Here is a 123,906-nt window from a genome sequence, read left to right as displayed (position 1 = left end):
CCTCCCTCAAGGACACCAACGTGAAAGAGATAAGGACTCTGACTGCTAGGAGCTTGCTGGTTGTGCGGAAGTTAATAAATCTGCCAGAGAAAGGCATGCGGGGAGACGTGCCCTGGCGGGTGCTATTTCTGCCTACCCAGGTTCAGCGGCTGCAGGTGTGGGCTGTTCATGGCGCTCATCTGCCCCCTTCCCCAGATGATCGCTGAGGGATACCCAAGGGGTAACACCACCCTCCCTCCACACTTCCCATCTGGGTGGCCTATGGTAGGAGAGCCCGGGCCCCTAACCTTTGGGTGGGACGAGCTCCGTGGGGTGGGGTACATGCCAGAGCTCCCTGCAGGGCTGGGAAGAGACCAATTCAGCTGAAAAGACATCTCTGCCCAGCCCCTTCCTCTGCTGCTCCCTGCTTTCCTCATTCCCCTACGATTTCTCCGAGGGTACCCCCTTGATAAGTTACTTGCTCCAGATTCTCCATTTTAGGCTCTGCTTTTATAGAATCCAGACAAAAACAGAGGCCATCATAAAGGCTCAGATAAGACGATGTCTATTCTCCGGATCAGGAAAACGTGCCTGGAAGGTTAGGTTAAAGTCAAGCCCATTAGAGATGACCGTTCATTCCACAAACACATACAGACTTAGGAGCTAAAATCTCCTACTGGCTTGGAAGCCCTCCCAGGCAGGGTGTGTTTCAATCATCTTTCTACGCCTGATGGGCACAAAACAAATATTACAGCACAGGAATTAACCACTGACATTTGTGGAAATAAGTGACTTCTAGGATACTTTTTAGTCCCTGCTTGCCTGCCTGACTCATGATTCCCAAAGGCCAGATTACAGTCCTTTCCCCATTTGACAAGCCCCATGGCCTTTCCAGTACGATGCCTTTGCTCAACCTGTTCTCCTGTTCCGTGGCTGCCTGGGGAATGACCTCTGGCCTGCACTGGAATCCCAGAGCATGTGACTTAGGGCAAAGGGCTTCTACACAGGAATCTTACATAGAATGTCCCACTATTGTCTGTACGGAGTAGATCTTGACATATTTCTTTCTCCAGCTCCCATCTTCCACCCAGTCTCCTTTTGAAATATTCTCCTCTGTTCCCAATAACCAAAAGGCACCCACCTTTCCAGTGTCATCTCTTTCACAAAGGTTCTCATGATCGTTGGGATGGCTGACTGATCTTAGAACTAATTGTTTTCTCGTCTTCTGTAATTTGCATGGGATAGAATCTCCCTAATGCAGCGGTTACCGATCCTATGAAATCCAACATTCTTTTCTCATCATGCTTTGGGGGGCTATTAAGTCTTTCCTAAATATTTTGATCCTTCTCTTTATGGAAAAGAAATTGGATGGCTTTCACCCCAGTCCTTGACGTCAGGCATGGCCATGTGACACGCACTAGCCAACAACCCATGAACACAACTGAGCTGGGCCACTTTGCTCCTGAAGCATTCAAGAGCTGTCGGAGACTTGTCATGTTCTTGTTCCCTCTGCTGGAGCAAAGATCAATTTGGAAACACCCTTTGTGCCAGAAAGAAACCTTGGTTATTTTAAATAACAGAGATTAGCACGGCGTTGTTGATTTCTGTGGCCTAATAAGTGCATTATGACTGATGGATGCAGTTTACTTTCCTAAAATGAAATCCATAGTATGTATGTGTCTATATGTATATGCATCTATATTTACTTACATTTTTAAGAAGCAATAGAATGGTCTAACTGCTATATAAAGAAGAAAGAAAGGGGCATTGGAGTGTAATGTTATATATTCAATAAGCAAATGCCCTTAGCTGACAACACTAGCAGTCGTACAAAAGTAGAATACAGCCATTGCAAGATTATCTAAGATTAGGAATGCATCTCGGTAGGGGTTTTGTTTTGTTTTGTTTTGTTTAGAGAGAGATTGTGTGCTTGACAAGCATAAGCAGGGGAAGGGGCAGAGGAAGAGAAATCATCAAGCAGACTCCCAGCTGAGCACAGAGCCCAACTGGGGGCTCCTTCCTAGGGCCCTAAGATTGTGACCTGAGCTGAAATCAAGAGTCAGATGCTTAAATGACTGAGCCACCCAGGTGCCCCAATCTCAGTAGAGTTTTTGACAAGGGTTTACGTCTCCCTTGATTAAAAAAGTTTCCAGGAAATGCAACATATTTTTAAACTATACCCCTAATACTTTTCATTTAAGTGTAAGTATAAACAGGAGTTGTGTTCTCAGTCCAGGTTTAGATGTCAAACTCTTTTGGCCCAGGTTTTAAAACCTGCATGTTTTGCCTACACAAAGTTTGTTAGGATGTTGGAAAGCTCTGCAGGGGTTCAGGGTGTGGACCGGCCCTGTATATCCCAAGATGTCCTCTGTTCTTGGCCCCTGCCCAAGGGATGCCAGTTGTACTCCAGCTCTCATCATCGTGATGATCAAAAATGTCCCCCGAAATTTCCAAAGTAGACTTCCAAGACTGGGCTTTTCCTTCCTTGAAAGCTCTCCTGTCTTTCTAAAGAAGGATCCTGCTCTATACTTCTTCAGGTTACCTAATACCACCCAGCACTGAGATATATCAAGGGTAGCTTGCTGACTCCGTTGAGTTGATTTTCTAAAGCTGATTCTGTTAAACTGAGTTTTTCTTATTAGCGCATACTTAAGGACTGCTCCTAGGGCCAGATCTTCCAGGACTCTGTCTCTGATGGCAGCACTAGGAACGGGGTCATAGGGCAGCACACTGCTGCCCAGAGGGCTGAGTACGCCATAACTTCCTGGCCAGCCCTGCCAAATGCCAGGGACGTTTCTGGAACATCCGCACCTTTTACTTATTTGGTTGTTAGAGTTCATCATACAAGTCATTTCCACACCTCCCAGGAGGCTGTCTGGCATTTTTACCCCATTCCAGTGCCTTCCCAGTGTTGAATGGTCCAGCCTTGGTGCAGGAGATAGTAGTACTTGGGCGGGACCGGCTGAACGGAAACTAGCTGTTCACATCCTCTGCAGGCAGCACATGCTCTCAGGTCTTCTGCAAATTATGGTGCTCCCAGATTCTTGTGGTTCTCTGTGCCCTCCTTTCCCGACCCACCATTCACCATTCCCAGCTGTCCTCATCTTCACCCTGGAGGGATTTCCCTCCTGCCTTGCTTTCCATAGCTACCTTGGAAAGCAAGCTCCAGGAGCATTCTCCTCTGCCAGGGCTGCTGGGTGTCAGGAGGAAGAGAGGGAGCCAAAAGAAGGAAAGGAGGAATAGGAGATGCACCTTTTTCCCTTTCACTGTAATTAGATAGTAAATGCTTAGTTTGATGGTCTTGGAGATTAGTAATCCCTGACCCCCATTTATCAGTTTTGGGGAATTGATAAAAGGCTGATTGACCACGTGATTCTTGGAAAGGCTGTGCTCTGCTCTCCAATGTCCTAAATCATGGACAGTGGCCCCCAATCAGGATCTTGTCGGGTTCCTGTCTCCTAGCACAGGCTCTCGCTCTGTGTTAGGTCTCAGCTTGGTGTCTACTTTCCTGACCTCTGCCGCCAAAGGTTAGGAAATATGTTTGTGTGTTGTAGGGGAGAGTAGAACCCATCCGTTCCAGCCTCCAGACCACATTTCCAGCGGGTGCTCCCAGATGGCAACAGGCATTACCTCAGGTGGACAGCAGGGGGCAGGAGGGGACCAGGAATATCGTGTCCCCCATTTCTTGGATTCTTACCTGGCCTGAATCTTTCCTTCTGCCACATTTCAACTTTCTGCCTCTGTTTAAACAGGATTTAGTATACACGTGGCAAACATTTAGCTTTTGCGGTTCTACAAGGTGTTTGATTCTCTGATTCCTCTTAACAAGGCTGAATCCTGCTTCCATTCTCATCCAGATAGGCCAGCTTGAACCAAAGCGTATAGCTTTCAAGAAGAAACTTACCAGATGTAAAGAAATAGAAGCTAAACTATAGTATCTGTGGATATACATTGGTGTAATAAAACTTTAAAGAAGTCAGGAAAACGACTATTATAAAAGTCAAGATAGTCATTAATTTGGGGGGTGGGGACAAGACCGTGATTGGAATGCCACATGGCTGGGGTGGGGGGCAGGGGCTTCTGAAGCAGCTAAGGAAAGTTCTGGGTTCTGGCAATGAGAGTTTTCACCTTATAATTTGTACATTTTTGTATCATTTCTGTAACTGTATTTATCTTAAAATAAAAAAGTTAGAATAAACAATTCCATCAAAAGGCAGAGATTATCAGATTGGATTAAAAAACATGATCCAGCTCTATGCTGCCTCCAGGAGACACTTCAGAATCTAGGCAATAAGTAGATGGAAAGTAAATGATTAGCAAAGGGACATCATGTGAGCAGCTACCACGGGAAAGCTGGAGTGGCTCTGTTGATATCAGAAAACATAGACATAAAGGTTTTATAATGATACAAGGGTCTATCGATCAAGGAGATGTGCATTTAACAGTAGAGCACTAAAGGGACTGAAGTAGAACAGACTGAAATGCAGAGAGAAATATTTCAACAATAGTTGGAGACGTCAATACCCCTACTTTCTTTCCTTCTTTCTTACTTTTTTTTTTTTTTAAGGATTTTATTTATTTATTTGACAGAGAGAGAGGTCACAAGTAGGCAGAGTGGCAGGCAGAGAGAGAGGAAGGGAAGCAGGCTCCCCACTGAGCAGAAAGCCAGATGCAGGGCTGGATCCCAGGACTCTGGGATAATGACCCAAGTCGAAGGCAGAGGCTTTAACCTACTGAGCCACCAAGGCGCCCCAATACCCTACTTTCAATAATGGATAGAGCAACTAGACAAGATCAATAAGGGAATGGAAGCCTTGAATGACACAAGAAACCAAACTAGACCTAACATGTATAGAATCCTCCACCCCACAAGAGAGTATACATTCTCTTCAAGTGCACAGGACACCATCTGTTAGGCCATCAAATACACCTCAATAAATGTAAAAGGAGAGAAATAATACAAAGTGTGTTCTCCAGCCACTGGTGGAATGAAATCAGAAATCAATAGCAGGAAAGCAATTGGGAAACTCACAGATTTGTGGAAATTCAACAGCACACTCCTAGATAACCTATGGGCCAAAGAAGAAATCAAAGGAAGTAGAAACTACTTCAAGATGAATGAAAACTAAGATACAAAATACCAAAAACTTACATTATGCAGCTAAACCAAGGCTTAGAGAACTTATTGCTATAAATTTCTATATTGAGAAAGAACAAAGATTTAAAAAGCCTTATACATGATTGTTTCTAGCAGCGTTATTTACAATCACAAAAAGATGGACATCCCCCCCAAATGTTCAGCAACTGATGAATAGGTAAACAGAATGTGGTATAGCCATATAATGGGATCTTATTTGGCCTTAGAAAGGAATGAAGTACGGATACATGCTATAAAGTGGATGGACCTTGAAAACATGCCCAGTGAAAGAAGCCAATCACCAAAGGCCCAGATTACCTGGCTCCATGCATATGAAATGTCCAGAACACAGAAATCTATGGAGACATAAAGGAGATGATGCTTACTTTTGGGGCTGGGGGAGGACTGCGAGCACAGAGGGATGATAATGAAAACACTTGGAGGTGTTTGTTTGTTTGAAACGAGGCAAATGTTCTAAAACTGTAGTGATAGTTGGAAATGTCTGTCAGTACACGCACAAAAAAATCACCGAATGGTACACTTTAAATAGGTGAATTGCTTGGTATATGCCTTACATCTCAATAAAACTTTTTTTTTTTAAGTTAAAAAATGAAACACCACTATAAAAGAGAAACACTGCTCTGAGTAGCTTCGACTACATTTGACCAGACATATTTGGGTGGATCTGTAAGTTCAGGCCTAACTACTACTACTGCCAGTAAATGTAAATAGTAGAAGCTTAGTTTTTCTTAACTTTACTCAACTTAAGCTATACTTGTTCTGTGTAAATAAATATGATCATAGATTTTTATGCTTGATCTGTCTTCAGCATTTTTAAAAAAAAATTTCATATTAGCTTTTGTGATTAGTTTTTTTAAAAAGCTGTGTGCAATTTTAAGGCAAATATGCTGAAGGTTAGGTCATAATTCTCCCTACTCTTTGTAAAAAATCATCGAACTGTTTTCCAAAGGCTCTCTGCCCTTTTGCATAGCCAGTGGGAACCAATGGGAGTTCTAGTTGCCCTCCATCCCCACCAGCACGTGATAGGTTTTTTCTTTTTTAAGCCTTTCTAATAGACACGTAGTGCAGCTAAAGTTGCAGTTTTAATCTGTATTTTCCTAATGAATTATGCTGATGAATATTTTTTCATGTGTTTATTTGCCACTCGTATCATTGCTTCGGTTAAATGTCTGCTCAAGTAACCCATTTTTCAAAAACAGTTGGGTGATTTTTTTCCTTCCTATCGAGTTCTGAGAGTTTCTTGAAAAAAAATCTTCATACAAGTTCTTCACCAGATGCGTGTTTGACACGTATTTTCTCCTAGTCTGCAGCTCGTCTTCATTTTCTTAACAGCGTCATTAGAAGAACAGACCTTTAAAAATTTTTATAAGGTTCGATTTATCATTTTTTTTAATTTTTCAAAATTTATTTTGCTACTTCTGTTTTCAGAGACTTTTTATGCAATGAGAAACAAAGATTTTGAAGCATTTCGAGCAGGGGGGCGACATACAGAAAAAGATGAAAAAAACCACTTGATCTGATTGAAGACAACAATATGAATTGGAGTAGAAATAAATTTAGAGTAAGAAAAATCAGCTGTTTTAATAAATTAGGTGTGAAATAAATGAGGACTCAAGCAATGCAGTAACAACAGGAATTGCAGTTTATTAAAATTTCATCGCTGCTTAACTAGAATGTACTAATGATGGAACAGAGTTAGTTTCAGTCCGGGTTAGATCGTCCAGAAGGAGATCAAGAGTCCTCTGACTGGCAACATGAGAAGGATCAACGTCCTTAATTCCATCAGACTCGTTCCTCAAATGTACTCCTCCTCCTCCCCCTTTTTTTGGTATCGTGATTTCCTATGCAGTCAGGAAATATATTTTCTATATGTTTTAACCACGATGTTTATATCAGTTACCTATTACTGTATCACAAACCAACCCAAAACTTAGATTTTATTTAGCTCATGATTGGGAAGACCAGCTGGGATCAGCTGGGTGGTTCTTGCAGTTCCTGCTGGGTCCTCTCACACCTCTGTGGCTGGCTTTGCTCATCTCGGTTGGGCTCTCCCTCATCTCGCAGTGCCTTGCTACAGTGGTGTCTCTGCTCCATATATCCTTGCATGTTCCACAAGGCTGGTCTGGGGTTGTTTGCTTAGGGTTGTTGGCAGCTGGCAGTGTTCCAAGAGATTGAGCTGAAGTATGCAAGGTCTCTTGGGATCCAGGGTCAGAACTGATAAGTGTTTTTCATTGCGCTTTATTAGGGAAAAAACAAAAAACAAAAACAAACAAAAAAAAAACCCAAGTCAAACCCAGACCGGATTCAAGGAGTAAATGCAGGGAGGAGAGTAATTGTGGCTGTGTTTACAAGCTATTTCAGGGTCTGTCTTCTGACCTGGCCTAAGGTCATTTTGTGAATTTTTTTTTTTTTTTTTTGGAAAGAAAAACATTTTTAGAGACCCTTTCTCTGAGAGTTGATGGTAAAGGGATTATTTCTAAGACCAACTTTCATTGGATTCATTATTGCAAAATCTGGGGCCCTTAAAAATGAGCCAGAATTACAATCTAATGTGGAAATCCCAATTCTTGTTATTTGCCTCCCCTAAGGATAAGAAACAGCCGCATTATTAAGTGCTGTACTTTGCTACAAATATTAACTAACAACAATTGACCCTCTCTGGGATTTTCCATTTAGTTATTTACTGGAAGCTGTTCCTGTAATTTTCAATAGTGCTGTTATCTATGAGATTGTCTTTCTTTTAACTGTGCTGGGTTTTCAGATGCATTAATACAGCTTAATATCTCTTCCTGTTGCTTCTCTAATTAAAAGCTTGTTGGATTTCCAAATAAGAAATACTATATCCCAGCACCAGCAATAAAGACTGCTAATAATTAGGAGAAAAACGTCAGCAAGGGACGACATTAATCAGACGTGAGGGATCTTCTGGTCAGTCCAAGAAAAGGGGCCAGGGATCTGGAGAGGATTGTAGGGGAAATGATGTGGTTCTGAGAAACCAGCCTCCCGGGAGAGGGGCTGCTGCAGATGGAGGACCGCCAACGGGCAGCCTGAATGTAGTTCAGATGCCCTGTTCCAAGCCGGATTTGTGATTCCTGGGTCCCAGAAGGGCAGCCTGCATATGCCTTTTCAATCATTCTCTCTCTCCTTCCCTTGCTTCCCGAACTCCCTCACTCCCCTCTGTCTGCCTCTGTGCTGGCTTTGGTCCTCACCGCAGACCATAGCTCCACGCGTTATAAGAATCAGCCACTAGATGGCGCCAGCTGCCTAGATTCCAGTGCTTTCCTTCGCTAGCTCCGCAGGTCCTCGCCGAGAACGCAAGGTCTGAGGAAGGCTTCTCCGCTCTGCCACTGTCCTTCTCAGTCTCCCACTTCCCTCTCTGTCCACCTTCTCACCTATTCTCCACCCCACGGAGAAAATTCTTTCTCCCGGCAGCAGCTTGTGCACGCGTGATCTCGAAGCAGAGGAAACAAGTGCGCGCGCGCGTGCGTGTGTGCGCGCGCGCGTGCGTGTTTGGCGTGGAATGGCGCTGAGTAGGGAGGGAGAGGGCATTTGCGGGGACCGCCAGATCTTTGGACGGCCTCTCTGAAGGCACAGCTTTAACTCTGAGCGAGAAAGAAGGTACGGCCACTGCTTCCTCTTCTCTCTCGAGTGTCCCGCGGGGCTGCTCCGCAGGCACCTTAGCCTACTACCATTTCGAAGTCTGAACCCATTCCTTCCTTCTCTCCCTCCGGTCGCACCCCCGCCTACTCTTTCTTTGTGGAGCCCCCTCCCCCTTCATTACAGCCGTGAAACCCAGTCATTGCCCCGAAAAGCCGTCCAGCGGCCTATCCAGCTTTCCCGGTCCCATCCAACCTGCCCCTGGTTAATGCGGCCCCACTTGACGGCTACCCGGGCCGTCCTAACGTCCTCGTCCCTGTGCCCAGAACACGGCGGTGTGTTGGAACATAGCAGTGGTGTTGACTCTGGGGCCACAGCAGCGACGTTTAACCCGAAATCTTAAGGGTGGGCACCCGGATGGCTCAGCCTTCGGCTCAGGTCATGGTCCCAGGGTGCTGGGATCGAGCCCCCCATCGGGCTCTCTGCTCCGTGGGGAGCCTGCTTCCTCCTCTCCCTCTGCCCGCCTCTCTGTCTGCTTGTGATCTCTGTCTGTCAAATAAATAAGTAAAATCTTAAAAAAAAGAAAAAAAAAATCTTGACGGTGAGTTGGAAGTTAGCCAGGTAAAAACATTCTCCATAAACAGTGGTTCCTAACCCGGCGCCCCTGGATTTTGCCCCGCAGGGAACTTTTGGCAATGTCTGTGGACAGTTTTGGTTGTTACAACCAGGGGTAGGTGTACTGGGATCCAGTGGGTAGAGTCCAGGAAGGCTGCTAAATATCCCACAACACCCAGGATAACCCCCAAAATGAAGAATTATTCAGGCCCCAAATGTCAATAGTGCTGGGTTGAGGAACACCCAGAGGAAGCAGCACAGGGATGAGGGAACATGTCTTGTGTTTTGAGGAACTAGATAGTCTTGTTATGGTGGGAAGGCATGGTGGGGAGAAACGGCTAGTGACCTGAGTGTGCAGAGTTGCACTCAGGAGTGTAGACTCTGTCCTCAAGCCACCAGAGACTCCCTACAGCTACTGGAGCCACACACTTTATTCACTGAGAGCCACCGGAGCCTTGGATATAGTGAATGAAAAGGCACAGTTTCAGTCACTGGTGTCAACAAGGCATCCTTGTCCAGACCTCTGTAGAATAAATGTTGGAATGCCATGATACTTCTGAAGAAAACTGGAAGTAATTATATTCATTTATGTCACTAAACAAACAGATGAATTGAATTTATATATTAAAGCACTGTTCTAAGTTTCATAAAGATTTTTTACCTTTTATCCTCCCAACACCCTTATACAATAGGGACCTTGTAAATTTTGCTTTTAAATCCTTGCTTTTTTTCAGATGGGGACACAGAAGCCGTGAGAGAATAAACCACCTTCCAAATGTCACATAACAGGTTGGTAGTAAGTTCAAGATTTTTCACCCAGAGCTGCAAGGCACAGCTCAGGTTCTTAACCAGAAGCTATGTTGTCATTGTACGATTTTGCCATATTTCCAAAGAGAAATGAGAAGTCAGTAGTCATCACCTTTTGTATATTTCCAGTAGTCTTGAAAAATAACACACGGGTTTCATGTCCTTTCTTGGACAACTTTGCATATGTGTATTTATTTTTAAATACTAAATCCATTAATATCTTAAAAGAATTGGGAAAAAATTTCACATACCCCCAACACTTATGGTCTTCAAAAATAAATGATGAGAACAAATGACTTAAGCATTGTTTCACAGGTTAGGAAATGGTAAAAACGAAGAAAAGCAGAAAAAAAGAATTAAAAGCAGAAATTAATAAATTGGAAAACAAAAATCTTTGGAAATTCTAAATTTTGTTATTTGGAAAACTAGAGACATAGATAAACTGTTAATCTAATTTTTAAAAAGGATATAAAATCACATATTAGAAAAGATAAGGTAGTACTAATCGCAAAACCAGGGGAAATTAGAAGAATACTATTTTTGCTTAATATTATGGAACTACATTTGAGCAGTGATATGAAATTCATTGATATTCTAGAAACATACCTAGTAACAAAGCCAATCCTAGAAGGAGAATACATAGCTCAAGTACAAGAGAAGAAATAGAGAAATTTCCCAAAGAGGTACTATCAGTTCCCACAAAAAGCTCCAGATCCAGATGGGTTCATGGAAATAGTTTACTCTATCTTTGAAGAACTTGAAATTCCAATGTTGTTTAAACTTATAGGAAACAAGGAAAAATCTCCACATTTATTTTATGATGTGAAAAGTTTCAGTATCAAGATAAAAGTGAAAATTATAGACCGATCTTTATTTTGACTATTAGGAAACAAAAGTGTAAACAGAATTCAATAGCAGATTAATGCCAATAATATTCAACAACTAATACAGATTTATTCCAAAAATGTTAGGATTTTTTTTTAAAAGGAAGTGTGATGATTAATGTGTCTACATGGCTGGACCAGACAGTTGGTCATAAGATAGGTATTATGTTAAGCTTTCGGAGATGGGACCAAAAGCTTTTCCAAAGGTGCTTACTGTATAACTTTATGCTTCCCCTGGCATTATATGAAATTTAAAACTGCTTTGTTTCCTCACCAAGAGTGGGAACTATCAAACTCTCAAATTTTAGTTATTCTTGTGGATGTGGAACTGTGTATTACATTATGGTTTCAGTATTTATTCCTCTATTAAATAATGACACTGAGCATCTTATAGGTTTACTAGGACATTTGGATATTCTCTTTTGTCAAGTGCCTGCTAAAATCTCTTGTCCGTTTTTCTATTGAGTTGACAGTCTTTTTTTGTATTGATTTGGAAATGTTTTGAAAATATTTTCTGTATACAAATCTCTTGAGAGTTATATAGATATTTGCTAATATCTTCTTCTACTATCTGATTTCTAATTTTATTCTCATGATATAATCTTTTCATGAATAGAAGTCCTTAATGTTAATGTAGCCCAACTTGCCAGTCTTTTCTCCTTTAGTTAGTTCTGTTGAGGTTCTAGTTAAGAAATTGTAGTCTTTCTCAAGTTCATGAAAATGTTTCCCTATGTTATATTTTTGATGTTCTTTTAAAAATCATTTACATTTAAGTTTTTGGTTTGTCTCAAGTTTATATTTGTGTAAAAGGTGAAGTCAAGGGCTACATTCATTTTTTTCCTTATGGCTATTCAGTTGACCTGGCACCATTTATTGATAAGACCAACCTTTCCCCAGTGTTCCATGATACTTCTGTATTCATTTCCTATGGCTACTGTAACAAATTCCCACAAACTTGGTGAGTTCAGGCACCAAGACAGAAATTTATTCTCTCACAGTTCTAGAGGCCAAAAATTCAAAATCACTACTGCTGGGCTGTATGTTGTGATCTCTCTGTCCAATAAATAAATAAAAATCTTAAAAAAAAACTCTTAAAAAAAAATCAGTCCATGTCTGGACTTTGTGTTTTATTCCACTGATCCATTTGTCTCTGTGCTGTTATCACATTATGGTCATTTTATTTTATACTGATGTTATTATATATCTTTTTTTTTCTGTATTTTTAAAAATTATTTATTTTCAGCATAAAATAAATAATATACCAATATGTTGGCAGGGCGGCCCTCCCTCTAGAGACTCCAAGGGAGAAGCATTCCTTGCCCCAGCATTCCTGTTCGTGGACTTATCACTGCAGTTTTGCCTCCATCTTCACATGACTTCCTGTGTGTGTGTGTGTGTGTGTGTGTGTGTGTGTGGTCTCCTTTTGCCTGTCTCATATAAAGACACTGTGATGGCTTTTAGGGCCCATCAGATGACCCAGGATCATTTCCTCATTTCAGTGTTCTTAATCAAATCTCCGAAGGTTTTACCATGTAAAGTAACATTCACAGGTTCTAGAGACTAAGATTTGATATCTTTGGGGGTACATTTTTCAGCTCAGTAGAGTCACCAACCATCAAAAATCCGGTGTTCAGGGGCGCCTGGGTGTCTCAGTGGGTTGGGCCTCTGCCTTCGGCTCGGGTCATGGTCTCATGGTCCTGGGATTGAGCCCCGCATCGGGCTCTCTGCTCGGTGGGGAGCCTGCTTCCTCCTCTCTCTCTGCCTGCTTCTCTGCCTACTTGTGATCTCTCTGTCCAATAAATAAATAAAAATCTTAAAAAAAAACTCTTAAAAAAAAATCAGTCCATGTCTGGACTTTGTGTTTTATTCCACTGATCCGTTTGTCTCTCTTTGTGCTGTTATCACATTATGGTGATTTTATTTTATACTGATTTTATTATATATATATTTTTCTGTATTTTTAAAAATTATTTATTTTCAGCATAACAGTATTCATTATTTTTTCACCACACCCAGTGCTCCATGCAATCCGTGCCATCTATAATACCCACCACCTGGTACCCCGACCTCCCACCCCCCCCTCCACTTCAAACCTCTCAGATTGTTTTTCAGAGTCCATAGTCTTTCTTGATTCACCTCCCCTTCCAATTTACCCCAACTCCCTTCTCTCTAACTCCCCATGTCCTCCGTGCTTTTTGTTATGCTCCACAAATAAGTGAAACCATATGATAATTGACTCTCTCTGCTTGACTTATTTCACTCAGCATATTCTCTTCGAGTCACGTCCATGTTGCTACAAAAGCTGGGTATTCATCCTTTCTGATGGAAGCATAATACTCCATAGTGTATATGGACCACATTTTCCTTATCTATTCGTCCGTTGAAGGGCATTCTTGACATCTGTTGGCATCTTTTGGTAAATCTTTTTATTTTTCCAGGGTTGTCTTGGCTTCTTTCCCCGCTTTTACTTTTCTTTATAAATTCTAGAATCAGCTTGTCAAAAACTGGGGCTAGGATTTTTTTGACTGAAATTCCTTTGCATCTAAAAATCCATGTAGGAGGTAACTGACATCTTCAACAGTATCAAGTCATCCAGTCAATGAATGTGGTAATGTTCATCCCTTTGTTTTTTTAAAAAATATTTTTCAGTAATGTGTTATAGTTTTCTCTGAAGAAATAACACCTTTTTTTTTTTTTAAAGATTTTATTTATTTATTTGACACAGAGAGAGAGATCACAAGTAGGCAGAGAGGCAGGCAGAGAGGGAGGGGGAAGCAGGCTCCCCGCTGAGCAGAGAGCCAGATGTGGGCCTTGATCCCAGGACCCTGGGATCGTGACCTGAGCTGAAGGGAGAGGCTTAACCCACTGAGCCACCCAGGCACCCAAAATAACATCTTAGAAAGCTATTCTGGTGATTAACTTTTTGATTTTTTTGAAAATGTTATTTTATTTAAAAAATTTATTTTCCATCCTTCATTGCATGTCTAAAGAAATAGTTAATTTTTTCCATAAAATAACCTTGTTAAACTTATTTATTAAGCATTATACATTATCTGTATTTTAAAAACATTTCTGCACACAATCATGTTGTCTGCAAATCCTGACTTAATAAAATGCAACGTAAAATAGTACTTTTACCACACTTCTGTTAATGCAAAAACCCCTTAGAATTACATATTTTAATTTTACATACCTATTAATTTCTATAAACAAATATTATTTATTTATTTATTTATTTATTTCTTAAAGATTTAATTTATTTATTTGACAGAGAGAAATCACAAGTAGATGGAGAGGCAGGCAGAGAGAGAGAGAGGGAAGCAGGCTCTCCGCTGAGCAGAGAGCCCGATGCAGGACTCAATCCCAGGACTCTGAGATCATGACCTGAGCTGAAGGCAGCGGCTTAACCCACTGAGCCACCCAGGCGCCCACAAATATTATTTTTATACAATCAATATCAATATTTATTTAGATTCATGGTCATATGGACCTTTCTTATTTTTGCTCTTTATCTTTTTCTGTCTTACCAGGATTAATCTGGAATTATTTTCCTTATGTTTTTGGCATTCTGTTTACTGTAGATCTGCTGATGAATTTTCTGTTTTCCATGGTCTGAACTGTCTTATTTTTTTTAAGGATGTTTTTTTCTGGGGAAGAATTTAAGTTCAGCAATTGTTTTCTTTCGGTACTTGAAGATGTCATTCCATTGTCTTCTGTATTCCATTATAGAAATTGAGAAGTAGGCTGTCATTCTTATTTTGTTTCTTTGAAGAAAATGTCTTCTTTTTCCTCTAGTTACTTTCAACACATTTTTTTGTTTGTTTTCAGCAGTTTTACTGTGATAAATCTAGGGGTGGCATTTTTTGTTTGTTTTGTTTTTTTGTATTTTCCTGGTTGGGGAATTTTCTGGTTGAGGTTCATAATATTTCTCAAACCTGTGACTTGATGTCTTTCATCAATTGAAGATAATTTTTATCTGGTATTACTTTACATATTGCTTCAGTAGTGCCTTTTGTTCTCTACATTCCCTCCCGGACTACATATATTTTTGCCATGGCTTACATGTCTCTTACTCCATCCTTCTTTTTCAGGCTTCACTTTTGATATTTCTTTCTTTTTATTTTATTTTATTTTATTTTATTTTTTTTAAAGATTTTATTTATTTATTTGACAGAGAGAAATCACAAGTAGTCAGAGAGGCAGGCAGAGAGAGAGAGAGGGAAGCAGGCTCCCTACTGAGCAGAGAGCCCGATGCGGGACTCGATCCCAGGACCCTGAGATCATGACCTGAGCCGAAGGCAGTGGCTTAACCCACTGAGCCACCCAGGCGCCCCTGATATTTCTTTCTTATCTACTGCCAGCTAACTAATTTTTCTCTCCCTCCCCCATCTCTGTCTCCATCTATTTTATTTTTTTTAAAGATTTTATTTATTTACTTGACAGAGACATCACAAGTAGTCAGAGAGGCAGGCAAGAGAGAGAGGAGGAAGCAGGCTCTCCGCCGAGCAGAGAGCCTGATGTGGGACTCGATCCCAGGACTCTGAGATCATGACCTGAGTCGAAGGCAGAGGCTTAATCCACTGAGCCACCCAGGCGCCCTCTCCATCTATTTTAGATATAGACCTAGAGCTCTATCTATATATGTACATTGCTGTTAGACACATCAGTTGAGATTTTTAATTTCAGTTTTGCATTTTTAATTCAATTTTTCTATTGTGCAATTTATATTCTCTAATGAAATCTACCATTTTGTCATCTAATTTCTTGAACAACAGTAATCACTTATTTTAAAGACCATATCTGATAAACCAATATTTTATCACCTGTGGCTCAGGGGTTATTATCTGCTTCTTTCTTTCTTTTCTTGATTATTTCTTTTTTTCTTTTAATTTTATTTATTTATTTATTTGGCACAGAGAGAGAGAGAGATCACAGGTAGGCAGAGAGGCAGGCAGAGAGAGACGGGGGAAGCAGGCTCCCTGCCAAGCAGAGATCCCAATGCGGGGCTTGATCCCAGGACCCTGAGATCATGATCTGAGCAGAAGGCAGAGGCTTAGCCCACTGTGCCACCCAGGTGCCCCTCTTTTTTTTAATTTTTAAAGATGATTTTATTTATTTTTGTGATAGAGAGAGCAAGTGAGCACACAAGTAGTGGGGAGGGGCAAAGAGAGAAGCAGACTCCCCACTGAGGGGGGAGCCTGATGAGGGACTTGATGCCAGGACCCTGGGATCATGACCTAGGCCAAAGGCAGACGCTTAACAACTGAGCCACCCAGCCACCTTGTTTTACTTTCTCTCTTTCTCATGAAAGAAATCATCTGGTTTTATTTCCTGATGTAACAATAATTTTTTATAATAATTTAAATTCCTTTATTGAACACAACACTTTGGAGATGCTCTGGATGGTGTTATCTAGGCCTAGAGAGGGTTTATTTTCACCTCTGGAAGGAAATTAGAGTAAGATACAATCATTTTAATCCAATCAGATATTGAGTTAATTTGAAGTCAGGCTTTGGTCTTTGTAAGGGATGTTTTATTTCTGGTTCATGCCCATTCCTGCCATGTAGGTCATTTAGGTCTCTCAAAGGAAATCCTGGGGAGTTTACTAGGGCTCCTCCTCCACTTATTTCCCTTAAGACTTGTAAGAATGCAGGAAATCCTTGCTCAGCTTCTGTGTATCTTCATAACCACTGGTGAATCATCAAATTCCTTGATCAGAAAAGTAGTTTGAAATTAATGCCAGCTCACCCCTTTGTAAGTTCCTTCTCTCCAGAATCTTGTTTCTTCAAGTTCTCACTGGCTTTGTAGTTCTCCAATGTCTTCAAATATATATTTAAAAACATATTCCTGAGCATTTCTAAGTGATTTTAGTGAGATAGTTGTTCTGAAACCAGCTACTCTGTCATTACCAGAAGGATTCATTTCTGATTACTTATATTTATAGTATGCACAGTTTTCCCAGAGGAGCTTTTATAAGAGGTAGAAGAATGGTAAGTGTTCTGTGTGAAGTGAGGTGAAATTTTTCTTATGATGCAGGGTTTGGTATATAAGCTCATTTAACTTTTACTTCTTTTCTGTGAACTGGGTAAACATGTATGGGATATTTCTTTTTCTTCACTAAAAGAAAATGTTTATGGCTTCTGTGTTTATGTTTCTCATTCTTCCTTTTACTTTACAAAGACTTTCAGGGAAATGAAGGAAAAATTCTAACTTTATAATGCTGTCTTCACATTACAAGTCTGATCTCATTTTCATTTTAGTTGTATCACTCTGGCTATTGTCTGGAACATTATTTCAGTAAAAGATTAGCATGAACCTGAATGTACATGAATGCAAGATGGTTAAATAAATTATGATAAATTCATATAATGAAATATAACCATTAAAAATAATTAGGTAGCTTTCTATGTAATGATATGGAACTATTCCAAGAAGTATTAAGTGAGAAAACCAAGATGTGGACCAATGTATGTGCTATTACTGCTACTATCTGTGTGGGAAAAAATGTTTATGCATTTTTTGTAAGTAATTAAATTGTCTTTAGAATAATATAAAAGAATTTGTAAAATTTGCTACTTTCTAGAAAAAGTTACTCCTAGGGAGTGGGATGAGGCCACTAGGAGACAGGTCTCAGATGGACATTAAATTTTCAATGCATATCACTCTTTATCTTTTGAATATTGTACTGTGGGCATGTGTAACCTATTCAATAATGGAAATAAAATGTTTTTTAGATGGAAACATTCATCTTTACTATACTCTTTAATAATCTTCATTTGTGGACATTATTATACTACCTATTATACTACCTATTACCTTCCATTATTTTTCTACTAATATACATATTTTATATAATTATAACCAGAATTTTATGTTATTTTTAAATATAAATTTTCATATTTTTATAATGTTGAAAATTATCTTCAAATTTAGCATGATGTTTTGTTAGTTCATGTACCATAATTTACTAATCCTTTCCCCAGTGTTGGTCATTTATATATTTACATGTTTCCTTATTATGTGTAACATGGGGTTGAGTATCTGTGAATGTGTATTCATTTGGATTCTATAATTAGCTCTAAAACTTTATGGTTATTTGGTAAGGCTGAGTGAAAATAAAATAAGCACTCTATGGAGTAGAAAAAAGGTTAAGAATGATTATAGATGATACTTTGACTTACCCATGATAAGCATGGCAATTTTCATTTATTCTAACATTTGTCTATATGGACAAAATAAACAGAGTTGTTGCTCTTTAAATATACATACAGTGCAAATTGAACTCTTAGGAAATAATGCACTTAAAGAATCATTAATTATTACCTAATTACTTGCACCACTGTGGCATGGACAGAAAAGTGCTCTGCAATGATGAAGTTGTCAATTATAGTTGATAATTAAGGGGCCAGGTGCATGTTTAACTTAACAAGATAAATATCTGCCCAGATGTTGTTTGTCTGCTGCTTCATTACCAGGTAGGTTAGAAGATTTTCATAAACTAGAAAGACTATTAAATGCATAACCTTGCTACATCAAGAAATCTTTAACAAATCTGTTATTCTAACCAATATTCACTTAGGAAGACCGTTCATCAGATTTCCTGGAGAGCTGGAGTAAGAATTAGTATGTGTCTATAATACCATATTTGAAGATTCTCAATGAAATGGCTATTTGAATATAAAATAGAGAAAAAATATAGCAGTACTAGAAGTTGGAGATGATGGCTTTGCATGCCAGAAACATGAAGGAATGTATGCAGTATTTAAATACCAGCTTGCAAGAAGACAACAAAGAATCAGTTCATGTGTGGACCCTTCCAAGGAACCTAAGAGCCTAGCATGTGAGAGGTGAAGATTCTGGCAGACATATAGTAAAATAAATGACTTGTTATCTGAAAAATGGAGGCCAGACCATATTACTCCTTGTGTGTCTGCTCCGAACACCAGACAGATGGTGGCTCAAACAACAGGACCTTATTTTCTCAGAGATCTGGAGGCTGGAAGTTTAAGTCTAAGGTACTGGCAGGATTGGTTTCTCCAGAGACCTCTCTCATAGGCTTGAAGATGACTGCCTTGTGCTATGTCCTCACATGGCCTTTTCTCTGTCCATGTGCATCTCTGATGTCTCTTCTTCTTCTTATAAGTACACAATCATATTCTCTTAGAGCAACCAGGGTGAACAACAAACAGGAACTCTTTTAGTATTTTTTTTTCTGTTCTGTGATTATAAAATGACTTCAAAATAAAAAGTTAAAATTTCTATGTCCTGTATTCTTTTTTATTTTTTTAAGGGTAAGCTCTATACAGGGCTTGAACTTACAACACCAAGATCAAGGGTTGCATGCTCTACCAACTGAGCTAGCCAGGGCAGGGCACTGTGTCCTCTGTTCTTGAGTTCAGTTTGGCCAGATATAAAATCTTTGGCTTATATTTTATTTTCTTGAATATGTAAATTTTACTGTATTATTTTCTGGTGTGTCATATTACTGACAAAAAATACATGATAATTTGATTTTCTTTCCCCTATCAGGGACTTAGTCCTTTTATTTGAGTATCTAAAACATGTTTTCTTTTCTTTTTTTTTTTTTTTAAGTTTGATAGAACTAGTAGAATATGTCTTTGTTTGGCCATTCCAGGCAAATTTTTCCAACATTTGGTATGTCCTTTCAATATGAATTATACGTTTTTCAATTTAGTTTAATTTAATGTTTCTGTAAAGGTTTCCCCAACTTTTTATTTAAAAAAATTTTTAGTGTCTAGAAAAATTGAAAGAATATCAGTGCAAATATCCATACACAGTTCATCAGTTGTCAAGATTTTACCAGTTGTCAAGATTTTACACTTGCTCTATGTCTGTCTATACATGTATGTGCATTATTTATTTATATTTGTCAAACTTTTGAGAATATAAAATGCATAAAAACTTCTTGGGAGCTACTACTTATTTAATAATTGGCCCTTGTGGCAAAATAAATATGAATAAGATCCATATAAAGAGGTCTAAACAAGTTGGGCCAGCAGTTCTTAATAGTCACTGGTTATTATTCTGGGGCTATGAAATAATCACATTTAATATTTTTTTCATAATACCATTCTCCTCTTAGTCCACATAAACTTAAGTAAAGATGGGGCAAATTTTCAATTTACTTGACTTATCAAATAATAATAATCCAGAAATTAGTAATAGCCACCATTTATTAAACATTTACTACATAAGTGACATTAGATTAGGAGATTTCACAGACTGAAAGATCATTTATTTTTTTACAAGATGTTGGCAAGGGAAGTAGTATTCTCCCTGTTTTTACAGTGGAACACATAGAAGCAGATAAGTTAAGGAACATACAGTTGACCACATCTTACTAAGTGATAGAAAGAGGATAGTAAGATCTGTCCCAACCCAAGCCCTGATCTTTCCACTACAGAACCCAGAATATTTGGAAAACTCAATGCGTGGTCTAGAAAAAATGTCTAAAAGTCTGAATGACTCACATGGGCCAATCTGTACTGGTTGAGATGAAGGGCTGTTTTCTGAAGCTCATTCCTCTTTATGAGGCTCAGATATCCCTCCCCTAATGCCTAGTTCTGTGGGTATCAGAAAAGAGAACATTTCTTATCCAGGGTGATTCCTATGTGAAAGGTCTCCATGCAGCTTGACTTCCCAGAGAATTCATGTTTTGCCCCTTTGGAAGTAGGTTTGGGATTTCCCTTCTTGGTGTGTGACGTTGCTAAGCTCTTGGTGTGGCAGGCAATCAGGCCAGCATTCCAGCACCCACTGTGCTCCACTTCGAGTAACGGTCCTGATTAGGTAGGAGCTTGAATCCATAGTGTGACCTCGAGGAGAAAGAATATGGCTTGGGTAATTCTAATTCTGTCTTTGTTTTTGAGATCAGCAGTTTACGTACATAGTTCCTTATTTTTTTTAAATCAGCTTTATTGAGGATTAATTTGCCTACATGTATTTTGGCATTTTCTCTTTCCCCTCCTTCTTTTCTGACTTACCATAACATAGTTATTAAAAAATGCAAATAAGACAGAAATAAATGATAGAACATGAAAGTTTCTTTCATTTAAAAACACAGTTTGTTGGGTACTTATGATGTTCATATATATATATAGTATATATATATATATTATATATATATAATCTCCTCATTCATTTCTTTTCTTTTTTTTCCTTTATTAACATATAAGGTATTATTGGTTTCAGAGGTACAGATGTTTGTGATTCATTGGTCTTACATATTACCCAATTCTAATGACAACACATTTCTTCCCCAATGTTCATTACCCAGTTACCCCATCCCTTTACCTCTCTCCCTTCCAGCAATACTCAGTTTGTTTCCTATGATTAAGAGTCTCTTATGGTTTGTCTCCCTCTCTGGTTTCATCTTGTTTTATTTTCCCTCCCTTCCTCTATGATCTTCTGCCTTGTTTCTCAAATTCCACTTATCAGAGAGATCATATGATAATTGTATTTCTCTGCTTGAATTATTTTGCTTAGCATAATGCCCTCTGGTTCCATCCATATCATTACAAATGGCAAGATTTCATTTTTGATAGCTGCATAATATTCCTGTGTGTGTGTGTGTGTGTGTGTGTGTGTGCACGTGTGTGTGCATGTGCATATATATATATATATATATATATATATATATATACCATATCTTCTTTATCCATTCATGTGTCAGTGGATAACTTGGCTCTTTCCATAGTTTGACTGTTATAGACATTGTTTCTATAAATGTTGTGGTGCAGTGTCCCTTCAGATCACTACATTTATATCTTTGGGGTAAATACCCAGTAGTGCACTTGCTGGGTCATAGGGTAGCCCTAGTTTCAACTTTTTGAGGAACCTCCATACCGTTTTCCAGAGTGGCTGCACCAGCTTGCATTCTCACCAGCAGTGAAGGAGGGCTCCCCTTTTTCCACATCCTCGCCAACATCTGTCATTTCCTGACTTGTTAATTTTAGCCATTCTGACTGGTGTGTGATGGTATCTCGTTGTGGTTTTGATTTGTATTTCCCTGATGCTGAGTGATGTTGAGCATTTTTTCATGTATCCGTTGGCCATTTGGATGTCTTCTTTAGAGAAATGTCTATTCATGTCTTCTGTCCAATTCTTGATTGGATTATTCTTTGGGTGTTGAATTTGATAAGTTCTTTATATATTTTAAATACTAGCCCTTTATTTGATATGTCATTTGCAAATATCTTCTCTCATTCTGTCAGTTGTCTTTTGTTTTTGTCAGTGGTTTCCTTTGCTGTGTAAAAGCTTTTTATCTTAATGAAGTTCTAACAGTTCATTTTTGCCTTAGTTTCCCTTGCCTTTGGAGACGTGCCTAGTAAGAAATTGCTGTGGCCAAGGTCAAAGAGGTTGCTGCCTGTGTTCTCCAGGATTTTGATGGATTCCTATCTCACATTTAGGTCTTTCATCCATTTTAAATCTATTTTTGTGTGTGGTATAAGGAAATGGTCCCGTTTCATTTTTCCACATGTGGCTGTCCAATTTTCTCAAACCACTTGTTGAAGAGACTGTCCTTTTCCCATTGTATATCCTTTCCTGCTTTGTCAAAGATTAGTTGACCATAGGGTTGAGGGTCCGTTTCTGGGATCTCTATTCTGTTCCATTGATCTATGTTTTTGTGCCAGTACCATATTATCTTGATGATTACAGCTTTGTAATAGAGCTTGAAGTCCGGAAGTGTGATGCCACCAGTTTTGGTTTTCTTTTTCTTTTTCAACATTACTTTGGCTATTTGGGACCTTTTCAGGTTCTGTACAAATTTTAGGATTATTTATTCCAGCTCTGTGAAAAAAGTTGATGGTATTTTGATAGGGATTTCATTGAATGTGTAGATTGCTCTAGGTAGCATAGATATTTTAACAATATTTGTTCTTCTAATCCATGGCCATGAATGTTTTTCCAATTTTTTGTCTTCTTCTATTTCCTTCATGAGAGTTCTATAGTTTTCTGAGTACAGATCCTTTGCCTCTTGGGTTAGGTTTATTCCTAGGTATCTTACAGTTTGGGGTATAATTGTAAATGGGATTGGCTCCATAATTTCTTTGTCTTCTAGCTCATTGCTAAATTCCTGTATGAGTTCTAGTAATTTTGGAGTGGAGTCTTTTGGGTTTTCCACATAGAATATCATGTCATCTGCAAAGAGTTATTCTTTGCCAATTCAGATGCCTTTTATTTCCTTTTGTTATCTGATTGCTGAGGCTAGGACTTTTAGTACTCTATTGAACAGCAGTGGTGATAGTGGACATCCCTGCTGTGTTCTTGACCTTAGGGAAAACGTTCTCAGTTTTTCCCCATTGAAAATGATATTCACTGTGGGCTTTTCATAGATGGCTTTTATGAGATTGAGGTATGTTCCCTCTATCCCTACACTGTGAAGAGTTTTAATCAAGAAAGAATGCTGCACTTTGTAGAATGCTTTTTCTGTCTCTATTGAGGAGATCATATGGTTCTTATCCTTTCTTTTATTTATGTAGTGTGTCACATTGACTGATTTGCCAATGTTGAACCATCCTTGGGGCCCAGGATCAAATCCCACTTGGTTGTGGTGAATAATCGTTTTAATGTACTGTTGAATCCTGTTGGCTAGTATTTTGGTGATAATTTTTATATTCATGTTCATCAGGATATCACCATGGTCTGTAATTCTTATTGGTGGTGTCTTTATCTGGTTTTGGGATCAAGGTAATTCTGGCCTCATAAAAAGAGTTAGGAACTTTTCCTTCCATTTTTATTTTTTGAAATAGCTTCAGAAGATATATATTAATTCTTGTTTAAATGTTTGGTAGAATTCTCCTGGGAAGCCGTCCAGCTCTGATCTCTTGTTTGTTGGGAGATTTTTGATTACTGTTTCAATTTCCTTGATGGTGATGGGTCTGTTTAGGTTTTCTGTTTCCTCCTATTTTGGTTTTAATAGTTCATGCATCTCTAGGAATGCATCCATTTTTTCCAGATTGCCTAACTTGTTGGCATATAGTTGCTCATAATATGTTCTTATAATTGTTCGTATTTCTTTGGTGTTGGTTTTGATCTCTCCTCTTTCATTTATGGTTGTATTTATTTGGGTCCTTTCTCTTTTCTGTTGATAAGTCTGGCCAGGGGTTTATCAATCTTATTAATTTTTTCAAAGAACCAGTTCCTAGTTTTGTTGATCCATTCTACTGTTCTTTTGGTTTCTATTTCATTGATTTCTGCTCTTACCTTTATTATTTCTTTTCTCCTACTGGGTTTAGTCTTATTTCCTGTTCTTTCTCCAGCTCCTTTTGGTATAAGGTTAGGTTGTGTATTTGAGATCTTTCTTGTTTCTCGAGAAATATCCTAACTCATTTCTTGCAACAACTCTATGAACAAGCATTATTACTCCTATTTTGCAGAGAATGGAAGTGAGACACACGGATTAAGTCATCTTTCCAGAAGGCCTACCAGGTAACAAAATCATCTTCTTAATCATTGCACTGAACTGCATTAATTCTTGCTTGGCTGACTCGCAAGCTTTCTCACTTCGGCTCTGTTGTGGTCCTTCTGCCACATGATCCTTTTCAGAATATTTTCTCCTCTGTCTTTGACTTCAGTGTTATCTTTTTCCGATGGCTTGTACTATGGGGAACTCACTAGCTAGGAGGCTTTTTAAGAGCAAGTAGTAATTCTGTTTACTTACACAGCAGCAGTGCCTGTAGCACATGGAGTTGCTAAGTAGTAAATCTTCATAGAAACAGTAAGTAAACAAACAGAATTTTTAACCAACAGTCCCTTTTATGCATTATCTTACTTAGTCCTATGAAAGTAAAATAAACTCTGTTTTAAAGGGATAATGTACACTGTTCACTGTTCAAGTCATGATTTTCATACTATCAATTATTTATGCAAAGATTTTATAAGAATAATAACATGAAGAGTTTAGGATTTTTTTATGTGCTGTCTGGAGAAGCCAAATGTTCTTTTTTATATATTAATGTTGATTTGTCTTCCATCATCTTCTGTTTTTTCTATTTCATGTAGGCACTTTTCTCTCGTGCCCAGGTTATAGCTCTCTTGCCCCAGACTTCTCGGTTTGCATCCGATGCCCTCTTCATGCCAGTAGTCATCGTGCCATCGGTAAATGTACTTCAAGAATCCAGTCCAGTTGGCCACTTCCCTCAGCCTCCTTTCTCTTCTAAAGCCAAAACTTTCTAGGGAAGAAAAGTTAAAACCCCACCTGAACTCTCTTCTATGTAGGTAGCTTGGCTTCATACCCCATATTTCTCCCTGCTTTGTATTTGTTTTCTGAGGAATCATATAGGTGGGAACAGGCTGTGGGTTTGAAGAACTTTGGCAGCTTTTCCTTCAGAGGTTGCTGAGCACTTGCTGTTAGAGGACATTTTCACCTCTCTAGGGTCTTCACGTAGGCACCTTCTTTGGCCTCCAATAGATCTTCACCTACCCCTAGGACCCCCTAGGAGGTCACGCTTGCCATGCCCTATGCTCCTGTCTAATTCAGCCATGATCATTGAGGAGCCAGATTTCAAACCTGCCACTGGTTTGCAATTTGACCTTTTAGAAGTTTGTAGACCTTCCTCAACCTCATGGGAATCAGAACTTACTTCAGAAAGAGAATAGTGAATTGAGAGTTGTGGAATACAGATCTTAAAAAAAAACTAGTAGCGAAAAAAGTTAATTATGCCAGTGTTTCTCCACCCAATTTGTTGATGAAAGAGCCTCCAAAATCATTACCTGTCAATCCCATCCTTCAGATAAAAGACTCTTCCTTTGAAAACAGTCATCACATGAAAATCTGAGAGCCAATATCAATATTTATTAGGGGACACACATCCCTCCTGTCCTGTCGTATCATGGATTTATAGTATAATCAGTTATCCTGGGGTCCCTGAGCTCTTTCAAGGGTTGTGCTGAAATTAAACATGTCGGCTGTTCTTTGGGAGAATCACACAGTTTCAGACATTTTTGTAGCTGACTTGCGTGCAGAAGTATGAAAGTAGTTCTTTTGAATCTCTACTTGGCAAAATATTTCTTCTTTTATTTCCCCTGCCCCTGTTGTTGCTGGCACTTGGTATCTGAAGACCAAGTGCCTCTGGGAGTGGCTGACATGTTCTTCTGTGACTATATAGGTCAAAAGGGAGTTGAAGTTGTATGTTGGCCCCTGAGTGCAAAGAAGAAACAGAAAGATTAAAGGTCACTGAAAGATGTGCCAGAGGAATAAGAAACTTACAATTGAGAGGAAAGAAAAAATCTTTTAAAGAATTATTTTTGGAGAAAGATTAGGTCAATCAGGAATGTTAAAAACGTACAATATGGAAAATAAGGAACAGCAAATGGTCCACATGAACTGAAATTAGTGCCACGACAGATTTAGGAAGGACCCGCATGGCTCTTCCCTAGAGGTAGCTATAACCTTCCCTCAATGGTCAAGGACTCTGAGTTGTGTATCGGGTATAGTTCTCCTTTTTCATCTCCAAGAATTTTCTAGGAGCAAGGATCAAAGGCATTTGTTGAATGAGTTAATGAGGAAGTGAATGAATGAAGGGAACAGAACAAGAACAAGGATACTTCCTCTCTGACCTGGTCAGACAGCACCTGGATCATTGTGTTCAAACCAAAGGACCGCTGAGATGGTGATGTTGTGGAAACCATGTCAGATGAGGGATTTCAAAGAAACTGGGCAAAGTTAGCTCTCAGGAGGGGACATTTAAGGCTGTGGACATACTACATAGTTGCTTCCAAGTAGTTAAAGTCTCAGTGAATTAAATAAAAAACTCAGCGGCTGCTGGGGGCCAGCACTGGGCCTGGAACCCGGAATGTGGAGAAGATGAAAATGAATATGTCCTGCCTTCTGGACATCTCTCATGTGGGAAGGAAAAGGAGACTGATTCTGGCAGTTGGAAGATAAGATTTCTGTTTCATCGAAGGAAAAAGATCTTTACAAACAGACCCAAGTGACAAGGGGCTGCTTACAAGACAGCAAGGCTTCCTGCTGTGGTGGTTCAGTAGTGTAGGTGACAAGGAATTGTAGATGTTCTCTGCATTCCGGTAGGGACAGGATGACCACCTACGACAGGGCTATTCTTGGACAGGATTCTCCATTCCCTTCCATCTCTCATGAACTCTGTGTTTTTGAATCGTAAGGTTTGGGAGACGAAAGAGGCTAAAGTAGCCAATTAATAAAGGGAGCATAGTTGGAGTTCACTAAATCATACTGATAATAGCTAACTTCTGCTGAGAGTTTACTAAGTCCTTGGCGGTGGTGGGCAGCACCTCTCTGATGAGGTTGAACTATTTTGTTTTCTTTTCCCAGCAGGGAAAATAGCTGAAGTAACTTGCCCAAAGAGCCACAGCAGGTCACTCGTCATGGGGACGGAGGGGACATGCTTGAACCTCCAGGCTGAGCCACCTCGTTTACTCAGACCTTGTGTCATTTCTTGACTCAAACCTGCACTTGTGTGCCTGCCAGGAATGATACCTTGAGGGATTGTGGGAGTGCATTTAATTTTGCTACAACTTGCAGAAGCTCATGTGAGGGCACACCAACTGTATGAGACTGTGGGAATGTGAGGAGCTCTGGAAAATTACTTAGAGGAAAGGTTCTTACCTGACATTGTGTGTGTGTGTGCATGCTCACGTCCATCACTCTATGAAGAGATCTGTAGCTTTAAACATGTTTTTATAGGGATGACCCATAACCTCACAAAAGTTTAAGAAATCCTAATGTAAGGCCTGCCACAGCTCCAGCGGGGAAAAGAGAGAGCCCATCCAAGCATGGACTTTTATTCACAAAAGGAGTCAGCAAGCGTGAAAAAGAAAAAACAAAACAAAACCCCAGCAATTGCAGTTATTAAACCAATTCATTCTGATTGTAGGAATCATCTAGATTTAACCTTGTGGGATTCACTTTACTAGGTCTTTCAGACTCTATGAGGAGGCATTTAATGGATGCTGCTGTTTCCCTAAAGGAAGTTGGGAGCGCAGGAAGAACACAGGAACTAACTGGGCTGGGGAAATGAGGATTGCTCACTGTCTTTACTTCAGCACCCCTCCCCTAGGGTTTTGCAATATTCAACAGTAGAGTCTCTGAATGATCATTTTGTTTCCACAAAACTTCATTTCTCCCACCTTCGATCCTTGCCTGACACCATCAAGCATCGCATGGCAGTGAAAACAAAGGCAACAAAATGGAAACTGGATAGATCAAAAGCAATCAGATTTCCAAGTAGAAAATTCATCTCTGTTTCTGAGCATCTGAAGATGCTATTAACATTGTTGCTGAATGCTTTTGATGCCAGAAGAAGACTCTCCTTGCATAATAACTGCGTGCTCATTCATGCTATCTGTGAAGACTGTTCTTTGACAGAAAACTTCTGCGAAAGCTACTGGGAGAAGAGACAGTTGATTTTATTAACTAGTTTTATATTAAACACTTAATGATTCTATTCCCATATTTCTGTTGACACTACATAAGAGATCAGTATCACTTGTCTTTGTGTTTACAGTCCCTTCTCTTACAGGAAATGACCCAGGAAAAAGAAAGAAAAGCAAATATTTTTCAACAAATGAAAAAGATCACTTCTGTTTTGACTTAGTTTCTTTTCTTTTCTTACTTAATTCTCATACCTGCTTTGGAAGGATGGCCCCTGGCCTAAGTGTCCATCACCACTTTACATGAACTTGCTAACATCTCCCTTACTATGTTCCCTGCTCTGGACTTCCCAGTATAGTTTTAGCAGATTAAGGATTTTTATTCTTTATCAGACGTGGTTTGTTAGCCATGAGGATTTGTTAGCCATGAGGCTGCAGATCAGTATATATTGGTTCTGTTGATTACATCAAGGTGCTAATAAGATGGAATAATATAATTGATGTACGAACAGTTGTCACACTTTATAAACTGCTTCATATGCAGGTCTCTTCTAATTTTAATAAATCCTGTTATCTTGGAAAAAAGTCCAACTTTCCTAGCAAAATATATTAGGTGATTATCTCTGGAGAATCCTGACAGATACCTTATGGTACCTATGTCCATGTCTGTGTCTCTCTCTATTATCTCTCTGTCTCTGTTTTTGAGGTCACATCTCCTTTGCTACTAGAGCAGTATGTAGCTGGGACTTCTTTTCCACTGAGAAGAGAGTTAGCCCACATGCTTGCTGGAGATGGGGAAGATTCCAAGTCTTGATCCTCCTCTAATTTCTATGAGCCAGAGGGTCAGCTTGTTTCTCTGGACTGTTTTTTTTTAAGGTTGTGTCAGTTTTACAGATGAGTGGCCATATTCATTAAATGCAGGCTTAACTAGTTTAATGGAGGGGGTCTGGGGGCCAGAGAGGGAGTAGTCTTTGGTTTGCTCTGTGGACCAACAGTGCTAATAATGGAAGCACATATAGCCACTGCTCTTAACAGTATTAGCAATTATTTTTCTTTACAAATCTGATTTATTTTTAATAGACTTTATTTTTTAGAACTGTTTTAAATTTATGAAAAAGTTGCCAATGCAATACAAAGTTCCCATACACCCCATACCTAGTTTCCCCTATTACTAACAGCTTACATCAGTGTTGTATTTGTTACAACTCATGAACCAATAATGGTATGTTATTATTAACTAAAGTCCCTAGTTTATTCAGATTTCCTTCACTTTTACCTGATGTCCTTTTTCCATTCCAGGATCCCACCCAGGCTATCCTACTACATTTAGGCTTCTTTTTTTCTGTGACAATTTCTCAGACTTTCCTTGTTTTGATGACTTGGCAGTTTTGAAGAGTCATTGTCAGGTGTTCTGCAGATGCCCGTAATTGGAATTTATCTGATGTTTTTCTCAGGATTAGATGGGGGATATGGGAGAAGGTTCATGGAGGCAAAGCACCATCTTCATCACATCATTTCAAAGTAAAAGGTCCCCCAATGATAGGTCCCTGATCAAAGGAGCGAGACTGATACAAAGCGAAAATCAAGCAAAGCTTTATTTCACACCAAGCATCGAGAATCAAACTGACCATTTGGGGCCGCCTCTTACAGAGAGGGCGACCACCCCCAACCTCACAGACTAACTTTTATAGAGCAAAGGCCATGTGGTTGAGCCTGACCACGCACAGGTGGCCGATGATATTGCAACACACAGAGAAAGCTGCACAGTCATGCTAGGTCACACACTGGGTGGCCAATTGAATTACAATTCACCCCATAGTAGCTATTTGAACTAGCCTATCACCTTGGTCAGAATTGGCACCCAAAAGGCGGGGCCCACACTCCTTGGTAGCTAGGAAGACAGTATGCACGCCTCACTGATTGGATGTCTCCCCCTGACCTGACTCATCTCTGCATCCAGGCTCTGTTATCTCCGCCTGACCTGACCCACCCCTGTATTTGGGCTCTGTTATCTCTACCTGACCTGACCCACCCTTGTATTTGGGCTCTGTTACCTGGGACTGGTCGACCATATTATACTAGTTTCCCGGACTTGCTTTTCAGTAAGTCCCCTGGGGGGAGGCAGGGTCAGTTTAAGTTTTACTGCACAAACAACAAAATGGCTATTTAATCCAAGATGGAATTGCTCTGGCTAAATAGGCCCTTACAAAAGGTATATATTATCAACATGATTCCTGACTGTAGATTTTGACCTTGATAACCTGGATGACATGGCATCTGTCAGATACACCCCTGGAAAGTTACTTTTCCCAAAACTCACTATGTGCTGCCCACATCTAAGAAATAGGGAGTTATTTTGCCCTCTTTCAGGGTAGAGTCTCTACATAAACTATTTGTATTCTTCTGTATGGGAAATTTGTCTCTTTCCCCTCAGAAATCACTTTTCCAAAAGTTATTAAACACAATGGCATCAAAATTTTAGAAGGGAAATATACTATCATTTCTCTACAACGTTACTAATCTGTCCATCCAAGGTATGTATTTTGAATCACTCCACAAACCCACAATTCAGTTACAGCTACAGAGGTGCCAGGTATTGCAGAAAGCTCAAGGAAGCAGTAGGTACAGTTCCAATCCATTGGGAAATGTTACAGGAATAGCTGGGAAATTCCTACGTGGGATCCTGAGATCCCCAGGGCAGCTTCAAGCCAGGCAGGTAGAGGGCTCCACAGTCACAGGTGCTGTGATAAGGACTGGTAATGCCAGTGTGGCTTAGAGTGTGCCCTGGGGCCCTAGCCTGAGCAGGAGTGCAGTCCCCTGGGGACATCTCAGTAGGTCCTAAGTGGTAGGTAGTGGAAGGACATATGAGAAGCTGGTGGTTGACCAGAGGTGCTTTTAGAAAGCTTAAGTTGATCTTGAAGAGGAGGAGGGTAGGAGGGAGCTGATAGGACGGGGTGGCAAGGCCTGGAGGGAAGGAGTTGGAGACAATTGCCCATCCTCCTGCTCTGTCCTTTGTCTCTGCTTTGTTATCTCCGTTGTAAGGATGGGAAGTAAGGACCTCTGGGGAACAGAATTGACTTAATTACTCTCCTTGGTTTAGCTTGGTTTTGTTTTGTTTTCACCCTTTAATCATTCTCCCCAGTCCCATTCTCCTTGCCCCGTATGTACTCACTCTGCTATGTTCAAGCTGAGTCCTTTCCATCTAATTTCCTAATACTCCTAGTTTTTTAGTGCTTACTGCAGAGTTGTTTTGAGTTTGTCATTTTGTTTTACTTTTTTATTTACAATTTTTTTCAGTATAGCTGACACGATGTTACATTAGTTTCAGGGGTACAGCATAGTCACTCAGCTTCTTGTATGTTATGCTGTGCTCATCACCTGTCTCCACAGAATGCTATTACAGTATCAGTGACTCTCTTCCCTATGCTGGACCTTTTATTCCTGTGATTTATTCATTCCATAATTGGAAGCCTGTATCTCCTACTCTCCTTTACCGATTTGGCCTATCCATTTAAACATTTCTATGATATGTCATGCTATACATATTACTATTTTTTTTTAACCTTTTAAAACGTTTTTTCTTACTTTATTTTTAAATCTATCTATGAATTCTCCCTTACCCTGCCTTTTGTTCTATTCAGGCCAGGCCTCCAGTGAATTGGATGAGGCCTGCCCACATTGGGAAAGGTGATCTACTTTATTCAGTATATGGATTCAAATATAAAACTCACCTGGAAATGCCTCACAGACATACCTAGAATAGTTATTTTAACCAAATATTTGACTCTCCCCCCTCCCCATGGCCCAGTCAAGTTGACACATAAAATTAACAATCAGAAAGAGAGAAGGAGATAGGGGGCAGGTAATGCATTCAGTTCTTTTCTAGAAAGGCTGTTGAATGTCTAGTAGTTAGGACATTGGGCATATAGGAAATATATTTAAGCATCATATTCAGGACATCTGTAAATAACATTTAAATTTAAATAAAGGTTATTGACTTTCAACTTCTAGAACTAATTTATGGACAAAGAATGGATGATGTTTGCAGCTGGAGAAATCAATGTGAATGGTAATAAAAGTACCAACGGTTAAGTGGAAGTTATAGGGTGGAAGGTGGGAGGGTAGAAGGTGGAGGGGAGAATGGAATGGGAAGCATGCCAGTATCCTTTTCATATTTAGAAGAGAATTAAGATACTGGACTTATGTTGATAAAATGAAAAATGGAGTCATGATGTTGTATGGAAGCCTAGTCATTCCCTCTCCCTTTCTAAAGGACTCAATGAAATGATAATATAGGAATAATATAGGAATAATCCTTCAACAGTGAAGAGAAAAGAGAGACATTAGCAGTAAACAGTGGTCTTAATAAATTTGTGGATAATGAAGATGTGGAAGCCCTTTGGTGGTTAAATAGAGCAGGAGAGCTATAGCTGAGAATATCCAGAAGGGGGCCCGCAACACCAGTGAGCATCAGTCTGGCAGGCCAGAGACCTGGAGACCCTCCAGAATCAGATGGTGAGGAACAAGCATAGGAGTGGGGTGCTTGGGTGGCTCCGTCAGTCAAGAGTCTGTCTTCAGCTCAGTCATGATCTCAGTGTCCTGGAATGGAGCCCCACATCGGACAGGGAGTCTGCTTCTCCCTCTCCCTCTGCCCTCCCTGCTTGTTTGTGCACTCTGTCTCTCTCTCTCAAATAAATAAATAAAATCTTTGGGGAAAAAAAAATGTTGATGTGAGCACAAAGGAAAGCTGAGAGTAGTGTTGGGGAGAGGAGCATTTAACGGAAAGTCTGTCTAATACTTTCTCTATGGAGGCACTACTGACATTTTGTGCAGATCAGATTTTATTAAATGGGACGGTCCTATGTATTATGGGTCGTTTGATGTCCCTGGCCTCTCCCATTAAATGCTAGTACTAATGATCCCCCAGTTAGAATAACAACTAAAAATGCCCCCAGTTGTTTCTTTTTTCTTTTTTTTAAGATTTTATTTATTTATTTGGCAGAGAGAGATCACAAATAGGCAGAGAGGCAGGCAGAGAGAGAGGAGGAAGCAGGCTCCCTGCTGAGCAGAGAGCCCAATGTGGGGCTCGATCCCAGGACCTGAGCTGAAGGCAGAGGCTTCAACCCACTGAGCCACCCAGGCGCCCCAACCGCCCCCCCCCCCCAGTTGTTTCTAAATAAAACGGAGGCACTGCCTTCATTTAAGATGCACGGGAAGGAATGCCAGTACTGGTTCCATGGCCCTCTTTTCCTTCTGCACAGAGGACAAGTAGTCTAGGTTTTTTCCCTCCCTCCATGCCTACACATCAGATGTCTCTCTCAAGAAATTGGGTAAAAATCTTCTGAGAATTAAGGTTGCAATGTCGATGGCAGTGCCAGATTTTACCTTCTTGTGGTAATAGAATTCTGCCAGCAGTGAGCCCCACCCCTATGTGTAACACTAGTCAGATTTTTCTTTCTTGGAAAAGACCTTGTAATTGGGGGATGGATGGGGTGATGTACATATATGGGAGCAAAAAAATGCATCCCTCAGTTGTATAGGCAGCTATCACTGGATATAAATGAAAATAAATACCATGATACGTCAAATAGGCTAATTCTCCTAGAAGAAAATGGTTAAAGCAGAGAACGTAAGACATTAAAAGAAATCCTCTACTTAATATCCTTGGAGAGGTTCAAGAAGGTTCTGTATCCATAAAATAAGTACAGAATATTATGAGAAAAGGAATAATCATTAATTAAGAAGGAGCTCTTGGAAATTAAGAATTTATTTCCCAAAACAAAAATTTCAAAAGAAGGATTGAAAGATAAAGTTGGAGAAATTTCCCCCAACATGAAAATAAAAAATGAAAAGGGAGAATACTTTAGATAAACCAAGCCACAAATCCTGAGAAATACAATATTTGATGAATACAGCCTCTCTAAAATGCTTCTGTAAATAGATGTTCTGTAAATACATATTGATAGAAATAAATGAAGACAAATCCATTTGTGCGGAAAGAAATTTTTCATGCGGTTGTTTTGAATTTGAATAGATTCTTCTTTCATTGTCTAGATGTTTGGGATTAGGACCTCTGATTCGGTCCCTTCCCTTTGGTGTTTTGAGTGCCCCCGAAGCCACTGTCAACCAAAGCACTTCTGGGGTATAGACAGGGAGTTCTCCCAGTAAGGAGACCGCCAGGCATACCACACCTGCTTGCAGTGCCTGGATGGGCTGCTCATGGGAACGGGAGCCCACCTTTGCGGTCCTGGCCCAGTGGGAGCCACTCAGGCACTTCCTTCTCAGAAAATGGTCTAGAAACTTCCTTTGAGTATTCAGCTGGATGCTTCTTCCTTTCAGACAGATCTCTGCTCAATTATCCTCTCCTAAAGGAAGCCTTTCCTGATCATCTGAGCAAGAGCCCACCTCTCCCACACCATCATTCTCTGCCTGCATAGCCAGCTTTACATTTCTGCATCTGACTGCCTGGCCTGCTGGTATATGTTTTGGGTCTTCCCCACAGGAACGCATGTTCCAGGAGGCCCCGACTTCTCTTTGTCATGGTGTTCCTAGCACTTGCACACTGTATATGGTTTAATAGATGCTACTATTTGGCATTCTTTTTTCAGGGAGACCATAGGGAACTTCCATCGTATTTTTATATTACAGGGAGCCTCTCTTTCTGTTTTCTACTTCTGTGGTTAGCTCCTTTCCCACTGGAGTCACCGGTGGGAAGCAGAATGACTGGTGAGGGCAATGAAAGTGCTGACAGAAGGGCAGGGATGCCCTGGATGTGACTGTGGGATTAGTTTAGCCCCAAATGCTATCCTGATGGCAAGTCCGACCCACCACCCTCCAACACGTTCAAACCACGTGGCTGTATAAAGTGCCAGAGTTCAAGCTCTTGGGAGTGGAAGTCTTTGAAGCTAAGAGAAAAATTTATAGAATTCAGATCATATGGTATTATCCAGCTTCAGTTAAAAATGAGTTAGCAAAACAAAGTTTAAAGTTCCCAACTGAGCATTTAAAATAAAAATAGAATTTTATAGGGAGCATAACACCTTTCATTTCAAGAAAGGGTAAGCAAACAATGAGCCTTTTCTGAAAAATGACATGACAGAAAAATCCAAGGTCATTGTTCTAGGTGACCAGAAATTTGTAAAGGAAACTAGAATATCCTAGCTATCAATAGCTTCCTTGCTCTTGCAGTACTAGGAGAGATGGTCAGCAAAGCCTGTACTGGGCTACAAATACCCCCTAAATTCTAATGTATCTAAGGCCTGAGTGGAAGGGGCTTTTTATTTTTTTTTATTTTTATTTATTTATTTATTTTTTAAAAGATTTTATTTATTTATTTGACAGAGAGAGCTCACAAGTAGACAGAGAGGCAGGCAGAGAGAGAGAGAGAGAATGAGAGAGAGAGAGGGAAGCAGGCCCCCTGCTGAGCAGAGAGCCCGATGCGGGACTCGATCCCAGGACCCTGAGATCATGACCTGAGCTGAAGGCAGCGGCTTAACCCACTGAGCCACCCAGGCGCCCGGAAGGGGCTTTTTAAATAGTGGCTATTTTAGCTCCATATCTTGCAAGTTGATTTCCTTGTAATTTTGTAGGTTCAAGGGAGGCCTTATTTTTCTACCATCTTATTCATTCCATCACTGACCCATAAATGAGCAATTATAAAAGTTAACAGTAACAAAACAAATCTTGTGAGTGACCTAAATCATACATTTGGGAGGGACAACAATCAGCGCTATAAATCACCTGATATGGAATGTTCTGAAGCCATAAAGAGAGGCTGAAGACTCTTCCTTCTGTTATCAAACTTGCTGCACCTTTGCACGTGTCACTCCCATTCCTGGAAATGACATTGCTCTCAGCCTGCTGAAGCAATCTCATGTGGAGTCCACTCCAATGTTACTTGCATTGTGCAGCCTTCCCGACCATTGCCTCCCTGCAGATGGACTCATGTTCTCCTCTAAGTTCCCATAGTACTTTCTTCCATGCCTCTATTGCAAACATGCCACATATTGTAAATAAGTGTTCATCTGTTTGTACCCTTCATTGGATCAAGTCATCAGGGGTAGGGAACCAAGTCCTCTTTATTCCTTGTCTCTGGTGTTTTTAGCAAGTGACTGGCCCAGAGAGTGGACACAGGAGTGGTGTTAGTCATTTGTAATGCAAATTGATCAACCCCCAGTCCAATTTTATGACCAAATTCTCCCATGGCACAATGTACTACCCTCAGTCTGATGTTGCCATCCTGTACTTGGGTGGGGTTGTGGCTGCAGGAGTCCTCCTCTGCAGATCTCTGGGATAAGATTGCACAGCGCAGCTGAGGTGTCAGAGGCCATACTGGCTCCTACTGGTTCAACTGATCATCACCCCTAGGTACACTGCTGCGTGCTTCCTTCCCATTTTGGCAACTTCCCAGCAGACCCCAAAGGCTTCCTCTTCAATCTGCTCCAGATGCAGAATCATGGTTTGGCAGGAAGCTTGGATCCATTTCTTGGTGCACTCTGCCTGTCTTGGATGACACATGGGTTCTGCTGAGATCCACCACCAGCAGAATGGAGCTGCTCATCCTGCTCCTTTAAATTAATTTTCCCTGCTGTTTGGAGTCTCTGCCTTCTCAAAAGAGTGACCAGATGTCTTTGAGTGCCTCTGGCAGGCTTGGCACCAGAAGACACTGCCATTTCTTCCAGCGTACCTCCATCAGGATGCCAGGCCAAGATGCTGGAGCAGCTCTCCTGCCTGCCTGAGTACAGGGACTTTTCCAGCACTGAGTTCTTAGATGTCTGCCTAGGGCCTAGTAAATCTGCACTTGTTAATTTATCAACAAGGCTTTAAAGTAAACAAACAAAACCTGGCTAAGATCGTCATGTCATGGAGTAGAGATATAAGGAGGTCAAGTTCATTCTTTCAGAACCACATACCATGTGCTCAACAAATTGCTGTAGAATATATCCATGCAAGTATGGTGTTATGCCGGGAACCAAAGGCTAAGGCGCCCTCCCTAAAGGAATGCCAATTAACATGTTCATTCCTGGTAAAATTGTAAAGTCCAGTCACTTACCAACCAAGTCAGCAGACTGGTAACCTTGGCTGCTGAGCTGGCTTCTGATTTTTGGTTTCTTAATCTGAAAAATGTGAGAGATTAGTAGCTCACTGGAGAAATTATTAAGAGTGATTTTATTGCCCCAGAGGTGCTGTGTTTTAGAAACCTGACCTCTAAGCTGCCTCTTGCCAACATCTAGCTGTGAGATTTTGGACCAGTCACCTCTCTCTTCTGGGTTTCACACTCATTTCATAGGAGCTGAGAATTCCTTCCATCTCTAATAAATCAAGCATGGAGAGATTACTGGGGGATCAGAGATTCAATTTTTTGCCGGCACAGGAAGATTCTTCCTGTCCCTGAAGAACTTTTTAATCTCTTCCTCAACAAACAAGCTCCAGGTGGTCTGGCTGTTTTGTCCAGATCTGTCCAGAAGGCCCTGTGCTCCGGAGAGCTCCATTTTCACAACTAGAATCCAAGAGTGCCCCTGCCATTGTGAGACACAAGAGTCCAGCAAAGTCTGCCTTTTTTTTTTTCTTGAAAAGATGTGTCTATTTTCAGTCTCATAGCTGCAGTTAAATTGATAATGGTTTGTAAATCATGGGACAAAGCATCGTTTTGTAAAATGTCATCTGAATATACCTCATAGCAAAAAAAACTGTGCACCCAAGCATAGCTCCATCGAATATAATAGCATATCTGCCCTTTTCCCAGCCTGCACCCAGTGGGGTTAAAAGAATTCTCTCTAGATACCCTCCTAACTTCAGTGCTCTCTTTCTGGTCATTTAAGTCCAATCTGCTGTTGGATCCTTCTGTGTTCTTCCTCTCTTCATTTCTGGTATCAGTCTGTTTTCTGTCTCATTCCTTCATGCAATCTCTCCAGCTCTCATCTAGATAATGGCAGTATCTTTCGGTTACCCCACCTGCACTCTCCCTTCCATGCCATCACCTGCGCTCTTGCCCGATGCAGTGGTGAAGCCCAGGTGGGGGCTGCGTAATCAGATGCTGCTTTGGATCCGGGCTCCTCAGCTTGCTAAGCATGTACCTGCATAGGCGACCTACCTCCTGTAAGTGTGACTTTCTTCTTCCGTAAAATGGATCTAATTATTGATCTAACACTAAAGAGTGAGGAGACACTATGTTTGCCACATTGTAATTGTCAAAAAAAATGTTAGCTGCTCTTTTTATTCTTGGTATTCGTGGCTCTTCATAATCAAAGCTTACTATTTCTGCCCAAACTTATGTGTTTCTGCCTTGCTTTACATAACCTGTGAGAGTCTGCATGGCTCTTGGTTTCTTGCAGATTGCCTGGAAGTTCCCACCTATACATCTGAACACGTGTGGGTTCTTTCACTTATTTATCCATGGTGAGATCAGTCACTCAAAAGCAGATATTACAGAAAATTTCATCTGTATCACTAAAAGAGAATAATGAAATGAAATGAACCCTCCTGTGCCCATCACATCCGCAATGAACACACACATGACCAACCTTGTTTCAACTTTATCCCTGAAAAGGTTATTTTATTTTTTACTTTTTATAAACATATAATATATTTTTATCCCCAGGGGTACAGGTCTGTGAATCACCAGGTTTACACACTTCACAGCACTCACGATAGCACATAGCCTCTCCAATGTCCATAACCCCACCCCCTTTTCTCAACCCCCCTCCCCCCAGCAACCCTCAGTTAGTTTTGTGAGATTAAGAGTCACTTATGGTTTGTCTCCCTCCCAATCCCATCTTGTTTCATTTATTCTTCTCCTACCCCTTTAACCCCCCATGTTGCTTCTCCACTTCCTCATATCAGGGAGCTCATATGATAGTTGTCTTTCTCCGATTGACTTATTTGCTAAGCACGATACCCTTTAGTTCCATCCACATGGTTGCAAATGGCAAGATTTCATTTCTTTTGATGGCTGCATAGTATTCCATTGTGTATATATACCACATCTTCTTTATCCATTCATCTGTTGATGGACATCTAGGTTCTTTCCATAGTTTGGTTATTGTAGACATTGCTGCTATAAACATTCGGGTGCACGTGCCCCTTCAGATCACTATGTTTGTATCTTTAGGGTAAATACCCAGTAGTGCTATTGCTGGGTCATAGGGTAGTTCTATTTTCAACATTTTGAGGAACCTCCATGCTGTTTTCCAGAGTGGTTGAACCAGCTTGCATTCCCACCAACAGTGTAGGAGGGTTCCCCTTTCTCCGCATCCTCGCCAGCATCTGTCATTTCCTGACTTGTTAATTTTAGCCATTCTGACTGGTGTGTGGTGGTATCTCATTGTGGTTTTGATTTGTATTTCCCTGAAGGCGAGTGATATGGAGCACTTTTTCATGTGTCTGTTGGCCATCTGGATGTCTTTTTTGCAGAAATGTCTGTTCATGTCTTCTGCCCATTTCTTGATTGGATTATTTGTTCAAAAAGGTTATTTTAAAGCAGTTGCCATACATCATACCGTTTTGTTCATAAGTACCTCAGTGAGTATCTCTAAAAGATAAGGACTCTTTTTAAGCACAATACCATCTGCTTAAACCGCATTGCTTTAGCCACAATACCATGATCAATCTAACAAATGAACAGCTTTTCTTTAATATCAAGAATCTAGTTAATTTTTAAATTTCCCCAGTTGTCTCATAAATGTTTGTTAATTTGTTTTATAGTTGGTTATTCATATCTGGATTCAAAGTCTACCCATTAAACTTTGTTGATATATCTTTTAAATGTCTTTTAGTCTATATATTCCCTTTTCTTTTCATGTAACTGATTTGTTACAAAAATGAGATTATTTGTCTTGTAGAATTGACCACAATCTGCTTTCGAATTGCATTCCTAGAGCATGGTTCAATGCATTCTTCTCTCTCCCATATTATCATTGGCATTTGGGTCTATAAGCTTGATGAGACTCAGGTTTCAAATTTTGGGCAAGAATATTTCATGGACAGTGCCAGCAATCATTTCTTAGCCCCTGAGCCCTTGGCGCAGTTCTGGTTGTACAGGGCATGAAGCATATTTTCCACATCCAGTTGCAGACTTCTCCTCCAGGGCCCACCTCTACAATATTCTCCTGTACTTATATTTTTGCCTGGTATTAGGGTTCTTAGGTATGAATCTTCCTTTTCCCTTCTCTGTAGTGCTCCTTCCAAGGGAACTTTCCATGTGAAGATCTATTTCTCCACCACCCTGACCTGACTGTGCATAGTCAGGTTTCCTGAGTGTTTACCCTTTACCAGGCACTCTTAATGCCCTTAACATCAATCGTCTCGTACGATTTCCCAAGAATCTTCGGACAAATAGTATTTGCATTCTCGAGATGAGGAAACAGAGGGCAAGAGTTTCAAAATCCCCCACAAAGGAACTTCTAAGTGTTGACTCCTTACCTTTGGTGGTGATTCAGCCCTGTGTATAACCTGTTTCTTTTCCTCTTTTGAGAGAAGCCGTACCTCTTCCTTGTGAAGGTGTTGGGTTGGGTTACCTGAGTGGGAGGTGTTGGGTTACCTGAGTGTTAGCAGGATTTTGCTAATTATAGAGGAAGTCATTGAGAGTATAAACAGGTTTGAAATACCTCCAAGCTGCAGCTTTAGAAGGGGTTGCAGTATAGTAAGTTAGAGAAGGGTGTGGCCTGGAATCCTAACCTTTCAACCTAGAGCTGTGTGACATTGGCCAGGTCACTACACCTCTCTGTGCCTTAGTTGTGTCATAATAAAATGTGTATGCCAAATGCAAGTACTTAGAAAGGCACCTAGTATATAGCAAGCACTCAGTGAATGTTACTTGTTACTGTTGCTATTGTAGCCATTATCCAAAGTCTTTTAATAACGACCAGAAAGAAACAAAGAGCTTAAAACATTAATTTGTATCCTGTGTTGCGAAAAGGCCACCTGCCTTTTCCATTAACTAGTTATTTCTTTTCTTTCCCATAGAAGAATGAGAAAGAAGTACGGAGGTCTCCCCTCCTTCTTTCCCCCCACCACACACATTTTAATTAAGGTATCTTTTGAGAAGGAATACTTTAATCCAAAGTGATCACTTTGATACTCAAAGAGACACATTTGGAGGCTACTTGGCTAGGGGGAATTAAAGACGGAGAAGCTGAATAAATAGCAAGCAAAATGTTAATGTTTTGGCTTTGTGGTGTCTGCATCTGAGAGCACTTGTCGCAGATTTTTTGGCCGGCTCCAGCTGGAAGCTCTGGGGGCTTCTTTTGTGTGCGCGGGAGCTCTGACTGCGGAGTGCCCCGCGGCCCCTAGGGGTCAGTGTGGTGCAGGGATTGTCAGGATCTGCGCGGCTCTTGGACACGCGGGGGAGCTGGCGCCGGGGACCAGCGGCTTCCCTGAGCCTGCGGGCTGCAGGCCCCGCAGGGGGTGGGGTTGTGCAGATTGCTGGCCCCCACCCCCGGCCATCCCCGTGACTCCTCCGCTGCCCTGCCGGCACCCGCCGCTCCCACCTCCGTTCTCCTCCCTTCGAACACAACTGTTTAGCCAGGGTCAGAAGAGTGGATTGTTCTTTAACTTCATGAACGACTGGGGTTAGCCTCACTTCTTAATGGTAAAGAGAAAATAAAAGAAAGAAACAAGAGATGGATTTAGATGGCATAGTAATTTTATGATAACCTCTAATTTTTGCTGGTGCTACATTCAATCTATTGCATCCAGAGCTATAAAATGTTAGAGGTGTGAGAGGGCCAACACCCGTCCTGATAGCTCTTTATCTTAGAAAGAAACAGGCCCAGAGAAGAAAACCAAACAAGCAGTCCAGATATCACACTGGAAGTCCGAGCTGAGGGTTATTTCTATTAGCCATAACCTTATTCATTATTTAAGAAAATGATGAATGATGATTAGTTTTAAAAGTCATGAACTGATACAAAAATCAGTTTTAAGGTGGTTAGCTGGCAAAATCGCACTGTGGCTGAGGTGGTGGGCTTCAGAAAGAGATACTCTGCTTGCAAATGGTGGGTGGGACAGGGGAGCCATGGTTGCCACTGTCTGGGAGTTCCTAGGGCCTTCCCCGTCTTTTTGCCTCAGTTCTACTCTGTGAAATGAGCATAAACTGAGACAATTCATTAAAAAGAAGTCCTGTGGAATAATTTGGTAAACTAAGTGGATGTCGACTGGCATCAATTATTACAATTAGAAGCATAACAAAGGAAATTTTTGAAGTTAGAGGAGGGCAGGTACCCCATATTTCGTATTGGGGAGGCCAATTTTACTCCTTCAGTTTGTCCTTTGCATGAAATTTAACGTGAAATTTAAACACGTTTTATGAGTTCCTTCCCTTATCCCAATACAAAGAGCAGAAAGATTGAATGTCCCTTGGGAATTTGGTGAAAGAATCAGAGGTGGGTGACAACTTTTAAGGTGACAGGTCTTAGCAAGAATCTGTTCTCAGAGACATTTACAAGGATGAATTCCTCACATTTAGAACCTTCCTCAAGTTCAAATTGTGGAAGAAAAGAAACCTTCTGGAGACTTTGGATATTTTATTTCTTTTTCTGTGGTTCAGTTGGCTGTGTGCTGTTCAAGCTCAGGTCATCCAAATGCAACTTCCTAGAGCACACATCCCACCCCTTGGCTTACTCCTTTGGACTATCTTCAGTACCATTCTTTCTCTGCAGACACCCCTACAAGAGAAGTGATAAGAAGGGCAATCCAACCACAGACCACTGCCTTTAGGCTTTTCTGTCTTCTTTCCATTGACTTTGCTGTGCTGGTGGTGTTTGAAGATCTTGCCACAAACTCTCTTCCCATTAGTACTTTTTCTGCTCTCTGAGAAGAGCTGGCATTGAATTCCCCTTTCACCCGGCAATTCTGGAGATATTTGGATTTCAGGAAGCTTTTTTGAAGGCCTTGTTAAAATCAAGATGAATTATACCCATGTCATTCCTGATAATCAAATGTAATAACCAAGCATAGGAAATAAGATCAGTATATCGCCACTTGAGTTTTAGAGATTTGTTGCTTTCTTAGGCAAATTGTTGCCCCTCTCAATGGTACTGCCTCTTTTAAGAAATATGGATAAAATAGTGCTATATTATTAGGTTGTTGTATGGAGAGCACAATACCCCATAAAGACAGAGCATTTAGCATGATGTCTGGTACACAGTGTATGCTTTAAAATGCTAACTACTCTTTCTCATTATTACTTTTATTTGGCCAGCTATGAACCCACTCAACTGGATTAGTATCCAATAAATTGTGCATTCATTCAATCAAGTCTGTTTTGATTTTTGAAATTAGTTTAACCAGTTTGGTGTTCTATAGCCAGAAACCATGGTTGGCTCAATTTTTATCATATCAACCTTTTTTGTTTACTTGTTTGTTTTGTTTCTTTGCCTGGAAGAGACGAAGACCTGAGTGTGTTCCCTATGAGCAGATGCACATGTTTGTTTAAGCTGGTGACACAGGGCTGGGAAGGGAATGAGGTAGAATGGCCAAGAGAGAACCTTGTAAATATGGGGCAGGCCAATGCAAAGAAAGTTTGTTGGCGAAATCATTTGTGATTTGTGAAAATAAAATGCACGGAGTTTTCTCCATCTCTCAGCAGGGTAGTTTAAGCATATGGGAAATGGTCTAGCATGTTTCATACAGCTGTATAAGTTAATAAAATCTAAAATCCACTACTGAATGAGGTGTGGTCACTTGCCTCTGTGTGGTTTGATCTGTGGAGTTTTAGTGTGTGAAGGATTTTTGTTGCTTCAGTTGAATGCACATCTTGAGATCCTCGTCTGTCACAGGTGATAGTTCTAGGTAATTGTTAAGATCTACCTGTTGTGGGGCACCTGGGTGGCTCAGTTGGTTAAGTGTCTGCCTTCAGCTCAGGTCATGATCCCATGGTACTGAGATGGAGCCCCTGCAATGGGTCCCCTGGTCAGGCTCCCTGCTAAATGGGGAGCCTGCTTCTTCTTCTCCCTCTGCTATTCCCCCTGCTTTTGCTCTCTCTCTCTCTGTGTCAAAAAAAAAAGAATAAAATCTTAAAAAAAAAAAAAAGTCTACTGGTTGTGACCATGCCATTGTCTTAGATTTTTCCTAAATTGCCTTTACAGTCATGATATTATTTAATCCTCAAAACATTCTTATGAGTTAGATATAATTATCCCAACTTCCTAAACAGGGTAAATAATTTGTTTAAGGTCATGTAGCTAGTAAGGGACACAAGTTCTGTTTAACAGTTATTAATTTTTAATTATTGTGCACTATCAGCCCCTCCATGACATGCTTCTGTCTTTTAGGAGATTTCAGTGGCCTCTTCAGCTTATATGGTGAGCTCTGAGAATGCTTTATGGAAGCAGGAGTGATGTATATATTATTTTTAAAAACAAAAGGACCACATAACTTCTTGTTTTAATCTCTGGGAGAAGTAGAACCAAAGGAGAAGTTGGTTATAAATTATTCATAAACAGCCATTAATTACTTTCTTTGACTTTTGAAGTTTGATTCTCAGTTACTCAATTCAGAATTTATTAATTAATAATTTAATTAATGCAACAAATATTCATGAAGCACATATCATTTCCTGGCACTGTCCGCAGTGCTGAGGATCTGTGCTGCTCCAAAGGCTTTCTACAGAATTGGATAGTGCCCTAAACTCAATACTCACTTTTTAGAAAACTTAGTTTCTAAGCATCATTGCATCTTAAGTACCCAATGATTGCATTATTCTTTATCCTTCTAGTATAGTTTGTATGTTGCTACACCTACTGCTGAGCCCAGGCCTCTGCTCAACTCTTTTGAACACTTAGTCAAACCCTATGTGTAGGCCCTTTCAAGGGGCCAGGGCCCACCTTCCCTTTGACAACTTCCCTGACCACAGGCTGCAGGCTACCAGTTCTTCCTCTTCTAAACCTCACATGCATGTGGTGTGTGTCACACTCTATTGTCCCGTAAGAGCATGACTATTGGACTCTTATAGTTCAAGGGTTCTTCACCCGAGATGAGCCCACAATCACTCAGGGAATTTTGTCAAAATTCATGTGCCTGGCCGTCATCTCACTGACTATTTTCTGATTCAATATTTCCGGAGCTAGACCTTGATTTTGTATGATTTGAAATAGCTGCTTGAGTGATTCTGAAAGCTGGAGCAGGTTAAGAAACTGTAGTCTTCTATTGTCATTAGGCATTACTACTGACTCCCTCCATTTTATATTCAGTTTTGCATGCCAAATATATTATCCCACCAGCTAGATTTAAGCACCTGGAAACATTGTGATTATAATTCTTTGTATTTTCCTAATTCCTAGCATGATGCTGAACAAATACTCAATAGTTAATCACTGAGTGAATCATCAATTAATTAGATTGATTCCATTTCCTCTTTCCTCACGACATACTCAGAAAATTTCAGGAATGAATTATACAGTCTGATACCTAAGTCTGATACTTTAGGGACAAACTCCCTGGCCTCAGCCTGTGCAGTAAACACGAGGATGGTTCACTTACGTGCCGGTATGCTTCCTTCCAGACTTAGTAGAACTGTGCTTCCCCAAACCCCTGAAGTTACCTGTGTGGCCACGTGACTCTGTTCCAAGACTTGTGTGTGAAAGGGATAGTGTCTCTATGTGTGCAGTTCAAACTGGGTTCTGTTGTGCCAGCAGTGTTGTGTATATGGAAGCTGTAGCCCATTGAGTTCCCTTGGGTCTCCTTTGAGGAGACATGAAGCAGACCCTCCAGCCGACCCATGTGGGATATGAAGCATGAGTAAGAAATAACCCCCTGTGGTGATTAAACCACACAAATTTGGGGGATTTTTGTTACTGTATTTTAATCTTTCCTGACTGACTCATTGTGGGCCAAATCTATATTAAATTATTTGTCATATGCATTATATAAGACTTTCCAATTAAAATAAAAAGTGTGAAGAGTTGAACTGTTTCTGGGAATGACAGTAGAAACAAAGCCAAAAACTAAAGCCTAGCATAGAAAGGTAATGGATTTGGGACTTTTGTTCATATGGATACTAAGATAATGTGTTTCCCGTATATGTGCTTATTAAAAAAATTGATAGTTTTCTCACTGGGCTGGTAACAGAATGAAGGGTTGTTTGGTAAAAGATAGATACCATCTTCAGTCCTCAAATGTACAGGACTTGGAATTGGACAAAAGGCAATCATCCAATGAAAGAGTTAGTACCTTGGTTACACCCTTAATTAGTGATCTGGGCTCAATTCTGCTAAATGAGATGACTGGGTGACAGGTGTGTCACTTATCAAGGTTTTGGTACTTACTAAAATGTACCAGTAAGGTAGTTCTGCTTTCTGTAAAAACCAGTGATTTATAAAAAGCTGTATTTCTTTAAACTCTCCCCAGTCATGAGTATATTCTTTCTCTCAAGGTTAGGTAGTTTGATAGGTGAAGAACTATACCTTCCTTACTTTGCATTTCTTTGGTGGATAGTGAGGTCATCCTACACTACAGGTGCTGTCGAATCTTTATTTCTTCTTTTGTGAATTGCCTCTTTGGGTCTTTGCTAAGAGAAGTCTTTATGGAAGTGATGTCTCTTTCCAAGTCAAAACATAAGGCCCCTTGGGCTCTCTGCTCACCTCAGGGCCTCAGTACTGTCCCTAGGTGGCCCCGCCAGCATCTTGGCACACTGGCTGGCACAGGGGAAGCCAACAGTGCAGCCCCTCCCAGAATCCCTGCCTCCCAGTTCTGATCCATGAATGTCCTGCTCACTGGATTCCCAAAGCTCCAGGGTCTGATCTGTTTTGTTTATTTGTTTGTTGGAATGGGAAGAAATATTAGAGAGGTTATGAGATGAGGGCAGCTCAGAAACCCAAAGGCTTTCACTTTCAAAAATGCATCTTTTCCCCCCATCATTTCCTTTTCCAACCTCTCCCTTCTCCTTCTTTTTCTACCAGGGTTGCCACAGCAGTGGAGACTGACCCCTTGCTTCCTTGGGAGCTTGTAGCAGCTTATTTCATACCACACACCTCTCTGCAGGTGGGTGGGATAACTCATAGGCCCTCCTGACCTTGTGGAAAGCCGTATTCCAAAGAATATGTGGGACCTTCTCCCCGCCACCTCTCCACCCTGCCTCTGTTCAGGCTACCTCCATCTGGTCTTCTGCCACACTGACATCTGTGTGATCTTTCATTGTCCTCATCTTCCCTTCTTTACTGTGAGGTCCTCTCACCTACAAAGCAGTTGAAGACCCCCCAACTTGATCACCTAACCCAACATTTGACCAGAACTATTGGCCATACCTGGCAGGATAGACTGAGGCCAGATTCTGATGGAATTTGAACTCCAGGCCAAGGAGCTCAGATAGAATCCTTTAGACAAGTGGGTACCTTATGATCAGAGGTGTGCCTTATAAGAAGACCAGGTGACCCACTGCCCCCTCTTTTGTTTAGCACCTGATGAGAAGCAAGTGGTCACCTTCCTGCATTGGGGTCAAACTCTCTGGTGAAAGAGTCTCAAGATCAGATTGGTCTTTCTCACAAGTGTGGGAGGGCTGGTACCCTGACATTACCTTCGTCTTGGCAATAAGCACAAGGACAAGTGACCCACTGGTGAGAGCAGTGATTGGGCTTTCATAGCTCCAGAGGACCAGGAAACAGTTGGCCGGACCTTGCTGCCAATCCAGGAGAGAGGGCTTGGAGTAATAGGCATTTGGTGACTCCCTAGGGATAGGGTTCCTGTTAAAGGCAGTGGTATTGCCTCCAAATCCATGATTGTTTTTTGTCTTCCTTGTGTATCTGTGAGGGTTCTGGTGAGAAAGCATACCCAAACTGGGTACTTTGAATATGTGACTATGTCCAAAGACGGAGCAGGGTAAAGGAAAATTCAAGAGGTGCTTGCAGCACTCGGGGATGGTGAGGACTCTATCACCCCTAGACCACAAGGAATAAGGGGAGTAAGAAGTTTCCAGAACCAGGAGCCAGAGAATTTGTGTGGAACAGGATGCTTTACAAGAGCAAGGACTTTGAGTTGATGGACAGTGCCCCTAGTGACCCTGCAGTGATGAGGGATTTGGGGAAATATAAATACCATGACTTCATTCTTCTTTCTCTGAGCTCTTTCAGATGCTCTCCAGTGGCCAAGCCCCACTGGAAACCAGAGGACAAGGGAGGCTGTTGAGTAGACCATACAGCAAATCTCTTTACGCAGAGAAAAGGGCAGAAGGGTAGAGGAGGTCTGAAAGGCCAAGTGGAAAACATCCAGCATATGCTGACCCCACTATAGAGGAAGAAGAACTTTTCCTCTATCCTGTTAGCTTCAGAATGTGGGGATTTGTGAACTAGCCTGACAAAAGACAGACTAGCAGGAGAAAAGACAGATTTAATGACATACTTCAGGTAGTTCACAGAAAACTGTGGCAGTTAGAATTTGGGGTTTATATACCATTTTAATAGGGGAAGAGAAAGGGGAGAAGAGCATTTATGGGAAAACAAATGACTTTTTGAGGGTAAATGGCCCTTGGGAGAAAAGATGGAAGACATGACAGTTTTATGACAATGTCCCCTTTCCAGTGATGACTTAATGTTCTCTGGTTGCAAAAACTCCCGAGTAGAAAATATATGACATGTGAGTTCTTTTGACTTCTTTTGAGGGATTCTGCTTTTTGACAGATAGGGGCTTTTAGGCACTAAAATACCTTCTGCTCAAAATAATTTTTATGATGCTGTGGCATCTTCTGGACTCCTCTACCACCAGAGGTAGCAGGGTCTATGAAGGACTGTAAGGAAACTAAAGTTTCTTATTTTCCTTCACACAGAGAGATGACTAGGGGACCCTGCTTCAAGGCTGTGCTGTTCTGACCAGTCCTAGGCTATTCTGCATTATGGCTGAAGGACATCACACACCATTTCTATATAGCCCATGGAATATGACACATGGCCTTCCCCTTACTAGAAAGTCAGTGTCCTATTTGGGAATTTCAGGAAAGTTTACAGTGTCCAGGCCAGGCTCTGGCTGGAGTAGAGAATTCTAGAGCTCATTTTCTTCAGGGCTTGGGGAAGAAGTATGCAGAAATATGCAGAGCCTTTCTGCGTACTAAGGAGAAAATTCTAGGCACACTCATAAAAGTTTCTGGAATTCAAGAAGAAAGTGAACTTCCCAGGTGGGGATGTGTGTGTGTGTTCTCCAGATGGGAGGAAGAGTAAAACAGTTAAGGTGATAGAATTTCCATTGTTAGATGCCTCTTGTTTGTCTATGAAATACACATGAAGGAGCTATACTGAGCCATGAATAGTGAAAACACTTGAGTGTTTTTCCACGTGTGAAAACGTTACCCTTTGAAAAATCCAGAGCCCCTCCCTGCACCACACATGTCGAATCCGGAGCTCAGCTGTTAGGAGCTCCTCACCTGCGCCAACAGCAAAAACAAAAGTGGTCCGGCACAGACATTGTTTAAAATGGATGCGTTAAAAATACCATCTTGATTTCACAGATTGCTGGAACTGTGAGGCGGCGTCCTCATTTATGTACTCCGATGAAGGTATGTCTGGGAGAAATGCACAAGCCAGTTAAAAGAGGTTCTCTAATTGGGTTATGCAACAGCAGCTTTAGAATCTCAGTGCTTTAAATTTTAAAGAACCACCAACTTCTCTGAGCTCAAAGTACAACCAGGAAGAAGGCTTTAGGGCATCAAAAATGGAAGGGCCTGGCAGGTTTATTGAGGTGTAATTTTGATGGTGGCTTCCTCTGTAAGATGCGGTAACAGGGCTGCTGTGGGGAGGCAGAGAGATCTGTTTATGAGTAAGTTTATCCTAAGTGCTGAGGAGAAAAGAAGCTTCCAGCATGTTGAAGAGAGGGATGCAAAGTCTCCAGAAGAAGACCTGGCCCTGGGGGTCTGTTCCCAGTTAAAGAAGTTGGTGACAGGCTTGGGTCAGGTTTATTTTAGAAACCAGGTGGGCTCTGCTCTAAAACTGAACATGGCTCTTGCTTAGTCAAGTCCCAAAGACCTAAGTCAGCTTCAAGAGCTTAGTTTCCCTTTTCAGAACACAATCATTTTATGTCCCCAAGCAAACATTTACCAAAGCCCCTTTTATCTCAGTCTTAGCAGCAATCTTAACTGCAATCTTAGCAGCCCACCAGCCATCTTCCCACTTGTTTGGCACAAGGTTGGCCTGGCCAGGTTCCATTCCAAGGCACAAGGCTGATAATCTTGTCTAGGACTCACAGACCTTCTGAAATGGAAGACCGTGGCTGTAAATACAGTGGTACATCTGGCTCCAAACCAAACTCTCTCTTGTCTCTATTACTTATTTCTCTTACTACTTTCTACTTTAGTCTCCCAACTGGCCTTCAAGGACTAGTCAGAGCTGTCAGTGTTTCTGAAGTGGTGGAGATTGGTGCTGAGGCGAGAGGGAAAAGGAAAGGTGTAAGAAAGATGGCCAATGTGGTGACCCCATAGGAAGAGAACCTCTCGTATATACTTCTGAAAAGTGGAACAGTTGGCAAACCACCCAGAAGTCAAGGAAAAGGATTGTAAAAAACAGAAGAAAGAGGAAAAATACTCAACATGTGTTGATTATGAATTTTAATTACTGAGTTATCTGTTCAGTCAAACAGACTGGGAAAGAAATGTGGGCAGGAAGAGCTCTATGAATGTTACAGATGATACAATTCTGTTTTTAGGAAATGCACAATTAGACTGTGTCTATACAACCCAAAGTAAAAGCAGATGTATCCGTCATCAGACTATTTTGATTAATGGGGAAATCTGGAGCTTAAATTATCTGGTTCCGCCAGCTATGTTGATCAAATGAACTGGATCATTGCCAGATCTCCATTTTCCTCAGTGGGGTGTAGACACAACTTTTTGGGTGAGGCTGTTTCAGAGACAGGACTCATTGTGTGAAGTAGCAAAATTGAAGTAGAGAGGAAAAAGTACCACAAAGCAAGTGATAATGATATTCTTACATTTGGATAACTGATATGAGAGGTCATAGATTTAGTTTATTTCCAAATCACACAGCCAGCTCAGCAGGCCTCATGATCTCTGGTGTGCAGTCAGTCACACTCCTCATAATCTTCCTGAGAGATTGTTCTCCAATTAGGAAAAAGGCCTTCATGTTATTCGTCTGTGATGAGGGGACTGAGTGGTTGGGCAGAAATAAAGGAGGAGATAAAAAGCCCTTCGACACCCAGGGTAGAACTCTCTCATGATAGCTCACTCCAGACAGGGGACTAGGGCCATAAGGATGGACCACTTCTGCCATCTTATTGACTGGACAAAAGTTCTCTCTTGATATGACAGACCGCATCATCTGCCTTCCTAAGTTCCCATGGAACCACTCTGGTGTTTGTTGTTGTTGTTTTTTCCTTTCCCCTTCTCTAGTACATATTTGTTGTTTATATATGTTGGTCACTGCAGATTACGAGGTCGGGGTATTCTCTTACACACCAGGGCTCTTTTTAGGGCACACATCTTAAATGGCACCACTCTCTGAGAAAAGAGAATGAGTTAAGTTATGGGGGATGCTGTTGAGCCAAATATCTTTTAAATAAGGTCCTATTAGAATGTGGTTCCTTTAACATTAACTGACATTGAACAGACTGAGATATGTATTATTGCAAAACAAGAGAGGCGAATTAAAAACAAAAAGGAGTAACCACAGTAGATCATCACAATTATCATAGTAGAAATCATTACAGATCATGGGTGATAAGAAATGGCTATGACAACCCAAATGATTATTATGTATTAAAGGATGAACAAATCATGGTCAAGGCATTCTATGGAATATCACTTCACCATAAAACAGAATGAAGTGCAGATATTTGCTACAGCAGAGATGAACCTCAAAAACATGCTAAGTGAAAGAAGCCAGACCCAAAATATTACATAGAGTATGATTCCATTTATATGAAATATCCACAACAGGTAAATCCATAGAGACAGGAAACATTGGTCATTCTAGGGAGGAGAAATGAGGATTGACTACTTAATGATAGGAGAAATGTTCTGGAACTATATAGAGGTGCTGGTTGTACAACATTATGAATGTACTAGATGCTACTGAATTGTACACCTTAAAATGGCTACTTTTATATTACATAAATTTCACCTAAAAACGTGGCTAGAAAAGCAAACATGTTTGAATCATGCTATTTCCACCCATTCCCTTTCCTGATGAAGTGATACAGAGAGCTTAGGATCATTTTGGAGATGGTTCTTAAAGTTGAATTAGGTCAGTGCTTTAAAGAACCTGAGAGACCATTTCCTCCCACCCTTCATCTTGTGGATGAGAAATGATGTGGTAGTTTCACTGGAAGTTAGGAAGAGGGCCAGGCTGGTATCCAAGCTGCTTGATTCTTATGTCTGTGTCTAATCTAGGAACTCACACTGTGTCCTAAGAGTAGGTGATACAATAGTCTGAGATACCCACTCAAAGTGGTACAGAAAGTTTTACTAGCTTCTTTCCTGCTATGATTTGGACCAATGTATTAATAGGAATAATACTAGCAATAATAATAATAATAAACCAATACCAACATAAGTTTTGAGCTCTTATTAGATTCCAGATATGGGTGAAAGAAACACTTTCTACTGAATATCTCATTTAATTTGCCCCAAACTCTAGGAAGTCACTGAGGAAACAGAGCTCCCATGAAGGGTAATTAAATTTCCTCCAGATATTAGTGGTGGAGTTGGGGTTGGAACTATCTCTACGTCTTACAGTGTTGAAAACCAATACACTAGTGGGTTCTAAACTTTGTCTTTCACAAACTAATAAAATTCCCAGAAATGAACAGAAGGTAGTCATATTGTAATTTGCCAAGTATAAACATTGAGTAACAAATAATAAAGGAAACAAACCCTAGTATTTCTTACCATTATGTAATCAAATAAAAAATGTTTTCATCTTAAAAATTAGAGGTGGGGTGAGCCTGGTGGTGGGTATTATGGAGGGCACATATTGCATGGAGCACTGGGTATGGTGCATAAACAATGAATTCTGAAACACTGAAAAGAAATTTAAAAAATAAATAAAAATCAAAATAAAGTAGAAGGACCTAATCACAGAATAGAGAATGTCTTATAAAGTAGCTCTATTTAGTTTTATGATAAGTTCTTTAGCACAGTACGAGGAGCAAGTACTATTGGAGTCTGAGTGACCTGTCTGTGCTCTTCCCCTGTTCTTTCAGACTTGCTTTGGCCTAGTCTTATGCATACCATTTCCACTTGACAATGGGGTGCTGCTGTGTATATCCATTTTTTTCTGATTTGGTCAATCAAATAATACCCAGTGCATGACAGGTAATCACTTGATGTCCCATGGTCAGGTATTCGGTCTCTACTAGGCTCCGTAGCAGGTTTGAATCTGTCTTTCTAGTAGAGAATCATTGTTTCCAGAACATGGCATGGCTGTACCCCAAACAAACCCCAAGGGATGTGTTCTGCACTGCTTGTAGTGGGGCTTTCCAGAGACTCCACTGAGCATCCCTATCTGCCACAGATACTCCGATCCAGTTGGATATGATTGGTCATAAAGTCCAAGTGCATAAGTAGTTTGAATGGCAGCCAAGCTTTAACAGAAATTGACAGCCTCACAGGAGATTCAGAACTTGGGTCAGAGCAGTACACACCTATGTTATTTCTAGAACCCAAAGAGGCCCAGCAAACCTTATGCCTCTTTGTGGACAGTGGGTCAGTTAAAACATCTGTCTCATACTATAGAAGAGATACCCTGCCATGTCCCAGACTATGTACCCTTGGAATCATACCAATGTGCTAGACCCCTGAAATACTGTGGAGATTTTCTACCATACTCTGGCATGCTTATGTCTTTCTAAGACATCTGGGGTTCTCAAGATCCCGTTCTCAAGATCCAATTTACATCCCGTTCTCAAGATCCAATTTACATAATGTCATTGATGAACTGGACCACTGTGCTCTTCTGCAGAATATCAAGGCATTCAAGATCCCTCTGGACTGTTTTATGACAGAGGGCAAGAGAATGAGAAGAACCCTTATAAAGTATACAGTTGTCCCTTCCACTTGAAGGCAGTCTCTTCCTACTTAGCTTTTCTGAACTCTTCCCTGGCTTACTGGGGGTAATTACTTATGATTAAGTACTGTCATATGATTCCCACCACCCTGAGATTCCATTATTTCCATTGAAATCAGGAAGTTCAATGCCAGCTTCTACCCCTACCTCCTAATAATAACACCTCAGGGGCTTTCAAAGATGTGGGTGCTTCTCTTTCCAATGCATTTCTAAGTGCCTTCACAAAGCATCATCCAGGTCTTCTTATCCAAATGTTTAGGGGATAATGATAATTTGAGCATTCATGATGGCAGCACATGCCATGAACTTCTATGTATTAGTCAAGATCCTGGCAAGAAACGGATGACACACTTAAATGGGATAAAATTGAAAAGTTTAATAAAGGGAAGCAATCCTCAGGGGGCCTGAATCGTCAAGAGGAGAAACTGTAACAAGAAACTGGAAAGTGCTACACTTATGGGAAAAGGAGGCCTGGCAAGAACTGTGACCTTAGGCCAAGAAACGCGGCCATTTCTCTAGTGCCAAAATGGTGCCCGAACCATATTCTGGCAGTGAAGGATAGGTGGCTCTCTCTTCCCCCACATTTCAGTTAAGGTCCTCATCAGGACCTTTTGGGACTTCCCTTTGGTTAAACCCAACTAGAAGCCTCAGAGCAAGAGCCCCTCTGTGGAGGTGAGACTGCTGGACAGAGCAGAGTAGAGAGTAGATCTAGAGGGGCAAATGAAGAAGACCCAGCACTAAGGCTAAGGATTCTGCATTCTAGAGTCACTGAGAATTCATGGAAACTTTCTTTCTTCCAAGTTCTTATTTAAAGTCCAGTTAGTTAACATACTGTGTAATATTTCAGTGTAAAGTTTCAGGTATAGAATTTAGTGATTCAACATTTAACATGCAACACTGAAACACTCCGTGCTCATCACAAGTGCCCTCCTTAATCCCCATCACCTATTTCACCCATCCCCCTGCTCACCGCCCCTCTGGCAACCATTAGTTGGTTTTCTATCACTACAAATCTATTTCTTGGTTTTCCTTTCTTTCCCCCACCCCCGCCATGTTCATTTGTTTTCTTTATTAAATTCTACATGTGAGTGAACCATATGGTGTTTGTCTTTCTTCTCTGACTTATTTCACTTAGCATGGTATACTCCAGCTCCATTCACAACACTGCAAATGGCAAAATTTCATTTGTTTTGATGGCTGAGTAATATTCCATTATATATATATACCACATCTTTATCCATTCATCAGTCAGTGGACATTTGGGCTTGAAAACCAATAGTTTGGCTATTGTTGCTAATGCTGCTATAAACATTGGGATGTGTGCATCCCTTTGGATCAGTATTTTTCTATCCTTTGGGTAAATACTGAGTAGTACAATTGCTGGATCATAGAGTAATTCTATTTTTTAACTTTTTGAGGAAACTCTGTACTGTTTTCCAGAGTGGCTGCTGTAGCCATGCAGGGAAATTTGTATTTCTCTGATGCTGTATAATGTTGAGCATCTTTTCATGTGTCTATTGACCATCTGTATGTCTTCTTTGGAAAAATGTCTATTCATGTCTTCTGCCTATTTTTTAACTGGATTATTTATTTTTGGGGTGTTAAGTTTTATAGGTTCTTTATATATACTTACCCTTTATCAGATATGTAATTTGCAGATATCTTCTCCTGTCCTGAAGGTTGCATTTTAGTTTTGTTGATTATTTCTTTTGCTGTGCAGAAGCTTTTTATTTTTATTTATTTTTATTTTTTAAGATTTTATTTATTTATTTATTTATTTTAGAGAGAGAAAGTGAGAGAGTGAGTAGGGGGGGAGAGACAGAGGGGAGGCAGAGGGAGGGGGAAAGAATCTCAAGTAGACTCCACACTGAGTGCAAATCCCCAAGCAGAGCTCCATCTCACGACTCTGAACAGGACCTGAGCCAACACCAAGAGTTAGATGCTCAACTGCTTGAGCCACCCAGATGCCCTGAAGCTTTTTATTTCAATGACGTTCCAATACTTTGTTTTTGCTTTTGTTTCCCTTGCTTCAAGAGACACATGAGAAGTTGCTATGGCCAATGTCAAAGAGGTTACCACATGGCGACTTTTTGAGTTGAGACATAATGTTTTTGGTCTATGTTTCAGGGTAATGATAACATGTGATTGAATTTTGGGTCGTTTTAAGAAGGAGTATCTGCTGGAGTCCAACAGTTGGAATGCTCATGACACTCAGGTGTTGCAAGGAGAATGGAAAGGATGGGAAAGATGCTTGGAAAGAAAATATTTAGTGTATACAAGTCTTTCATGCCAATCAGGTGATGCAGAGTTGCTGTGTGAATACTAGAGCTTCCATCTGACGCTGTATTAGTGAACCCAATCAGGAGGCTGTGAGGACTGCATGCAGCAGCAGATTGCCTCCGAGTTTTGCTTTTGAAGTTAGAAAGCCAAATAGATGTGAAGAGCATTTGGTCTATCCTCATTTCTATGCACATAGAGAGCTCATATTAATATCAAAGGAAGTCAGTTGTGTATGTGAAGGAGAAATAATTTACTTTGGGGTTCTTATTTGTCAAACCCCATCAGGATTTTCTTCTTCTTGCTCATGAAAATGACAGAATTCAATTTAAAAGCTTTGACAGCCTGTGATGAAATTTGGTTCCAGGAGTGGTAGCAATCATAATAATATCTAGTATTTATGGAGTGCTTAGAATGATCTAGGCAATGCACTTTGCCTTATTAGTCACTGACAGCAAACCTAAGAGATGGTATTCTTTATCATCCCCATGTCTCAGATGAGGAAACAGAGACTTAGCTGAATTAAATATAAGCTCACACAGTGAGGAAGAGACAAAGTTGGTTCTCTAAGGCAGAACTGGTCAGCTCTGAAGGCTTTACTCCTAATAACTCTTATTCTCTGTCGTATCTTGATAAAATTTACCCTGATCTTTATCTGTTGCCTTTTAATTATGTATGCTTGTGCAGGTGTGTATTCAGTACCTTTAAAACTTTGGCTATCCAATGCTGCCATTAAATTCAGGTTTTAAAAAATTAATAATTAATATAATTAATTTTCTATGGGATGAGAAATTGACCAGACTCTGTCTGAGTTATTTGTCATAGTGAACAAAATAATTATTACTGGTATTAACCAAGTACTTACTTTGGACCAGGCACTGTTTTAAGTGCTTTACATGTATTATCTCATTTTATCCTCACAACAAATTCTAGGAGAGAGATACTAATAGGGTCTTCTGTTATTTAGCAATAATTAACAAGGTTGGAAAATTGCCTTCAGATGGAAAGACCGTATTAACACTTATTTTACTATTTTCACATAAAATGACTCTTTGAAAGCAGAATTTTGTCAGGATCAGTCAATTCCCTATTCACACTTTCAGGTCCATTCATTCATCCATTCATTCATTCAAAAAATACTGGCAGTTGGGACTCCTGGGTGGCTCAGTTGGTTGGGTGGCTGCCTTCGGCTCGGGTCATGATCCCAGCATCCTGGGATCGAGTCCCACATCAGGCTCCTTGCTCCGCAGGGAGCCTGCTTCTCCCTTTGCTTCTGCCTGCCATTCTGTCTTTCTGTGCTCGCTCTCTCTGACAAATAAATAAAAATCTTAAAAAAAAATACTGGCAGCTAATATTTGTTCTCTATAATGAGTCTATTCTCAGTAATGGGACACACTCATGGGTAAGACAACCTCCACTTTGGAGATGCCTCCTTCTTAGCAGGGGAAGAACTGAGGCCCATCTACATGCCACCAAACTCCCAGTCCTAGAGAAAAGTGAGTGAAAGAAACTGGATGAATCCAATCTTGATTGAGGAAGAGATACAATAACATTTTCTTAACCTTTGAGATTAAATTGTTAATTGAGTTTAGGTTGATAATACAGCACTCTGAGTATGCTGCATTGTCCTAATAAAGTACAGGATTTTGGCTCTCCTGACCTCTAGATCTAATAAAATTCCAGCTTTCCTGTCCCACTCAGAGGTCCAGAAAATGAACCCCATTCAAATGTCATCTTTAAATGGGACTACTTTTACTGGAAAGAAGTTACTTTTCTTTGAGAAGAAAATAATATTATTATATACCAATGTCTATTCTACCATTTAATGTGAGAACTACATATAATTATTTAAATAATCATTGGGGAGTGGCAAATGCCGTTAAGTCACCCCCATGAGCAGGGACCACTAGGTAACACTATGCAAATACTTCTGTTGTTTTCTTCCTTTAGGAAGAAACAGAAAGAAATGAAAAGAATTGAAAATCTCTTCTACACATTGGATTAATATATTTTAATAATCAATGTGGATCAGAACAGTGTGACCGATCATATTGATTATAAAATGTCAATGCCCAGGAAAAGTTTAGCTTGGAAAACTTGCTACATCTATAATGTACACTGCAAACTATTTGTGCAAACCATTGCTTTGATACAGCATCAAACTTATCCAGGAAGAAGTCACAGTTCGTCAGAGAACAGGTTTTCCATCTGATTTGTGCCCAGAACATGTAAAAAACATAGCAGATTGCATGCTGCATTGACTAGGGAACATACATATGCATTTAAATCACTTATGTTTTACTTTTTTTATGGGGCATTGGTGAATTGTATTCCTTTTGCATTTGTAATTAGAAGGCGGAACAGATGTGATGGCTTTGTTTAAAGGGATATGTCCATTAAAATAACCTATATTATCAAGTAATTGTTTCTTTCATAAGGGAGTCTGTCCGTTGTGATACCATGTTTGAGCCATTTAAATAGATGATGGAGAAAACATGGTATCTTTAGGAAGTATTGATTGATAATGGATGTCAGAAATTTTTGTGATGAGGTTCAACTATTTTTATAAATTTGTTCTTTTTATTTTCTTCTATCTAGAGTTGCAACATCATCAAAGAAACATTCATTCTTTCCAATCTCACTTTTTGTCCTCAAACTGAGATGAATATCAAATTTATCTGTATTTCAAAAGACACCAAGACTTTTAATAAGCTGTGGTACAGTAAAACTGAATATTCAACTAGCACACACTTGGTGATCAAATATAGTTGATATTAGCCTTGGCTCTTTGTTTGAACCTAAATAAAATGTGGATTTTTATTTCGATCAGTAATAGCTTTCTGGAGATCTATAGTTATGCTTGATTTAGACAGATTGTGACAGCCCATGCAATAGCCGGCAGACAATTCTTTAATATATGAACTCGACTGACCCAATTACCCACCTCTCACCGCCAATGCAAAGAACATTTCCAGCAAACCTTTTTGCCATTTTATTCTTGTAACATCAGTGCACTTATGATAAAAATTTAACTTAGTCTTTGTGGAACAGGTGCATGTTAATTTCTTGTACCGCTATAATTAAACACCTCTGTCTTGAAGTCACCAATGCTGGTAGACACATCCTCAAGTTCAAAGTTGCCATTTGTTTTTAAAAAGAAAATTAAAATCAGAAGCACTGTATGGCCTGTACACTGCTGAAAAAGATACTTGGTTTCACACAAAAAAATGGTTTCACACAAATTCCATTTAGGATATATTATTGCCAAAAATATTCTTCGTTGATATAAAACATTCAGAAAGGTTTCATACAGGAAGAAATGGTGGTATCAATCATGGTATGATTATGATGTTTAATCTAATAACTTGCACTTTCATCTGTGAGCCCCAGGGAGACCAGTATTATGCCCTATGAGGCGGATGGAGAGAAAATCCTTTCAAACTCCTGTAACCAGATCTTGGAGATGGTCAGCATGGTTATATGATTGAACACTAGCAAGTAAGTGTATTTTGAGGCTTGCTTCTGTTGGCTTGGTGGTTTTGTAGGGGGGAAATTTTTTTCCTCAGCCCTTTTAGAGTCCCTGGATGGATCTGAAAATGAAATTGACAAGGACAGATTAACAGAAGAAAAGCACACAAATTTATTAAATCCAGGTTTTGTGTGACACAGGAACTTTCATAAGGAAATGACGACCCAAAGAAAGAGTTGGGCCTGAGTATATTTATGCTAGGTTGGATGAAGAGTGGACAGCCATGTAGGAATATAGGTTACGGAGTACAAGGGGAGTATAGTAAGCTGGGGGAAATTTAGCAAGGTCTATTTGTTAAGATGGCATTTTCAACGATAAGGTGCTTCTTTCATCCAGGTGTAGAGAGGTCTCCTTTCCTATGAAGGTTTTATGACCTGATTGGAGAGAAGGGTGGAGAAAGACCAAAATGACTTTCCAGCATCTGCTGTTTCCTTCAGCTTAAAATATTTGGTATGCCAAGGTGCCAGATTTAGGGGGAACCTGCCCTAAGCCCCACTGGTTTGGAGTTATTAAAAAACAGAACAGCTAGCTTTTTGGTTTTGCTGTTGAGATTTATCTCCATTCCATTTTTCCTTGTTATACTCAGTCCTGGTTCTGGTTTTCTATTTCTGTAACAAACTTATTGAATTTACACTGTTGACTATACCTTTCATATCTTACTTGGAAGGAGATACATAGACATAAATAGGTCAATGATTGTGAATTGATTTGACCAAACAAATAAAATCTTAATTTTTTTTTACTAGCCAATGATTTTCCATTTGCAAAAGAGAAATGCTGATAAATTTTCTTCAGCTGCATTATATAATCTGTGTTTCCTATAAATCCATATTTTATAAGTGCTTTAAAGGTTTATTCAAAAATTCCAATTAAGTGGTTGTTGGCAAATGATTGATAGATACAATTAGCAAAGATGGTACAATAGGAATAATAAACTCAATTTATTAAATTGATATTCTATTGGTTAGTTAATTATTTCTGGATATCAGATAAACACTCAGGAAGGATGTTAGAAAGCCTCTTTGTGGAATAGCTTTCAGTATGATAGAAATCCGTCTGTTTGAGTTTATTTAGATATAATCCTATCTGAATCTTTGACTTTTAAGGATCATTTCTAAAGCTTTTATTTGATTGTTTACTTAGACTAGTTTCATGTTAAAATTTAACATTCATTAGAAAGTAAAGTAGATGTCATTACTATGATCTTCAAAATAAAAAAGTTGAACTCTCCCAGATTTGTAAGTTAATTTTAAACTAATTGATATTAAGTGTAAATTGTCTTTATTCTATAATAGCCAAAAATGCACAGAAGGCTCAGTATGCTATAAAGCTTACAACTGCTCATAAATCCCCTCCTATAAAATATCATTATCCCTTTCAAGCCCAGGGGTTTGGGGAATGACAAGGAAGAGTTTAAAGACAGTTCTCTAATCAATGGGAAAACTCTCTTTTGGGGGCTGTGAGTTCTCAGCACATTTCTTCATGTTCATCACCTTCACACTGTGAGCCCCTAACAACTATGTTCGTAGGATGGGTCAGGTTCTGTCCCTCTGCCATTGCAGATTGGATGGACACTAGGCAGTCCCTGAATGTGGTTATAAGTGGGGATATATTTCTAAATGTAAGTGCCCTGGGCAACCTAATTCAGAAAAAAATCAGAGAAAAGGCCAGACAATGTGCCAGAGAGAGGAGTTTTATAACCTTTGATATTTATATCAATGTTCTATCATTGATGGAATGAACATATGAAACACCAATGTTTAGTAATGTAAACTCCATGGAGTTCTTTGATTTAAATCCCACCACTTGGGAGAAAGAGGTAAGGTTGGATTGCTTCTAAGATAAATATTCTATGAGACAGTATTTGAATATATATTTCTTCAAATTTTATGAAAACACATTTATTTCATTAAAAGAAATTTTGAGATAAGTAATAGCTGGTAGTCATGAGATAGCTTGATTTTTTATATTTCTATTTAGATTTACTGTAGCTGAGAAGAAATCGAGATTCCTGTTTTCTGATGATGCAAGTAAAAATGGATCTACTTTATTATTTACAACCAGAGAAACCCTTTCATCTGTTCCACTGAAAATTTTAATCATTTAAAAAAGAGGATACGAGAAGAGGATTTTTTTTTTTCAAGGTTCTAGAACAACTACCGTAGCTAAGTAGAGGTTTTCTGCCAGGTAGAAGCCCTCCTTCTAGTTCTCCAAAGAATGCATCACTTACTTCTCTTTTGACTTGTCTCCCATAAAGGCCCTCTGTGGGCTTTGCCCAAATTTCTCTTCTCTTTTTCTATTATTTCTCTTGGCAATTTAATCTCTTCTCATGGCTTTAGTGATGATCCAAACTTCCAAACTTATAGCTTCACCCTTACTTTTAGAACTGTAAAAGTCTCAAACATATATAGAAGCAAACTTTTCCAAAAGGGTATATGTTATACATTTCCAAAGAAATACTGTGGTCGATAGGACATGTGTGTGTACATATATATATGTCTATTCATTGTGTGTTTCTGGTCAAATTGCTGGTCCTCAGTAGCTCTAAAGCTGCACTGGTCATCATCCTCCCTACACCTGTTTTGCCACTCTCTTCCTACGTCTGTAGTTATGCATCATCCCATCCCTCCAGACCATAAAAATCAGAACCTTCCAGTCATCACTCAGTTCTTCAGTTCTTCTTCCTCCCCCTGCCTCCCACTGCAAATCCATCTCTTCGGTCCTGATTATTTTACCTGTTCTGTGTTTGGCTCTTCTGAGCCTTCTCTACCCCCTCACTGTACTCTGTTGCCTTGGGTTGCCAGCTTGTCTGCCCCAACTCAAAACACCTCCCTCTCGCAGCTGACCATCACATCACATCCAGGTTAACCGTTTTCAAGCATAACTGTGATTTTGTTACAGTGCTTTCCTTTGCATTCAGCCTGAAAATCCAAGCTTGTTATGTTGGCTCTAACCTGCATTCAGTCTTTCTTCCCCTCTGTCCAGCTGGCACCTCTACTTTTCCGCAGCCCTGTGCTTGACATGTGAAAAGCAGCCAACTCTTCCAATTCTGTGTGCCCATCTTCTACTCCAAAGGCCATTATCAAGTCACCTTGATAGAGCTTTCTCCAAGGCTTCCAGCTGGAAGGATACTTCCAGTGCTCTGGTCAAGGCAACATGCTTTTTTCTTTTACCTACTATATTAATTTACTCCAAAGACAAGGCAGCTCAAATAACAGAAATGTATTTTCTTACAGATTTGGAGGCTAGATGTACCAGATCAAAGGGCAGGCAGGGCTGGTTTCCTCTGAGGCTTCTCACCTGGGCTTGCAAGTGGCTGTCTCTTCCCTGCATCTTCACGTCTTCACCTGCTTTTCCTTCTGTGTGTGTCTCTGTCCTAATCCCTTCTTCTTAAAAGGATATCCATCATAGTGGATTAAGTCCTATCCTAATGACCTCATTTTAACTTAATTACCTCTCCAGAGAGCCTGTATCTAAATACAGTCATATTCGTAGGTACTGGGGTTTGGGCTTCAACATATGAAGTTTAGGGGGATGCAGTTCAGCCCCTAACATGGGGGCTTTTGCAGCCTGTCTCACTTTAGACACTGCATTCTAGCCTTTCTGTGTGTACACATCATAAATTTTCTAACGTATTCCTCGTGTGAGGAGGCAGTCCACATTTTCTCCATGACATATATGTGTGTGTGTGTTTGTGTGTGTGAAAAAAAATATATATATAGAATAAAGAAGACAATGCACAGCATTTTTTTTAAAGATTTTATTTATTTGTCAGAGAGAGAGGGAGAGAGAGGGAGCACAGGCAGAAGAATGGTAGGCAGAGACAGACGGAGAAGCAGGCTCCCCGCTGAGCAAGGAGCCTGATGTGGGACTCGATCCCAGGACGCTGGGATCATGACCTGAGCCGAAGGCAGCTGCTTAACCAACTGAGCCACCCAGGCATCCCAATGCACAGCATTTTATTCAAGTTAATCCATTTTGTTATAACCTGCCATATCGTTGGTGTCACCATTAATATTACTGTCATTACTATTTCTCTTTTGAGAAGACCATGCTTTTAAAAAAGTGTGGGTTGGATTTCCATGATGTTTCGCTCTATGATTAAAAATATTTTTCCTTACCAAAAGGCAACCCTTCATCATAAGAGAAACAGAAAAGACTGAGATTTAGTTGTATAAATTGATCTCCCCCAGAAAGAATTCTAGTCCATAATCTTTCAGGGTTGTATTTCTACTTGGGGCTTCTTTTTTGGGAGAGGGGACTGTCTCTTATAGATGTTTGTTTAAAACAGAGAACATCATCTACTGCATCATAGAAGGAAAATAAGGTCTATTCCCTAGATAACATGCAGATGGTCCTCCAGGAAAGGAATCTGTAAGGGCTCCTAGGTGACAGTCATTCTGCCAAGGTTAGAGGACAGAGTCAGTGACCCTCCTGCTCTGGCAAGTCAGTAGTAAAAAAATCTAACCAGGTGAGTGCGAGAGGTAGTAACTAGCTTCCAGTTAGAATCTCTATCCAGGAACGTCTGTGTTTGAGTAAGCCGGAGCTGGAGGGAGACGTTACAGATTCTGGAGAAAATGACTAAAAATAGGCATGTGTGAAAAAGATACAGGTTTCCTCCCAAGGGACCCACAGAAAGGGGGACAACCAGTCAAGGGCAGCCTTGTGCTTTTCTTTGAGAAGGGAATAAACTAAGTGGGTTCTGAAGTTTTCAATGAACAAGTGGAATGATACTGAACAAGTGGAAAGTTTATTCAGAGTTTCCGTCCATGGTTCAGAAAACACTGATAGAATACCTGTGTGCCCAGCAAAGGGACAGGTGCTGGAAGACCATCAAACTGTCTAAGATATGATCTTGACTGGAAGGAGCCATCTAGCAGTGGCCATCAGACCCCTGCACACCACAGAGTGCTGTGCTTGGGGCCACGTGGAGGAAAGATGGCTGGCTGGCCCCATCAAGGACGGCATTCCTCCATCCCCTCTTCTTGGTACTCAGCGTGCCCTCTCTGCCTCCAGGTTACTGCTCAGTCTGGCCCATTCCAGGAACTTGCTTATCTTCCTTGTCTTTCTTGGTGGTGGAGGTGGAGAAATGGAAGTTTGAGAGAGTAAGATCCTTCCTGTCTCAGAGGTGCCTGGTGTGGAACTGATGTGTCGTGGAAGTGTCATTCTGCCTTGGTTCAGAAAAGTGGAAAAAATTCGGGGAAAGGAGGGCTAAGTTGGGGTACAAGGGTATGGTATCTTAGTCAGAAGGTGGGAGCAAAGTTATACCAACAAGCAGTTTAAGTATACAACTTAAACCAGGTGATAGAAAGAGCACCAACACTGCCAAGTACTTCAAGAAGATAGCTGGAAGCTTAAGGCCAAGTAGGTAGGTCTGCAGAACTGGGGAGGTTAAATCCTTTCCTGTCATCTAGTCAAGCTCATCCAGAATGCATGAAAGAATAACTAATAACTAGAGCGTCTTCAATTTCTGGAAAGTAGAAAGATCAAGTAAACTCAGCATCTCCCCTGCTCCCAAAACAGTGAAGTCAAATGTCAAAAGTGTAGAGAAAGTTTGTGTGTTTTTGGTATTTTTGGTCAGTAAGCAATCAAGATGGAGAGAGATGCTATCCCAAAGATGAAAGTTGGTAGAACAAGAAGTAGTTGAGCCCAAGCATTTGTGATGCCTTTAGACTTACACAAAACCATGGCTAATGCCCATATGAATCAGCCAGGCAAGCCAGTGGCCACTATGCAGAAGTGTGTTGGTGATGGTCTACTTATCCTGAGTGAAGGGGCCCAGGGACCCTAGGCTCTGATCAGGGATACCTTAAGGCCAGAAGATAACACACTATAATACCCAAAGAAAATACCCCTCTGGAAGTATGCCACTCTCCCAATTGTTGCAGCACATGCCCAAGAAAGCTCCATGACATATTTCTGTATAAGCCCCAGAAACACTGAATACAGTACCTTGTATATAGGAGATATGTGATACATTTTTAAGATGATTTTAAAAATTAGAATTTTTGAAGATACATCTGGTATGTAAACAAGAGCTACAGCAGACAAATAGATTTGGATAGGTGTCAATTATTTGGATAATTGTTGCAAATACAGCTACTAAGAAATAGGAAGAATTTTAGCCAGGATTTTTCACCTTGTTAGCATTAATTACACTAACTAACTAATGTCTGCGTATTCTGCCAATGGGGCAGAAGGAGTTCCCTAAAAGAAACTACTTCAGGGGCACCTGGGTGGCTCAGTCAGCTAAGTGTCTGACTCTTGATTTTGGCTCAGGTCACGATGTTGGAGTTTGAGGTTGAGCCCCACATTGGGCTCTGCACTGGGCATGGAGCCTGCTTGAGATTCTCTCTCTCTCTCTTCCTCTCCTTTTGCCCCCTCCCACCTATAAAAAAAACTATTCTATTAGTAAATTGAAAACTCAATAATAAGAAGACTTCATCTTTCTTAAGATGCATGAAATAATAACTAATAACTAGAGCCTAGCTTATGTACAAGGGACTGTTTCAAGAACTTTTCAATTATTAACTCCATAAACAATCACAACAACTCTGTGGAGTAGAAACTATTATTGTCCTCATTTCGAACATGAAAAAACCGAGAAACAAAATGCTGAAGCAATGTACCCAAAGTCACATCAATGACAGTAAGTGGTAGAACCAGGCTTTCAACCTTTAGAAATCTGTTATCGGTTTATCTTTGTGTGTGGTGTAAGAGAATGGTCAAGTTTCATTCTTCTACATATAGCTGTCCAGTTTTCCCAGCACCATTTATTGAAGAGACTGTCTTTTTTCCACTGTATATTTTTTCCTGTTTTGTCGAAGATTAAATGACCATAGAGTTGAGGGTCCATATCTGGGCTCTCTACTCTGTTCCACTGGTCTATGTGTCTGTTTTTATGCCAGTACCATGCTGTCTTGGTGATTACAGCTTTGTAATAAAGCTTGAAATCAGGTAACATGATGCCCCCAGCTTTATTTTTGTTTTTCAACATTTCCTTAGCAATTCGGGGTCTCTTCTGATTCCATACAAATTTTTGGATTATTTGCTCCAGCTCTTTGAAGAATACCGGTGGAATTTTGATCGGAATGGCATTAAAAGTATAGATTGCTCTAGGCAGTATAGACATTTTAACAATGTTTATTCTTCCGATCCAAGAGCATGGATTGGTCTTCCATCTTTTTGTGTCTTCTTCAATTTCTTTCATGAGTGTCCTGTAGTTTCTTGAATACAGATCCTTTACCTCTTTTGTTAGGTTTATTCCTAGGTATCTTATGGTTCTTGGTGCTATAGTAAATGGAATCGATTCTCTAATTTCCCTTTCTGTATTTTCATTGTTAGTGTATAAGAAAGCCACTGATTTCTGCACATTGACTTTGTATCCTGCCACGTTGCTGAATTGCTGTATGAGTTCTAGTAGTTTGGAGGTGGAGTCTTTTGGGTTTTCCATATAAAGAATCATGTCATCTGCGAAGAGAGAGAGTTTGACTTCTTCATTGCCAATTTGGATACCTTTTATTTCTCTTTGTTGTCTGATTGCTGTTGCTAGGGCTTCTAATACTATGTTGAACAAGAGTGGTGAAAGTGGGCATCCTTGTCTTGTTCCTGATCTCAACGGGAAGGCTGCAAGTTTTTTCCCATTGAGGATGATTTTTTTTTTTTTAAAGATTTTATTTATTTATTTGACAGAGAGAAATCACAAGTAGTTGGAGAGGCAGGCAGAGAGAGAGAGAGGGAAGCAGGCTCCCTGCTGCGCAGAGAGCCCGATGCGGGGCTCGATCCCAGGTCCCTGAGATCATGACCTGAGCCGAAGGCAGCGGCTTAACCCACTGAGCCACCCAGGCGCCCCGAGGATGATATTTGCTGTGGGTCTTTCATAGAGAGATTTGATGAGGTTCAGGAATGTTCCCTCTATCCCTATACTTTGAAGCGTTTTAATCAGGAATGGATGCTGGATTTTGTCAAATGCTTTTTCTGCATCAATTGAGAGGACCATGTGGTTCTTCTCTCTTCTCTTATTAATTTGTTGTATCACATTGATTATTGGCGAATGTTGAACCATCCTTGTAGCCCAGGGATGAATCCCACCTGATCATGGTGGATAATCTTTTTAATGTGCTGTTGGATCCTGTTGGCTAGGATCTTGTTGAGAATCTTGGCATCCATATTCATCAGTGATATTGGTCTAAAATTCTCCTTTTTGGTAGGGTCTTTGCCTGGTTTGGGGATCAGGGTAATGCTGGCTTCATAGAAACTCAAAATGGATAAAAGACCTCAACGTGAGACAGGAATCCATCAGAATCCTAGAGGAGAACATAGGCAGTAATCTCTTCGATATCAGCCACAGCAACTTCTTTCAAGATATGTTTCCAAAGGCAAAGGAAACAAAAGCGAAAATAAACTTTTGGGACTTCATCAAAATCCAAAGCTTCTGCACAGCAAAGGAAACAGTCAAAAAAACAAAGAAGCAACCCACGGAATGGGAGAAGATATTTGCAAATGACAGTACAGACAAAAGGTTGATATCCAGGATCTATAATGAACTCCTCAAACTCAACACACATGAAACAGGCAAACATATCAAAAAATGGGCAGAAGATATGAACAGACACTTGTCCAATCAAGACATACAAATGGTATCAGACACATGAAAAAATGTTCATCATCACTAGCCCGCAGGGAGATTCAAATTAAAACCACATTGAGATATCACTTTACACAGTTAGAATGGCCAAAATTAACAAGACAGGAAACAACATGTGTTGGAGAGGATGTGGAGGAAGGGGAACCCTCTTATACTGTTGGTGGGAATGCAAGTTGGTGCAGCTTCTTTGGAGAACAGTGTGGAGATTCCTCAAGAAATTAAAAATAGAACTTCCCTATGACCCTGCCATTGCACTCCTGGGTATTCACCCCAAAGATACAGATGTAGTGAAAAGAAAGGCCATCTGTACCCCAATGTTTATAGCAGCAATGGCCACGGTTGCCAAACTATGGAAAGAACCAAGATGCCCTTCAACGGACGAATGGATGAGGAAGATATGGTCCATATACACTATGGAGTATTATGCCTCCATCAGAAAGGATGAATACCCAACTTTTGTAGCAACATGGATGGGACTGGAAGAGATTATGCTGAGTGAAATAAGTCAAGCAGAGAGAGTCAATTATCATATGGTTTCACTTATTTGTGGAGCATAACAAATAGCATGGAGGACAAGGGGTGTTAGAGAGGAGAAGGGAGTTGGGGTAAATTGGAAGGGGAGGTGAATCATGAGAGACTATGGACTCTGAAAAACAATCTGAGGCGTTTGAAGTGGTGGGGGGGTGGGAGGTTGGGGTAGCAGGTGTGGGTATTATAGAGGGCACGGATTGCATGGAGCACTGGGTGTGGTGAAAAAATAATGAATACTGTTTTTTCTGAAAATAAATAAATAAATTAAAAAAAAAAAAAGAAATCTGTTATCGGAATGCAGGTTCTGAGATCCTGTAGTATGTTAGCTTAGTCTTATGAAAATTGTAAGTTTCTCTAAATTATTACCAAAAAATGGTTCAAATATCTCTGACTGAGAACATTAACTCCCAAGGGTACAGTAGAGTTCCAGGCCCTTCTTAAGACTTTGGAAGTATGTATACAACTTAAAGTTTTTTAAAAAAAGTTAAATTCATTATCATAGGCAAGCAAATTAAGCAAGTCAGGCCTGGGAGTGGATTCTTTGGTCTCAATTATCTGGATAGCATTTCACAATGATCATTGCCAAATGTCATATTCAAAGTGTTACCAAACAGGCCCAGACTATAAAAAGACTCAGTTTTGTCTCATGGCCAATCTTTCTAGTATAGAAACTCAACTCTAGTGTATAATTACAAATTGATACATTGCTATGATGGATGGAGGATTCCTCATGACTACTGAAATATTTGATAAATACAAATCAGTGACTAAAGTGACACAGATAATTAAAGATGGGCTGGTGGACAACCCTTTTAAGATCAACATATATGTATCTTCTGAAATATTGATCCACTTTGCCCTTGTAAAATTTGAATAAAAATACTACAGAATGAAGAAATGTCAGTTGGTGCATACTATTCCTTCTGAATCTTGCAGATGTCTATATTAGGACAATTATCCAAGTCAAAATAGTGAGACAGAGAGAGAGGGAGAGGAAAAGAGGGAGAGAGAGAACTTTTAGGCTCCCCTCAGTGAGAAGTCCTAGACAAGCTGACCTGATACCAACTTTCTGACTCTTTCTTCCTCTTTCTCTCTCCCTCTTTCTCCTCTGCTTCCCTGTATGTCGGTTTCTCTCGGAAAAATTTCGCTGCTCACAGCAGTCAAGATCCATAGGCCCTCCCTATTCATCATTTTAGAAGGAGAAAGAACGTTTTCCCTCTGACATATTTAACCCCCTCTCAGGACTCCAGGCACCCACCGCCCCATGAAAAGGACAGGATGGTGAGATGCAGCCTCCCCAGGACAGCCGCATGGCAGGTGGGGAGGAAGTGCAGATCCAAAGAAGAAGCACAGGTGAAGCAAAAGAGGAACAGATGCCTCCTGCAACTGCTCAACTATTTACAAACAAAATCTATTTAACCTCCTTCTTGGGAATATTCCCCATTTTTTTAAACTCAAAATGCATCCAAGTAGAAAAGGTAATCCTCTTAAAAGATAGGAAGTCCATCCTTAATACCCTGCAATACGATACAATGAAATCAAGCTGAGAGGGCTGGGTCATACTTGGTGACGAAAGTAAATGCTGAGATCCTACAAGAATATTAAGTGTTGTGTATATTTTGGCCTTCCAAAGATGAGTTTTTGAAGAGTAGTAGTGGTAGTCAGGTATATTAGAACACTTGAAAGCTTTGGGGTAAAACAAACAATTTGGATATGTTTTCTGGCTCCAATCTTGCTCCTGCTGCTCGTTTACTGGAGATTTTCATTTCTTTCTTTTTTATGGAGCAAGGGGCTTAAATTCTTCGGGTTTGGGTGTTGCTTTGTTCACTTGTCAAATGAGGATAATTATACCTTTCTTGGTTGACAGATGCAAAGATTAAGGAGATGATGCCCATGAAACACAATGGTGTAGTAGATCCTCAATAAATGGCAGTTTTCCAGCACAATATATCTCCTCAGCACAGTGAGGTTTGAGTCCCTGTTTTCCATATTAGCCATTTTTATCTGACTTAAGAGCATACAACACAAATACAAATGGAAACAAAAGTAGTTTGTTCCGGTAGTATGGAATAGGAGCAGAATTAATAATAAATTACACTCACTGTATTTCTGGTAATGAAAAAGACAAGCCTATAAAAAAAAATTAATTACATCTTGTTATATGTCAGAAATCCCGTAGAAAGGAAAGACAGAGCTGGACACCCACTGAGTCACAATCATGGTATGGCACGCATTTTGAAAAGAGAGAATATTATACGTCACATTGTCACCACTGTTCTGTCAGTCATCGGTGACTGCGGCCATATGAGGCCCAGAACCCTGCACAGCTGCTCAGCACAGCATCCAAACCAAAGAACAGAGCAAGATCTCATGTTTGACCCATTATTTTAAAGACCGAAATAATAGTTTCCTTTCATAGTGCCGAAATAAGTTGAATACTTTGTAGCTTTGCATTTTGTGTTCAAATTTTAAAGATGACACAACCTGTCATCTCTTATTTATGCTCTTATTTCTCAAAAATAGGTTACTGGTAACTGAAATATGTTTTTGGATATATCTGAAAAAATAGTCCCTTCTACTTGCAAAATGGCAAGCCTCTCTTATAATCCTTTGAAAGAACAGTTAAGGGAAAGTTCAATAGTGTTAGTTTTATGTAGCTGTCACTCCTTTGGGCCCGTAATTGAGGTTAAATGACAGGTATGGGATTTTCATTAGAAGGAATCTCTGGAAGTTTGACGAAAAACAGGGAAAAAAAACCCTGAATTAATTTACACAGCCTAACATATGATCATAATTTGGGGGGGATGTGACTTGCGGCTGGTAAAATTTAGAAAAATCCACACATATTATTTTAACTGAAATATAGTCTCATGAATGTACATGGTTGTGTGGTTAAGTGTTTATGGGAACTTCTCAGTTTTTGCTGTTCGGCCTGCTTTCAAAATATTCAAATATATTTGGCTTTTGTAACTTTGCTAATTAAACCTTCTAAAACAGATGGAATTATAGAAATCACAGGGTTTAAAATATCATTTTAATTGGTTTACGATCTATGTGACACATAGTGCCATTCATACTGTATAAAATATATACGGATGGCTCCAAAGAGATAGCATACCAATTAATTTTTCTTTAACTCTCAATTAAATCATGTTGTCTTCCTTATTTAATCCCCTTTCCATTAGCTTGGCTCTAAGCTGGTCTGATCAACCCTAACTGAAGATATAGGTTATAACCTGCAACAGTATCAGTGAGTTCTTTTAGGATGACTGATGGTGGTGTGTGTGGGGGTAGAATCTGAATTTACCTTCTTTCCAAAGGAAATAAATGACCTTAAGAGAGACCTTTAAAATGCATATGGCAGTCCCCTGAGTGACGCATAGATCAATCTTTCTTCTTTTAATATGACTGTCTAATGTATGCAGGCAACCATAGTCCTCTGATTTTCTGCAAGTCTTGATTTCAGGTATTCTATTCTACTGTCTCACTAAGAACACTTGGATTTATCAGACTCCATGTTCAGATTTTTGAGTTGAGATGGAAAGTAATAATCGCTGCACATAGATTTTTGAAAGATTTCTATAGGCTGCTTTGTACGTGTCTATGTGCCTTAAGATCAAGAATCTGGTTGAATAAAGCTCACTCTGACTCACAAAGATTCTAATTTTGAGGCCCACAATGAAGGTCTCAATTAAATAAACCTGCTTTACCCAACAAAATAATGTGCAGATTTGAAAAATACTACGCTACAATTTTTTTGGCTACTGTTGGCTAACAAAATTAAACCCAACCGTTTCTTTCAAATATCTCAATTTGCCATTTAGATGTGATTTTAAACACACTATTCCCCTTTGTTGCCATGGTTACAGGTTTGGGCCCTCATGGGTGACAGAAAAGTCTCACAGTACTGGTTCCTGTTTGAACACACATGTTCACTGGGTCTCGCCTTGCAGCAGGAGGACAGAGAAGGCTGGAATCACCGCATTCCCACAGCAAGGTAAACCCATGTATCAAATGACACTCAGAGCTGGGGAAATCGCCCACAGCAGGGACAGATTACCTCTTACAGTCACTATGGAGAACGATTCAAATTCTGGCTTTAATGATCCCAGATAGAGCCCTTCTCCTCCCCACCAATGTGACACTTTGCAGACATTTTATATATCAAGGAAATATTTAACTGAAATGTGCTTCTGAGGATGCCTACCGAGCTGGCTCTAGGCATCTTCCAACGTTGCAGGGGTCAATTAAAAGAACCAATCAACTGTTTTTAAAACTTTAAAATATTAAAAAAAAAAAGTGGGGGGAAAAGAAAGTGGACAAAAAGTAATGTTAAATAGCATGGAGCATGACTAATGGCGCTAGCATGTTAAAATCATTGGGAAAATGTCCTTGGAAGACAAATGAATTTTCAGCAGAATAATTAACTTAATTAACAAATTTGCATGCATATTCATCAGGCTATTGAAGTCTTTCCAGCCCAGCTTGATGAGCGTTGGTGTAATAATTGTCTCATTTACATTCTGCAATCTACTACAATTTAGGGCATGCAAAAAAAGCCGACCTCTTCCCTTTGACTTTCTTTAGGACCCACATACTCCTAATAACACAGCCATCACCCACTCAGTGGCCTTAAGTTCTGGCCTTTGGAGAGAACCCCCAGAGAGAGTTGACGGTGGGTTTTCCCCATCCCCCAGCCTTCCTCCTCTTTCTTCTTTTATTTTTTTTCCTTTTGGCCCAGGTTCTCTGTTTTTGCCTCTGCTTGCTCTCCTGGGTAAATCTTGGCACCAGTTCTGACTTCAAATCTCCTGGGTCGCCAGACTGCATCATGTAAAAATTGCCATTTCCCTCTATCTCTGCAGGGCAATCTTTAAAGGCAGTAAGGTGTGACGCTCCAGACTGGCAGCTTGGCAAGACGGAGCCCATGGATACCAGCACACGGGAATCTGGACCGTTCACTCTGACAGCAGTCAGCACTGGGAACAAAAGGAATGGAGGAAAAAAAGCGCAAATGTATTTTTACATATTGTAGGCATATGGCCACAAGACCAGCAGAAATATATTTAATTACCAATTGCACGCATTGAGGAGAAAAACACTAGGAAGGAAAAAAAAAAAAACTGTGTACACAGCAATATTATTCTACTTTAACTTTTCACCTCCTTTTTTTTTTTTTTTAATTGAAGATAAAAGGGATGTGGATCAGAATGGAAAAGGGTTATCTGTTGGGATCCTAAGAAAGGTGATGAGGGTTTTTCATGCGTCTTCCTCAGTAGTGTAACATTGTGGTGGGAAATCTAAGTTTTCTTGTAATGACTTTAGTTATAAAATAATTTTACTAAGGCATTTTTTGAGGGAAGGCCCGGGGGGAGACCTAATTTTAACTGTAACAATTAGACAATTTTTACCATTCTGTTGAAACTATACTTCCAATGTTACGCATTAGTTTAGGCCTTAACCATGAACAAACAACCCTTGCAAAATTATAGTCCCGTTCCTTCCTATGAAATCAGAGCAGTTCAACCCACACGTATTGCCTGCTTCCTATCTGTCAGGCACTGTGCTAGCCAATGGAGGGAAAGGGATGAATCAGATATAGTCCCTGTACTCCAGAAGCTCACAATCTAAGATAGGAGACAAATACATAGGTGCATAATTATAATAGTAAATTATTGAAATTATAACTATAATTATAATACACGTAATAAAACAGCTGCAATATGATGAGGTAGGTATACCGATCCAGGGGCCACAGAGACCTATTCTCAGGTCAGCCTGGGAGTCAGTCACCTAGAAAGTCCAGGGAGGTGACTTCCTCTTGGAGGAGTTAATGAAAAAGAGCTTTTGGCCTGGGTAAAGTGTAGGTAGGTGGTCCCATGGTATCCCCTATACTGTCGATCCTGTTCCATCAGTCACAAACCTGGTGAAAAACTGTATCTGAGTCAGTGTGTTAGAACATCCCGCTCCTCTGATTCCCACCATCTGGGGCTGGAGCTCAGAGCTATGTCCCCTGAGAGTCTGTGCCCAGTGGGTCACAAGTATGCTCTGAGAAATGCTGGAGAGTGACAACCATAGTAGGTAGTAGCGGTAGCAGCCCCAGGATTGGGGTCGTGCTGGGGGACTTGGCTGAATGACCTATTGGTGGCCATGGACTCTAGTCAGGAAGAGAGAGCTCAAGGATCAGAGCAGGTAAATATGTCCCAACAAACTAGTGGCCAGGCATCGAGTCTCCCAGCCATGACTGATGATACCTGGCAGGTGTGCCCCTCAGGCTGACATTTTCTCCCTGGTCTCTGAGGCGTTCGTTGGAAGGACAGGTCTAGAAAGGGCTCCAACCCTGAGGAGCGTATAGTTGCAATAATTGTCAGAAGCTAGAATTGTCAGAAGCTCCACTTTCACTGGAGCAAGTTTGGTTTATTTTGGGAATTGGCCTTGGAGAGGTTAACACTTAAGGAAAAGGCCAAGGTCACTACATGGCTCAAAGGGATCCATTTTCTTGTACAGGAGTTGTACTGACTTAGTTATTTGTGAGCTCAAGTGGCACTAAGTGGCAGAGTCTAGAGTTTTTCAAAAGCCAAAATCAATGTTTTTAATCACTCTGCCCCACCGTCTATATTGAAATTATTATTTAAGAGGCCAAATACTGGACACAAACCCATAGGGTACCAGACTGTGGATTTGGCTGCTTTATTCACCATGTGGGGTTTGGGGCTTCAATTTCTTATCCAGTAGGAAAACAACAACAAAAACTAGTCCAAACAATTAGGGAGTAGAGGGAGCTAGTTAGAACTACCTGCACAATACAGATTTTTGACTGTACCCAGAATAACATATTCCAAATAACCTTCCCATTGCCTAAGTAAGTCCACACTACTGTTTCTTAATTTGGTTGAAATAGGCAGGTTTCATTGATTCCATGAACCTTAAAGTGAAGTTACCAGGTTGTGTAGACAATACATGGTAACTTTTAAAATTTGCAGAGTAAAGTAAGAATGACACTACCACAAGTCTAGAGCAATGCCTTGGTAAATTAGACACCTACTTTAAAGTTCATAAAATTCATGGCACCAGATATGTTTATATTCCATCTCCCAGAAACATATGGAATGTTCTTTAAGGAAACATAATTCTTTAAAATTAAGATATAAAGGGATTTTTTTAAACAAAAGAAGTTAAATTTGAATAGAAATACATATAAAATTGGTTTCTGGGCTTGCTAGAAACCAGTGCAAAAAGAGAAATATGGAAAATGGCATGCATAATTTTTCATTGTCAAAAAGGAGGAAACATATTAGTTCCTCAGGAAGAAAAAGCATCCACTAAGACACAAGCATTAAAAGTAATCTAACATAGACTAACCTTTGAAAGAAAGAAGGAACAGTTTAAAGTCTTTGTAGGTGGATTGTCGTACAATTCAAGAACTGTAATGAAATACACTCTTTAAAACTAGCATAAAGAAAGTATTCTTAAAGGCATTAAGTCAGAGGGTCACTAGGCCCTGATGCACAGATCTCAGTCCCCAAGGCAGCACTATTTTGGTTATGTATTCCTAAGGCAAACATTTGTTGATTACCTGATCTGTGCCATTCACATTTCTAGGACTAGAAACGAGTAATAAAAAAGAAAAAAAAAATCCCTGTTCACAGTCCAAATTAAAATGATTCCAACACATTAATATAAAATTTTATAGTTTCAATTGTTACAATGATGTATGATGAATGAATTATGGGTTAATCAACTTACATGATGCTTTATGGTTTACAAAATGTTTTCATACATCATTACAACACAAGTATCCTTATGCAAGCATTGGGACATGCCAGGTATTGGACTGATGTTCCTGGCCATAGAGCCTTGATATGTCATGAAAGTGATGTTCATGATTATGTTTTATTTCCATTAGAAAGAATATGCTTGAGAGCCCGTTGCAGAACTTAGCAAGAAAATCAGCTAGTTAATGTCACAAGAGACCTTAACATACCTTGATGTGTTTAAGAGTTGAACACTACACTTAGTGACACTTAGTTTAATGAACATCTTTGCTTTTTCACATCCCATGAAGTATTGTAGGACTTTTGGCAAAATGTGAGATCCCTGTGCTAGGCACAGCAAGAAGCTATGAATAACTTTTAGATGATAACCACTCATCCATATCTCAAGGCAACGATTGCAAGTCTTTTGGTCCACTCAGGCTCTCGAGCCCTTTATTCTCCTTCCTCAGCATCCCTATTGTGCACAATGGGTGAAGAATTCTGCTTCTTTTCCAGCTAATTAACCCACATGCTAATGATACTGTTCCGTCCTTGGTTGATTCAGAGCAACCTCCAGCTGTCTGCCTCCTGTCTGTTCAGAAGCTTTTGGTGATGAAGGTAGAGCCCATAAGAAGGAAACTGCTGCATGAACTCACCAGCACAGGCAGGCAATCTGCAGGTAGGGTGATCATCTCATCCCAGTTTGCCCAGAACTTACTTGATTTCAGCACTGCAAGTCCCAAGTCCTGGTAATCCCTTAAATCCTATGCAAATAGGATCAGGATTGGTCACTCCCAGTGCTGGGAACCATCTGTGTAATCAATAATAACAAGTGAATATCTCCATCGTTGAGTAAAATACAAGGGCGGAAGTGATATTTGGTGTCTTGGTTTGGATTCCCTTGGAAGTAAACCATGAGTCAAAGATTCCTAGTGAAAGTAGTTTACTGGGAGGTAATCCTATGAAACAGTGGTAGGAGAGTGGAGAAATGAGGCAGGAAAGCAAGTTGCCACTGGAATTAATCTTATACATTAAACTGGGGAATGGTATAGAGTCATGCCACCCATGGGGCAGAAGGGTTAGAATAAGCACAGTCATTAGTTGAAGTCTCTTCCTACTAGTGTAGGATGAGGTCACTAATTTGGTCTGCTGAGCCTGGGCAGAGTGGACCTCAGCAGTCAGAGAAAGCCCTCTGACCGAGACACAAGTATTACAGGAGGAAGCTGTGCCATTGTCCACTAAAATGGTAAGGGACAAAGGGATATGGGGAGGCCACTGACAGTGCTGTTACAGTGGGTCTACTTTGCTTTCCAGATTAACACATTCCATAGCATTGATCCCCTGTGAGGACCCAGGCTCAGAGATGGATGCTTGCTTGGTAAGGGGAGAAAGAAATGTGCTGGATATGGGGAAATTCAGAATGTGGGTGCACATGTAAAAGGCATGGGACTTTGATGCCTCTGAGTAATACTTGATACATATTCTACTCATTAATAATTATCATATGACCAAACTATAGATATGTGGGATTAGTTGGAATCCTACAAGGTAGGCTTCAGTAATGTCACTCAGACAGTCATTGATTTTTAGGGACAAGACTTTTGAACACCCCTTAGGGTCTCATCGTATAGCTTATCAGGTCTCATTATTATGAAGAATTTGTTTCTTTTTCACTTACATCTTCCCCTTAGCCATTAAAAACTATTTTTGTATTTCTGTCTTTGAGCTGGACAAAGTTTGTCTCTGGTGTCCCTTAAAAACACCTAAACCAGGACCTCTTTCTGAAGACTGTAAAGTGTTCAGAGTGGAATGCAAGGGAGAGCTCTGTATCCAGGAATCTTGGCCAGGTGCCGAGGGTTGGTGACCTAGCCACCCCAGCCATCTAAGCTGATCATCAGTCACCCAGGTGACCTGACAAATACCTCTGCCAAATGGAGATGCTTGAATCTAGTTAGGAGCTGGAGATTCAATCAGCCATTGTTCAAGATTAACAAAGACAGAAGGTGACCAGAATCCATGAGTCATCAGAAACTTTAAGGCAGAGACTATAGGAAGAGTCTGTCGGTAGTGGAGACATCTTAGGAAATAGCAGCTATGTGAGGCTGTGTGGCCATAATGGCAGGTCACTGGAAGGAGCATCAGAAGTTTACCTGCCATGGAGAGGAAAGGGAAACCAGGTGACTCAACTTGGCTTGTATCTTTAAAGTTGAACCAGGGTCCATGGGTGTGACTTGGAAGCTGTTTTCTGCATTCTTCAATTCCTGCATTCAACCTTACAAGAAACCCTGTTTATTGAAGTAAACTCGAAAACCCTCATCTACCTAAAAGAGCCCAACAAACATATTTTATATGCTTGAAATCATTTTTCACTTTTCTTTGATTTAGGCTAAATAATTCTGTTAGTATTTTTTATTCTCACAATTTTTTTTTGATAAATTTTCATTAGCCATGCTCTTTCTCATCCTGTCATTATGCCTTTTGGAATTGTCCTATTTATTTTTATTTTTAAAAATGTTTTCACTTTTACTGAGGTATAATTGTCAAATAAAGTTGTTAGATATTTAAAGTATGATGTGATGATTTTATACATGTATATGTTGTGTAAACTGACAGTTTTATCTCTTTTTTTAATGTTTCATTTACTTTACAGAGAGAGAGAGAGAGAGCACAAGTAGGGAGAGGGAGAAGCAGGCTCATAGCTGAACAGGGAGCCTGACATGGGCTCGATCCCAGACCCTGGGATCATGATCTGAGCTGAAGGCAGATGCCTAACCGTCTGAGCCACCCAGGCGCCCCTGACAGATTTAAGTAAACTCTATGCCAGTGTGGGGCTCAAACTAACTATGCTGAGATCTAGTTGCATGCTCTATTGAGTGAGCCAGCTAAGTGCCCCTTTATAATTTCAGTAATATTTTCACTTTAAATTGAGTTTAAAACCTCATAGATTCAGTTCACCCTCTTCAAGTTCTCTTGCCTATGAGGCATAATGTAAATAGGCATAGAGTAGAATAGGGTAAGATTGGGGTCAAAGACATAGATTAATTCATTTATTATTATTATTTTTAAAGATTTTATTTATTTATTTATTTTAGAGGGGGAGAGAGAAAGAGAGAGAGTGAGGGAGCCAGTTGAGGGGGGTCCAGAGGGAGAGAGAGAATCTCAAGCAGACTCCTTGCTGAACATGGAGCCAATGTGGGGCTCCATCTCACAACTCTGAGATCATGACTTGAGCTGAAATCGAGAGTTGGACACTTAAACAACTGAGCCACCCAGGTGCCCCAGAAGACATAGATGTAAATCCTGGTCCCAAAATTCACTATAGAATAGTGAATGAATGTGCCCACAAGCAAGTTACTTAATTTCTCTGACTCTTAAAGGAGGACAATATTTATTATTAACAATAATTTATTATTATTATCATTTCCCCACAAAAAATGATAGGTGAAAATTTTTCTCTCCCCTCATCTTTACTTCTCAAAAATATTCTGTAAAGGATTAAAGTTTATCATATTAAAAAATACAGTTTGGGGGCCTAGGTGGCTCAGTAAGTTAAACATCTGCCTTTGGCTCAGGTAATGATCCCAGGGTCCTGGGATGGAGCCCCACATTAGGCTTCCTGCTCAGTGGGGAGTCTGCTTCTTCCTCTTCCTCTGCCTGGTGCTCCCCCTGGTTGTGCTCTCTCTTTCTCTCTCTCTGTCAAATAAATAAATAAAAATATTAAAAATATAAAAATACAATTTGATAATAAAAAGAAAATAAAAGACTAAGAAGCAAAAACTTGGTAAAAGGTTGAGGAGAGAAGCTAAGAAAGTCTATTATAACTGAGTTAAAACCTTAGCAGTGAGCTTCTCACTGCTAAGAAAGAAGAAGGAAAGAAGAGCAAAATATAATAGTCACATCTTACTTTAATAAAATAAAATAAAAAATAAGATTTTGTAAGGTGAGGAATAGGTTTTTGGTTTAATTTTGACATGAGTTATTACATGTTTCTGTCTAGAAGAGACATTGAAACACAGTAGAAATTTTGTGGTATACAAAGGGCCTCTGTGTCCTATTTCTTACCCTGACTGCAAATTAAAAGCCATGAATGTAAGGTTGTGTTGAAGGTTTCTGAAAGGCGTTTCTACAGACAGCTGAGAGAAGATAGCCAAGGCATCTATTTTTTAATCACATGAATAAAAGCAGCAATACAACCTGAAGGAAGTAGAAAAATTGGTTTATTCCCTAATCCTTTTCAAAGACATGCTGGCCGCCTTTGCCTTGATAGTACATCAGCCTGCTGACTGGGCCTACTGGGTGCCAGGTTTGCCCGCCTCGGGCCCTTTCTCTCTCCTGCAGCCAGGGCGGGGATTTCTAAAACACAACTCGGCGTCGTGTCACTCCCTGGCTTCAAGAACCTTCTATGGCTCACATCTCAGTTATTGCAGTTTCTCTGCTATGCCGCATGTTTTCTCCTTCTTTGCCTGGAGTAGCCATCTCTGCTGTCAGCCGCCATTCCCCCAGCCTCTCCCCAAAATGCCAAGTTAATAACTTTTAGAAGTCCATTGCTATGGCCAGAAAAACTTCCTTGCCAACTCCAAACTGCTCACCTGGATTAGTCTCCTCTCTTCTGTGTTCCTTGGGCACTCTACTCCACAGAGCTGTTACTTTGTCTTTACTGTGTATGTCCCCCACGAGACTGAAGGTTTGTGCATTGGGGAGGCCTCCATCAGAGCTTCATTGAGCTTTTTAGCAATAGTGAAAGCTCAATGCTTCTCCCCCGTTCTCTCTGCCTGCCTCTCTGCCTGCTTGTGATCTCTGTCTGTCAAATAAATAAAGCCTTTAAAAAAAAAAGGTCACTTTTTCATTAGAATATTAATAGCTCCTGTGTTGTTTTCAATTAATAAACTTGTGTACTATATGTTTTTTTAATATTTTTTGGTGTGTGCATGTGCATGTGCATGAACACACAGTACCTGCTGGAACTAATTCCAAGCGACACCACCAGCTACTTGTGCATGGGCTTTTACTTTAAATTAGGAAATGCAATAAGGAGGCATCTGTCTTCATGATTATTTACATTATTCTGCTATTCTGCAAAGTGTGAGCCAGTGCAGTAAGACTGAAAAAGAAAAAAGAGAAAAAAAAGGAAAGAAAAAGATGAAGCACACAAAAACGAAAAGAAAAGATGACGATTTTGCAGGTTATGAGTCAGCTCTGAAAATACAAGAGCACCAACTGGGACAACCTATTAAACTAACAAGAAATATAACTGAAGCTAAAAAATAAATATATTGAAAATGACTATATATACTACATGAATAGTGGTGATCAATTTTGGAGAATATGGGAAACATTTAACAGACTAACAAAATACAACAACTTAGAAATAAACACAAAAATATATATGAATTAAATAGCCCAAATTAAAAAAAATTAATATACAGAAGATGAGTAAGTTCAGAGGTCTGCTTCATTCCCGAATGAGATCATTCAATATTGTAAAACATATCAAGCTATCAATTAAACACAATGCTATTTAAAACCCCAGTTCAGAACTTGAGAAAGTGTTTCTGAAGTTCAGCTGGAAGATAAATGGGAAAAAGTAGCAAAGAACCAAAGTAATAAAGATGAGCAATTAGGAGAAACCAGTAATCTCAGTTTTTAAAATATATTAAAAGTTACACATTTTAAAACCTTACTATATGTTGCAAGATAAATCCAAAAGAAACTAGAATATTACAAGCATTTTTATACCTAAAGACTTAATGTGAAATGGAGTCACACATAAATGTAAGAATGGGTGTTGCTGCTGCAGAACTTGGTTGATAATTTCTCAATTAAATTTAGTTTCTCATTTCATGCTATATACGATTCCCAGATGGCATAAAGATTTACAGGTAAAAGAAGCAAAATATAGGAAAACTAGGAGAAAATGCAGACATTTTATTTGCTTTAAAATTAATACTTGTTCTTTTTTAGTTTTTAGAGTTTTAAGCTTACAGAAGGACTACATAAGAAGTGCCGGGCTTTCATACACCTCGCTCCCCTTCTCACTGGTCCTCCTATTAGCCCCTCTTGCAATGGTTTGGTGCATTTGTCATCACTGGTGAACCAATACTGACTCAAGTCCGTAGTTTATGTCTGGGTTCCCTCTTTGTGTTAGGTAGTTATAAGGGTTTTGACCAATGGGTAATGCTATACGTCCACCAATACAGTATCATACAGGTAGTTCCTGTGTTCCACCTGGTCGTCCCTTCTTTCCCTCCTTTGTGCCAATAGATAGAGACCATCAGTCTTTTTGATACCTCTACTTTTTGTCTGTTGCAGAGTGTCATACAATAGGAATGATTCAGTATGGTGCCTTCGCATACTGGCTTCTTTCACTTAGCAACATGCATTTCAAGTTCTCCTGTGTCTTTTCGTGGTTTACTAGCTCATTTCTTTTTTAATCATAGTCTAATGTTCCACTGTGAGGATGTACCATAGCTTATTTACATGCTCACATACAGGAGGACTAAAATACTTTTTAAAGAAAGTTTGGTAATATTCGTTAAACAAAATAAGACATTTATTGAGAGCCTATCATGCACCAAGCCGTCTTCTAGAATCTTGCGATATTTCAATGAGCAAAATACAACAATCTTGACTTTTGAGAAAGTTACATAAAAGTAGAAGAAGACAGACACACAGAAAATGAAGAATAAAAATAATGAATAGGTACATTTTAAAGTATACAAGAAGGTGGTAATTTCTGTGGCAAAGTAAAAGGCAAAGGGAGTAGGAAGTATGGGGACTGGTGAGATTAGGCTGAAGATGGTAATTCTGTACCAGGTGGTCACTGGCCCATGAGAAGGTGATGCTTTCACCCAGATTTGGTGGAGAACAAACAGATGGCCTGCAAGTGTAAAATTTTACAATTTACTACCAATAAAAAAAGGCAAATTCAAACAATGTTATAAGATCCCATTTGTTAATTTAGCATAAACTTTTAAAAATATAAGTTTGGTTATGATACATGGAGATTTGACAAGATAGGAGAAAGTATTAACTGCTATAATTGTTTTTGAAGGCAAAAGGTTAATATGGAATAAAAAGACTGCAAAATGTTTAAGCAGCGTCTCTGTCTTTCTCTCTCTAATAAAAGGGAGTGGGGGAGCATCTGGGTGGCTCAGTTGACTAAGCGTCTGACTCTTGATTTTGACTTTAGTCATCATCTCAGGGTTGTGAGATCGAGGCCTGTGTCAGGCTCCATGCTGGGTGTGGAACCTGCTTAAGATCCTTTCTCTCCCTCTAGCTGCTCCCACCCTCTAAAAAACAAAACAAAACTAAACTAAACCAAAAAAATGTTTGAACAGTCATTCCATATCCATAAAGTGATCAGGAATGCTAATAAAGTTTGTGTAAAAACTATTTAATTGTAGTTTTAAAATTTGAAAATAGCATATATTTTCTATAATGGGAACACATTAGAAATTATTATGGTACATTCAATTAATGTAATGCTATGCAATCGTTAAAAATGATGAAATCATTTTTGAAGAATATTTAATGATTTGGGAAAGTGTTTATGCACAGAAAATGTTCCAAAAGAAATATACCAAATGTTAACAGTAGTTATAAACCTCGGGTGGTGGGATTATGGATGCTTAAAAAATACTTCTTTTTGATGTGAATGTATAATGTATTATCAAATTCATGTATAATACATACATATTATAAAATTCATTATTAAAAATGAAAAGTACAGAGAAGTAAAAAGAAAACAAAGGCGGCTTTGGCTTATTTCTCCCAATTCTGTTCCTCCTTTTACTTTCTTCTTCCTCAATGATTATGACTTTACTCTTTTCTTTGCTCCTTGTTGCGTCCCTCTCTCCCAGTGTCTTTCTCCTCCTCCATCATCTCTGTCTTCTTCTGCTATAGTCATGCATCAAAGGGCAACCACACATGAATAACTTCATGGCCAGATAGCACTCCAGAAGGTCATTTATAATCCCACCCTTTCTCCTCATCCTCACCAGCACTTTTTTTTTTTTTTTAAGACTTATTTATTTATTAGAGAGAAAGAGAGAGAGTACAGGGAAGGGACAGAAAAAGAGAGAAAATTTCAAGTAGACTTCCTACGGAGCACAGAGTCCAACCTGGGGCTCGATCCCATGATACTGAGATCACCACCTCAGCCAAAATCAAGAGTTGGACGCTTAACTGCCTGAGCGACCCAGGCACCCCAGTACTTTTTAACATATAACTGAACTTGCCTGTTTTTGCTGTTTGGACAGGTGAAGAGTGATGTCTTGTTTTGAATTGCATCTCTGTGATTTCCAGTGAGGCTGGACTTCATTTCATGTTATTAGTCACTTTGGTTTCCTCTTGTAATGAATTAAGTCTACACATCCTTTACCCACTTTCTGGTCAGGATGTTTGTTTGTTTATTATTTCATTCATTCATTCATTCATTCATCCATCTTTGCACTTCTGGGTGGTAATCTGTCAGTTTAAGCAACTCAACAATCTTCTCTCAACTTCTGTCCTTCCTGTTAACTTTGCTGTGCTGCCCTGTATAGAAAAAATTCTTGAACTTTGATCCATCAGTTTTTTAATTGACTCACCAATATTTCCATGTAGAGCATCACCTAGATCTTCAGTTAGATCTCTGTTTTGAATTTCTGTATCCGTCATTTGTCTTTCTTCCCGTTTCCATTTTTGTCTTTTTCCTCTTTATTCTATAACGAATTCTCAAGTTTGTCCTCCACATTACTTATTCAGTATGTCAATGCCAATTCTGCTATTTCTGCTTTCTGAAATTTTTGGTTTCCTTACGGCATTTTCAACTTTAGTAAACCTTACTTTCTTCTCATCTTACTGCTTGCAGGTCTATTCCCTCGCTAACCTTCTTTTTCCACCACATCTCATCATCTTTTGAAACACAAACAACTCACGACTTTTTCTTTTACTTCCCTGAGCTAAAATGTCTGGACATATTCTTTCTCTGAGTACTCCAGTAGGTGGTCCCCCTGCTTTTCACTGTTTCCATCCTCACCCAGGAAACCCACCATGGGAGGGGCCCCCAGCCCCTGTGCTCTGACCACTTCTGCAGAGGCTGAGTCTCTTTCCTGGAGTCACAGATGGTAGGTAGGTTGGTGAGCCCAGTGCCTCACACATTTCCTGTCTAGTTTTGCTCCCTCAGACAGAAATGGGATCCACTCCTACGTCCATCGCTGGCTCTCCAGCACATGGAACAGATGGACCACATGGAAAACTATAGCCCTGGTTTTCACTGCTTCTATTTCTATCTACTCCCAGGCCCATAGTGTTTATTTATGGAGACTACTATGCTGGTAGCCCACAACCCAAGTCTTGCCCAGGTGTTTTCTGAAGAGTTGAAGTCTCTGGATGTAGATGAGGGTGAGGTGGGAGTGACTGAAATGAGAAATTACCATCTGGCTGTCCTAAAAAAAAATAACATGAGCTCAGTGAGGGTCTAGCCGGCTAGTTTTCTGGTAGGTGCAGTTCACGTGTTTCTCAACAAAGCATCATACAGTGGAGGAGAAACAAAAGATTTTTCTCCCTTCTTTCAGCTGTGCAGGATTTCTTCCCTTTAGAAGAAAAGCACAACGTGTCCCCCCTTGTGGCATGGTGCTTATGAGTCTGATTATAGTTACAGTTATCTGGTGTTAGAGCCAGATTCTCCAAGTTTTAGAAGTAGATTCATTGTTCTAGCTTTCACTGATGTTATGAATTTTCATCTTTGTGTGTCTTCAAAGAATTTGTAATAAGACACTGAGAAAGGCCAGGTGTCACTTAAAGCTGATCCATTTATTTAAGAAGCCATAGTTTCATTTCTTGCCCTGGAGGGGACAGGGACTTCTGCTTGGAAAGTTCTTCAAATGACACCTCAGGTCAGGCATAGCCAGGCCAGTTCTCAAATAATAACAGGCTTGAATGCTCTGGATATTTGGGCAAGCAATTTTCCACAAAGAGAGAAATTTGCCTGAGCAATTCTGAAGTCTGGTATGATGAATGCCTGTCTCCACTACATAAAAAGGTATAATATAGCTTCTCCTAAAGGTAAAGATGCATCAAATTGCATCTGATGAATCCATTCTACTAGATGAATAAAAAAAATGAGTAGACTAGCCTGGCTGTGTGGATATAGAGTGAGAGAAGGAAGAAAAGAGTGATCCAAATGAGAAAAATTATACATGGTGAGTGCCATGTGGTTTAGCAGGTTGTTCTGTGGATGGACTTATTTGGTATTATTGCCCTTTCTTTGAGGCCCAAAGAAGAACATTAGGTGTTAAGTAGTCTTCATTTCAACACAAGATCTATACCCACTATATGTAAGTTTACCAAGTAAAATGAAGCATGCCCCAGTTGACTTTGAATTTCAGATAAATAATACCTAATTTTAGTATGAGTATGTCCCAGATATAAAGGACATTGAGGCCAGGTGATAGAATTTTGGAGACATTTTCTAGAATTTGGTATCGTTCCCACTGTCTCCAACCCCCATGGGGAAGAGGAGGGTGTGCTCCCTTCTTCAAACACCTCCTTAGAAAGAGCTGAAGAATTTGAACCCTGGAGACAGAGGGAGCTGGTGGGGTCACATGCCTGAAGACTCAATTTAAAGGTGGTAGGAGAGAGACATCTGCCTAGCAGCGAGCAAGAGAAGAGGATGCCCTTGAAAACAAGTGGTGCCACATTGGGGTCATAGTACCTACAGATCAATCACAGGTCCCTTGGCAGAGACTGGGCCCGAGTTATTTGAAAATGAACTCCACTAAGGAGGGCTTCCTTCCAGATGAAGAAACTGGCAGAAAGGGCCCCTCCAATTGCAAGCACTGGGGAGGCTGCCATGAGTGGTCACTTGGAGGAAAACTGAGAGAGGAAGAAGATGACATTCCCAGAGAAGAACTTTCTGCAGGATTTGTGAAAGTGCCCCAGAAAAAGAACCATACAATGGCCAGGAAACAGTGGAGGTCAGCCACTCCTTCATTCCTTCATTCTCAAAGATCTGTACTCCACGCTAGGCACGCACCATTCTTGGTGCTTAGGATACATCAGAGAATGTGGTGGACACAGAAACTTGCTCTTAAGGAGGAAAGGGGTGGCAGACAGTGACCTAAACCTGATCAATACATACTGTATAGAGTATGTTAGAAAGTAAGAATTGTTATGCTGTAGTATTAGAGCAGAGTCAGGGCCTTGGGAGTACCATGGGAAAGGGTGGTGCAGGTATTACTTAGGTGGGTAGGTACTGATTGGTGTCAAAGTTCCTCATGAAAGTCTGGGTTATTTGTTGTGGTATGTCAAGAGGACATGTATTCAGTTCTTTTAAAGTCACCAAGAATAAATTCATGCATATTACCAATGGTCACATGTCATTCTAAAATATCTTCTCAACTGGACAAAAGAGAAGACAGTAATAGTAATTAGTAAAACTCCCTAGTCAGCACTGTCATTTATTACAGAGAAAGCTAATGGAGAGTCAAGAAAACAAAAAAGTCTGGGGAAAAGGTTAATATCAGCCTTTCCCCTTTTGTTCCTCTCACTACCTGGCTCCTGCCTAAGGTGGTGTTAGTAGGGATGACAGGGGCAGGAAAGGAGCCAGAAGCTAAAGGATGTGTTCTTTTGGAAACAGAAGAGAAACTAACCCAGGGAGGAAAGAATGACCCAGAAAAGGGAGAGGGTAGCAGTGGAATACACCCAAATTTCTAAAGGCAGGTTTGGGTGAGTGTTTAAAAGAGATTTAAACAGGGAAAAGAATATATTTAAATACTTAAACAGCCTTTCAATTATTTCAGTTTGTTAAAACAGGACTTCCCTGAATATGATTCTGTGCCAAGGCTGACTTCAAAGTTAGGAAGCCAACTCAGCTCACGTTCCTAGCAGCACAGTTTGAAGTAGTTTGAACGAGTTGAAGATCATCGGGGAATGCATAGACAAAAAGTGGTATGTACCACTCAGTCATGGACTGAGTTTACATATAGCAACATGGTTAGTTTTCAACTATGGGGTGACATAGAAATGGGAACAGATTAATAGCATAATGCCATGAATATAATTTAAAATACACATACACACACACACACACAAACTATGTTTTTTACATGTTATGGTGTCTACACAGATATATCAATGTAGATACAAAGGCTAACTAAGAAATATACTCGAGAGGTGGGCAAAGGAAGGAGTGGTAAATGAAGAGGGGAGATGGGGAGGAAACAGTGCTGAACAGTCACACCGTGCCATATTGGAGCTTGTGGGAAGTGTCCTGGATCATCTTTCAACAGTTATGGCCATTGCCTGTGCTGTTCAGGGGCTCAAGTACTTTGCAAGATTTAGGTTGCCTGTTCTTTATATGAATGAATCTGGAGCCCAGTGAGCCCTTGTATGATCCCATGCATCAGTGAAAGAGCAGTAAGGTATCTGGGTTGCCAGTGTAATTCTCTGAAAGCAGCAGGTTGAGCCCAGGAGTAATAACAACAGAAGTAGGGTGTTAAATTCTGATGTTTAATCATGGCTCTTGGATGGGCATCCCTTTTCCTGGTGATCAGGGAGAGGCTGCAGGGGAGATCAGAGGGGCTTTGGGGAGCACTACCAGATGCCTGAAGCTGATGAAAACCTCAGGTATCTCCTGGCCAAATTCCTAAGGTAAGTTTGCAACTTCCCAATAATGGGCCACAGCTGGGGTTCTGCAGGAGGTTGTGGGTACTATGGCAAGCCCCAATCACCATCTGGTTCCAGCTTGAGGGGAACGAGGCATGGGGAGTGGCCTTTCCTCTGGGGCAGACCATGAGACCTCTCTTGCAGGGGAGCTTTGGGTCTAGGTCCCTCTCCTTCATCTTCCATTTCCTTTACAACTCATTGACAGTGGTAATGAGATGGAGAAACCCTCCTACCCTCTTTACTGATTTCTCAGTACGCCAGCATGCTTCTAGCTTTCTTGCCAACTCAGGCTTGTGCTTAATCCTACGAGCTTCTCCTAACAGTGCATGTGAAACCTAGAAAGAGATGGAAACTGTTTGTCTTGTGCCCACTGTTGGAAGATCAAACTGCTTGATTCAGATCATGTGTGGCTTATATAATAACACCTATTTTGCCATATATTAAGTTTTAAGTTGGTTTGCATCCTTAGGAAAGAAAGCACACTTTGAATATTTCAGTATGGAATCATTCTGTTTTGCAAAGGTAATATATTTTCTCATTTCAGCCTAGAACTTGGACAAATTCACTGATTAAACAATATTGACAAAACATCTATTTTATATTAGGACCCGACATTTAAATGCTTCTAGGCTTACACAGATAAGTCATGGTTTCTGCCTCCATGAACTTATCTACAGCCTACCAGGAAGACCATTATAATATGTTAAGACAATTGCTATCATTGGGGGGATGGACAGCAGCATATGTTTCTTGGAGAATCAAGATAAACTTTACAGAGGAGAGAGATCTTCAGCTAAGTTTTGAGGGACAGATGGACAAGAGATGGGAGCTGTGAATGGGTTCTTGATGGACACAGTGGCCATCTCTGTTTCTGGACACCAGAGGAGGCAGGAATGAGAAGCTGGAATGGAGTTCCCATTCTGGCTTTTGCACAGGCTTTGCAAAGTGCTTAGGTCTTTGAAGAACTTTGGTTGAGGATTATTTATAGATCAGCGATTCCTACAGACCTCAATAAAGCTTTCTGTTTGTTTTAAAAAGCAGCATGGCTTTGAGAATCAGTGTGCATGGCAAAAGCTCCAACTAATGTATCACAATTATAAAAACACCTGTTCTAGATATGGCAATATTTTTGTTGTTGTTGATCCACTAGGCTGAGCACATCAAAACTAAATTCTACACTAAAAAAATTTAATGAGTAAATGATAATCCTAGCTTTAATTTTCCCCTCTGAAATTTAAAAATCATGAATTTTTGGATTTCAAAAAAAAATCTCACAGTGAGCATTGACATAAACTACTTATTGTAGAAGCACCATTTTCTTCAAAGATTGCAATTGATTATGAAGAGTAAGTTTAGGTTTGACCTCAAGGATTCCAGTTTCTTACCAATATATCTAAGAGATTATCCCACCTCAGTGGGATGAAGATTTTATTTTACTTTTTAAATTAAATATTTTAATATATTATTAATAATGTTAAGAATATGTCATAATAGATATATTATTAATATTAATATTTATGTAATTAATATAATGATTAATAATTATATATCACAGAACATGAATGTATATATCACAGCTCAGTGAATCTTAACACTATATGTATGTGTGTTATCAACATCTGAATCAGGAAATAGAATATTATAAGCACCTCAGAAGCCCCTGTAAGCCAATCTCCCAATCACTACTGCTACTTCCTTCATGACTCTCTGTATCAGTTAAATCTTCTGTGTAACCAACCACTCCAAAATTTAGTGGCTTAAGAAAATAGTCATTTACAGTTCTGTGGGTTGGCAGCTTTGGCTCAGCTCAACTGGGAATTTCTGTTGATCTAGACGAGGCTCAGCTAATCTTACGGTGAGAGCACCCTCCTGCAGGTGTCTCCTAGATTGCCTGGAGGCTGGCTGACTTCTGACTGGGATGTCAGGTTTCCTCCATGTAAGCCTTCCCAGGGGCCAAGTCAGGCTTCTCCTTCTAGGAGCAGAATTGTAACAGCTTATTACCGTTACAAGACCCAGGCTTCATGGATACATCCATTGGTCACGTTGTATCTGTCAAAGCAAGTCGGGAGGCCAGCCTAATTTCAAGGGGTGATTCTCCACCTCAAAGCAAGGCCTTCAATGTGTTGTGGCCATTTTTATAATCAATCACAATCACCAGTAGTTGGTTTTTGCATTTTGTGTAAATGAAACCATACATCACATACTACTTTTTGGGCAGTCTGATTTTTTTTTTTTTTTTTTCATTTGTTCTGTCCTGGGAAGGCACTCTGCCAATATTTATTGGAACACATGGATGGACTCAGGGAGCTTACAGGCATGCAGATAACCTTGAAAAGCATCTGAAAATGTCATTTTCTTAAGGATTGGGCAGTCTGATTTTTCATTTGACATTATGACAGCAATGATATATTGGTATTATTGACAATAGTAAAAAAAGTACAATATATGTCTTTTGGTGAACATATGTACATGTTTGTTTCTGTTTTGTATAAAATCTAGAAATGAAATTTCTAGGTTAGAGTATACGTACATATTCAACTTTAGCAAATAAGGCCAATTTTCCAATGTGATTGTAACAATTTACATTGCCACCAGCAGTTTATCAAAATTCCAGTTGTTACATTCTTGCTTAAACTTGGTGATTACTTAATATTAGTGTTTTTAATTTGAGCCATTCTAAAAGACGTGTGCTTCTGGCTCATTGCTGAATTTACATTTCCTGGATGAATAGTGATATAGAGTTTCTTCTCACGTGTTTCCTAGCCATTCGGATATCCTCTTTGGTGAAGTCCCTATTCGAGACATTGTCCTGTTTTTCTACCCAGTGATTTGTAATGCCTGGTCTATCTCTGCTTTCATTTAATTCCTAGCATGTGCTTTTCAGGGATCCCAAAGGAAAACTTGGGGTGTTTATCATAGTTCTTTCCTTGGAAGGCCCAGAATGTCAGTAAAAAGAAATTCTCCAAAACCTCTACACTTCTTGGCTGCCACTCTGTGCAGCCCACAAAGCAAAATAAAACTCTCTTGGCCCAGCAAAGCAGGGAAGCATCAGTGAGTGCATCAAGGGAAAGCTGTACACTGTCAGTTCCACATGACTCTGTTGCCTTTCTCCTAGACCCTCAGCCCCAGGGCATCTCAGCAGCCCTTACTCCACTTTCATTCTCACCAGATCTTGAGTTTGCTGAAAGCTTCCCTCAGCTTCCCTGGTTTCTCAGTCACTTCTTTTGGCTTATCTCCCAGCTTCTTTTCCTGTACTCTGTGCAGGGTGGCAGACCACCTGAGGCATCTCGGTTTCCCTTCTATCCAGGACTTTGGCCTTTCACCTGCTGGCCACTTTGGTACCTCTCTATGGTCTTCAAATTTCTTGTTAATCTAGCTATTTTAGTTGTTCTTAGTGAGAGATTTGGTCTGTTATGAATTAATCCCCTATTACCTAGCACAAGATGAGCGTCTTTTTCTTTTCTTGTCCAGCTACATAGTATATCATTGTATAGATACTCTACAGTGTTTTTATGTACTCCCCGCTTATGGATACTCAGTTTGTTTCTTATATCTGTTATTGCAAACCACAAAACAGTGTGTAAACTTATATGTCCATTACTTCACATATGGGCAAATATATGTTACTAAAATTCCTAGAATGGAATTACTTGGTCAAAGGGAATATGCATTTGTGTTTTGATATACATTGCCATACTATTATTCATAGAACTTCTAATTTATATTCTAAACATGTTACAAGCATGCCTATTTTCTCACAGTTTAACAACATGGTGTTATCTTAATTTTGGTATTCACCAATCCAGTAGCTAAAAATAATGATCTCTCATGAAAATAATAGTATCTCATTATAGTTTTAATTTGCATTACTCTTATTGTGGGAGAGATTGAACATCATTTAATATGATTAAAGTCTCAAGTTAACAAACTCCTCTATAGATTTGTGATCAACATTTCCCAGAGTATATTCCACTAAATTAATAAAACATTTTCTGGAAAAAAAATTAAAAGTCACTGTATCTTATGCTTCCCCCTTTTGGCAATTCAAAATTCATTATAAAAGCCTCTGATAAAATCAACCCATTTAACTTTTTCTTATTGTGGCATAGTATATATAACATATTACTTATTTTAACCAATAGTTAAGTGTACCATTCAGTGACATTAAATACATTTACAATGTTGCATAACCATTTCCACTATCTATACCCCAAATCTTTTCATCCTCTCCAACCAAAATTCAGTGCTCTTTAACAATCCTCCCTCCTCCTTCCAGCCCCTGGTAACCTCTCTTCTACTTCCTGTCTCACTGAATGTGGCTTTTCTAAGTAATTCATGTAAGTGAAATCATATAATATTTGTACTTCAGTGTTTGGCTTATTTCACCAAGCATAATGTTCTCAAGGTCCATCCATGTTGTACCACACACAAAATTTCATTCCTTTTTATGGCTGAATAATAGTCCATGTTATATTTTATTGTTTCTCCATTCATCTGCTAATGGTTACACAATATTTCCACCTTTTGGCTATTGTGAATAGTGCTACAGGCATCGTGTACAATTTTTTATTTCTTTTCAGCATAACAGTATTCATTGTTTTTGCACCACACCCAGTGCTCCATGCAATCGGTGCCCTCTATAATACCCACCACCTGGTTCCCCCAACTCCCCCCCCCCCCCCGCCACTTCAAACCCCTCAGATTGTTTTTCAGAGTCCATAGTCTCTCATGGTTCATCTTCACTTCCAATTTCCCTCAACTCCCTTCTCCTCTCCATCTGCCCTTGTCCTCCATGCTATTTGTTATGCTCCACAAATAAGTGAAACCATATGATAATTGACTCTCTCTGCTTGACTTATTTCACTCAGCAGAATCTCTTCCAGTCCTGTCCATGTTGCTACAAAAGTTGGGTATTCATCCTTTCTGATGGAGGCATAATACTCCATAGTGTATATGGACCACATCTTCCTTATCCATTCGTCCGTTGAATGGCATCTTGGTTCTTTCCACAGTTTGGCGACCGTGGCCATTGCTGCTATAAACATTGGGGTACAGATGGCCCTTCTTTTCACTACATCTGTATCCTTGGGGTAAATACCCAGTAGTGCAATTGCAGGGTAAAAGGGAAGCTCTATTTTTAATTTCTTGAGGAATCTCCACACTGTTCTCCAATGTGACTGCAGCAACTTGCATTCCCACCAACAGTGTAAGAGGGTTCCCTTTTCTCCACATCCTCTCCAACACATGTTGTTTCCCGACTTGCTAATTTTGGCCATTCTAACTAGTGTAAGGTGGTATCTCAATGTGGTTAAAACCACATTGAATCTCCCTGATGGCCAGTGATGATGAACATCTTTTCATGTGTCTGATAGCCATTTGTATGTCTTCATTGGAGAAGTGTCTGTTCACATCTAGATATTTGCAAATGACAGTACAGACAAAAGGTTGATATCCAGGATCTATAAAGAGCTCCTCAAACTCAACACACACAAAACAGACATTCATATTAAAAAAACGGGCAGAAGATATGAACAGACACTTCTCCAATGAAGACATACAAATTTATTCATATCTTTGTTTTCAGTTCTTCCAAATGATTATCAAGGAGTGGAACAGGTGGGTCATATGGTGGTTTTAGGTTTAACCAGTCAAGAAATTGCCAAACTGTTTTCCACAGTGGCTGCACCATTTTTGCATTCCTCCCTGCAGTGTATGAAGTGGGAATCTCTTCTTGTCATGTCTTCACCAACACTTTTCAGTTCACTTTATTTTTTCTTTCTTGGTTATAACCATCCTATAATCAGGTTTGAAGTGCTATTTTGTGCTTTTGACTTGCATTCTTCTAACGATTACTCCCTTAGTGCATTCAGGCTCCTACAACAAAATGCCATGGGCTGGGTGGGTTTTAAACAACAGAAATTTGTTTCTCACAGCTCTGGAGGCTGGAAGTCTAAGATCAGGGTGCTGGTTGGTTGGGTGAGGGGACTCTTCCAAGTTGCAGACTCCCATGGCAGAAGGGACTAAGGATCTCTGTGGGAGCTCTTCCATGAAGGTGTTAATTTCATACATGAAGGCTCCAGCCTCATGACATAGGCACATTTGAGTGGCTCCACCACATTATACCATCATACTGGGCATTAGGATTTCAACATATGAATATTAGGGGAATGGAAACATTCAGACCATAGCAGTTAGTGAGGTTAAACATTTCTTCATGTTTTTATTAAACAAGTGTACACCTTCTTTGGAGACGTGTCTACTCAGTTCCTTTGTCCATTTTTTAATTGGGTTGTTTTGTTGTTGAATTGCGGGAGTTTAAAAAAATATATTCTGGATATTAATCCCCTATTAGGTATGTTTTTTATACATATTTTCTCACATTTGGTAAATTGTCTTTACACTCTCTTGATAGTATCTTTGGATTCATAAAGGTTCTAATTTTGATAAAGTCCAATTTATCCATATATTATTTTATTAAAAGTGTTTTTTTTTTATCAAATTTGTGAAGTTGTTACCAAATTCAATGTTACAAAGATTTTCCCCAGAGTTTTCTTCTAAAAGCTTTTCAGTTTTGGCTTTTTAGTTCTTTGATACATTTTTAGTTAATTTTTGTATATGGTAGGTATACATGTGGAGTTACATTTTGCATGTGGATATCCAGACTTCCCAACACCATTTCTTGAAAAGACTGTGCTTTACCTATTAAATGGTCTTAGAATCCTCGTCAAAAATCAATTGACCATTTACATGAGAGTTTATTTCTGGGCTATTTTAGTCCGTTGATCCATATGTCTTTTGTCCTCTAGTACCCCATACTGTTTCAAGTACTTGAGTTTTGCTGTAAGTTTTGAAGCCAAGGGTGTGACCTCTCCAGCTGTACTCTTCTCTTTCAGAATGTTCTGGTTATTTAGGGTCCCTTGTGGTTCTACCTGAATTTGAGGATCAGCTTTTCCATTCCTGAAAGAAAAAATTATTTATTTATTTGAGAGAGAGAGAGAAGGAGTGGTAAGGGCAGAGGAAAGGGTGAGAGAATCTCAAGCAGACTCTGTGCTGAGTAGAGAACCTGATGCAGGACTAGATTTCATGACCCTGAGATCATGATCTGAGCTGAAACCAAAAGTGGGACACTTACCTGACTGAACTGCCCAGGTCCCCCAAGGTTGTTGAAATTTTGATAGTAATTACACTGAATCTGTAAATCATTTTGGGTATTAGTGAACTTGTAACAACGTTACGTCTTCCTATCCATGAAGATGAGATGTCTTTCTGTTTACTATTGTCCTCTTTATTTTCTTTCAGTGATGTTTTATAGTTTCCACCATAGAAGTTTTTTCACTTTCAATGTTAGAATCATTTCTAAGAATTTAATTATTTTAGATGTCGTTACAAATGGAATTGCTTTCCTAATTTCCTTTCTGGATTTTTCATTGCTGGTCTATAGAACCACAACTGATTTTTGTGTTCTTTTACCCTGAAACTTTCTCCAAATTTGTATATTCGCTATAGTACCTAGCCATTATGTGGCTTCTTTGGAATTTCTTATGTATATATCTGATGATCTCACCCATGAATACAGAGTATTACTTCTTCCTTCTCAATTTGGATGCCTTTGTTTCTCTTATTCTTCTAATGGCTCCAGTATGGTGTTGAATAGCAGCAGTGAAAGCAGGCATTCTTTTCTTGTTCCTGATCTTAAGGAAGAGATTCCAGTCTTTTACCATTGAGCAGGGCCTACTAACTTTATTTTAAACCAAGATCATCCTATTTATTTGAAGAATAAACTATTCGCATTGGGAAACACTTTTACTGGTAGATTAATACCTAGAATGAGTCTATAGTATCTTACAATTAAAATAAAAAATCCCTGTGCTCAGGGAAATACGTGGCATTTAGATTTCAATTTTTTATTCCAACATTTTGATGCCACCATTTTGCAGAAACCATTCTATCTGCTTAATCAACTTCTTTGTGTACTTCAGCTCATTTCACAAAACGAAACCAAAAAAAAAAGTACTTTTCTCAAGCAACTAAGCAGGATGTGGCTACTAATTAAAATGCAGAGTGAGTTGTATGTGGCACTGTTAATATAGGGAGGACTGTCACACACATGACTTGGTACTCTGTGGTGTTCTATTGTTGGTGGTTGGAGAAACTCAGCAGGAACACTTAACAGCTGAAAGTTTTATAATTTGCCTTTTAGGGAGAAAGGTGTGAGGTTGATATGAAAACATTGGGTGTTGTTTCCTCTTGCCAAAAAATCCTTGATTTTATCTTCCTCACTCCAATCACTACTCATTAATTTTCACCAAGCACCCCATCTCCACATTCATGCTTTCTCTCAAAAAATCCCCAGTGAGACTCTGCCAAGACTCTGTTCCTCACCTGAACACATTACCTCCTTTTACACATTACAGGTACCTCTGACAAAAGCCAGGAAATGAAATGATGAATAAACAAATTGGCTGAAAAATCAGAGTTGTTGTAAAATTGGCAGCAGTAAGGTAAGCAAGCAGCAGAAACTGGCAGTGGTGAGATAATCAAACAGTAGTGTCAAAATGGCTGGGCTCAAGCTGGCCTCATCAGAACTTTCTGGCCTTGTGGGCAAAACCTGATGAAGGGCACTTTTTGCAGCATTGAGTCATAAAACCAAAGTCAAAGAAAGTTTTAGGTATTTCACTGATGTCTCAGCTTTGTCATGTCTCTGCATAAGTTGTATCTATACTTTTAATAGCAGTACCTAGTTTTGCATATAGTGGAAGTTGAATAAATGGTGGTCAGAGAGTCAATGAAAGAAAGATTATCATGCCTTGTGTTAGGCGCTCCACAATGGCCTCCTTGTTCTTCCTCAGATACACAACACACTTTTCCTTCTTAGTTTGGACTTTCTATCTCTCCTAAAATGATCTTCCCCAAACACACAGAGAGGATTTTACCCCTCATTTATTTAGGTCTCTTCTCACAGAGGCCTTCCCTAATGTCCCTTTCTAAACTACCCCCCAAATACTTTCTTTCCCATTACCTGCCTGGTTTCTCTGTCTGGGTCTTCATTTTTGGCACTCTGTTAGTTCATTGATATGTATGTGTGTTATCAATCTCACAAGGGCAAGATTTTGTCTTGCTCACTGCTATGTCACCAGCACTTACAATGGTGCCTTGCACATAAGCTAGGTACTTAGAAAATATTTTCTGAATGAACAAGCTAATAAGTAAGCCAAAGGGAAAGTCATTTAACATAAAAAGAGAACTTACCGCCTCTTTGAAATGAAGCCTTGTCACATGTAGGTAGATTACAGCTAGATCATGCCCTCCTATAGGGTCCTTAGCACTCTCTCTGCCCCTGCCTGTTGGCCTTTTCTCTGGCAGACTCTTCCTTCATCATGGCCCCTGCATCCTAGGCTTACATCATGCTAAGTTCAAATATCCAGAGAGAAGGTCATGCCCTTTTCCCAGTAGCACAGGCTGGATTTCAGGGCTTTTCTGGGCTCTCCTGAGCAATATCCCTGAACCAAATGCTCTGACTAAGGAGCTGAAACATGGTAATGGGGCAGGCTTTGGAGACAGGAGGGAAGGTCCAGTCATGCCACAGGGACCAAGACTGGGGAAGGGCAGCTTTCCAAAGAAAAATCAGGGTACCGAAACTAGAAGATGCATAAAGAGTGCCAAGAGGGCAAAAAAAGTTAGAGTGCTCTGTGCTCCCCATGACTGAAAAAGAGAAAAATGAACAATGAACAAGTAAAAACAAGTTCTTTGCTGCTCAATTACTTAACTTCCATTAAGACCTCTCCCCCAGGAAATTAATAGAAATAAATCAAAATTAAATCCTTGTCTTCTTTATGCTTTGTTGGCACCCCAAAGGTGCTTTTAAAGATTCAAATGCTAACCACATGCTTGTGACTCAGACATGTGGAACTCTTAACTACTGCCTTTTCAAACACTCTTCTATGTTTCAGGGGTTAGTCCAGATGGTAGGGACAAATTGTACCTCCCACTCCCGAACCCCTTTCCCTGCTCTCCTTTCCTCCATGGCACTTATCACTTTCTAACATATTTTATGATTTATTTATTATCTGGGTCCCTTCTACTTCCCAGAATGTAAATTCCATGAGCACAGGGATTTTTGTCCCTTTTGTTCACCAGCGCATCCCCAAAGCCTAGAGTTGTGCCTAGCATCCCACAAATACTTGTTGAATAAATGAATGGTGAGGGATTAATGTCTGTGTTTGTTTATTTAATACTTCTCTCTTATTCAATAGGTTAATATTACTCCATCTGATATATTCTGCTCATTTCTTTAAGAAAGATTCTGGTTTTTTCCTCTTCATATTCATTTCTTATAGTGTTTCTAGCTTCTATGTTGTTCAAAAGAATAGAGCTGTTACCTAAATACATACTTAAATGATCTTCTGATACTGTTTGTAACTGAAGCAACTTCATCAAAAAAGAAGAGAAGAGAAAAGAAATGGGCACACACATGCATGTGTACTCACACTAAGAAAAAGCTATGTTCTGCTGTCTTAGAGCAATTCTCGTTGTAGTTTGTGCCAGGGAAATAACAATCTGTTATTACATAAAGATTTCCTGATTTGTTTTGTCAGTTTAATATTAGATAAGGACAGAGAAAGGGCTGGCTGGGTGGTTCAGTGGGTTAAGTGACTGACTTGATTTTGGCTCAGGTTATGATTTGGCTCAGGTGGTGAGATAGAGCTCCAGGTGGGGCTCTGTACTGAGTGTGGAGCCTGCTGAAGATTCTTTCTCTCCCTCTTCCTCTGCCTCCTCTTTGCTTGTGCCCTCTCACTCTCTCACTATCAAAATAAATAAATAGATAGATAGATAGATAGATAGATAGAGGAAAAAACAATGGGATTCATTTTTTAACATACAAAAATTAGACATTTAAATAAAATTTTTTAAAAATATGGGCCCTGGCGCACCTGGATGGCTCAGTGGGTTAAAAAATATGGCCCTTGGCTACTTATACCTTTCTCAAATATCCTGACATTTGAGATTAATAACCTAGTATAGTCTGCCCATCTTGCATATTTTTCACTCTGCAGGACAAAATTGGAAGTGGAGCTTCCTTTACCTTAACCTTATTTTCTAATTTATGACATGCTTTTTTACCCCTCCTTAATCCCTTGTGCCTCCCTCTAAAAGCCTGGAATCCTGTCTACTTTTCAAAAAGAAAAGCTACATAGCATGTCTTATTTCTCTTTTTGTCATGGTTGCCAAATTAGAATCACTGAGTTGCAATTAGGGTTCATAAACTTATATAGCAATGTAATTTCAGTCACCTTTTTTTCTATAATCTTAATTTTTTACTCCTATTTAATTTACATTTTTGTCAGTGATTTTGGTTATATTATACTCAGAAGGTTTTATGGAAAGAACCAAGTTGTAAATAAGCCAATTAAAATTTTAGAGTATATTTATATACTGACCACTGTAATGTAAATTAAGAGTGGGATAGAGGATTATAGCAAAATAAAAGACCTCCTATGTTCTTGAAGAGTTTATGGTAATATTTGTGGAATGGGACTAGTGCAGACCCAAGCAGGCTAGATATGCTCTGCATCATCCCCTGTCCTAGGATTGCAGAGGTCATGATGGCTGTCAGCTAGTCAGAAAGTGGCTCAAGATCTTTTCACATATGGAAAGCTCTTTCAAATATCAAAACCCACTATAAATTGTATCACCCTGGATAGGCTATGCTATGTAGTACCAACAGCTTCAAAATGTCATTGACATCAAACCACCAACTTTCTTTCTGGATCACACTACTGTCCACCCTGAACCAATGGGGGCCCCTGATCATTCTCCTTACTCTGGCAGCCAAGCTGATGGAGCAGCCATCAACTCTGACCACAGAAGCAGAGGGAGGAGCAGAACACTAGAGGGTCTCCCACTGACAATGAAAGCCTGTCTCAGAAGGGGCAGCCAGCACTTATTTTCACAACTCACTCACCACAGCTAGTCATACAATGCTCCCCATAACAAGAGGGCCAAGATGTATAAACTATGTATGGGCTCAGAACGAGGAGAGAACCAGAAATATTGGGTAAATGGCACTAATGACTACACAGATCTACCTGCACAACAGCAGTTGTCAATTTTTAATCTTTGTTGTTCAGCAAATGCATAATGATAAAAAGTTGCTATGAATTTGAGGAGGACTTGAAAATTAATTTGTATTACATTAATCATATTACTATCTAAGTAAGTATAACAAGACTAAGACATTTTTAATCTTAAAAGTTAGGCTAGGTGAAGATAGAGCAGGATTATTTCTATGGAGTTCACTTTGGGAAAATAGCCCGATAAGTATGTAAAGGACATGGTGGAAATGCAGAGGACAGGAGTGTTGGCGGGTGAGGAGGACACTGATCTCCATAACACAGAGAGAGAAGTTTGAACTTTGGGAGGCAGGGCAAGAAGATGAAATGGAGAAGAAGGAGGGTGGGAAAGCAGAGAAAGGATAGAGAGAGGAGAGTCTAGCAGAAAAGGAGAATTATTTAGTGTCTGAAATGACCCTTCCTTTGAACTCTCTCCACCCCTCTACAGAGTTCAGTTGCTTAGTGAGCTCAGAAATGCATGATGTGACCACTAGAGAAGGAGGCAGGTGCCATGCTGGGTTGAAGCAGTAGGCATTTAGACAGTAAAGATGCAGGAAAGGACTGGACACTGTAAGCTTCTCAGAAGTTTGAGAAGTCTCGAAGAAGCCTTTCAAGGTCTTGGCCATAAACTGCTGATTTCATGTCACTCTTGAATGTTCCCAGCTGACATTTTTGTTAATACATGCTATTATTGTTAAATAACATTAATTCATACTATTATTGTTAAATATGACATTTTTGTTAATTCATACTATTGTTGTTAAATTTATACTATTATTAAGTATTGCTAAAATAAATATCATTAAATGACTTACTCATTTAATGATATTTACTGAGTGCAGACAAGACAGTGAATCATACAATAACCAAGGTTTGTGTCACCTCTCATGGTCACTCAGGAGGGGCAGACATTAAACAGATACATATGGAAACAAACTTATTTATTCAGTCTATAATACTCAATGGTTATAGATTCATAAACTTCCTATGGATTATAGGACCTGTGGGTTGAAGACTATAGTTCCTGGAGTTTAGGCTGTTCCTTAAGAGGCCCGACATGGATAAATGAAGGACCCCTCCTAACCAAATTCAATGTTTATATTTTTAAGAGCCCTCAAAAGGATTTCTTAATTTCAATGCCATAAACAATTCATGCTCGATGGTTAACCAGTATATTAAAGAGCAGAAATTACATTGGAGGGACAAAAGATAGTATATCAATTAGAAAGAGACTTTAAAATAAATATTTTTAAAAATAGTTAAAGAGATCATGGGATACATAAAAAAAATTTAGATTACATAAAAAAAAAGAACAGGCAAGTTTGAATAAGGAACAGATGGAAATTCTGGAGACAAAAATATAGTCATTGAAAAAAATTTTAAAATATTCAATAGCTAGATTCAAAAGGAGCTTACATACAGTTGAATGTGGAGTTAGTGAAATGAAATATGGATCTCGGGAAATAAATCAAATGCAGCTCAGAAAGGAAACAAGAGATTTAAATATGAAAGAGAAGGTAAGAGCCTTGGAGAAATGAAAGAGCTCAATTTATATAATAGTAGTTCTGCATGGCAAGACTCCAGCCTATAGGTTAGAGGCATGTTGAAATAAGTGAAGACTGGTAAGTTTCCATAATTGAAGAAACACATGAGATTTCAGAGTGAAGGAACGTACAGAATCCTAAAAAGTTTAAGTAAAAACAAATTCTGTCTGATTCGCATCACAGTGGAACTGCAGAACACCTAGGGAAATGAGAAAATTTTACAGGCTGCCAGAGAGAAAAGGCTGTCTGTAAAGAAGCAATCATCAGAGGTATTGCAGACTTCTTGTCAGCAACCATAGGTATTATAGGACCATAGAATAACATCTTCATTGTGCCATGAGGAAATAACTGTTGACCTAGAATTCCCTGCTTATCTAAACTGTAGTCCCACAAAATGAGAGGTAAATAAGACACTTTCAGTCACTCAGACCAAGTGCATGCACTATTCATGGACCCTCCGTTAAAGAATCACGAAATATTTATACCTCAGCAAGAAGGAAAATGAATGTATATACACACAACTAATGAATCACTAAACATTATATAAAAAACTAATGATGTACTATACATTCGCTAATTTAAATTAAAAGAAAGAAGGAAAATGAACTCAAAAGCAAGATGTTAGGATGCAATAAACAATGATCTGAAGGAAAGGGAAGACTGAAAACTCATTATAGAATATAAGCAGTTTTTAAAACACAGAAGAAGTTGGCAGAAAAGCAAGAATAAAGGTAAAAGCTGAATATAAAATAGTAAACAAGGAATAGTGGAAAAGAGAAATAAAACAAAAAATTTTAAACTAAAAATGAAAGTAAAGTAAATATATGACAAATTTTAAATCAGCAGGAGAAGAGGAGAAGACTCGAGCTAATAATCATAATATCAATCAGAAAGTTCATTAGTTGAATATTAACCATTAAAAATGCCACAACCCAGATAGTGATCTAGCTTTCCAAGGATACACCATTCCTAAATCAGATGAAAGGATGAAAAACTTCCTAAACCATTTTCAGAAACTCATGTAACAGAAATATCAAAATCTGATAAAGATAGATCTAGCACAAAAACTAGAGATTGTATACTCTTATTAATATCAATCAATTAAGTAATTAAAAATAAAATATTCTAAACTGAATAGAGCAGTCTATCAAATAATACATCCTAGTTAGATAGGTTTTATTCTAGAAGGAATACCTTAGTGTTAGGATCTCTATTGATCTGTTAAATCAATAGATCAAAGGAAACAACATAAAATCATCATAACTGATGCTGTATATAAGCATTTAAAAATATTTAATGTCTATCACTAATTTAAAAAATCCAAGAAAATCAGAAATAGTGGGAAACTTCTTTTACCTTTTAAAGAATATTTATTCAAAACAATAGCTCACAGTACACGGAGGAATTCCCATTAAAACCAAGATTAAGCAAAAATTCCTACTATTTCTAGTATTACTGAATATTTCTGTGAAGTTTAGACAATACAATAGATATGAAACAGAAGTAAATGAAAGTTTCATAAGGGAATATATAGAAAAATCATTACTTATAGATGATGTGAACTTCTACCAAGAGTATTGGTGGACTGTTCTGAACTTATTTATTTAATATGTAACAAGCTAAAAAATTAAATGTAATAGCTTTTCTCTATGCCATTGATCATCAGTAGAAAATACATTGGAGGGGCGCCTGGGTGGCTCAGTGGGTTGGGCCTCTGCCTTCAGCTCAGGTCACGATCTCAGGGTCCTGAGGTCAAGTCCCGCATTGGCCTCTGCTCAGTGGGGAGCCTGCTTCCCCCTCTATCTGCCTGCCTCTCTTCCTGCTTGTGATCTCTCTCTCTCTCTCTGTCAAATAAATAAATAAAATATTTTTAAAATTAATTACTTAATTAAAAAAAAGAAAATACATTGGAAAAATGGTCGTGTTTAAAATAGTGGAAATAAAAAGTATCTAGGGAAAGAAATAACTGGAGATGTTTAGTACCTATATGAGGGAAAAATAACCCACCTGGATTGGATCCACTTCTTTAAGGTACATGAAGGACTTCTTGAAGCAAGTAGGGAAGCCTGAATATTATAAGATGGAAAATCTTGCTTAAATTAAGGTATATGTTCACCATAAGTTCAAATGAAAATCTATGAGTTTTCTGGAAGTGGCAGGAGGGTATGATCAATTAAATGATTTTTAAAATAGTATAAAAGAATAAATAAGTGCTAGCTATCAATTGTATTTTGGTGGTAAGCAGGAATATACAGTATCTCACTAATCCTTATGAAATTTTTAGTCTAAACTTAGAAAGGTTATTTAATTTTCCAAAGGTCACACAGCTGGGTAGAACTGGTACTCCAACACAGGTCTGAAGGTCTTCAGATACTGAGATTTTTAAATATCTGTGTTACATATTGCAAGTGTGACAGCCATTTAAATTTCTTGTATTACAAATCATGTCTAGAGCCTATTTGAGGAAGAAGCAGTTTCCACTATGTTACTCACATTCCATTTAAAGCCTATTCAAAAAAGGATCCTCAAAGTCTTTCTTTACCTAAGCTTAAAATAGTAGTCTATGGAAAGCTGTTCAGGATATATGGTTAAGTGAAAGAAAACAAAACAAAACAAAACACACATTGCACGGCAGAATGATCCACTTCTGCACAAAAATATATTTTTATGTCCATATAGATATATGGCAGGATATTAATATCCATAAGTGTATATGGTAGGATATATATATATATATATAGTAGGATATATATATATATATATATATATATATATACACACACACGTATATACATATGTATATATGTATATACACACACACACACATACATATATATGTGGCAGGATATTAATACCCTAAAATGTCAGAAGTGGCTAACTCAGAATAATTTTTATTCTTCTTGTTTGTATTTTCTTCAGCCAGTTCTTTTAAAAGTTGTAACATTCTCCCCAAAACCTCAGCTCTTGTTAAACTGAAAAACAGAGGAAACTAAATTTGTTCCCCAAATGAGGTTCATAATGAAAAATGAGGCCAGGATTTTTTTTTTTATCCGCAGCCTTAAAAACTAATAGTATTAATAAAGTTATTTTGAGGATCAACCGGCTTGATCTTTCGCCGTTATGTAAGTCCACGGTGAAAATAAACAATGATTGTCATATGGTAATCAGGTGAAATTGCACCAGGCGTTTATTTTAGAAATGGGTCTTGTCAACCTGCGAGGCCATTAGGACAAATCCTGGTGTTCGTGCTAACATCAGAACGTGGTCCTGCTTCCACATGCGTCCCAGCCCCTCCCATGCTCCTTTGGCGATGCCCGCTGGCTGGTGCATAGAAGCGACGCTGACGCGGTCCCACTAACAAGCAGCCTTCCTTCCAGAGTCCTGTTTTGCTTGCTGTTCGAGAATGACCAGTGATTCTTGTTGTCATCATGCCACTCTACATGTTAACACGAATCTTAGCAAGACCTTAAATCCTGACTTCCGAGCAGCTACATTTCAGCTCACTCTCAGTATCTCCTTTTTGTTTGTTAGCTATAAAACCGAACAAATGGGACTGAGGGACTCTGGCATGGCTCCAAATCGGAGTGAAACGCATCCCGAGTTGGCCCTTTGCCCAAAGGTATAATTTTCAGCTGTGAGTTGCCCTTAATTCTGAAAATCATCTTTGTAGCTTCAGATTTTTCAGCGGAGTAGAAGCATTGTGTCTGCTGTCCAGGCAGCCGGTATTCAGAAACAAAAACAGTATTTTGCTCTCTCTTTGCATCAGATCAGAGTTCTTTCGCTAGAGGATTCAACACATGAAGAACACTTAAGCACAAATATGTGCTTGCAGGTCATAAATAACAGCATGCAGATTTCTTTAGGTTATTTGATGTTGGAACAGATCATTCTTTCAAGTTTAATACCTGAGATATTTTAAAACTGGATTTTTCTGCCTTTATGAATAGTAAAAGTACTTAGCACCAGGTTCAATTATGTTGGGATAAATAACAAATTATTCCGTGATTAAGGATAGCAATTAACAATCCATGTATTTATTTATTTATTTAATTTATTTGGTAAACATGAATGCCAGCATGCCCAACATATCAACAGTACACCGGTGTTCTGTATTTTATAATACTACCGAGCAGAGGGACTTTCCAAACAGCAAGTTGTTTGGAAAGTTCAGTGCTTTTTATTGTTCAGTGCATAAAATCTTTTTATAAGTCTTAAACTCCATCAAGCAAAGGACTTGTGTCTTATATCTCTTATCCCCCAAATTGAAGAGCAAATATACACAAAGAGAATTACATGCCATTTCTTACCATTACTTCTGCAACAAATATATACCAAGTTTTCTAATACCCAAGTAAAATAATTAAACATATTCAGAAGACAGAATAACTGCCAGCAGTCTGACACTTACTTGCTACACAACCAAAGCAAACTCTCTGAGATTCAATTTCCATATCTAAAAACATACGAAAACTTTTCTCTCTCCTCTTTGGCAAGGCTATTGTGGGAGTCATGAAATAATCCTGTGCATGGGTCTAGCACAGGACCGGACAAAATTTAAGAGTTTAATTACTGGGCTTCCCCCCCATTATGAAAGGACTATGAGCTTATTGTAGAAAATTGAAAAAAAATGTTAGTAAGAAAAAAATCACCACTGTTACACCATCTAGTTTTTTTCTGGCCCTTTTTCTATCATAGTTTTTGTAGTTGAGGTAATGCTCACTATAAAATTTTATATTCTTCCTTAATTCAATTTACTTTATAACATCAGCATTTTCTCATGTTATTACAAGCTCTTTGTAAACAACAGTTTTAGTGTCTGCATGGTATTCCATCCTGTCATTTACTAGCCATTTCTCTATTATCACGTAGGTTGTTTTTAGTGTTTTGTATGTAGACAATGCCATGATAAACACCTTTGTTTCTAACTTTTGTGTTTTAGATTATTCCCTCAGAATAGGATATATTTCTCCCATCTGTTCTTTGTTCCATGTTTCCACCTTTTCTGCCTTCTTTTGATTAATGATTTTTTATGATTCCATTTTATCTCTTTTATTGGCTCATTCACTATAATTCTGTTTGTTTTAGTGGTTGTGTTAGTATTTATAGTATACATCTTTAACTTCGCACAGTCTACCTTCAAGTAATATTATGTTACTTTGTATAGAGAGTAAGAACTTTACAATTGTATATATTCACCCTCCCTCCTCTCCTGTGTGCTGTATTGGTTGTATACCTTTCTTATACCTATATTATAAATATTATGATACTTTGTCTTTATTTTTTTGTTTTAAATAATCAAGTCTCTTTCAAAGAAATTTTATGAGTAACAAAAAATGTTTTATATTTAGTCACATCTTTACTATTTCTGATACTCTTTATTTCTTTTGTAGTTCCAGATTTCTGTCTGGTATCATTGATCATTTTCCTGCTGCCTAAATGATTTCCTTTTACATTTCTAGTAGTATAGATCTCTGGATAATGATTTCTCTCAGCTTTTGTATGTCTGCAAAAGTCTCTATTTCTCCCTTCAATACTGACATATTTTTTGCTGGGTATGGAATTCCAGATTGACAGTTTTTTCCTTACAATATGTTAAAAACATTGTTCTACTGACTTCTGGTTTGCATTGTTTCTGACAAGAAGTTTGCTGTCATTCTTATCTATTTTACTTTTGTTTCTGACAAGAAGTTTGCTGTCATTCTTATCTATTTTACTTTATATCCTATGAGTTTTTCTTTGGCTGCTCTTAATATTTCTCTTTTTCCTTGATCGTAAGCAGTTTGAATAGGATATTACTTGATGTAGTTTTTCTTCAGGTTCCTGGTGCCTGGGATTTGTTGAACTGGAGTCCATTTGTAGAAAAGAGGTTAAATCATACTAACTTTTGCCTAGCAAAATACTTAGCACCCAGTAGGCATGCAGTAATGGTGGGTGGACTTATGGATGAATAGGATCATAAGTATACTGATAATACTACTAATTGTAAGATAAAGGCAGTATTTCCAGAAACACACACACACATGCACACACACACACACACACACACACACACACACACACACAGTACAGAATTTCACTAAAAGCTAATACTGGGAAATCTACATATTTTCATAAATCTTCTTGAGTAGTTTTGACTCAATGAATATTCATTTTATTGGAAGAGGGAAATATATTAGTTTGGGGGGCAGAAATAGGATATGGTAAGTCACAAATTCTGTGACAACATTGGGAAGAATGTGTTAGCTAAGGAGCCCACTGAGTACTTACATGCTTCAAACTGTAAGCTTCATGTAAGTCCAGAACACAGGTGAAATTTGGGGCCGTGGAGCAGATGCAGTTAACACTGAATTCTGTAGGTATCACTTCTTATCTCCTCAATTCTAGAACATTCATTCATGACCATGACATTAAAATGAACAAAAGCCAGGTACAAATGAATTAAATAGTCATTAGTAATAGAGAAACACTTAGACTTACTGCCCTGTCTTAGGAAAGTGTCTTGGGAGTGGTCAGCAAGGTGGTGATATGCAAAAGATAAAAGAGACGAGAGCATGTGGTCTTGAGTCACAAATAAAAGATTTTACTGGACAGGCAAGCATGTGAACTCATTGATTCCAAAGTGATTTGTTCCTCCAGGTGTATTGTTCTCCAAGTGTTGCTTCCCCTGATGGTATTACAGTCAGTGCTTTTGTGAATTCAGATCTCCGCCTTGATTCTTTGGCCATAACTAATTAAAAGCCAACTCTAGGTTTGGGAGATGGTAGGGCTTATTCTCTCAGTGTGGTAGATTTTAAGGATAGGTTTGGGGGTCTAGAAATTTGACAGCTTGCTGTCTTGATAGTTGGCTTCATCTTTCACTGCTAAGGGGCTGAGAGAGCAAGAATGGAGCTAAAAAATCTTTTATACATAGAGAGTAATTATAAATACTCAGATAATATTTATATGGTGACAAGCATGGCAATTGATTAATTTTAGCATAAAGACTAAGTACTTTGCTGTTTAACAGCAATGATAGCATTGACATTTCTGCTGCTTTATGTAACATATGGTGAGAATATATACAAAGAAGATAAATATATAACTCTGGTGGGAAAAAAGAAGAACAGATACAGGAGCTGGGGCACATGGCCTTAAATCAAATATCTCAGCATATTAATTGTATACACATCTATTTAAATGTAATAGAGAGTAGAAAGATCATTATCTATTTCCAATAAATCAGAAAGTGCTATTTTTGCAACCCAAATATCAAAAAATAATTTTTTAATATATAGAAACCAAACCCACATGATAGATGTCCATATTATCTTAATACATTAAGATTTGGTAAAATAAGACATCACTTACTGTTACACGATTAAGTCATTATGTGAACTATTATTTGTTGCATTGCTTTCTATAAAATCCCCAAATGAAACAATAAACATTTTACCTCAAAAATCTAGTTCATTAAATTCCATTTTATTATAAACATCTTACACAGCATCTGAGATTCAACGTAATACAGAGGGCAGAATACTTACCATATTCATGCAGCCTCAGATCTGCCACACACAACTATCTTGTATAAAAGTGGCCCAAACTCGTTGCTTTTTATGTGTCACTATATCTAATAGAACATAGGTTGGATATGCTTACAACTGATTAGATTGGTGGTTCGAGTGTTAGCCATAAGGAAACATATAAGAGCATATAAATGTAGATTAAAAAAAAAAAAAAAAAGGTTAGTCAACTCTGAATTGGTTTGCAGTCAAAGTCGGCTAAGTACTGGTTGACTAAACCCATCCCATCAGATCTTCTTTTAAAAAGTTTAAATCTGGAGGTGTCTTCGGGCTTAAAATGAGTTTCTTGGAGGCAAAAAGTTTAAACACCCAGCAATTTGACAGAAATTAAAACTATCAAAACTAATGATGTACTGTGGCTTACTGAACATAATAAAAAAAAAATTAAAGCTAGTCAGCCTCTAAGAAACTCTGAATATGTTTCCAGGTCCTCTCCTCTGTGCTATCTATCTGAGCCTGGGAAGCAAGTGGACATAACTTCAGAGGCTCTGTTCCATGCCAGTACATATTCTTGGATATGCTTAAAAATAAATCCTTATTATGAAAGATAGTCTGAGTATATTTCCCAACACCTGAGAGCATGGAAAATACATCTAACTTAATCAATAAACTTATTTGTCTCTTGGTAGACCCTGTCTAGTAATCTTTGTATAGCCTTCTTAGTCAAGAAGTAGTCATTCATGATTTATCATAAACATTGAATTTATATTTATTACAATGTATATAAGGAAGCTTCTCAAAAGTCATGAAGATAATTTGTCAGGAACTGAGAGTGGTACTTATAGTAGGAAGAAAATAAAAGTATTCCCTGTTAAATTAAAGAAATAACAAGATGCCCATTGTCATCACTGTTTTTTAGACATTCTGAAGGTTCAAGCAAATGTCATAATATGAGAAAACAAAATGAGCAGCATATAAATATTGGAATACAGGAGGAACTCTTACTAACTGTTGATATGATTGTCTGATTTTATACCTGCAAAAGACAAGAGCATCCGTTATAAGACTATTAATAGCACTAAAAGAATTTATTAAAGTAGAGGAGCACAGGAAACACACAGAATCAGCAGCGTTCCCATTTGCTAGCTATAATTGGCAAAAAAATTGAAATGAAAAATCAGATCTCACTCATAATGACTACAGAAAAAATAAGGTACTTAGGAATATATTTAATAAAAAATCTACATAAGGAGAAATATAGGAAGTCATATCATATGCCCGTTTATCATATAAAAATTAAATTAAACTTACTCCATGCTACACATGCTTCTTTTTGAAGATACGTATATTTCATGCAATAAAGCTCCAAAATACAGGCCAAGTCCATTCCTGGGTGTTCAAGTTGAGAAACAGCAATCTGTTTCAATCCTGAAGGAAAAGCTGACTGTTGAATTTATTGTAAGATATTACATCTGCATATTGTTCTTCAGGGGCACTTAAAAGGATTTTCAAGAATAATTTTGACCATAAGCAATTGTCACCTTGATGCAGGTTTTGGAAATCAATCCTTATGTAAGATGAATCTCCACTGTGGTGTGTGACTTTTCTGAAGGACATAGAGCAAGACCAGGATAAATGGAAACTTGGGGTTATAATATGATTAAACATTTGGTTTTCTAATAGCAAAATAAAATGTACAGAAAAGTCAAAAGAAGCAGAAAACTGCCAACTTATGCTCCTTCTTCAGACTCATTCTTGGAGACATCTGAAGGCAGAATGCTTATGACTGCCAGACCTCTGCCCTTCCTTTATTGTGTTCATCCTGGCTACTTGAGTTAGAGAATTTCCATTGTTTAGAAAATGTGTCTGCCTCCAGATTTACCAGTCATTACAGTCCAGGGTAAATAAGCTTTCAGGTTGTAAAGGTGAACCATGCTTGACTTCCTCTAACTAGGATGTTCACTTAGAATAGTAGAGGCTCAGGGCGCCTGGGTGGCTCAGTGGGTTAAAACCTTTGCCTTCGGTTCAGGTCATGATCCCAGGGTCCTAGGATGGAGCCCCGCATCAGGCTCTCTGCTCAGTGGGGAGCCTGCTTCCCCACCTCTCTCTGCCTAACTCTCTGCCTACTTGTGATCTCTGTCAAATAAATAAATAAAATCTTAAAAAAAAAAAAAAAAGAATAGTAGAGTCTCAGTCTGGGTTCCAAGGTGTTGCTAATGCTGGTGCTTTGGTGTATGAGCAACGGGAAAGATTGTGCTGGCACCCAAGGACAAGATAAACTTAAGGAACTCCTAGGATGAAGTGTGAGGAAAAGTAAAGCTCTCTTGAGACTATGGTCCACTACTCTATCGCTTTTGTGGCATATTCGTGTACTGTGTTGGGAGAAGGGTTACCTGACTTCCCTGTCCGTCCTCTCCCATGGGGATAACCAAAACCCCTAAAATTCACCAACCAACTGAATGTTATGAATATACCCTGGGAGATGCCCTCACTGGGGAAAGTGCGTCCTGGCGAGACAGGAAACAATGTCATGCAAATGTTGGTCTTTCCTAGATGAATATAGATGTATGATGCAATTACAACCAGAATCCCAACTGTCTTTTCTGTTTGCTTGTCTTTGGACCAGGACGAGCTGGTTCTAAATATGTACCAGTTGTCAAGAGAATTTTAAAAAAGAACTAGTGGGAGGTATTTACTCTATCAGCTATAAATAAATACTAAAAATATTGCAATGAAAATTCTATGGGACTGGGATATGGATAGTAAATAAATTGTGAAAACATAATAGTAAATATCTAATTGCAGTCACTCAGCAAGAAATCATTTATTAAGCAGAGGCTATGTACCAGTTGCTATGCTAAGTCACTAGATCAAAAAGCTGTGGACAATATACAGTCCCTGCCCTCATTATAGGCTGAATATTTGGAAGGTATGAGCAATGTCATGGACAAAGAATCAGTGGTGCCAGGAGATGCAGAACAGAGGGATGGATCTTATTGTGAGTCCACAAGTAGCCTCCCTGAGACTGTGATATTTTGGCTGAGTCTTGAAGGATCACTAAAGTTAAGCCAGGTTAAGGAGGCCAATGACAGGAGGACATGGCTCTTGTGGGGGAACCATCCTAGATGGGAGCAGTCTGGTACATTTGAATATAGGGAAGGCAGGTAGTTTATTTATTTACTATCCATATCTTGGGAGAGGGCTCAAAAACCAAATTTATTTAGGAGCCTAGGAGAGGCTGAGAGAACTTCTAATTTTACCTTAAGAAAAATGGAAAGCACTTAAAAGTTTTATATAAATTTCCTTGTCTTTCAGCTGAAGGTGATGTATAAATTACAAGTATTGATGGTAAATGATATATCTGTATATCTGATATAGAATAATGTTTTCATAGATGTCTCAATAAATTTTGCATATCAAGTAAAAAAGTACCTTTACCTATATTATCAAATATTCCTCTTTTTTGATGTACTTTTTCTTTCTCTGAGCTTACTATTTCCTCTGTTTTCTTATCATTGACTTTATATGGTATACGTTTCTTATGAATTTTTCCCCAGTGTATATATGTGTGTGTATGTTGTTATTTCCCTTTATTTCTTCAGCTGTTTTAAAGGACTGACCACTTTTCTCTGTTTCATTTATTCCTTCAAAAATTTTGATGCACAGCTAGGACCAGAGTGAGGTAAGTGAGAGACACTGAATGCAAAATTTAGGAGGATGCTCAACACTCAAGATTTAAAAGTATGTTCTTGCAATAAATAAAAAGTCAAAATTAATATAAAAAGTCCACCATGAACCATATATCAAGGTTTTAAATAAACAAGAACCCAACCCTGCACTGCACACCTTGCCTCTCAATGGCCTCTCAATGGCCTTCCTTCAACCCCAGCCTTGCTTCCAATAAAACTTTATTTACTAAAACAGTCAGCTTGCCCTTGGGCTATAATTTGCTGATTTAAGTTTTTGAGCAAATGGATTAGAATTTAACAATGTTTTTGAACAAGGATTTAATAGTGTTTATAAAACTGCCTTTCCCTTCACAAATTAAAGCATATTCATATGCTTTTATTTACCTTCTACCTGTCCTCCTCCCAATTGTTTTAGTTTCAATATACTTTTGACTTAGTGTCTTTTACTTTTAGGTACTTGTCTAAATAGTAGCATTAAACTTCACAACTCCACTAACTACCATTGTCTGACTTAGTTACATATTTTAATGGCCGTATTGCTTGTCATTGTATCTTTACTTTCCCTGCCTTAAGCTTTGTATTCAGAGTCTTTTTTGTTGTTGTTAGGGAGTGACTGACTCGATGATTTTCCCTGGGACCTAAAAGATTTTTTTCTCCCAGAAAAGGGACATAGGTGGTACATTTTCAGTCTTTGTCCACAAATGTCATACTTTTCCACTCTTGTCTGAGTAACAGCCTATTCAAGTCAGCATTCTAAGGGAAAATTCCTGTTTCCTTACAACTTGTGAACATTTCTCTATGTTATAGTATGTAGTCCACTTCTCTTCTGGTTCACTTGCCATTTATCCTTGGCATTTGGAAATGCCATTATGATATGAGTGAAGTGTGTTTCAATATTCCTGCCCAGGACCTTTTAGATCTGGTGACTCAAGTATTTCAGCATCTTTCTTTTTATTTTTGGACTTTGTTTTCCCTCTGCCCACTTAAATTCACCCTTCTGGAACTCCCATTTCATGGCTTGTATGGGCTCCAGTGTGTGCTTATTGTTGATGCCACACTGAATGCGAGTTTCCCATGGCCATGCCTCTGCTTTCTGGTCTGGATCTGCCCTGGATATTCAGGATTGATCAGCTGACCTAGGTAGAGCCAATCAACATCCTTCTCCAGGATTTTTCTTTTTAACTGGAACGAAGGGGAATAGTTAGCTCTCCTGAGTAAAAGAAAACTATAAAGCTTATTTCTGCCATATGGACCATCCCCATTTGTGGTGAGACAGAATGAAATTTCAGGAAGAAAGGAAAAGAGATGGTGATATCTGAAAACTTGCTCTTGGTGCTTCACTTTTAGGTCAAAGAGAGTGACAAGAAGAATGTCATTCATTTTAAATGGCTAAATTGGCACAAAAGTGAAAGGACCAAGAGAATGGAGGCATGGAAGCCAGTTGACAGAGTATCTTAACAAATCCCCTGAGAGGTGACTAGAGCCCTTTTTGAGGCTTTATGGGGATAAGTCAAAAACATAATTATGGGTAAGTTTGATGGGCCTGGTCATAGATGGGTGTGAGAGTGGGGACAAAGGGGAGACTTGAATATGCCTAACCTTTTTTGTGTGCCTGATAGGCACAAACATGGATAAAATCAACACCACATGTAATAATAAAGTTGAGAGAAGGAAGGCAGATACAAAGAAGCACTCACTGTTCGTATCACTACAGGGCTAGGCAAAAATCAATCCAGGATGTCTGAAATCAGTTTGATAGATGGGGTGTAGCAATTGTAATGGCTATGAAGTGGCTTGGGGGGGGGGTGCTGACGATTCTGTTTCTTGATCTAAGGACTAGGTACACATGAGCATTCATTTTATGAAAAATACATTGAACAGTACACATATGATATGGACATGTTTCTATGTGAATTTCATATCACAACAAAAATGTCAAAAGCAAGGGTGAGAATCATTAAGGGTGAAGAGGATGATTTCTGTTTACATATTCTGAATTTGAGATGTCCATATGACAGTGATTCTCAAGGGTGGTCCCCTAAGGAAAAGTGACATTACTCAGGAGCTTGCTAGGAAAGCATATCTTTGGGCTTCACCTGAGATGCACCAAATCAAACATCCTTGGGGCAGGGCCCAGCAATCTGTTTGCACAAACTTCCAGGTGATTCTAACATGTGCTAACATTGAAGAAAGATTGCTATAGGGTATCTGGATGGATCTATTGGGCAGTAGCTAAGCATGAGTCTGAAGTTAAGTAGAAAATGGTTTGGGGCTGAGGGTATGGTTTTGTGGTTGCATTATTTAATTTAAATGATCCTTAAAGCCACGAGAATAGTAAACTCCCTCAAGGACATTACATCCAGTAAAAAGGAGGTGCTGAAAGAATACCCATGGGAAAGCATAACATTTTGGGGGTAGGTAGGAAAAGAGGATACTGCTTGAAATGACAGCACATAAACACAAATATTATTCAGCTTTAAAATATGTTGGAGATGGATATTCACATGGAAAGATTTTTGTGATGTATTTTAAGTCAAAGAAGACAGACAATAAAAGGGCACAGAACTTAAAACCCTATAAGCATACATTGACTATCTCTGAAGTGTGCAATTAAAACTATATTTTATTTTCTTCATTTTGCTCGTTTGTGTTTTCTAGTTTTTCCTCATGTGAAGATGTGATTTTGTAAACAACAACAACAAAAAGCCAATAAAATTGTTTCTAAAAGATGAAAGATATCTTGCACACATGGAACTAGACAACGTAGGCATGAAGAAAATGTAGTTTTGAGATTTTTGAAGAGTCTATGTTAAGATGAAAAGCACAATTGTAAAATTTTTATCTGTAATCCAGACAGAGAATTGGGTACTTCAGAAAATTGAATTAGCACATTAAGAGATGAATTCAGTAAATTCTTTCAGAATGTGGAAGACAAAAATAAGGAGCAGAACACAATGGGAATAAGACAAGATAGAGGAGGTACAGTCCTAATAGATGGTTGCTCCCGTAATCCAGAGGTCAGCCCCTCACTCCACTGCGGCTTCTTTGGACCTTTTCCCCACACAGTCGCCAGGGTGATCTACTAACCAATCTACTAACCGTCTAAAGACAGGATCACCCCCTCTCCAGTCCCTTCAGAGGCTCCCCATTGTGTTTCTGGGAAGATACAATATTCTCTCCTGGTAGCAGGATTCTGTCCATCCTCCTCTGCCCCCACCTTCTGTCCTCATACTTCCCCCACTCCAGCCACATTGGGCTTTCTGTGCCTTCAGGGCCATGGCCCGGGACCACAGGCCTTTGGAAATGCTGGATATATTCTTATTTCTCTTCATCCTTCAGGTCACAGTTTGACTTAAACTTCCTCAGTGAAGTGTTCTCCCCACGTTATGTTTTTCCCTCCTCCTATGCAGGGTAGCACGTAGTTAGAATTTATTTGAGCCTCTTCCATGACAGGATAAGCTTAGTGAGGGCAGGGTCCACATCTAGTGTATTCATCTCTGTTTTGCTGCATATAACAGTCTGTAGCACACAGTAGGGGCTCAGTGAATATTGGTTCCTTCATGATTGTCACAGATGTTCTCCTTTTAGTGGGTCTTCATGATTATTTTAAAGAGAAGGCTGAAAGCAGATCGGCCCCACATCTTTGCTTACGCCACCGTAGTACACAGACGCTGCCAGACGTGGGTGCTTAACTGCAGCTCCTCCTCTTATATAAACTAATTTCTAGAAGTAAGCTAACCAAATCTTAGAAGCTGAGTTGTCCATTTGGAGTTTCCACGTGAGGTATCCAGATGGCCTGGAAGCATGAAAATGGCTTCAAAACCTGCCTTGCGTAATCTCAGCGAGTGGTTTATGCATGGATAGACTCCAGTTCCATCAGTGGTAGGGGCTATCTTTTAATTATGCGGTTCTCATTCTGTCATCTAAAACACTGCTGCGCAAATTGTAGGTGTCTTATAAATGCTTATTGATTTAATTATCAGTTAATAGATATGTTTTTTCGCAGAATGGTAGTTTAGTGTTTCTTAATTTCTAGCAATCATTTCCTATGACCACATGGACTTTCCTTTCCCACCAAACTGATTAACTCCTGAAATAGGAGGAGCTCTTTATTGAAAACAGAATTGAAATCACAATGCTTCCAAATGCCTCTACCAGTGCTGTGGGTTTAGCCTCTTTTTTTCCTCATAATATTCGTATCAGTTATCTATTGCTGCATTCCAGATTACCCCCAAATTTAGCAGCTTACAACAACAAACATCTACTACATCATAGCTTCTGTGAGTCAGGAACCCAGAACTGTTCAACTGGTCCTCTGGCTCTGAGTTTTTCACGAGGCTGTAGTCATCTCGAAACTTGACTCAGAGGAGATTTCTTCCAAGGTCATTCACTGGCTTTTGGCATGCCTCAGTTCCTCGTAGGCTGTTGGCTAGAGGCCTCAGTCCCCTGCCTTTGGGCCTTTCCATAGGGTAGCTCAGGACATGGCAGCTGGCTTTTCCCAGAGGGAGGGTAGGGAGAAAGGAGAAAGAGAGAGGACGGGAGAGTGCCTGGGAGAGAGAAACGAGATGGTGAGTCAAAAGCCAGAGTCTTGTGTTAACTAGTCTCAGAAATGACATTCCATCACTTTTGTCCTATTCTGTCCATTAGAAGTGACTCACAAAGTCTAGCCCACACTCAAGGGGAGGGGATTACACAACAGTGTGGATACTAGGTGGTGGGGATATTTGGGATATCTCAGCCATTGCCTAACACAGTATTTTCCCCTTATTATTTAGTACCTAAAATCTTGTCTTATTTTCTTACGGGAAGTTGCAAGAATGTAGAAAAGTATAATAAAGAACAAAGCACCTAACTTTAATAACTGTTAACATTTTGCCATATTTGCTTCATTAACTTTCTTATTTTTATTTAAGTATTTTTATGTTAGTTGTAGACATCATGACATTTCACCCATAACCTAATAGGCACATAAAAAAGGATTCCATGTATCTACCTAATCACAAAACCATTGTTACATCTGACAAAACTGGCAGTAATTCACTGATATCAAGTAATATCCAGTCCATTTTTGAAATTTTAAAAATTATCCCCAAAATGTCTTTTACGACTGGTTTGTCCAAACCAGGCTTTTGGGACACTCAGGTATCATTCATTCATTCATTTATTCATAGATTTGATTTATTTATTTGAGACAAAGAAAGCAAGAGAGATCACAGAGGGAGGGGCAGAGGAAGAAGCAGACTCTCTGCTTAGTGGAGAGTACAATACAAGGCCTGATCCCAGGACCCTGAAATCACGACCTGAGGCAAAGGCAGCTGCTTAACCAACTAAACCTGATAGACATCCCTCTCCAATCTCTTTTAACTGAGAAGACCCTTGGCCCATAGCTCTGTATTATCTTGTTTTTCCATGTGAAATTATTGTTACTTGTCTGCAGCTCAAGAAGAAACAGAGTTTGAAAGAATTCAAATGGAAAATAATTCAGTGATTCCTAAGTATGTCATTTAAATGATAGATTTTGATAACAAATTCTTCAAACTTTTATATATTATGAGATTTAAATATTTCTGATTCTCAAACACTTCCAGAGTAGCAGGGCACAGTTTTGACCCCATCTGAGGCAGACATTTAAGATTGTAACAAGAGAAAGCTATACAGAAAATGACTTTCATATAGAGAAGTGACATCACAGGAGAGGGGGAGGGAAGCTGTAGGGCAAAAGATATGCTTATGCATATAAAAATAATAAGAGTAATAATTTCTTCTAACTTAGGTGAATCTAAGGAAGTACATTTTTAAGGAGCAGATATACTATGAACCCAGTCTCTAAGGATCCTTTATTTAACAAATATCCATTTTAAGTTAGTAACTCCTAATATAGTAACTCCTTTCCTGAAAGATAAAAAGGACCTTAGAACACTTCACTACCAATTATTCCTTGAATTTTATGCTGTTGTTTTAGTTTGTTCTATGTTTTAGTCACATAAAGTAGAATAATTATTTTTATCAGTTTTTTTAGTTTTAGACATTCTAAAATTATTATTAGTATTCACATTAATATATTAAAATAGAAGAAATATATGATCATCTCAATAAAAGGAGAAAATGCAATAACACTGATAACATTTAATACCTTTTTAAAAAAATTTTTTAAAATTTATTTTCAGCATAACAGTATTCATTGTTTTTTGCCCCACACCCAGTGCTCCATGCAATCCATTCAATACCTTTTTATTATTAAAAATCCATAGGAGTGCCTGGGTGGCTCAGTGGGTTAAAGCCTCTGCCTTCGGCTCAGGTCATGATTCCAGGGTTGTGGGATCGAGTCCTGCATCAGGCACTCTGCTCAGCAGGGAGCCTGCTTGCCTTCCTTTCTCTCTGTGCCTGCCTCTCTGCCTACTTGTGATCTCTGTCTGTCCAATAAATAAATACAATATTTTTAAAAAATCATAGCAAATCAGAAATATTTGTCCCAGAGCACCTGGGTGGCTCAGTTGGTTAAGCATCAGGTCATGTTCATGTTCAGCTCAGGTCATGTTCCCAGGGTCTTGGGATCCAGACCTATGTTGGGCTCCCTGCTCAGCAGGGAGTCTGCTATTCCCTCTCCCTCTGCCCCCATCTCTTTCAAATAAATAAATAAAATCATAAAAAAGGATATTTGTCCCAAACTGCAACAAACATCATTCTTTATGGGAAAACTTTAAAAGAGGTCCCTTTATATCAGAAAAAGATAAGGATGCCCATTCTTGTATCCTATTTTACCTTGTTTTGGAAATCCTACTTGTTGAAATAAGATAAGGAAAAATATTTGAAGTCATAAGGCTAGAAAAGAAAAACAAAAGTATCACCATTTATAGATAATAGAATATTTCTAGAAAACCCAACATAATCCACAAATTATTAGATATCATAAAATCTAAGTTGTTAATTTAAAATCAATATACAAAACAATAAATGTCAATCATAGTTAGAAAATGCAAATGAAAAGCCTTATATTTCTAACAAACTATAAAGAACATAAGAATAAATCTAACAAAATATACACAGACCTGTATAGAGAAAATTATTAAACTTTGTTTAAAAGCACTAAAGAAGGCTAAGAAATGGTAAGTAGTTCACGTTTATGATAGCATAAGCCCAATATTGTAAAGATATTAAGTCTTTCCAAAGAAATTTAATTAATTTCCAAACAAACACTTAATTAAGAGTATTTTTCATGGAGCCTGAGAAGCAAATTCTAAAATTTATATGTAAGACCATAGAGCCAAAAAGAATCAAAGTATTACAGAAGAAAAGAGAAGAAGAACTTACTGTCCTTGGTGTCAAGGTTTATAAAACTGAGTAATTTCTCTCAACTCCCTTCTCCTCTCTAACTCCCCTTATCCTCCATGCTATTTGTTATGCTCCACAAATAAGTGAAACCATATGATAATTGAAGGGAGTTGAGGGAAATTGGAAGGGGAGGTGAACCATGAGAGACTATGGACTCTGAAAAACAACCTGAGGGTTTTGAAGGGATGGGGGTGGGAGGTGGTGGGTATTGGAGAGGGCACGGATTGCATGGAGCACTGGGTGTGGTGCAAAAACAATGAATACTGTTACGCTGAAAATAAATTAAAAAAATAAAAATAAAACTGAGTAATTAAGACAGTATAGTACTGACACAGGAAGACTGATGAATGGAACAGAAGAGGGAGAACAGAAATAGACATATGTATATACAAAATTGTTATAGAAGACAGAAATGTTTTAGGTTCTTGGGAGGAAAGAGAATTCAGTAAATGTGTAGGGGAACAACTGGTTTTCTATGTGGAAAAAATGAAGCTTAATCCTACCTCACACCACGTACAACATTCAATTACTGAATTTAATCATGAAAGACACACAATAAAAGCTTGAAAATAAGTATCTAATGTTATCTTTTTGACTTCACAATAGGGAAGAAGTCTTTCTGACTTTTTTAGATGAAGCACAAAATATTCTCGGTATTAAATTTTTAAATTTATTCACAAACACTTAAAGAAAATGAAAGACAAGTCACAAACTCAAAGGTATGTAACACATTTAAAATTACAAAGCAATGGTGTATGTGTATATATGTATCTCTACAAACCATGAAGAAAAATGCAACAAAGACATTAAAGAACATTTCTTAATTCTAGTTTTATCTTTGACAAATATTTTAGAAATTTATCAACTTGAACCTGATACTTTGACTCACTTCATTTCTTAATAGAATTCACATCAAAATGTATACGACACAACTTTAAACTCTAGATATTTGGCAATAACTTTCTTTATTGTGGAAAAAATGTACATAACGTAACATGAAACTTTAACCATTTTTGAATATATAATTCAGTGCTGTAGCCATTATCACATTACCACTAGAAATTTTTCGTTACCCCTAACAGAAACTCTATGCTCATTAAGCAGTAATTCCTCATTGTCCCTCTCTCCAGCTCCTGGTAACCTCTCCTCTGCTTTCTATCTCTATGAATTTTCCTATTCTAGGTACATCACATAAGCATAATCATGTATTCACCCTTTTGTGCCTGGCTTATTTTACTTAGCATAGTGTTTTCAGGATTCATCCAGGTTGTAGCATGTATCCGAATTTCATTCATTTTTGTGGCTCCATAATATTCCATTATGTGTATATACCACATTGTGTTTATTCATTCATTTGTTGATGGACATTTGGGCTGTTTCTACCTTTTGGCTATTTTGGATAATGCTGCCATGAGTTTTGGTATACAAGTATCTGTTTGAGTCCCTCTTTATAATTCTTTTGGGTATATACCTATGAGCAGAACTGGCAGATCATATGGTAATTTTATGTTTAACTTTTTGAGGAACTGCCAAATGGTTTTCCATAAAGCCTGTGCCATTTTACATTCCCACCAGCAATGCATGAGGGTTCCAGTTGGGATTATCTTTATGTGTCACCCTATCTGATTTTGAAATAAAAACAAAGCATATGAAGATCAGTTTTTACCTATAGGTTAAAGCAATAGTTAAATAGAAAGCAAAACTATGAGATAATAAAATCTAAGATTTGTGGATTTCCTCTTGTTTGGCGGACTTTTCAGGAATCCGCAAGTGTTGTTGGCACAAGCTTCTTTGTCAGTAGGTAATGTGAAAATTGAATTTGTTGTTGGTGATAAAGTTCATGTCTGCTTTCTTTGGGGGGACATTGATTTGGGAATATAGTTTACTGTAACCTGGTAATTTCAGTAATGCAAATGCAACAAAATGTTACTTAAAAACA

General features: G+C 39.2%; 1 long non-coding RNA gene across 2 annotated transcripts; it reads left to right on the top strand.

Annotated features, from left to right (window-relative positions):
• Positions 1–10,081: 10,081 nt before the first annotated feature.
• Positions 10,082–89,046, top strand: LOC116569444. 2 transcript variants are annotated; one of them, XR_004277029.1, is made up of 5 exons: positions 10,082–10,138; positions 73,261–73,388; positions 74,254–77,821; positions 78,457–78,520; positions 88,926–89,046. It is a non-coding gene; the product is annotated as an uncharacterized LOC116569444 (long non-coding RNA). The 2 variants fall into 2 exon arrangements; XR_004277028.1 differs by lacking the exon at positions 88,926–89,046 and having other exon boundaries at positions 78,457–78,909.
• The last annotated feature ends 34,860 nt before the right edge of the window (positions 89,047–123,906 follow it).

This window comes from Mustela erminea, chromosome 11 (genome assembly GCF_009829155.1).
Source record: "Mustela erminea isolate mMusErm1 chromosome 11, mMusErm1.Pri, whole genome shotgun sequence".
Lineage (NCBI taxonomy): Eukaryota > Metazoa > Chordata > Mammalia > Carnivora > Mustelidae > Mustela > Mustela erminea.
Note: the sequence above shows the minus strand (reverse complement) of the source record. Positions and strands in the feature narration are given on the sequence as shown.